At 42.8% G+C, this 144,179-nt stretch overlaps 4 protein-coding genes across 6 annotated transcripts; 2 read left to right on the top strand and 2 right to left on the bottom strand.

Moving 5' to 3' along the window:
• Positions 1 to 3,997: 3,997 nt before the first annotated feature.
• LOC121583224 (bone morphogenetic protein 10-like) lies at positions 3,998 to 6,885 on the top strand. Its single transcript, XM_041899414.2, has 2 exons — positions 3,998 to 4,491; positions 5,071 to 6,885. Exons 1-2 carry the CDS (start codon positions 4,128 to 4,130, stop codon positions 6,141 to 6,143), a joined length of 1,437 nt encoding a protein of 478 aa, XP_041755348.1. The 5' UTR covers positions 3,998 to 4,127; the 3' UTR covers positions 6,144 to 6,885.
• Positions 6,886 to 14,190: 7,305 nt separating this feature from the next.
• On the top strand, positions 14,191 to 28,850 carry LOC121582175 (mothers against decapentaplegic homolog 4). 2 transcript variants are annotated; one of them, XM_041897799.2, is made up of 12 exons: positions 14,191 to 14,474; positions 14,891 to 15,305; positions 15,571 to 15,745; positions 15,848 to 15,877; positions 15,982 to 16,188; positions 16,432 to 16,575; positions 22,791 to 22,898; positions 23,195 to 23,245; positions 24,876 to 25,059; positions 25,278 to 25,446; positions 26,878 to 27,016; positions 27,240 to 28,850. In XM_041897799.2, the coding sequence occupies exons 2-12, from the start codon at positions 15,066 to 15,068 to the stop codon at positions 27,449 to 27,451; spliced, it is 1,659 nt and encodes a 552-aa protein (XP_041753733.1). In that variant the 5' UTR covers positions 14,191 to 14,474; positions 14,891 to 15,065; the 3' UTR covers positions 27,452 to 28,850. The 2 variants fall into 2 exon arrangements, with proteins under 2 accessions (XP_041753733.1, XP_041753734.1); XM_041897800.2 differs by lacking the exon at positions 16,432 to 16,575.
• Positions 28,851 to 34,509: 5,659 nt separating this feature from the next.
• LOC121582173 (transcription factor RFX3) lies at positions 34,510 to 96,937 on the bottom strand. Of its 2 annotated transcripts, none has more exons than XM_041897797.2 (17): positions 96,844 to 96,937; positions 75,823 to 75,947; positions 75,654 to 75,742; positions 70,104 to 70,377; positions 66,140 to 66,214; positions 65,661 to 65,842; positions 65,300 to 65,419; positions 62,938 to 63,062; positions 62,489 to 62,604; positions 50,629 to 50,744; positions 48,913 to 49,067; positions 48,693 to 48,790; positions 48,341 to 48,490; positions 47,871 to 48,079; positions 47,381 to 47,534; positions 47,222 to 47,264; positions 34,510 to 35,140 (listed from the first exon to the last, which is right to left on the bottom strand). In XM_041897797.2, exons 2-17 carry the CDS (start codon positions 75,940 to 75,942, stop codon positions 34,857 to 34,859), a joined length of 2,310 nt encoding a protein of 769 aa, XP_041753731.2. In that variant the 5' UTR covers positions 75,943 to 75,947; positions 96,844 to 96,937; the 3' UTR covers positions 34,510 to 34,856. The 2 variants fall into 2 exon arrangements, with proteins under 2 accessions (XP_041753731.2, XP_041753732.2); XM_041897798.2 differs by having other exon boundaries at positions 70,110 to 70,377.
• Positions 96,938 to 102,133: 5,196 nt separating this feature from the next.
• On the bottom strand, positions 102,134 to 136,304 carry LOC121583223 (zinc finger protein GLIS3-like). The gene is made up of 11 exons (XM_041899413.1): positions 136,056 to 136,304; positions 127,554 to 128,141; positions 121,370 to 121,577; positions 120,017 to 121,187; positions 113,627 to 113,788; positions 113,138 to 113,248; positions 112,486 to 112,627; positions 112,174 to 112,306; positions 103,736 to 103,890; positions 102,731 to 102,916; positions 102,134 to 102,628 (listed from the first exon to the last, which is right to left on the bottom strand). The coding sequence occupies exons 2-11, from the start codon at positions 127,960 to 127,962 to the stop codon at positions 102,504 to 102,506; spliced, it is 2,802 nt and encodes a 933-aa protein (XP_041755347.1). The 5' UTR covers positions 127,963 to 128,141; positions 136,056 to 136,304; the 3' UTR covers positions 102,134 to 102,503.
• Positions 136,305 to 144,179: the final 7,875 nt, after the last annotated feature.

Here is a 144,179-nt window from a genome sequence, read left to right as displayed (position 1 = left end):
GAAAACAGGTTTTTAGAAAATGTATTAAAAATAAAAAACTGAAAAAACTTATTTACATAAGTATTCAAACCCTTTGCTATGAGACTCGAAATTGAGCTCAGGTGCATCCTGTTTCCACTGATCATCCTTGAGATGATTCTACAACTTGATTGGAGTCCAACTGTGGTAAATTCTATTGATTGGACATGAATTGGAAAGGCACACACCTGTCTATATAAGGTCACAAGTTTGACAGTGCATGTCAGAGCAAAATCCTGTACCCCCGCACATTGACTCGGTACCGGTACCCCCTGAATATAGCCTAATTATTGTTATTTTATTGTGTTATTATTATTATTTTTTACTTTAGTTTATTTAATAAATAATTTCTTAACTCTATTTTCTTAAAACTGCATTGTTGGTTAAGGGCTTGTAAGTAAGCATTTCATGGTAAGGTCTACTACACCTGTTGTATTCGGCGCATGTGACAAATACAATTTGATTCGATTTGAATTTGATTTGAGTTCGAATGAATTGTCTGTAGAGCACCGAGACAGGATTGTGTCAAGGCACAGATCTGGGAAAGAGTACCAAAAAATTTCTGCAGCATTTAAGGTCCCCAAGAACACAGTGGCCTCCAATTCTTAAATGGAAGAAGTTTGGAACCACAAAGACTCTTCCTAGAGCTGCCCGCCTGGCCAAACTGAGCAATCGGGGGAGAAGGGCCTTGGTCAGGGAGGTGACCAAGAACCCGATGGTCACCCTGACAGAGATCCAGAGTTCCTCTGTGGAGATGGGAGAACCTTACAGAAGGACAACCATCTCTGCAGCACTCCACCAATCAGGCCTTTATGGTAGAGTGGGCAGACGGAAGCCACTCCCCAGTAAAAGGCACATGACAGCCCGCTTGGAGTTTGCCAAAAGGCACCTAAAGGACTCTCAGACCATGAGAAACAAGATTCTCTTGTCTGATGAAACCAAGATTGAACTCTTTGGCCTGAATGACAAGCATCACGTCTGAAGGAAACCTGACACCATTCCTATAGTGAAGCATGGTGGTGGCAGCATCATGCTGTGGGGATGTTTTTCAGCGGCAGGGACTGGAAGACTAGTCAGGATCGAGGAAAAGAACGCAAACCCCCTTGTTGATTATCCCTTACATATTCGTTGTTAGAAATAATACTATATTTCCCTTGATGTAGTGATGGGAAGGGAAGCACAGCCGCGAGCTGCCCAGTGACACAAGACTTCCAGACGAGCTAAACCACTTCTATGCTCGCTTCGAGGCAAGCAACACTGAAGCATGCATGAGAGCACCAGCTGTTCCGGATGACTATGTGATCACGCTCTCCGTAGCCGATGTGAGTAAGACTTTCAAATAGGTCAACATTCACAAGGCCGCAGGGCCAGACGGATTACCAGGACATGTACTCCGAGCATGTGCTGACCAACTGGCAAGTGTCTTCACTGACATTTTCAACATGTCCCTGACTGAGTCTGTAATACCAACATGTTTCAAGCAGACCACCATAGTCCCCGTGCCCAAGGACTCTAAGATAACCTGCCTAAATGACAACCGACCCGTAGCACTGACATCTGTAGCCATGAAGTGCTTTGAAAGGCTGGTCATGGCTCACATCAACAGCATTATCCCAGAAACCCTAGACCCACTCCAATTTGCATACCGCCCCAACAGATCCACAGATGATGCAATCTCTATTGCACTCCACACTGCCCTTTTCCACCTGGACAAGAGGAACACCTACGTGAGAATGCTATTCATTGACTACAGCTCAGCATTCAACACCATAGTGCCCTCAAAGCTCATCACTAAGCTAAGGATCCTGGGACTAAACACCTCCCTCTGCAACTGGATCCTGGACTTCCTGACGGGCCGCCCCCCAGGTGGTAAGGGTAGGTAACAACACATCTGCCACACTGATCCTCAACACGGGGGCCCCTCAGGAGTGCGTGCTCAGTCCCCTCCTGTACTCCCTGTTCACCCATGACTGCATGGCCAGGCACGACTCCAACACCATCATTAAGTTTGCCGACGACACAACAGTGGTAGGCCTGATCACCGACAACGATGAGACAGCCTATAGGGAGGAGGTCAGAGACCTGGCCGTGTGGTGCCAGGATAACAACCTCTCCCTCAACGTGACTAAGACAAAGGAGATGATTGTGGACTACAGGATAAAAAAGAGGACTGAGCACGCCCCCATTCTCATCGACGGGGCTGTAGTGGAACAGGTTGAGAGCTTCAAGTTCCTTGGTGTCCACATCACCAACAAACTATCATGGTCCAAACACACCAAGACAGTCGTGAAGAGGGCACGACAAAGCCTATTCCCCCTCAGGAGACTGAAAAGATTTGGCATGGGTCCTCAGATCCTCAAAAGATTCTACAGCTGCACCATCGAGAGCATCCTGACTGGTTGCATCACCGCCTGGTATGGCAACTGCTTGGCCTCCGACCGCAAGGCACTACAGAGGGTAGTGCGTACGGCCCAGTACATCACTGGGGCCGAGCTCTATACCAGGCGGTGTCAGAGGAAGGCCCTCAAAATTGTCAAAGACTCCAGCCACTCTAGTCATAGACTGTTCTCTCTGCTACCGCACGGCAAGCGGTACCGGAGTGCCAAGTCTAGGTCCAAAATAATTCTCAACAGCTTCTACCCCCAAGCCATAAGACTCCTGAACAGGTAATCATGGCTACCCGGACTATTTGCACTGCCCCCCCCCACCCCATCCTTTTACGCTGCTGCTACTCTGTTAATTATTTATGCATAGTCACTTTAACTCTACCCACATGTACATATTACTTCAACTACCTCAACTAGCCGGGGCCCCCGCACATTGACTCTGCACCGGTACCCCCCTGTATATATACCCTCCCTACTGTTATTTTATTTTACTTCTGCTCTTTTTTTCTCAACACTTACTTTTTTGTTAAAAAATAAATGCACTGTTGGTTAAGGGCTGTAAGTAAGCATTTCACTGTAATGTCTGCACCTGTTGTATTCGGCGCATGTGGCCAATACAATTTGATTTGATTTGATTTGACTTGATTTGCTGAATAAATGTTTTTGCTAAAGCCTACCCCACTCTCCCCTACTGTAAAAGTGTATCAAAGCCTTAAGCACTACTCCATCTGCCCATGAAATACCACTGCCCAGAGGCTGTCATTGGGCAACACAGAGGGCTTCATTAAAATCAGCTGTGAGATGTCAATCAATCAATAATACTTCATCAGCTTTGTAATTGGTCTTGCAGATTTTAGATTATGCTTATTAAATGAATTTATTTTTCATCTAATCAAGAAATGCTGAAACATCTAATCAAGAAATATATTTAAATTCATTGACACACTAATGTTCATTGTCGAATATGAGAACTAAGCACATTGTTGTAACCAATATACTATACAGTGACCTCAAGAAAGGAAAGCACTGTCATGGATCTATGGTCTCTGGATGTACTCTGACCTCTTGTGGGACACCTGTAGCACTGCATTAGATTGTCAATGGCAGTGGTACGAGTTACAGTAACTTCTAACTCACTTTTCAGAGGTTACTCTTTCAGAGGTTACTCTTTCCAAGAAAATGCATTTATGCTGATATCTAGTGCTCTCAATCAGATGTTGTAAAGAAATATATAATTTGTCCTACAAGCATTAAGCAACAGATATCACAACATGTTCTCAGGTGGATTCTACATAAAAGAGAATTTAAGCAGAAAATTGTGTGTACAAAGCAACTCAGCAGTGGTCCACAAACAGCCAGAGAAAAGCATGCATAGAAAGCAGTAGATAGAAGATGAGTGGAGTTGGAGTTAGTGGTCGTCAGCAGGCTGGCTGGCCCAGAGAGAGGCAGGGGGCGAGCAGAGCCCTAGTGACATCTCCAAACATGTCAGCACAGTGGGGTGGACAACACATCCCACCCTGCCCTCTGCACCCGATCACAAGATCAACAAGGACAAAGCTGTTTTCCCTCGACCCCCACACCACCCTGTCAGCCCCAACCGAGACAAACAGCCGCTGGATAGGGGGAAACTGTTCCGCAGGTGTCCTCTGCTGAGGATCCTTTCATATTTCCATATTTGATACTCATCCTTTGGACCTGAACCTGCCCTTGAGTCAGTTAGCCATGGTTGCTCCAGTGTTCTCCATACTGGGGTACATCTACTCTCTTAGCCTCCTGCTCCTGCTGCTGCCTGGTTGGAGCCAGGGCAGTCCCATCATGTCCCCTGAGGAGCCTCGACGGGGCCCGGGGGCCAGGGATCTGGTGGATACCTCCATGTTGGAGCAGGATCAGGATGTAGACCTGGACATGCAGGACTTTCTGGGTCAGTTTCTCTCTACGTTGAACCTCACAGAACTGGGGCCCCGGGCAAGGCCCCGTGCCGCCCGTAAAGAGCCACCAGAATACATGCTGGAACTGTACAACCGCTTTGCCAACGATCACAAAGCGGTGCCCTCTGCCAACATAGTTCGTAGTTTCAAGAATGAAGGTAGAACACTTACTTTTATTTGTCTGAAGACATTTTAAATGTAATTTGTTTGACATTTTCTTACTTTTATCATCCTGAAAATGTATCTTTGGATATGATTAATTGTTTATTGAGCTAACATTATAAAGACACTCAAATTAGTTTTGTTTAATTTGAGAACTATAGCATTATACAATTTATTGACTAATAAAACTTAAAAAGTATGTTGAAAGGTATACATAGCTGTTTGTTTTCTTTTAGAAAAGTTAAGATTTGACTGTAACTGTAAATCACTCTTTGTTTTGGGCTCAGGTTAACTGAGGTTGACTTTAAAGCATTCAAAGTCTTATGAAGTTCAGCCCTAAATTGACAAGAATAAAATATTTTATTTGCCCTTAAAGAAACGTTTACTAAATTGAAATTTAGTAGGTGCTTATTTCCTCTTCTTGAAGTCAGATGATATGATTGCAATAAAATCTAACCATTTACAAAAGAGCTAAAATTAAACCCTTATAATTGATGCATTATTTCATATCAAATTGATTAAATCCAATTTAAATCCAAACCCAATTCAGACCTTCATTGATATTTTAATTCCAGATTCCTCCCCCTACAGTGTGACGGTCAGGGGCATGAGGACACACCCCCTGCTGTTCAACATCTCCATCCCCCACCATGAGCACATCTTCACCGCCGAGCTCCGCCTCAACACCCTGGTCCAGAGGGACCGCAGACGCTACGCCGGCCTTGACCGCAAGGTGACAGTCTACAAGATACACAAGGGGGGGCACTGGAGGAAAGAAGAGGGGAGGGACGGAAAAAGGAATGAGCAGGAGACAGCCGAAATTGAGGAAATGGAGGAGATGGAGGAGCTGGCAACCCGGCACATCTACGGTAAAGATGATGTCTGTGTTACCTTCGACCTGACCAATCAGGTCAACCTTTGGCGGAAGGAAGAGAGCTCCACCCACCGACTGGAGGTCCACATTGCAAGTCTGAGGTGCAAAGGTGGGAAGACCCGCCAGGAGGTCAGAAAAGAGGATGGAAGGAAAGAGTTGGTTGATGTGGATGTTGACATGGGCTCGGATGGTAAACACAAGCCAGTGGTGATTGTGTTCTCAGATGATCAAAGCAGAGACCATCGTGAGGAGGACAAGGGGGAGCTCAACCAGATGATGGAACATGAGAACGACCTGCCGGCTGACCTGGAGCTGAGTCCACACGGGAACCGGGGGGACCAGGCTGGGAGCGATGCTAGGAACACTGGTGGAGAGGAGCTGGATGAGGAGACTCTCATGCAACTGCACTCCAACCTCATTTACGACACTCCTCTCCGAATCCGCCGCAACGCCAAGGGTGACCCCTGTAAGAAGATCCCTCTCTATGTGGAGTTTAAGGACATTGGCTGGGATACCTGGGTCATACAGCCCATGGGCTATGAAGCCTACGAGTGCAATGGTGTATGCAGCTACCCTATGACCTCTGAGGTCTCGCCTACCAAGCACGCCATTGTCCAGACTCGGCTGAGTAGTAAGATTCCACAGAGGGTGTCACCAGCCTGCTGTGTTCCCACCAAGCTACAGCCCATCTCACTCCTTTACGAGGATGGAGGAGTGGTCACATACAAGCACAAGTACGAGGGCATGGTGGTGGCAGAGTGCGGCTGTAGATAGTCATAGAACTGACTGAAGGTTCAGGAGAGAATTATAGAGACTTTGGATTAGCATAGACTGATTTCACCAATTTCATCAATTTCACTATCAAAGAAGAAAACCAGATCAAAAGTGCCGATTTGAAAATAACACATCCATTTCCACAAGCATCAAGGATACTTGCTTTGTGAGCTAGAAACAGACATATAGTAGTTTATAAACATAATGAATACAGTGTACCATATTTAGGGCATGAATCATTTCTATATACAGTATCTAATGAACACGCAGCTTCAACTACATTTTAAGATAAAGATAAACAGTGGAGGAGTAAATAGGAAGATGACAGAGCAAAAGGGTGCATTATATGATGGGAAATGTGCCATTTCTAAAAGTACATTTCCTATTATATGGAGATTATATAAAATGCTATTTTACAATGCCAGCAATATAATGTAATTTTGTAAAACAAAAGAGAAACACAAAAAAAGATGTGGAATGTGAATATTATGCTGTTCTTTGTGGTATGTATATGTTTGTCATCTTACATTTTACTTTTATCATGACGATTTATTGGTATGTACTGTCAGATATGCACAAAACTCTATTGGTTTAAATGACAGAAAATGATAACAGATAACTCCTACATGTACAGTATATATACAGTGCATCCGGAAAGCATTCAGAGCCATTGAGTTTTTCCACATTTTGTTACATTACAGCCTTATTCTAAAATTGATTCAATTGTTTTTTTCCCTCATCAATCTACACACAATACCCCATAATGACAGAGCAAAAACAGATTTTTAGAAATGTTGTCAAATTTATTAACAATAAAAAACTTAAATATCACATTTACATAAGTATTCAGATTCTTTACTCAGTACTTTGTTGAAGCACCTTTGGCAGCGATTACAGCCTCGAGTCTTCTTGGGTATGACGCTACTAGCTTGGCACACCTGTATTTGGGGAGTTTCTCCCATTCTTCTCTGCAGATCCTCGCAAGCTCTGTCAGGTTGGATGGGGAGCGTCGCTGCACAGCTATTTTCAGGTCTCTCCAGAGATGTTTCATTGTGTTCAAGTCCGGGCTCTGGCTGGGCCACTCAAGGACATTCAGAGACTTGTCCCAAAGCCACTCCTGCATTGTCTTGGCTGTGTGCTTAGGGTTGTTGTCCTGTTGGAAGGTGAACCTTCATCCCAGTCTGAGGTCCAGAGTGCTCTGGAGCAGGTTTTCATCAAGGATCTCTCTGTACTTTGCTCCATTCATCTTTCCCTCGATCCTGACTAGTCTCCCAGTCCCTGCCGCTGAAAAACATCCCCACAGCATGATGCTGCCACCACCATGCAAAGTTCAATCTTTGTTTCATCAGACCAGAGAATCTTGTTTCTCATGGTCTAAGAGTCCTTTAGGTGCCTTTTGGCAAACTCCAAGTGGGCGGTCATGTGCCTTTTACTGAGGAGTGGTTTCTATCTGGCCACTCTACCACAAAGGCCTGATTGGTGGAGTGCTGCAGAGATGGTTGTCCTTCTGGAAGGTTCTCCCATCTCCACAGAGGAACTCTGGAGCTCTGTCAGAGTTACCATCGGGTTCTTGGTCACCTCCCTGACCAAGGCCCTTCTCCCCCGATTGCTCAGTTTGGCCGGGCGGCCAGCTCTAGGAAGTCTTGGTGGTAACAAACTTCTTCCATTTAAGATTGATGGAGGCCACTGTGTTCTTGGGGACCTTCAATGCTGCAGAAATGTTTCGTACCCTTCCCCAGATCTGTGCCTCGACACAATCATGTCTCGGAGCTCTACGGACAACTCCTTTGACCTCATGGCTTGGTTTTTGCTCTGACATGCACTGTCAACTGTGGGACCTTATATAGACGTGTCTGCCTTTCCAAATCATGTCCAATCAATTGAATTTACCACAGGTGGACTCCAATCAAGTTTTAGAAACATCTCAAGGATGATCACATTTCTAAAAATCTGTTTTCGCTTTGTCGTGATGGGGTATTGTGTGTAGATTGATGAGGATTTTTATTTATTGAATCAATTTTACAATAAGGCTGTAACGCAACAAAATGTGGAAAACGTCAAGCGGTTTGAATACTTTCCGAATGCACTGTACATGCTGTTATATAAATATAACCATATATTCTACATGCAAAGACAGAGGCTCATTCTAAAAGAGAGCAGAAAGAATGGTGTTTGATATTTCAAATATGAGTGCTTCCATGATGGACTAGATGTAGTAAAATGTGAAATTAAATGTATTATAGAAATGTATTATAGAAACACGTGTTATAGAAATGTATTATAGAAACACGTGTTATAGAAATGTATTATAGAAATGAAACTTTGTTTGAGGTCCTCTTTTACAAAGGCCTGTGGACAAGCCAAGAATACATGTTCACTACAGAAGTAAATCTTGCTTTGAATAGAGTGGCCTTGCGCAAAATGGCTTTGATCAATGCAATTGCCATGTGGAAAACCTTTCAAGAATGGCATGGCTCCCAAAGTTTAGGGTAATACCAATTACCCTACCGAAGACATTCTTTAAAAAAGTATACTCGGTCATAACAGACTTTATATGGGCTAATAAAATTCATAGAATAAAAAGGAACGTTTTACATCTACCTAAGTCTGAGGGTGGTTTTAACCTTCAAGACTTGGAATATTGTATCAATTTGCTACCTAAGGCTTTTACTTGCCACATTTACAGTACCAGTCAAAAGTTTGGACACACCTACTCATTTAAGGGTTTTTCTTAATTTTTTTAACACATATGGAATCATGTAGTAACCCAAAAATTGTTAAACAAATCAAAATATATTTTATATGTGAGATTCTTCAAATAGCCACCCTTTGCCTTTATGACAGCTTTGCACACTCTTGGCATTCTCTCAACCAGCTTCACCTTAAATGCTTTTCCAACAGTCTTTAAGGAGTTCCCACATATGCTGAGCACTTGTTGGCTGCTTTTCCTTCATTCTGCCGTCCGACTAATCCCAAACCATGTCAATTGGGTTTAGGTCGGGGGGATTGTGGAGGCCAGGTCATCTGATGCAGCACTCCATCACTCTCCTTCTTGGTAGAATAGCCCTTACACAGCCTGGAGGTGTGTTGGGTCATTGTCCTGTTGAAAAACAAATGATAGTCCCACTAAGCCCAACCCAGATGGGATGGCGTATCGGTGCAGAATGGTGTGGTAGCCATGCTGGTTAAGTGTGCCTTGAATTCTAAATAAATCACAGACAGTGTCATCAGCAAAGCACCCCCACACCATAACACTTCCTCCTCCATACTTTGCAGTGGGAACTACACATGCAGAGATCATCCGTTCACCCACACCGCATCTCACAAAGACACGCGGTTGGAACCAAAAATCTCCAATTCGGACTCCAGACCAAAGGACACATTTCCACCGGTCTAATGTCCGCTGCTCGTGTTTCTTGGCCCAAGCAGGTCTCTTCTTCTTATTGGTGTCCTTTAGTAGTGGTTTCTTTGCAGCAATTCGACCATGAAGGCCTGATTCACACAGTCCCCTCTGAACAGTTGATGTTGAGATGTGTCTGTGACTTGAACTCTGTGAAGCATTTATTTGGGCTGCAATTTCTGAGACTGGTAACTTATCCTCTGCAGCAGAGGTAACTCTGGGTCATCCATTCCTGTTGCAGTCCTCATGAGAGCAAGTAAAATAGTAAAAATAAAGAAAAACCCTTGAATGAGTAGGTGTGTCCAAACATTTGACTGGTAGTGTAGTTAAATGCACTAAATAGGAACATTGGGGTACATATTGAAGATGCGCATGCTCATCCCCATAATCTTTTTACTTGTCTATTTTCTAAGAATAAAGCTAAGAACATTAACAACTTCATAGTTAAGAACACTATAACAATATGGAAGAAAATGAAACGTATTCTACGAGAACCAGTATCTCTCCCTAAAAACACAACCTTATGGAATAATCGTGGATAGCTTTTCAGAATTCACAGATAAATTGGTCCAAATGGAAAACCAAAGGCATATAAACCGTAAATGACTTGGTAACAGGAAAAACATTTATTTCCATGACAGAATTAAAAAGTAATTTTGGACTGACCAATGTATAGTTTCAAATACATGCAATTTAAAAGTTACATATCACAAAATTTCGATTTGAAATCTTTTGGACATCAGAGCAACCTTCAATATAGAATGTATTATAGAAGAGACAAATTTCACAAATTCTACAGCACAATGGCAAAGTCATGTCTGAAGTGTAAAACTTACAATGATTAAATAATCCATTCTGTCTGGGAATGCTATAAAGTTGGCTGTCAGAAGTATTACAATGTAAATTTACTTTTAATCTGTCTGTCTGTATATTTCAAAACATAGCATATAGAGGTGTAGTGAGATACCCAATGGGCTGGACGATTCTCTTCTCATCAATCATCTTGAATTTTTTTTAAATTAAAAACTTGGAAATCAATGAATCCACCATCATTAACACAATGGAATAATCTAATGATTTATTATTGAAATTTTGAAATAGCATGGGCAACCGAGAAAAGTGAATTGGTACAATTTAAGGCCATGTGGCAACAATAATGCAGGCACTAGGGATGGAGGCATGAGCATGCGGGTCTGGGCAGAGGAGGTGTAGTCGTTGCTTGTGTGCATCTGTAAGTGGTTGTTCTTCTGTGTATGTTTGTATTTGGTATAAAAAAAAACTAAAAGCATATTTTTTTTATATAAATAATAATATGCCATTTAGCAGACACTTTTATCCAAAGCGACTTACAGTCATGCGTGCATACATTTTTGTGTATGGGTGGTCCCGGGGATCAAACCCACTACCTTGGCATTACAAGCGCCGTGCTCTACCAGCTGAGCTACAGAGGACCATGATATTTGTTTTAAAGAAAGAAAAGGAAAACCTTTCAAGAGGAGTGTCATATCAGGTCAGATAATGTGAAATCAAAGGGTAAACAATATAGAAGGTGTTATTGCTTTTCTTTATTGCAGACAACTTTATGTCTCTGCAAAATGTCAAACCTCTACATTTGTAGAAAGCAGAAGCAGAAAGATACAGATGATGTACAGAGCCATAGATTAAGTTTGCTTGCAAAAAGTAATTTTTCCTGAATACGTAATATACTGTCCATGTCCATGGAACCAAATGAATGTTTTAAATCCTTTCTGCCCACTTATTTGTGGGCTAATCTATCTGCCTCAGTCTGACTCACACCCCCTACGACCCTGCCATCACACATCCTTCTAGAGCCAAATGCAATGCAAGCCCCCCTCTATGTGATGGTGATAAGGAGGTGTTAGGGCCTGGAGACTTGTAGACCATCACTCAGGATGAGACACCATTCCAAGTGGGGAGCAGTAGGGAAAGGGGGCTGTCAGATTCCTGGGCCCCAACACCAACAATCTCTCAACAATCTCTATGGAACATTCAATCCACCCCCCAGCCAGCCTCTGTTTACTGGCCAGTCTCTCTCTACCCACCACTCTCTGCCCCCAAACCCTCCCACTTCCCTTCTCTGGCATGGCTACTCTGAGGCCCTTATCATGGCTTTGCCTGCAGGACAGATGGAAAACAAACATGTCACATCACCACCCTTCTTCTGCTGTCAGCAGACGGAAGGAGAAACAACCTCTATGGAATAACACTGAACTTTGAAACCAACTAAACTTGGTGCTCAGTCAAGATTTGCTTTTCACTGACATGCATTTGTTAATCACAACTATATTCTTAATTCCATTGCTTTACTCAGATTTGTGTGTATTGGGTATATGTTGTGAAATTGTTAGATATTACTTCTTAGATATACTGCACTGTCGGAGCTAGAAACACAAGCATTTCGCTACACCCACATTAACATCTGCTAAACACGTGATAAAGTGATTTTATTTGATTTACTGTATACTGTGCCTAATACCAATTGAGCTGTTACAACTATTATTTCAGAGTATTTATTAATGACTTGAAAGGTGATGGTCATTTATTTTGTAAATTTGATGTGCATGTGAATGTTCAGTAGACTTATTGCATACTGTGGAAATTAATTATCTTGAGGAAAAATAAACTTTATTTGTTTTGCAGCATGAAGACATGGTTCGCATATGGTGTTGTTGAATGAAATGCCAGATAAAATCTCCAGATTGTTGGAAATGCACATACAGTACCAGTCAACATTTTGGACACACCTACAAAAAAGTGTTCAACAAATCAAAGATTCTTCAAAGTAGCCACCCTTTGCCTTTATGACAGCTTTGCACACTCTTGGCATTCTCTCAACCAGCTTCATGAGGAATGCTTTTCCAACAGTCTTGAAGGAGTTCCCACATATGCTGAGCACTTGTTGGCTGCTTTTCCTTCACTCTGCGGTCCAACTCATCCCAAACCATCTCAATTGGGTTGAGGTTGGGTTATTGTGGAGGCCAGTTCATCTGATGCAGCACTCCATCACTCTCCTTGGTCAAATATCCCTTACACAGCCTGGAGGTGTGTTTTGGGTCATTGTCCTGTTGAAAAACAAATGATAGTCCCACTAAGCGCAAACCAGATGGGGTGGCGTATCGCTGCAGAATGCTGTGGTAGCCATGCTGGTTAAGTGTGCCTTGAATTCTAAATAAATCACCCACAGTGTCACCAGCAAAGCACCCCCACACCATCACACCTCTTCCTCCATGCTTCACGGTGGGAACCACACATGTGGAGATCATCCGTTCACCTACTCTGCATCTCACAAAGACACAGTGGTTGGAACCAAAAATCTCAAATTTGGACTCATCAGACCAAAGGACATATTTCCATTGCTTGTGTTTCTTGGCCCAAGCAAGTCTCTTCTTATTATTGGTGTCCTTTAGTAGTGGTTTCTTTGCAGCAATTTGACCATGAAGGCCTGATTCATGCAGTCTCCTCTGAACAGTTGATGTTGAGATGTGTCTGTTACTTGAACTCTGTGAAGCATTGATTTGGGCTGCAATCTGAGGCTGGTAACTCTAATGAACTTATCCTCTGCATCAGAGGTAACTCTGGGTCTTCCTTTCCTGTGGCGGTCCTCATGAGAGCCAGTTTCATCATAGCACTTGATGGTTTTTGCGACTGCACTTGAAGAAACTTTCAAAGTTCTTGAAATGTTCAGTATTGACTGACCTTCATGTCTTTAAGTAATGTTGGACTGTCGTTTCTCTTTGCTTATTTGAGCTGTTCTTGCCATAATATGGACTTGGCTATCTTCTGTATACCACCCCTATCTTGTCACAACACAACTGAATGGCTGAAACACATTAAGAAGGAAAGAAATTCCACAAATTAACTTTTAACAAGGCACACCTGTTAATTGAAACGCATTCCAGGTGACAACCTCATGAAGCTGGTTGAGAGAATGCCAAGAGTGTGCAAAGCTGTCATCAAGGCAAGGGGTGGCTACTTTGAAGAATCTCAAATATAACATATATTTTGATTTGTTTAACACTTTTTTGGTTACTACATGATTCCATATGTGTTATTTAATAGTTTTGATGTCTTCACTATTATTCTACAATGTAGAAAATAGTAAAAATAAAGAAAAACTCTGGAATGAGTAGGTGTGTCCAAACTTTTGACTGGTACTGTAGGTCTATGGTACATTTACTTGGAAACGAATTACATTTGCAGGTTATAAATCAGGAGCAAAGATTGACTCATGCAGGCACATCTTGGTTTTTCAGACCTCATGGGACTTCTAAAACTTCTACATGAGTTTGTAGGACAGCTGCAAGTGAAAATGACATTGACATTTTATAAATGACATTTGTTTGTCATGAATGGAAAACGGAATGAACACATACCGATAAGAAATAAAAGCTGACTATATAATAATAAGCCACTTAGCAGACGCTTTTATCCAAAGCGACTTATAGTCATGTGCGCATACATTTTAACGTATGGGTAGTCCCGGGGATCGAACCCACTACCCTGGCGTTACAAGCGCCATGCTCTACCAATTGAGCTACAGCCCTAGAGCCAACTCTAAGCCGACCAGCCTCTCTGAGCTCGAGCAACGCTGACTCACAGAACACGCTCCCCCTGCTGACATGAGTAGCACTGGAGCAATGTACTCATTGCACTGGAGTCGCGAGGGCGTTGCAGGGAGAGAGGGAGTTGTTTATTTTCATAGCTAGCACTTTAGCATTGTTTACCAGTATATTGCGACCATGTTTGTTTTGTTTAACCACTGGCACAATTGAAAAACATCAAAGACAGTCGCATCATGATCAGAAGATAATCAAATATTGACTCGAATTTCGATTCAAAGAACACTGGTTTTGTTGTCGGTTAGCAAGCTAACTAGCTCAACGATAACATTTTCGGTTTGCTACGAGAAAGTATTACTTTTTTTATTTATTTATTTAGCTACACTGACTATTAGCTACAATTTACCCACATAATCTTTGGATTTGTAAGCTAGCCAGCCTACTAGCTAGCTAGTTTACTATCACAGATGTAAATGTTAACCTTAGCTATTTAGCTAGCTAGCTGGGTATTTGCATTAGCTAACGTTAGTCTCAGACACGATTTGAGGCATTTTATGCCAAAATAGTTAGCTTTTGTAAGTAATATTTGTGTTTTTGTAACTAATTAGCCAAGATTGTGTAGAAAAGTAGCTAGCTAGTGAAGTTTGTTGTGCCAACGTTTGCTAGTAAACATGATGGCATCATTAATTTGCTGTCAGTCAATGCTTCTGTGCACTGATAGTACGGGAGTGCTCTAACATTGTTATTTTCTGTCTCCCTCACTGCAGTCTGTCCTGGACACCCCACCTTCTGTAGAGTGAACGGGACACATTCCATTCTCACCCTGGCAAAAGGCTTCAGAAAATGTGTTTTTCACTCATCATTGATCTAGAGTGAGGACTAAACTGGAAGCCTCCATAAGATTGAACTCCAAGTAATAGAGACTGTGGAACAGTGAGCAAGATGTCGATCACAAACACCCCCACAAGCAACGACGCTTGTCTGAGCATCGTGCACAGCCTGATGTGCCACAGACAGGGTGGAGAGAGCGAGACCTTCGCCAAGCGAGCCATTGAGAGCCTCGTTAAGAAACTGAAGGAGAAGAAAGATGAGCTAGATTCTTTAATCACAGCCATCACCACTAACGGAGCTCACCCCAGCAAGTGTGTCACCATACAGCGCACCCTGGATGGACGCCTGCAGGTAATAGCTTGGTCATTCATTAGGGCACCCTGTAGTAAAACATTTTGCAACAGAAAACGAAAAAGAGCATTTCTTATTGGACAAGAACTGGTAGTCCCTCCCTGTTTCAGTTCCTTTGGTGCCTAATGAATTCCACCTTGCTGATAGATAGGAGATATTCCACTCGCATTACAGGCTGAACTCTTTTTTTCTTTCAGGAACACTCTGATTTCAGATGACTGCTGTACTGTGTTCATAACTCTCGTCTTCTCATCTGTGCTCTCAGGTTGCGGGGCGTAAAGGCTTCCCCCATGTGATCTATGCCAGACTGTGGCGGTGGCCTGACCTGCACAAGAATGAACTGAAGCATGTGAAATACTGCCAGTTTGCTTTTGACCTCAAAGCTGACAATGTGTGTGTTAACCCGTACCACTACGAGAGGGTGGTATCACCAGGGATTGGTGAGTGGGTTTTATTTTCTTGAATACTGTAGTTTAGGCCCTCTTGACTTTTCCTTTGAATTCTAAGTTGGATCTCATGTGTCCTTCTACTTCTCTTCACAGACCTTTCAGGACTGACTCTTTCAAGCTCAGGTAAGGGAGGCTCTCGCTCTGTACTAGTAATTTGCTGTTCACAATGGAGGATTAAAGTGAAGTTCCCCAAAACCTTGACCCTCTCACCCAACCTGCCCTACCAGGCACACTCATGGTCAAAGATGAGTATGAATTTGAGAACCAGCCATCTCACTCTGGTGCGGAGGGCCACCATCAGACCATCCAGCACCAACCATCCAGACCAGGGGGTCCCCAGGAGTCGTTCAGCAGCCCGGCCCTGCTCCCTCCCCCTGAGGGCAGCAGCTCAGCCTCCACCTCTGCCTTCTCCAGCCTCGCTGCTGGAGCTTCAAGTGAGACACTGTGTTGTGTTTAACCCTCCCATGTCATGTAGTTCATTACTCCCCTTAAATGTAAAGTTTCATTTTGTGGTGAATACGCTCCTGACATAAATGCAGGACACAGTGGCTCCCTCATACCCCAAGTTTGTGTGTCTGTATCGTGGTGTATGTGTGTTTGTGTCTGGGTGTGTGTGTGTGTGCTTGTATGTTTTCCATACCCACCCACTCTTGCCCGTCCTGCTTCTGTCCCTGTAGCCCAGTCCAGTAGCCTTCTGTCAGGGAGCCATAGCAGTGAAGGGCTGCGGCAGCTATCCTCAGGGCCAGGCCCAGGCCCAGCACAGGGACAGAGCTCACAGCAGAACGGCTTCCCCCTGGCACAGAGCTCCACATACCATCACAGTAAGCACCCACACTCAGCCCTCCACATTTTAATACAATACCAGGGTTGGGGTAAATTCAATTTGCTTCCTGAATTGACTGAATTTAAATAGAATTGAACCCAACCCAGTGAAACACCACTGCACTTCCTGATTTGGCCTTGTTTTGAAGATTGCTAGTTAAGAAATGCTGTTGTTTGTACATCCTGAGTCACCATAGCAACAACATAGCCATTTCCTCAAAATAGTCACTTCCTCAAAATAGTCAGAATTAATATAGGATAAATCAAGAAATCTGTAATTCATTTAGGTTGTCTTAGTCACACAATTTTACATCTAGCTAAGGTGGTCTGGTGCAGTATTTCTCAAGTTAAAAAAGGTGCATGGAAAATCGAGTCAGTGCACTGCATACAGTCTATCAAGTCGAAGGTCTGGCTGCTCGCTCAGGACTGATTTCTGAGAACAATAACATGTCTACAACTTAATCTGCAAGCTGTCAAACTATCGTAAGTAAATCACAAGCTACACGTTGTTTATCAGTGCCCAAAGTCACTTGCTAGCTAGCTAGCTAGCTAGCTAAGTTCCAACTATCAAATAAAATTGTATTTGTCACATGCTTCGTAAACAACAGCTGTAGACTAACATTGAAATGCTTCCTTACGGACCCTTCCCAACAATGCAGAGAGAAAAATATAGAAAAATTATAACAGAAAGAATAAATAAACAATGAGTAACGATAACTTTGCTATATACAGTGGGTAGAACAAGTATTTGATACACTGCCGATTTTGCAGGTTTTCCTACTTACAAAGCATGTAGAGGTCTGTAATTTTTTATCATAGGTACACTTCAACTGTGAGAGACAGAATCTAAAACAGAAATCCAGAAAATCACATTGTATGATTTTTAAGTAATTAATTTGCATTTTATTGCATGACATAAGTATTTGATACATCAGAAAAGCAGAACTTAATATTTGGTACAGAAACCTTTTACAATTACAGAGATCATACGTTTCCTGTAGGTCTTGACCAGGTTTGCACACACTGCAGCAGGGATTTTGGCCCACTTCTCCATACAGACCTTCTCCAGATCCTTCAGGTTTTGGGGCTGTCACTGGGCAATACGGACTTTCAGCTCCCTCCAAAGATTTTCTATTGGGTTCAGGTCTGGAGACTGGCTAGGCCACTCCAGGTCCTTGAGATGCTTCTTACGGAGCCACTCCTTAGTTGCCCTGGCTGTGTGTTTCGGGTCGTTGTCATGCTGGAAGACCCAGCCACGACCCATCTTCAATGCGCTAACTGAGGGAAGGAGGTTGTTGGCCAAGATCTCGCGATACATGGCCCCATCCATCCTCCCCTCAATACGGTGCAGTCGTCCTGTCCCCTTTGCAGAAAAGCATCCCCAAAGAATGATGTTTCCACCTCCATGCTTCACGGTTGGGATGGTGTTCTTGGGGTTGTACTCATCCTTCTTCTTCCTCCAAACACGGCGAGTGGAGTTTAGACCAAAAAGCTCTATTTTTGTCTCATCAGACCACATGACCTTCTCCCATTCCTCCTCTGGATCATCCAGATGGTCATTGGCAAACTTCAGACGGGCCTGGACATGCGCTGGCTTGAAAAGGGGGACCTTGCGTGCGCTGCAGGATTTTAATCCATGACGGCGTAGTGGGTTACTAATGGTTTTCTTTGAGACTGTGGTCCCAGCTTTCTTCAGGTCATTGACAAGGTCCTGCCGTGTAGTTCTGGGCTGATCCCTCACCTTCCTCATGATCATTGATGCCCCACGAGGTGAGATCTTGCATGGAGCCCCAGACCGAGGGTGATTGACTGTCATCTTGAACTTCTTCCATTTTCTAATAATTGCGCCAACAGTTGTTGCCTTCTCACCAAGCTGCTTGCCTATTGTCCTGTAGCCCATCCCAGCCTTGTGCAGGTCTACAATTTTATCCCTGATGTCCTTACACAGCTCTCTGGTCTTGGCCATTGTGGAGAGGTTGGAGTCTGTTTGATTGAGTGTGTGGACATGTCTTTTTATACAGGTAATGAGTTCAAACAGGTGCAGTTAATACAGGTAATGAGTGGAGAACAGGAGGGCTTCTTAAAGAAAAACTAACAGGTCTGTGAGAGCCGGAATTCTTACTGGTTGGTAGGTAATCAAATACTTATGTCATGCAATAAAATGCAAATTAATTACTTAAAAATCATACAATGTGATTTTCTGGATTTTTGTTTTAGATTCCGTCTCTCACAGTTGAAGTGTACCTATGATAACAATTACAGACCTCTACATGCTTTGTAAGTAGGAAAACCTGCAAAATCGGCAGTGTATCAAATACTTGTTCTCCCCACTGTACATACTGTATTCTAGTCAATGCCACATTGCTCGTCCTAATATTGATATATTTCTTAATTCCATTCTTTTACTTTGAGATTTGTGTGTATTGTTGTGAATTGTTAGATACTACTGCATTGTTGGAGCTAGGAACACAAGCATTTCGCTACAACCGCAATAACATCTGCTAAATATGTGTACGTGACCAATAAAATTAGATTTTGATTAGATTTTACATGGGGTACCAATACTGAGTCAATGTGCAGGGGTACAAGGTAATTGAGGTAGATACTGTATGTACTGTACCTATAGGTAGGGGTAAAGTGGGTAAAGCTCCTTAGTCTAGGCAACAGGATAGATGATAAACAGTAGCAGCAGCAGCGTATGTCATGAGTCAAGAGTTGGTGTAAAGAGGGTCAATGCTGATAGTCCTATTTGGTTAACTATTTAGTAGTCTTATGGCTTGTGGGTAGAAGCTGTTCAGGGTCCTGTTGGTTCCAGACTTGCTGCATCGGTACCGCTTACCGTGCGGTAGCAGAGAGAACAGTCTCTGACTTGGGTGGCTGGAGTCTTTGACAATTTTTAGGGTCTTTATCTGACACCGCCTGGTATAGAGGTCCTGGATGGCAGGGAGCTTGGCCCCAGTGGTGTACTGGGCCAAACGCACTACCCTCTGTAGTGCTTTGCGGTCGGATGCCAAGCAGTTGCCATACATGATGCAGCCAGTCAAGATGCTCTCAATGGTGCAGCTGTGTAACTTTTTGAGGATCTGAGGGCCCATGCCAAATCTTTTCAGCGTTGTCGTGCGTTCTTCATGACTGTGTTGGTGTGTGTGGACCATGTTAATTCCTTAGTGATGTGGACACAGAGGAACTTGAAGATCTCGACCTGCTCCACTACAGCCTGTCGATGTGGATAGGGGCGTGCTTGATCACTTCCTTTGTCTTGCTGATGTTGAGTCAATGAAGAATAGCACAAAATCATGTCAAACTTTAAATGCACTGTCAATGAAGCTAGCTAGCAGGCACATTGAGCAGCCAGGCCACAATCAGCTTATCAAATCACTGGTGAGTGGCAACGTGTGTGCTTGGAATATTGACACGTTGCAGTTGGGTTACAAGTGCGCTCTGATCGTCTCAATTCTCATTTTGCTCCAAAAAGTGGCAGACTCGAGTGATTGACACTGTCAAACACATCAGCAAGTGGCCACTCCATAATGGGTTATTTCAACATAACATTGGCGACGTGTTGTCTTACGTAAACAAGTCTGAGGCACTGCTTAATGAGCAGGGCCCGGGTTTGCCGATAGCGAGGGAATTTAGGCTTAAGCATCATTCACATTACCAATAAGCACTCCATTACGTTGCGCCAGATGTCATGCATTTCAATCGGGACGTCCACAACGGAGTGGAATCGCAACAACCCTTGTGGTTGAAGGCTCCGTTGTGAGACGGACGCCGCATCCTTCGAAGAACAGGAAGTTACCAAACCACAGAAGATGAAAATATGTGGTTTTCGGTGATGGCTAGCAACTTGTAAACAATTACCCATTGCTATAAGTGAGTACTATTATAATAGTAATGTTAAATAATACACATTGGCTGCTCCCGTTTAAGTTTATTGTGATGGTAATGACGTTTGTTTTTTAATACAATTATTAGGTGGAGATCACTAGCTACAGTAGTATCTTCAACCTAGCATTTAGCTAGCTAGCAAGCTAGCTTGACTTGCTATAAAGTTAGAGAAACAAGTTGAGGGAAAAAGTAACTAAACAAAACATGTTTTATTATCACCTGAAAAATATTTTGCCATCTCCCAAAATAAATGCGATGTCTGACGAGAGACAAGCTCTACTCCATCTTGCTTTATAAACACTACACTTGTCCGTTCAGTAGCGGGGCAAGACTCCGTGAAGATGAGATACAGCATATTATAAACTGGGTGGTTTGAGCCCTGAATGCTGATTGGCTGACAGCCGTGGTATATCAGACCGCATACCACGGGTATGACAAAACATTTATTTTTACTGCTCTAATGAAGTAGGTAACCAGTTTATAATAGCAATAAGGCATCTCGGGGGTTTGTGGTATATGGCCAATATACCACAGCTAAGGGCAGTATCTAGGCACTCCGCGATACGTCACGATGTGTATATGGGGCATTACTTGTTTTAACGATGCATCGTTCCTACAATGGCTGAAGATGTAACGTGCATTTCCCAAAACACCACACAGAGAACGTTCTTTAAGTGCATCGTTAGATGCTTATAAGATAGAAAAAGAACCATCACTGCTCTCGGATCAGCTTTCTCCATTCAAATCTTACCATAACATTATAATTACTTCACAATACTGACGACGGATTAGTTCCTAGAAAGAAATGATCACCTATGGGTGCAAATATCAAGGTGGCTTATTATGCAAGGCTACCCAACAAATATATTGAGGCAAAAATTAGACCATAGCCTATTGGCACAATAGAACTCAATTGATTGACAATGAAATTGATTGAAATATATAGGCCCATGTAGCATATTTATATTTAATGCAGTCATCTCGGTTTTCATTTGAAGCATATTTTCATCCTTCACTTTTTTGTAACAACTGTAAAGACTTTGACAACTTTGTATTTGTAGTCAACCCTGTTCTAAAGTTATCAGCGGTCACAGTCAAACAGATAAACATCTTGATTTTATGTTTAGCGGAGATCTTCTGCATCTAACGACGCACTTAGCTGTTCTATGAGTGGTCTGAGGCAGTCAATAAATAACAAGTGCAACTTTAGTTACGATGGTTTTGGGAAACACTTCAGAGATTTAATGGATGCTCCTACTATGGTTCTAATGATGAACTTAGCCAAAATATGCTTTTGGGAAACCGGGCCAGAGGTGCGTTCAGTTCGCTTGAACGTTTTCTACGTTGCGGAACGGTTTGTACCGAATGTCACGTTTCCCCCAAACGTTCTTGAACACTTAGAGGTACGTTTGCTCCCGTTTGGTGGGTGTGGCTTGAAGCAATAAGTGACGTATTTAAAAGGGAAGTGGCCATGCTGACAGCGTTCCACAACCCAACCCCTCCCCGTATTTTCAACTAGTCGTTCAGTACAGCACCGTTTCCGTTCAATTGAACGTGCCAGAACGTAAAAATGTACTGAACGCAGCCCAGGTCCATCTCACTGTCTGGAGGTTCTGGCCATATGATTGGATAGAGCATGCAGCTGATAGAGCACAATCAGTACAGCTGCTTCTCTCGTGTTAGTGGGCACTGAGCAAGTGAGCATGATCATAATCCATACCCCCAACCCTCCAGTAAGTCGTGACAAACTCACTTACAAAACTCAGTTTTGTACTTTATGACCAAAATGATCATATTTCCACTTTGTAGTCAATTTTGACACACAAATGTGTGTTTCTGACTCATATCGATGCCACATAGGCTGTTTAAAACCAGAGAAGTTGGTTCTAAGGGGAAGTTGACCTTTAAAGTGAGTGGGCACCTGCATTCATAAGCCTAAATATAACTTGCACTGCCTATGCTACTAGCAATTACAGAAATGACCTGCATTTACAAACAACCATTACAGGTAGCACTCATATTCATCCGCCCTCCATATATCATAACAGCCTTCAAATTAATTCCCTACTGCTTTTCACAGAAACCCTATTAACTTCTCAGAACCTGGTTCTCAAAATGTTTCTTCTCTCAAAAAAGCTTTTCAGCATTACCACATTGCATCTCCAGCGGGTTCATTCCTCCTTGGTCAGTTATATAATTCCTCTCACCCTTGAGACTGTAGCCTATGTATGTGTCGAATGTGATTGTGAGTTGTGTTTAGTTCAAAGCTAGGTATTTTCTTGCTATATTGATGATCTGATGCAACGGGGGACTGTTCTGCTTTCAGGTGCCACCTCAAGCTGGCCGAGAAATGGGAACTTCCCCCCCTCAGTGCCTCACCACCAGAATGGGCACCTGCAGCACCACCAACCCATGCCCAACACCCCACACTACTGTGAGTGGCCGTGTTGTCCCCCTCTCTGGGTATACAGCTTGTGGTGCTGCAAACATCTGAGCCTAACATATGTTATCTCCCCCAAAGCAGCAACCTAACATTGAATTCATGTAACAAAGATTATGGTCTTGTGAAATGAAAGGGCTATTTCCTAGAAATTATGTGAGTTTGCACTTGTAATGTCAAATTGTAAATGTTATGCCATTTGACATACATTTTTTGCTCATTTAGCACGAGCAGTACAAACAGCACCATTCTCTGGATTGTTAATTTATTTACCTGGCATTCTCTTCCAGGGCTCTCACACAATGAGATTGCATTCCAGCCCCCCATCTCCAATCACCCTGGTGAGTCTGTGTGCAAGGTTACTCAGAGAGTAAGTTCTGTATGTACAGTATGTGTCCCCATCTGATCCGGTATGAGGTGTGAAATACAGTGCCTTCAGAAAGTATTCACATCCCTTATTCCACATTTTGTTGTGTTACAGCCTACATTTAAAATTGATAACATTTTGATTGTTGGTCACTGGCCTACACACTATCCCATAATGTCAAAGTGGAATTATGTTTTTAGATTTTTTTAAACAAATTAACTAAAAATGAAAAGCTGAAATGTCTTGAGTCAATAAGTATTCAACCCCTTCGTTATGGCAAGCCTAAATAAGTTCAGGAGTACAAATGTGCATAACAAGTCACATAATAAGTTGCATGGACTCACTCTGTGTGCAGAATTGTTTAACATAATTTTTTCATGACTACCTAATCTCTGTACCCCATACATACAATTATCTGTAAGGTCGAGCAGTGAATTTCAAGCACAACCACAAAGACCAGGGAGGTTTTCCAATGATTTGCAAAGAAGGGCAACTATTGGTAGATGGAAAAAAAGAAGCAGACATTGAATATCCCTTTGAGCACGGTGCAGTTATTAATTACATTTTGTATGGTGTATCGATAAACCTAGTTAATACAAAGATACAAGTGCCCTTCCTAACTCAGTTGCCGGAGAGGAAGGAAACCGCTCAAGGATTTCACCATGAGGCCAACAGTGGCTGTGATAGGAGATAACTGAGGATGGATCAACAACATTGTAGTTATTTCACAATACTAACAAATGACAGAGTGAAAAGAAGGAAGCCTGTACATAATACAAAATATTCCAAAACATGCATCCTGTTTGCGATAAGGCACTAAAGTAATACTGCAAAAAATGTGGCAAAGAAATTAACTATTTGTCCTGAATACAAAGCGTCATATTTGGGGCAAACACAACACATCACTTAGTACCACTCTTTAAATGTTCAAGTATGGTGGTGGCTGCATCATGTTATGGGTATGCTTGTCATCGGCAAGGACTAGGGAGTTTTTTAGGATAAAAATAAACGTAATAGAGCTAAGCACAGGCAAAATCCTAGAGGAAAACTTTCCAACAAACACTGGGAGACAAATTCACCTTTCAGCAGGACAATTACTTAAAACTCAAGGCCAAATATACACTGTTGCTTACAAAGACGACATTGAATGTTCCTAGCCTAGTTACAATTTTGACTTAAATCGTCTTGAAAATCTATGGCAAGACTTGAAAATGGCTGTCTAGCAATGATCAACAACCAACTTGATAGAGCTTGAAGAATTTTTTGAAGAATAATGGGCAAATATTGTACAATCCAGATGTGCAAAGCTCTTAGAGATTTACCCAGAAATACTTACAGCTGCCAAAGGTGATTCTAACACGTATTGACTCAGGGGGTTGAATACTTATCTAATCAAGATTAAGTGTTTTATTTTCCACTTTGACATTAGACTATTTTATGTTAATCGTTGACAAAAAATGACAATGAAATCCATTTTAATCCTACTTTGTAACACAACAAAATATGGAAAAAGTCAAGGGGTATGAATACTTTCTGAAGGCACTGTAGATGGTATAGAGACCAAGAACATGTGAATTGATGGTGATGCTTTCGTTATGTTCCAGCCCCTGACTACTGGTGCTCCATTGCCTACTTTGAGATGGATGTTCAGGTTGGGGAGACGTTCAAGGTTCCGGCCAGCTGCCCCACTGTTACGGTGGACGGGTACGTGGATCCCTCAGGAGGGGACCGCTTCTGCCTGGGTCAGCTCAGCAACGTCCACAGGACAGAGGCCATCGAGAGAGCCAGGTACTCTACCATATAAAATTGAAAAAGGAACGATTTAATGTCTTTGCTAAATTAAATTGCTAAGCAGAGTACCTGTCACGCCCTTCAGTTTTATATCATTCATATTTTTGGAAGAGTATTAGTGTACCATAGCAATATAAAGTATTTTTTTAGGCATATTTAAAAAACGGTTTCTCTGTTTGCTTCTCTTCTTCCCTGCTTTCTTCCTGGCTCTATAGACTTCACATTGGTAAAGGGGTGCAGCTGGAGTGTAAAGGGGAAGGGGACGTGTGGGTGCGTTGCCTTAGCGATCATGCAGTGTTTGTGCAGAGTTATTACCTGGACAGGGAGGCAGGACGTGCCCCTGGAGACGCAGTGCACAAGATCTACCCCAGCGCCTACATCAAGGTGAGATATTATATTTTTATTGTATTCCATTGAGCTTTTATTTTGTACTATTTTTATTATTATTATTATTATTTGAATTACTTCTATTCTTATTTTTGTTGCGTAGTTGAGAGGTGTACCTGCAAGTAAACATGTCATTGGACTGTGTACACACCATGTGTATTCTGTGCATATGACAAATAGATTTGATTTGATATCACAGCCCACAGACTCACTGCTGAGGAATGGCACCCCTAAATAAACAAGGAATGTTTTTCATCTTTATTATTTACATGCGTCTCAGTGGTTATATGACTGCTTGGGAAGGTTGATTGTTCTCAAAACAGGTTAAAATCCTTACGTTTTAGACCGTTGAACCTAGGGATGAGCAGTTATTCAAATATCTGAACGGACTTTAGTATTCGATATACAGCTAAAAAGTATTTGAACAGTTAAAAAGCTAAATTAAATGATCCATGTGACATTAGAGTATTTTATGTAAATCGTTAACAAAAAATGACAATTAAATCCATTTTAATCCTACTTTGTAACAACAAAATATGGAAAAAGTCAAGGGGTATGAATACTTTCTGAAGGCACTGTAGATGGTATAGAGACCAAGAACCTGTGAAGGATATATCATGACATTTGATGTAATAATGTAATAAACAACAAATGTGTGAATGTAGTTCTTATGACATGCACACTCTCAGTAGCTTACTTACACTACCGGTCAAAAGTTTTAGAACAACTACTCATTCAAGGGTCTTTCTTTATTTTGACTATTTTCTACATTGTAGAATAATAGTGAAGACATCAAAACTATGAAATAACACATATGGAATCATGTAGTAACCAAAAAAGTGTTGAACCAAATCAAAATATATTTTATATTTGAGATTCTTCAAATAGCCACCCTTTGCCTTGATGACAGCTTTGTAAACTCTTGGCAACAGCACACCTGATTCAACTAATTATCAAGCCCTCGATTAATTGAATCAAGTGTTTTTTGTCCGGGGCTACAACAAAAATGTGTGCTGTTGGGGGTACTGGAGGACCAGAATTGGGAAACACTGCTGTAATCAATGCAGTCAAGACCAGCACTATCAGATGGGATGATAAATAACCTATGGTAGCTAGAAGTTTTCTAACTAGCGTGAGTCGGCTTTGATACGTTCTACATCTCTCTGCTTGCCCTGCCCTCCTGCGTCCCAAACACACCGGACCCTCCCCCTGCTGCAGCAAAAGAGCGCCACAGTCTCTCCCTCGCGCAGTAATAAGTGCAACAAAAAAACAACAACATGTATTTAGACTATCCGGATATCACATTTCATGATATATTATTTGAATAGTGAAATTATTTCAATTGCCCATCTCTAGTTGAACCCCTATCCCCTCTGCCCCATTGTGTGTAGTCCCTAACCCTCCCTGTTCTCTCTGTGTGCTGTGCAGGTGTTTGACCTGCGCCAGTGCCACAGGCAGATGCAGCAGCAGGCAGCCACAGCCCAGGCGGCTGCTGCAGCACAGGCAGCAGCAGTGGCTGGAAACATCCCCGGGCCTGGCTCTGTGGGAGGCATCGCCCCCGCCATCAGTAAGTCTCTCTTTTCACACTATTCATCCTTTAACCTGTCTGCCAAGCAATATATCCATCTGTCTTGTCTCAGAGCATCTCAGGAAATTACAGAAATGGGAAAATGTGTGCACTGCCTTAGATGTGTAACTCTATATAGGTAGTGAATCACTGAGTGAGTCATTCTATCAAATATGTAGTACTTCCCCCTAACTACTGAGTGTTTTTAACCCCCTCCCTTCAGGTTTGTCTGCGGCTGCAGGTATAGGAGTGGACGACCTGCGCAGGCTGTGTATCCTGAGGATGAGCTTTGTGAAGGGCTGGGGGCCTGACTACCCCCGGCAGAGCATCAAGGAGACACCGTGCTGGATTGAGATCCATCTCCACCGGGCCCTGCAGCTACTGGATGAGGTGCTGCACACCATGCCCATCGCTGACCCCCAGCCACTGGACTGAGTTATAGAACGGCAACACTAACTAGACTTTGTTTATAACTGACAACACCACATGCTGGACTGAGTGACTGACTGCCCATGCCGTGTATGCTAGCCCATTTTAACTATGACTGCTGTCTGCTGTGCTGAATGGAATGAGAGAGGGGGGAGATGAATATGATTTATTTTTCCTACCCACTGGCATCAAAGCCAGCCAGGGTTCCTTCTCTGAAGATACCAGCTCATGAATCCGTTTTCTACTTACCTCAGAATCAGGATACACAGTTATTACTCATGGATGCTTTTCATTCTCTGTTCTATTCATAAATATATCTGTCCATACCATCCTATTCATTGACAGACAGGGCCATGTCATAACACTTTATATACTGTATTTATGAGTTGTTTCAATGCAGTTTTTTAAATTAGCACTTTATTGGTTTGCTTTTCATGTGCTTGTTTTCAGTATGTTTCTTGTTGATAGTTTAGAAAATTAGTTTAGGAATGCAGTGTGAGGGGTGGTTTCCACATACATTTATATTTTAAGTAGGTATGTTTGTCTCAGAATATTCAGCTTTTGTAGCGATGAGTGGGATCCAGGCCAGAACCTTTTGCAAGATGATGTTCACTTCACTGACTTCAATAATGTTTTCAGATGCCTCAATGTCTAAACAGGTGTTCATTTCGGTTTAATTTCCATTTTTATCTCCACCTCTTCATATTTCTGTAATCATGACTTTGATTAATTGACTTGTAACATTCCTTGGAGATATTGGAGGAAAGGTAAGGAAGTCTGAAGCCATATTGATACCAAATGGACCCATATGAAAGGTGTAAACAGGTCAGAGCACAGTCCTGTCAGTCAGTATTATGTGAAACTTATAAATACATGTTTTTATGACCAGATTCTGCATTTGATCCCCAAATTATGAGAATATCAGCAATTGTGTGTGTCTGAACTACTTGTCACTTTAATTACAAACAGTGTTGTTTGAGCCCTGGATGCTGATTGGCTGGAAGTCGTGGTATACGAGACAATATACCATGGGTATGACGCAAAACTATTTGTTTACTGTTCTAATTACGTTGGTAACCTGTTTATAATAGCAATAAGGCACCTCTGGGATTTGTGGCATATGGCTAATATACCACTGCTAAGGGCTGTATCTAGGCACTCTGCCTTGCGCCTAAGAACAGCCCTTAGCCGTGGTATATTGGCCATATGCCACACCCCCTCGGGCCTTATTGGTTAATTATATATTTCAATATTTTATACTCATTTTACTGCCTTATGACCATCTATCATGTTTTAAAGAAAGTTAGAAAATGATAAATATGCAGGCTAAGGACAGAGACGTGCTCCAGTGCTCATTCTTTACCTTCATAATTTATGGAAATAAAAAAAAAAGTATGATATTGAATGGTGTATAATTTATGTTTGGTGTTCATTCTTTCACTTGGTCTTAGCACACAGCTGTATCACTCCCCCACAGAGCAAGGTTTTCCCTATGGTGTATAAGAGAGGAAACCAGAGCAACAGACATCAGTCGAGTACTTAAGCAGTGGGTGGCTGTCCTATTGCCTCTGACTAGAATATGTACCGTACATTTCCTGACGATTCAACATTTTGAATCGCCACCGGTCACCATACATCAGTTGATCACTAACGCTGCCCACTACTTTTAGCCGTTCATCTTCTTGGTGTGTCCCTTCTCTATGACAACTTAATTGAGATACAGTCATAACAATTACTTATTTTTTACAATAAAAAGTTTAATTTAAAAGACAAGCCACAAATTAAGAAAACAACACTAATAAGCTAGCCTGAGCTCAAGTCTGAAATATTCAGAAAACCAAACTACGTCTTTAATAGTTCCTATATTTTCATCATTACGACACACTAAGGGGCTCTATTCAATCTATCGCTGAAGCGTTACAGATTGCACGATAGAACTGTAAAGGTTATTTCCGATTGAGCCGACATATGCAGTGTTTGCCGTGAATGCAGTCTCCACTAACGCAGGAACATTGCCTTTAAATTTAAATCACGCTGTAAGGCTGAATTCCCGCGATACGGATTGAATAGAGCCCTTGGCCTTAATGTTAATATATGCCTTTATAAATATAAAAGTTCCAGTTTTCCTCATCTTTTATGTAAAATACACAATACAAATCACCCTACACTTATTGGTTTGCTCTTGCCAATTTCAGAAGATATAATATACTAAGAGGTAACTTCAAACACAAAAAGAAAGTCACATGATATGTATATATACATAAATACAATACATTATCCAAAACAAGGAAAAGAGAAATCACAAAGTACTTTTGCCAACATATCAGATGAAATAAAACTCATCCAAAAACAACAAAACTAATATTTAAGAGACAAATAAATATCCTTTCTTCCAATTTTGTCTATATTTACATATTGGTTACATCTGGGGGGTTTTCAACTAAAAGGTTTCCCCAGTATCCACTGCCAAATGCTTGTGCTTGCATTAGAGCGTGCTACAGCGGGCCAAAACTCACTACACTGTCAAATGGCACTTAAAATAGATCAAGAAAATATTCAAAATCAAACTGAATAAAGCAACCATACAGCAATCAGTGAATATCATATAACAAAAGGAAATGATCATGGCGACAATGATAGTGCCATTGGCAAATATCCCAGTCCAGTAGTACTCTAATCTTTCTCTTAGTTTAATGATAACATAAATCTGTAGTAGTTCTCTCCTAAAGCGCCATTCAACAGCAAATATGTGGAGAAAGCCCCACCCAGTGTGAACTGTCATGTTTGGTCATTGGTCAGTGACAGTTGACCAGTAGTCAGTTGGATAAGGTCAGGATTAAGGGTAGGACTGTACGATGCCTTAGGCCCATTTCTCTCCATGTGAGCAGCCACTCTTCCATAAAGTCTGCTCTAAAGAGCCTGTATCTGGAACCATGGAGTCAAACCAGAGACGTAGGCCCACCTGTCTGGGTGAAATTAAAGGCACTGGAGTCTCTTGTGGATCAGTGAAGCTGCCGTATTCTCACCCATTCCAACTGACAGCTTGAGAGTTGCTGATATGTTTTTCAGGATGTCAATATTGTTTTCTTTTCAGTTTGTTGTTGTAGTTGCTGTATCTAACCTTTTAGGTTAGAAATGGGCTCAATTATCAAGAAACTAAAAAGGGAAGGCCCCATTGTCTTCCGACAGATGGCGTCATTTTAACGCCACACGCGTTGCCAGGAGCCATCAGTGACATAAGACAATGGGGAAGGCCCTAGAATATTTTTTGTTTCAAACAAATATCAACGTATTACTTTTTGTGAATGGTTATCTATGATTAAAACAGAATTTGTGTTGACAGAATTGGCTTGAGTCCAGTTTTGAAACAGGCAGGTTTGATGAGGTTGCAGAGTGAATACAGCATTTACTATCTGGCACATATTCCAAAGAAAACTAAAAAACAAAGTAGACAAACCAATAGATTCTAGCAGCACAAAAAGGCATGCAAGACCAAAAAAAGCACTTTCAAGATTCTAAAGCACATCTGTAAGCTGTTTGCACTCCAGGCACAAATGAATACACAATTAACCTTAACATCTTCAATATTTTCAGGACAAAAAGGTCAAGGTTCAAAGTTCAAGAGTCATCTCTAACGACATGTTAGGTGACTGTACAGTCAGATTGAGTAAGATCTTGTAATTTCTGTGTGGTCAGTTTGACATGTAAACAAATGCCCAAAGCCTTCAATTACCTGTAAGCAAGGTCGATTACCTTTTAAGTCTAAAGTGAATGCACTTTATCTTCAGTGAACTAGTAAAAGGCATTATCAGTAGAATGGCCCTTTCTCATAAAGTAAATCACACAAGCATGATCTGCTAAGTATCATATACATCTAAAGAAAATGTAGTTTATCAAATAAATCCATGATCCTCTGAAAACATACATTTCCAATCCTTTTGCAGGTACATTTTGTTTCTCAGCAGTAAAATTCTTCAGAAGTCATACACTACAAGACCAAAAGTATGTGGACACCTGCTCGTCGAACATCTCATTCCAAAATCATTAATATGGAGTTGGTCACCCCTTTGCTGCTATAACAGCCTCCACTCTTCTGGGAAGGCTTTCCACTAGATGTTGGAACATTGCTGCAGGGACTTGCTTCCATTCAGCCACAAGAACATTAGTGACGTCGGGCACTGATGTTGGGCGATTAGGCCTGGCTCGCAGTCAACGTTTCAATTCATCCCAAAGGTGTTCGATGGGGTTGAGGTCAGGGTCTGTGCAGCCCAGTCAAGTTCTTCCATACCGATCTCGACAAACCATTTCTGTATGGACCTTGCTTTGTGCACGGGGGCCTTGTCATGCTGAAACAGGAAAGGGCCTTCCCCAAACTGTTGCCACAAAGTTGGAAGCACAGAATAGTCTAGAATGTCATTGTATGCTGTAGCATAAACATTTTCCTTCACTGGAACTAAGGGGCCTAGCCCGACCATGAAAAACAGCCCGACTGTTATTCCTCCTCCACCAAATTGTCCTGGCATCCATCAAACCCAGATTTGTCCGTCGGACTGCCGGATGGTGAAGCGTGATTCATCACCCCAGAGAACACGTTTCCACTGCTCCAGAGTCCAATGGCGGTGAGCTTTACACCACTCCAGCTGACGCTTGGCATTGCGCATGGTGATCTTAGGCTTGTGTGCGGCTGTTCGGCCATGGAAACCCATTTCATGAAGCTCCCGACGAACGGTTCTTGTGCTGACGTTGCTTCCAGAGGCAGTTTGGAACTTGTTAGTGAGTGTTGCAACCGAGGACAGACTATTTTTACGCGCTACGCGCTTCAGCACTCAGCGGTCCCGTTCTGTGAGCTTGTGTGGCCTACCACTTCACAGCTGAGCCGTTGTTACTCCTAAACATTTCCACTTCACAATAACAGCACTTACAGTTGACCGGGGCAGCTCTAGCAGGGCAGAAATTTGACGAACTGACTTGTTGGAAAGGTGGCATCCTATGACGGTGCCACGTTGAAAGTCACTGAGCTCTTCAGTGAGGCCATTCTACTGCCAATGTTTGTCTGTGTGTGTGCTCTATTTTATACACTTGTAAGCAACAGGTGTGGCTGAAATGGCTGAATCCACTCATTTGAAGGGGTGTCCACATACTTTTGTATATATAGTGTAATTTCGTTTTCAAGACTGGTATGGATACATGTGCATAACTTTAGAATAACTTCTCAAATAGTAAAACAAAAGCACAATAAATACCAATAAATAAAGTCTAGGCAAAGCATTGGTGCATACAGCTCTCCAGATATGAGTGTTAAAAAACAAAAAACAGAAAAGTAATTTCAGTAGTATCAACAACAAGATTCTTCCAGTTCAACACCTTTTGCCTGCGTGTTCTCCATTTCCTAAAAGCTATCAATAACAGTTCAAGTACAAAATGTGTCAATCACAGAAGAGCTAGCTACCAAAGAAACAACCACAGATGACAGATCAACCACATGAAAAACAAAACAAACAAAAATGAATACATACGTATTCTATCATCCTTATATATATTTTTAAATATCCGAAAATATCTACTTTTGGTCCACTATACAAATATGCACTTTAGAACAGATAGCATAAGGAATGAGGATATTGTGGACTAAAAACTGAAGGGGCTAAAATTAGAATGTGTATTTCAGCTGTGTGTAGTGTGAGAGGCATGTATAGTGTTATCGTGGTGTGTCGTAGGAGTAGTAAGGTTAAGTATGTGTGTGATAACAAGGTTTGGTGACGTGCTGCATGTGTTAAAAGGCTGGCACCGCTGGTGTGAGGTAGGGTGACTAGTGGGTGTGCTCAAACACACGCTCGGACTCATTCATCCACACACAACAATAGCACGCACAAACCACAATCTCAAGTCAAGTCCTCACATCGGCACACGCACATTTCACCCAATAGCAGAGGCCAAAGCAGGAGCAGGCCTTGAGAGAGTGAGAGCAGGAACGAGGCAACACACCCACATCGGGGTACCGAACAAACAAAACAAACGTAATAGAACCAGCACAATCCAGAGAAAACAACAAGCACCTCTGAACCTGCACCTCCCCAGCCTTCAGTAACACCGATGAGCCAGCCCAAATCCAGCCACAAGTCACCAGAGAGAGCCAAAGCTGTGGCTGGGACATTAATGCAGAATGTGCTATTCCTCCCCACAACCACACAATCAGTCAGGAGTCAGGACTACATCGACAGCTGCAGTAAGGGTTATTAAGGCACTACGATGAAGCCGAGGTACATAGAATCCCTGACATTCAGTCTGCTCTGCAACACCAACCACAGCACTGTTGGGACAGGAAACGGGACAGCAGCCTCGCCGTGACCACTGTGGCGGCCATGATGGCTCTCACTCTCTGCCAGTTTCCTCTGGTTGGTTTGTTTTTGGTCCATTCACAACTTAAGAAATCTACCAAGATAGAAACTACAAAAACACACACACACTGAGAACATGTCAGTAGATTATACGAGTCTTTACATTTTATCACACTATCCAGCATCTAAATCCAACCAAACCAATGCATGAAGTGCGTAGAAAAGCTAATGTTGTAGTGTCTGTCTGTCTGTCTGTCCGTCCGTCCGTCCGTCCGTCCGTCCGTCCTCATCTTTCTATACAGTAGCAGCACACATAAGAGTATGTCTTTCTTCTTGGGCAGAACTTCCTTCATGGCTATAAGCCATTAGTGGTTATCAGGGGATCATGGCTACGATTATACACTATTCAATAAATCATAGAACGCAAAACAACTGTCACATTACAAGCAATCATACTTCACAAAATGTCATATCTAAACAAAGCTTTGAAATATACAAAAAAGTCAAAAATCTCATATCGTTCAACTGAATTCTGTCCTTAACTGGAATGTGTCAATGCTTTCTCTATAAGAACGTATATCATCTCATGATTTGAGCTTTGAGACATAAGTAAATATATACCCTCCCATCTACACAGCTAGGGTCAGTCAGTGTCTCAAGTCTGTAAATGGCAGCATCTCATTGGTCACATCACACCCCCCACTTCCAATCCTCCTCCCTCACCCAGCAACCCCTCCCTGAGGACAGACACATGGGACAACAGCAGACAGAGGCAGCCTGTCCACATGACTCTCCCCAGTAGATTCCTATTCACGTCTAGCTCTCTTCATCGATCCACTGTTTGTGTGACGCCAGCGGCTGTGGACATGGTGATTTTCATCATCCTCTATTGGCCGGGGTGGAGGAGAGCAGAGAAAACACAACGCATGACAGAGGGAAACAGTGCAGACGTGTGTGTGACAGCGAGATCGATAGAAACAAGGAGAGAGAGAGAGAGAGACAGACAGATCAAGAGAAAATAGATTTGTGGGCGTCTTCCTCTCTTCAGATGGAGGGTGGGCGTCTCTCTCTCTTCAGACTGAGGCGTAGGTGTTGCCGGTGGCGCTGCATCGGCGGATTGTGGGGGTGGCGGCAGAGGGGGTGAGGATGTGCTCAGCGTGGTCCTGGGGGGGATGGGGCAGAGAGTGCAGGATGCCCGGCTGGACCACCCCCACCACTGGATTACTGCCGTCCTCCAGAGCCCCCACCTGGATCACCTCGTGCTCATGCTGCAACTCAGCCTTCTCCCGCTTGGCCAGCGGCTCCCCAGACTCCTCCATGTCCTCCTCCAGGTCACTGTCCATCTCACTCACCTCGTCTGGAAACACAGACAGGGGTACAGGGTCAGTCAATCAGACAGACAGGTAGACAAAAAGACAGACAGAAAGAAAGAAAGAAAGACAAAGATAGACAGATACAATGCTGACTCTTCAGGATTCTCATTAGTAATGCTGGACCATTGTGTTTGCAGGAAAGGCTGATAGCCTGAAGACCCGACGTTGAATTGCATAGAATTCTACGTTGGGCAGAAATTTACATTTGGATCAGGAAAGTTTCAACTCACGACCTCTACAAGCCAGAATGCTGAATAAAATGATACTTAACCGGTTGTCTGAGTGGTTGGTCCTTTTGCAGGTACACTACATATACACAAATGTATGTGAACACCCCTTCAAATTAGTGGATTCGGAACTGAGCCAGGACTACAAACATGTTTTAAACACCCTTGCTAGCACGTAGAAGAGAATCATTATATCTGGCCCCCTCCCGTGCTACCAAAGGGGTTCAGAACGTTTCAGCCGACTCTTTGCCCTGAACGAGTACTTGAAGAAACTTTCCAATGACAGGAATGTCTCTTTTTGTGACAACTTTGATTTGCTGTGTGAGCAACCAGCACTTTTTTAAAAGAGACGGGATTCACCCTAACCGCAGGGGTTCCAGGATTATTTCGAGCAACATCGCAAACTGTTTTAGAGACTGACGGACAGGGTCTGGTAGTGCTCCAGTTCTCCCTGTCAGAATAAGCAACAGAGGACTTGGAAAGCATATAAACCCCTGTAGAAATGGCACTATGGTTATTGTGAGTAACCTAATTTATGTTTCTTCTAGTGAGTTTATACAAACTTATCTCCTACCATTCTGATCGATTGAAGACTGTCAGAAAACGTGGTTGTAATGTTAATAATTTGGTTATTATTCCACTGGTTACCTCGAGGCAGATGCCCCAGGGGCAGAGTGGCCCACACTCATTGAATATGGCGCTTTTAAATGTTCACAAGTAAAACCTTTCTTGTAAATTACCTCATTACTGAGCGGAAAGTTGATTGCATGTTTCTCACTGAAACATGGCTGTCATCAGACTGTAGTGCCGCTCTTATTGAAGCCTCCCCCTCGGACTACAGCTTTTCATACTCCATCAGAAAAGAGAAAAATGGCAGGGGGACAGCCTCTATTTTTACTAAAGCTCTCAGCTGTAAGGACATTTCGTTTGGCGACTTTGGGTCTTTTGAGCATCATGCTATACTGTTTAAATGTCAGCCACCAGTGCTGGCCATAACCCTGTATAGGCCACCAAAGCACTGCCCCACTTTTTTTACTGATTTATCTGAACTATTGTCTATTGTCCTTGAGAACTATGATAAAATCATTGTGATGGGCGATTTTAATATTCATGTTGACAAAGAGACTGACTCCAAGGCCATGGAATTTATGAATCGTTTGAGCTCTATAGACCAACATGTTACTGTGCCCACCCATAACCGCGGCCATACCTGGTTATTACCAAGGGGCTTTCTATTGACATATCCTCTATTGTTGATGTGGCTTTATCTGATCACCACTGTGTATTTTTTACTACCTTGTTGCCCAAAGCACAGGGTAATACTGAATGCATTATTAAGAAACGCTATCTTATCTCTGAAGTTGCTACAGATTTTATTGAGTGTATGAACAATACTCCACCACCTATTCTGCCTTTCTCTTGTGATGATTTAGTTGATAGCTTTAACTTAAATGTAGGGCAACCATTGATGCCCATAGGTCCAGTAAAGTTGTAAAAGGCCACATCCAAACGCAGAGACCGTTGGATGAGTGAGGAAACTAATCAATTAAAGAGAAATTGCAGAAAGGCAGAGCGGAAGTGGTGAAAGTAAAAGTTGCAGGTCCATTATGATATTCTGAGAGAACAAGTTGGCATATACACTACCAGTCAAAAGTTTGGACACACCTAATCAATCCAGGGTTTTTCTTTATTTTGACTATTTTCTACACTGTAGAATAATAGTGAAGACATCAAAACTATGAAATAACACATATGGAATCATGTAGTAACAAAATGTGTTAAACAAATCAGAATATATTTCATATTTGAGATTCTTCAAAGTAGCCTTGATGACAGCTTTGCACTCTGGCATTCTCTCAACCAGCTTCATGGGGTAGTCACCTGGAATGCATTTCAATTAACAGGTGTGCCTTCTTAAAAGTGAATTTGTGGAATTTGTGTTTGAGCCAATCAGTTGTGTTGTGACAAGGTAGGGGTGGTATACAGAAGATAGCCCTATTTGGTAAAATACCAAGTCCATATCATGACAAGAACAGCTCAAATAAGCAAAGAGAAACGACAGTCCATCGTTACTTTAAGACATGAAGGTCAGTCAATCCGGAAACTTTCAAGAACTTTGAAAGTTTCTTCAAGTGCATGCTCAAAAACCATCAAGCGCTATGATGAAACTGGCTCTCATGAGGACTGCCACAAGAAAGGAAGACCCAGAGTTAACTCTAATGAATTTATCCTCTGCAGCAGAGATAACTGCACCTCAGATTGCAGCCCAAATAAATGCTTCACAGAGTTCAAGTAACAGACACATCTCAACATCAACTGTTCAGAGGAGACTACGTGAATCAGGCCTTCATGGTCGAATCGCTGCAACCCAATTGAGATGGTTTTGGATGAGTTGGACTGCAGAGGCAAGGAAAAGCAGCCAACAAGTGCTCAGCATATTTGGGAACTCCTTCAAGACTGTTGGAAAAGCATTCCAGGTGAAGCTGGTTGAGAGAATGCCAAGAGTGTGCAAAGCTGTCATAAAGGCAAAGGGTGGCTACTTTGAAGAATCTAAAATCTAAAATATATTCTGATTTGTTTAACAGTTTTATGGTTACTTCATGATTCCATATGTGTTATTTCATAGTTTTGATGTCTTCACTATTATTCTACAATGTAGAAAATGGTAAAAAGAAAGAAAAACCCTTGAATGAGTAGGTGTGTCCAAACTTTTGACTGGTACTGTTTAACAAGGCAATTAGAAATGCCAGACGGGCTCATTTTTCTAACTTGATCACTATTAAAATGAGAATAATTCGAGAGTGTTCTTCTCGACAATTGATGGCCTGATAAATCCTACCCCCGCAAACCTATGTGAACTTTCCTCCACATCTAAATGTGATGAGTTTGCGGCATATTTCAGACATAATATAACCAACATTGGGCTGGGTATCAGTCAAGCAAGACCTGATGAGAAGTCTGATGATATGTGCCCTAGCCTACCACAGAAAGACACTATGGATTTATTTTCCCTGGTTGACACAGACATGCGCAGGAAAGTGATATCACAATTTAAGCCTTCTACCTGCCTTCTCGATCCTATCCCCACCACCTTCTTCAAAACAGTTTTTAATTGCATATCTGAAGAAGTGCAAGCTATTGTTAATCACTCCCTGTTCACAGGTACTTTCCCTTACTGCACTAAAAACTGCTTTGGTGAAACCCCTTCTGAAGAAAAGTAATTTAGATTCTTCAGCTCTTAGCAATTTTTTAAAGGATTTTTTAAAGTGCAAACTGTATTACCACTGAAAAATTCCAATCTGGTTTTCGTGCCCACCACAGCACAGAGAAAGCCTTAGTTAAAGTGGTAAATGATCTTGGAGCCAACACAGATGCCAAACAGTTCTCTGTCCTTGTACTCTTAGATTTAAGTGCTGCATTCGACACGGTTGACCATGATGTCTTTCTGGACAGACTGGAGAGGTGGGTTGGCCTCGCCGGTCCCGTTCTAAATTGGTTTAAGACCTATTTAACCGGTCGAGAGGTTTTTGTCACCCTTGGTGAACATGACTCAGAGAAAATACATATCACATGTGGTGAAGGTTTGATTTTGGGTCCGGTACTATTCAGTTTATACACTACCGGTCAAACGCTTTTAGAGCACCTACTCATTCAAGGGTTTTTCTTATTTTTTTAAACTATTTTCTACATTGTAGAATAATAGTGAAGACATCAAAACTATGCAATAACACATGGAATAGTAACCAAAAAAAGTGTTAAATAAATCAAAATATATTTTCTATTTGAGATTCTTTATATATCCACCCTTTGCCTTGATGACAGCTTTGCACACTCTTGGCATTCTCTCAACCAGCTTCACGAGGTAGTCACCTGAAATGCGTTTCAATTAACAGGTGTGCCTTTTTTATAAGTTAATTTGTGCAATGTCTTTCCTTCTTAATGCGTTTGAGCCAATCAGTTGTGTTGTGACAAGGTAGGGGGTATACAGAAGATAGCCCTATTTGGTAAAAGACCAAGTCCATATTATGACAAGAACAGCTCAAATAAGCAAAGACAAACGACAGTCAATCATTACTTTAAGACATGAAGGTCAGTCAATACGGAACATTTCAAGAACTTTGAAAGTTTCTTCAAGTGCATGCTCAAAAACCATCAAGCGCTATGATGAAACTGGCTCTCATGAGGACTGCCACAAGAAAGGAAGACCCAGAGTTAACTCTAATGAACTTATCCTCTGCAGCAGAGATAACTGCACCTCAGATTGCAGCCCAAATAAATGCTTCACAGAGTTCAAGTAACAGACACATCTCAACATCAACTGTTCAGAGGAGACTACGTGAATCAGGCCTTCATGGTCGAATCGCTGCAAAGAAACCACTACTAAAGGACACCAATAATAAGAAGAGACTTGCTTGGGTCAAGAAACACGAGCAATGGACATTAGACCGGTGGAAATCCTTTGGTCTAATGAGTCAAAATTTGAGATTTTTGGTTCCAACCGCCGTGTCTTTGTGAGACGCAGAGTAGGTGAACGGATGATCTCTGTATGTGTGGTTCCCACTGTGAAGCATGGAGGAGGAGGTGTGATGGTGCTTTGCTGGTGACACTGTTTGTGATTTGTTTAGAATTCAAGGCACACTTAACCAGCATGGCTACCACACCATTCTGCACCGATACGCCATCCCATCTGGTTTGCACTTAGTGGGACTATCATTTGTTTTTCAACAGGACAATGACCCAAAGCACACCTCCAGGCTGTGTAAGGGCTATTTGACCAAGAAGGAGAGTGATGGAGTGCTGCATCAGATGACCTGGCCTCCACAATCACCCGACCTCAACCCAATTGAGATGGTTTTGGATGAGTTGGACTGCAGAGGCAAGGAAAAGCAGCCAACAAGTGCTCAGCATATTTGGGAACTCCTTCAAGACTGTTGGAAAAGCATTCGAGGTGAAGCTGGTTGAGAGAATGCCAAGAGTGTGCAAAGCTGTCATAAAGGCAAAGGGTGGCTACTTTGAAGAATCTAAAATCTAAAATATATTCTGATTTGTTTAACAGTTTTATGGTTACTTCATGATTCCATATGTGTTATTTCATAGTTTTGATGTCTTCACTATTATTCTACAATGTAGAAAATGGTAAAAAGAAAGAAAAACCCTTGAATGAGTAGGTGTGTCCAAACTTTTGACTGGTACTGTTTAACAAGGCAATTAGAAATGCCAGACGGGCTCATTTTTCTAACTTGATCACTATTAAAATGAGAATAATTCGAGAGTGTTCTTCTCGACAATTGATGGCCTGATAAATCCTACCCCTGCAAACCTATGTGAACTTTCCTCCACATCTAAATGTGATGAGTTTGCGGCATATTTCAGACATAATATAACCAACATTGGGCTGGGTATCAGTCAAGCAAGACCTGATGAGAAGTCTGATGATATGTGCCCTAGCCTACCACAGAAAGACACTATGGATTTATTTTCCCTGGTTGACACAGACATGCGCAGGAAAGTGATATCACAATTTAAGCCTTCTACCTGCCTTCTCGATCCTATCCCCACCACCTTCTTCAAAACAGTTTTTAATTGCATATCTGAAGAAGTGCAAGCTATTGTTAATCACTCCCTGTTCACAGGTACTTTCCTTACTGCACTAAAAACTGCTTTGGTGAAACCCCTTCTGAAGAAAAGTAATTTAGATTCTTCAGCTCTTAGCAATTTTTTAAAGGATTTTTTAAAGTGCAAACTGTATTACCACTGAAAAATTCCAATCTGGTTTTCGTGCCCACCACAGCACAGAGAAAGCCTTAGTTAAAGTGGTAAATGATATTGGAGCCAACACAGATGCCAAACAGTTCTCTGTCCTTGTACTCTTAGATTTAAGTGCTGCATTCGACACGGTTGACCATGATGTCTTTCTGGACAGACTGGAGAGGTGGGTTGGCCTCGCCGGTCCCGTTCTAAATTGGTTTAAGACCTATTTAACCGGTCGAGAGGTTTTTGTCACCCTTGGTGAACATGACTCAGAGAAAATACATATCACATGTGGTGAAGGTTTGATTTTGGGTCCGGTACTATTCAGTTTATACACTACCGGTCAAACGTTTTAGAGCACCTACTCATTCAAGGGTTTTTCTTATTTTTTTAAACTATTTTCTACATTGTAGAATAATAGTGAAGACATCAAAACTATGCAATAACACATGGAATAGTAACCAAAAAAGTGTTAAATAAATCAAAATATATTTTCTATTTGAGATTCTTTATATATCCACCCTTTGCCTTGATGACAGCTTTGCACACTCTTGGCATTCTCTCAACCAGCTTCATGAGGTAGTCACCTGAAATGCGTTTCAATTAACAGGTGTGCCTTTTTTATAAGTTAATTTGTGCAATGTCTTTCCTTCTTAATGCGTTTGAGCCAATCAGTTGTGTTGTGACAAGGTAGGGGGTATACAGAAGATAGCCCTATTTGGTAAAAGACCAAGTCCATATTATGGCAAGAACAGCTCAAATAAGCAAAGACAAACGACTTTAAGACATGAAGGTCATTCAATCTGGAAAATCTCAAGAACTTTGAAAGTTTCTTCAAGTGCAGTCGCAAAAAACATCAAGTGCTATGATGAAACTGGCTCTCATGAGGACCGCCACAGGAATGGAAGACCCAGAGTTACCTCTGCTGCAGAGGATAAGTTCATTAGAGTTACCAGCCTCAGAAATTGCAGCCCAAATAAATGCTTCACAGAGTTCAAGTAAAAGACACATCTCACCATCAACTGTTCAGAGGAGACTGTGTGAATCAGGCCTTCATGCTCGAATTGCTGCAAAGAAACCACTACTAAAGGACACCAATAAGAAGAAGAGACTTGCTTGGGCCAAGAAACACAAGCAATGGACATTAGACCAGTGGAAATTTGTCCTTTGGTTTGGAGTCCAAATTTGAGATTTTTGGTTCCAACCGCTGTGTCTTTGTGAGACGCGGTGTGGGTAAACGGATGATCTCTGTATGTGTATTTCCCACCGTAAAGCATGGAGGAGGAGGTGTTATGGTGTGGGGGTGCTTTGCTGGTGACACTGTCTGTGATTTATTTAGAATTCAAGGCACACTTAACCAGCATGGCTACCACAGCATTCTGCAGCGATATGCCATCCCATCTGGTTTGGGCTTAGTGGGACTATCATTTGTTTTTCAACAGGACAATGACCCAACACACCTCCAGGCTGTGTAAGGGCTATTCTACCAAGAAGGAGAGTGATGGAGTGCTGCATCAGATGACCTGGCCTCCACAATCCCCCGACCTCAACCCAGTTGAGATGGTTTGGGATGAGTCGGACCACAGAGTGAAGGAAAAGCAGCCAACAAGTGCTCAGCATATGTGGGAACTCCTTCAAGACTGTTGGAAAAGCATTCCAGGTGAAGCTGGTTGAGAGAATGCCAAGAGTGTGCAAAGCTGTCCTCAAGGCAAAGGGTGGCTATTTGAAGAATCTCAAATATAAAATATATTTTGATTTGTTACTACATGATTCCATATGTGTTATTTCATTGTTTTGATGTCTTCACTATTATTCTACAATGTAGAAAATAGTAAAAATAAAGAAAAAACCTTGAATGAGTAGGTGTTCTAAAACTTTTGACTGGTACTGTACGTTATCCCTTGGCAGCGTTATCAGAAAGCACAGCATTGACTTTCACTGTTACGCAGACGATACACAACTTTACATTTTGTGTCACGTGAGGATTTTAGCTGGTCTACCTAAGAAAGCCATTGGTCAACTGCAAAACATACAGAATGCTGCAGCACGGGTACTGACCAAGACCAGACGGAGAGCACACATTACACCGGTTTTAAGGTCTCTTCTATTGGTTTTTAAATCAATCCACGATTGTGCACCCCAATACATGTCAGACATGCTTTTAAGTTATGTACCCAGTAGGTCCCTCAGGTCCTCTGGCACTGGCCTTTTAACTATCCCAAAGCCTAGGACCAAGAGGCATGGAGAGGCAGCCTTTGGTTATTATGCCCCCAGCCTCTGGAATAGCCTGCCAGAGAACCTGAGGGGGGGGTCGAAACTGTAGACATATTTAGAAGAGATCTTAAAACACATATTTTTTGCTTTGCTTTTCCTCAGGGTGCTTTTTAGTTGTTCAGTTTGTGTCATTCTTTTGTTTTTTATCTTATGTTTGTTGGGTAGTAAATATTTATTAGTTTTTTATTAGTTTTTTCGTGTAAAGCCCATTGCGTTGCGTTCCATGTCTGAAAAGTGCTGTATAAATAAAGCTTGATTTGATTGGATTGGATTTCAGCTACACCCGTTCCTGACAGGTGTATAAAATCGAGCACACATCCATGCAATCTCCATATCAACATTGGTAGTAGAATGGCCTCACTGAAGAGCTCAGTGACTTTCAACGTGGCACCGTCATAGGATGCCACCTTTCCAACAAGTCAGTTCGTCAAATTTCTGCCCTGCTAGAGCTGCCCCGGTCAACTGTAAGTGCTGTTATTGTGAAGTGGAAACGTCTAGGAGCAACAACGGCTCAGCCGCGAAGTGGTAGGCCACACAAGCTCACAGAACGGGACTGCCAAGTGCTGAAGCGCGTAAAAATGGTCTGTCCTCGGTTGCAACACTCACTACCGAGTTCCAAACTACGACTGGAAGCAACGTCAGCACAATAACTGTTTGTCGGGAGCTTCATGAAATGGGTTTCCATGGCCGAGCAGCCACACACAAGCCTCACCACGCGCAATGCCAAATGTTGGCTGGTGTGGTGAAAAGCTCACGGCCATTGGACTCCGGAGCAATGGAAACGCGTTCTCTGGAGTGATGATTCACGCTTCACCATCTGGCAGTCCCCAATGCATAGTGCCAACTGTAAAGTTTGGTTCATGAGGAATAATGGTCTGGGGCTGTTTTTCATGGTTCGGGCTAGGCCCCTTAGTTCCAGTGAAGGGAAATCTTAACGCTACAGCAAACAATTACATTCTAGACGATTCTGTGCTTCCAACTTTGTGGCAACAGTTTGGGGAAGGCCCGTTCCTGTTTCAGCATGACAATGCCCCCATGTACAAAGCGAGGTCCATACAGAAATGGTTTGTCGAGATCGGTGTGGCAGAACTTGACTGGCCTACACAGAGCCCTGAGCTCAGCCCCATCAAACACCTTTGGGATGAATTGGAACGCCGACTGTGAGCCAGGCCTAATCGGCCAACATCAGTGCCCGACCTCACTAATGCTCGTTGCTGAATGGAAGCAAGTCCCCACAGCAATGTTCCAACATCTAGTGGAAAGCCTTCCCAGAAGAGTGGAGGCTGTTATAGCAGCAAAGGGGGGACCAACTCCATATTAATGCCCATGATTTTGAATGAGATGTCCGACGAGCAGGTGTCCACATACTTTTGTGAGACAAAATATCTACAGAGTAGTGTTATCAACCCGACCTTCAGTATGCTGTCTGTATATCATTTGTATTTCCGGTTTTTATTTTCAATACTGATGCAATTTGCATGTGACAAACACTTGCACAATATGGCTGAGCCTAACCGAACAGCAAACACTACCAGCTGATTGCGAGGAAACGTGCTTCGGTCGACTACATTCGGTTACATTCAGCTATTGTTTAAATATTGTGATTCACGTGCAATGCATCAACAGATTGAAAATACAAGTGACAGAAACGACAGGCACCACAAAAAGTCAGGTAAACAACCCTTTCCTGTGGATACCTTTTTGCCACCTCCTACTGCCAAAAGGACCAACAGCATGTACAACCGGTAAAGTAAGTGTAAATATCATTTTATTCAACATTCTGCCTTGTAGAGACGATTGCATATTTTTTTACAGCGACTTCTTTCAGACTGATATTCATGGAGTAACCATGGTAAAAGTCTGGTGTTTAGGCAAGGCTGCACACAAAAAAACAGCTGTTTAATAAATGGTCCTAACCTTTTCTTATGAACATCTTAGTATTATACAGTGAGGGAAAAAAGTATTTGATCCCCTGCTGATTTTGTACGTTTGCCCACTGACAGAGAAATGATCAGTCTATAATTTTAATGGTAGGTTTATTTGAACAGTGAGAGACAGAATAACAACAAAAAAATCCAGAAAAACGCATGTCAAAAATGTTATAAATTGATTTGCATTTTAATGAGGGAAATAAGTATTTGACCCCCTCTCAATCAGAAAGATTTCTGGCTCCCAGGTGTCTTTTATACAGGTAACGAGCTGAGATTAGGAGCACACTCTTAAAGGGAGTGCTCCTAATCTCAGCTTGTTACCTGTATAAAAGACACCTGTCCACAGAAGCAATCAATCAATCAGATTCCAAACTCTCCACCATGGCCAAGACCAAAGAGCTCTCCAAGGATGTCAGGGACAAGATTGTAGACCTACACAAGGCTGGAATGGGCCACAAGACCATCGCCAAGCAGCTTGGTGAGAAGGTGACAACAGTTGGTGCGATTATTCGCAAATGGAAGAAACACAAAAGCACTGTCAATGTCCCTCGGCCTGGGGCTCCATGCAAGATCTCACCTTGTGGAGTTGCAATGATCATGAGTACGGTGAGGAATCAGCCCAGAACTACACGGGAGGATCTTGTCAATGATCTCAAGGCAGCTGGTACCATAGTCACCAAGAAAACAATTGGTAACACACAACGCCGTGAAGGACTGAAATCCTGCAGCGCCCGCAAGGTCCCCCTGCTCAAGAAAGCACATATACATGCCCGTCTGAAGTTTGCCAATGAACATCTGAATGATTCAGAGGAGAAATGGGTGAAAGTGTTGTGGTCAGATGAGACCAAAATTGAGCTCTTTGGCATCAACTCAACTTGCCGTGTTTGGAGGAGGAGGAATGCTGCCTATGACCCCAAGAACACCATCCCCACCGTCAAACATGCAGGTGGAAACATTATGCTTTGGGGGTGTTTTTCTGCTAAGGGGACAGGACAACTTCACCGCATCAAAGGGACGATGGACGGGGCCATGTACCGTCAAATCTTGGGTGAGAACCTCCTTCCCTCAGCCAGGGCATTGAAAATAGTAGTGGATGGCTATTCCAGCATGACAATGACCCAAAACACACGGCCAAGGCAACAAAGGAGTGGCTCAAGAAGAAGCACATTAAGGTCCTGGAGTGGCCTAGCCAGTCTCCAGACCTTAAACCCATAGAAAATCTGTGGAGGGAGCTGAAGGTTCGAGTTGCCAAACGTCAGCCTCGAAACCTTAATGACTTGGAGAAGATCTGCAAAGAGGAGTGGGACAAAATCCCTCCTGAGATGTGTGCAAACCTGGTGGCCAACTACAAGAAATGTCTGACCTCTGATTGCCAACAAGGGTTTTGCCACCAAGTACTAAGTCATGTTTTGCAGAGGGGTCAAATACTTATTTCCCACATTAAAATGCAAATCAATTTATAACATTTTTGACATGTATTTTTCTGGATTTTTTTGTTGTTATTCTGTCTCTCACTGTTCAAATAAACCTACCATTAAAGACTGAACATGTCTTTGTCAGTGGGCAAACGTACAAAATCAGCAGGGGATCAAATACTTTTTTCCCTCACTGTATGTAACCTTACAAAAATGCGAAATGATCAAATAGCCTCTGGACTGCAACTGACCATAACATTTGTGAATGGGTAATAATTGAAACCGCTATTCTCTAAGTGGCCGCACGTTGAGATGAATGTAGATGGAGGTACGACGCATAACAAAAGAAGAATGACGCACAGCAATGCTGAACGGACATGGCTTCAAAGAGCTTAATAACCCCATGCAATGTAGAACCAGACACCTACAGAGACCTAGCCTGTAGACACAGCTTGGTGTTAGCTTACCTTTGTCCATGTAAGCAGGCGACATGGCGTTGAGGTCATCGAACTGCAATACATTAAGAAGCACAAAGAAACCATACTGAGACTGAGCCAAGGAGTAATGGGAACATTACAATTATGTGCGTGTGTGTGGTGTGTGTTTTGTTTTCATCAGGGCCTTACTTCTCCCATGACACCAATGGGCGTCTCGCAGGTTGCCTGGGCGACGCGGTGTTCCACCAGGTAGAACATGTACTCGTCGTAGAGCAGGCGGATCAGGTGGAACGAGCCGAAACTGGCCGCGCTGCGCAGAGTCAGGTCCCGAATCACCATGGAGCTGACAAAGAGATCGACAACAAGAGATCACCAACCACTGGAAAACTGCTAATAAGCGGACAAATCAATCAAACCATATCAATTGATATGATAAACAATACATCTCACAACACACTACTTAAATTGCTCCCTTATTATTTGGTTAAGTGTGTACGTTGTATTTCTGTTGTGTATGATTTCTGTGTGGTGCATACCAAAACAACACATTTCACTGCACCTATCCGGTGTGTGACAATAATTGTATTAATTTTTTTACCATAAAATTAGGATTAATTCTATTGTACCCATTCAATTTCTATGATCTCATTCTATTTCTATGGACGGTACAGTAGCTGACCTGTAGAAGGACCACTTGAGCAGGAACTGTCGTGCAGCCCTGGGGAAGCTGGGCCGGTCCTCGAAGGGCTGTAGGACTTGGGTGACCACGTTGTCCAGCCAGGCAGCCCACTGCTCCAGAGAGCTCTGCTGCTGCAGGGTAGCCTTGAAGTCCTGCTCTAACCGCTGCACCACGCCCTCTTCACACTGACACACCCATGACGCCTGCTCCTAAAGAGAGAGAGAGAGAGCGAGAGAGAGGACGGGTCAGTGTGGGGTAACACAAACAAACATGCAAAAACAGATGCACACGCACTCCCCGATGAAATAAACAGCAACTTCAAGCAGAGAGAGGACAACGAGATAATGACAGATGGCTATACAATGGACCAATGTGTCCCTCTGTAACTAAATACAGACAGTCAGACCAAACCACAGCCAGCCAGATGGAGGGACAGGCAGACGGACAGCCAGCCAGAGGGACAGACGGACCTGCACGTTGGCGAAGTCGACGCGGTTGAGGTCGCTGAGCATCTGATTGATCTGGGAGGTGTTCTGCAGCACGGCCCGGGCTGCCTGGGCCAGGTGGTTCAGACTAGTGTAACGACGCATTGTCTGAGCAAAGGCACTAACAGCGGCAACCTGCAGCCAATCAAACACACAGAGGATCAAACAGCAGCCAATTAAAATCAGACCAAGACCAGTCAGAACAGATAAAAGAGAGGAAAGAGAGGAAAGTCAGGATCAAAGAAAATAAAAAGAGCCAATTTAAGTTTATTTGCCAATATTTGTGTAAGTGAGTGAGTGAGTGAGTGAGTGTGTGTTAGAGAGAGAGTGTCTGTACCTTGGTCTGGATCATTCTCTGTGGAATGACGTTCATGGCATTGTTGAGCCAGCCTTCCAGGCTTTTGGCAAAGTTGCGGATGGCTTGAGTCAAGGCACCTAGAGAGGGACAGATACAGAGGACAGCAGTCTATATAAAGATCACAATTTAAATTCTGATACCCAACTAGGGATGAGCGAGAAAGTGTGTGTGTGTGTGACTGTGTGCGTCAGCCACTCACTGGGGATGGGTCTGAGGACATCAGGGATGAGGATCTCCACTAGGGCCTGGTACATCAGGTGGTCACAGGAACTCATCCACTTGAGCACAGCCTCGTTCCTACAGAGCACCACCAGCCTGGAGCAGGGCAGACGGCCCTCAATCTCACTCACACCACTGTGGAGACAGGGTTCAAAGTTACACATACTCGTCTTATATACTGGATCTGCTAACCATGTGTATGTGACCAATACATTTGATTTGATCAGATTCACCTACATCTCACTAGGCCTACTGTGGGGGGATGGAGTTAGAGTCATTACTGAATTATTTTATGTAGCAAATCAAATATGAAACCTTGTAAACAATTCATGGTAACCTCGTAAACAATTCATTTAGACCAGGCGTTTATTTGAAACAGGTGTTTATTTGCTGAAATGTGTGCCGTTGCCCGGCTATTAAAAAAGGGACAAGCGGCTATTTGAGAGACTGCGTTTAATTGAAGTTTTATGGTAGTTACAGGGGACACGCACTGTCCCAATGAATTCACTCACCCATCCGAACCTTTGAGCACGCGGCAATCATGTGCAGCCAACTGCGTGCAACCAGACTAGATTAACGAGGGCTGCCCTGGCTAGCCCCTCTGCAACAGAGCACTGAGTGAGGCTGAAACGGCTGCATTAGGGAGCTGCCTTACTCAAAGAAAATTTACCAAAATAACAATACAAAAGGGGAAGCGACCACCTATGCTTTATTAGCTCAAACGATTTTAAAAACAAATTGTTGTGACATGAATGAATGCTAGAACTACATGCAAAACAGCGCCATCTCCTGGATAGTGGTGGGGCTCTGCCCCACTTGCCCTGGATTCATTGCTGCGGGAAGTAGGGGTGCTGAGGGTGCTGATAAAAAAAAAAAAAGGAATAAATAAAACAAAAACAAATAATAATCCCACCAAAGGCCTTTATTGCTCCTGTATGAGCAGAGAAAAATACTTGTCAGCAGAGCAGAGAGAAATACTCCTCAGCGTTGCCACTGATCAAAGGATATTTGAAGCATTCAAGAAGAATCAGAGTTGAGGCCAACTTAATCGCGGGTTAACCCAGAACTAAAGTCTTGCGTTAACCCAGAACTAAAGTCAGCTGCTCGATTAAGTTCTGGGTCCATACACAGACAGTCCATACACAGACAGGGATCAAGAAATGCTAGAACGAGGATCTCCACCCTCGCTCTTTGCAAGTTATGGGCCGAATGTCCCTTCCCCTTCCGAAATTTGAAAGATGCTAACATCTGCGAAATCGTGATTTGTCCAAATAACCAATGACGAAAAACCCAAACACCAGAACTACTGCTTCTCGTTATCCTACACATCCCTTTCAGTCCCGACAGATTGTACGGTACTAGTTATGTTTACGTAGATCTGTCTACGAGACAGGTGATAATGTGTATTGCTAATAGTATACCTGATAATATGGAGCATGCATAGGCTATATGCATGTTCCAATATGTTAAAATAATTTGTACACATAATTTTGAAGATATGATATTGGGCTCATTTCTCGAGGTAGAAATAATATTTTAGATGGTGTCAGCATAATTTTATTTTTATTCATTTTGGAGTAGAAGGTCCTTTTAAAAAGTCACCAGAACTGAGCTTCAAGAGAGAGGGAGAGAAACAGAGAGTGAAACAGAGAGAGAAACAGAGCGAGAAACCGAGAGAGAAACTGAGAGAGCTGACCTGTTTTCTGTGATGGTTGTGCCCTCCACTAAGTCAGAGGGGGAATAGCGCCAGAACGTCTGCCACAGCTTCTCTATTAGACTGAACTGGAGGTTCACCACCACATCCAGAATGGCCTGCAAGAGAGACACATGGTCAACATCACACAACTGAGCTGAATACCCATTCACAGTCAAGCTGATTAGTGTGGATGAGCTGGTGTGCATCAATGGAGATGAAGACTTGTAAATATCATGCATGCCAAAGAAAGCTCCCATTAATCTGCACATTGGGGCCGATTCAGACTTGGAAAATCTATGCTTTTGTTACACGCTTTGATTTAAGCACTTCTCAGTAGTTAGTATTCAGACTTACCTTATGGGTGTGGCTCCCTTGTGCGCACTGAATACATTTAATTCAACTGCTGAAAACCCTCCCTCTTGCTGGCCAATAGATTTTCTCGTGTTTTCATTCAATAGGGTTTTCAGTACATTTATTTAAAGCCATCCCTTTAAATAAGGTGTACCTTTAATTTGAATTTTCTCGACAGACTCACTAGAATATATCGACCAATGAAAAAAAGACATCTAAATATATGCATATTCATCACCGTTTCAACACCAATTGGTAGATAAAAAAATACTCTGATCTTGTAGATTACTTAGGGTTGGGAAAGTATTTATGAATAATAAAAAAGGTATGGAGAGCCTTTACGCATTAAATATACTGGTCAATAAAACAATACAGTGGTTTGATTCATCCTGAAAGTTGCCATATTCAATCCATGAAATATTGTAAGGTGAGAAAACTGTACAACAGTGGCGGTCGGTGCCGTTTAAGATGAGGGAGGATGATTAAAACAATTATGAGCATGGCCTTATTTCTATTACAGCATATTGGATGACTGTCATTCATAATCCAATCACCCAGTTAAATCTAACATCGATAGGTTTAGGCTACTACATGATACTCACATTTTCCCTATGCCCACCATGAGGTTCCTACAACCTAGCCTATGAATGAAAGTTTACAACGTACAGTGAGGGAAAAAGGTATTTGATCCCCTGCTGACTTTGTACGTTTGCCCACTGACAAAGACATGATCAGTCTGTAATTTTAAATGGTAGGTTTATTTGAACAGTGAGAGACAGAATAACAACAAAAAAATTCAGAAAAATGCAAAAATGTTATAAATTGATTTGCATTTTAATGGAGGGAAATAAGTATTTGACCCCTCTGCAAAACATGACTTAGTACTTGGTGGCAAAACCCTTGTTGGCAATCAGAGGTCAGACGTTTCTTGTAGTTGGCCACCAGGTTTGCACACATCTCAGGAGGGATTTTGTCCCACTCCTCTTTGCAGATCTTCTCCAAGTCATTAAGGTTTTGAGGCTGACGTTTGGCAACTCGAACCTTCAGCTCCCTCCACAGATTTTCTATGGGATTAATGTCTGGAGACTGGCTAGGCCACTCCAGGACCTTAATGTGCTTCTTCTTGAGCCACTCCTTTGTTGCCTTGGCCTTGTGTTTTGGGTCATTGTCATGCTGGAATACACATCCACAACCCATTTTCAATGCCCTGGCTGAGGAAAGGAGGTTCTCACCCAAGATTTGACGGTACATGGCCCCGTCCATCGTCCCTTTGATGCGGTGAAGTTGTCCTGTCCCCTTAGCAGAAAAACACCCCCAAAGCATAATGTTTCCACCTCCATGTTTGACGGTGGGGATGGTGTTCTTGGGGTCATAGGCAGCATTCCTCCTCCTCCAAACACGGCGAGTTGAGTTGATGCCAAAGAGCTTGATTTTGGTCTCATCTGACCACAACACTTTCACCCAGTTCTCCTGTGAATCATTCAGATGTTCATTGGCAAACTTCAGACGGCCCTGTATATGTGCTTTATTGAGCAGGGGGACTTTGCGGGTGCTGCAGGTTTTCAGTCCTTCACGGCGTAGTGTGTTACCAATTGTTTTCTTGGTGACTATGGTCCCAGCTGCCTTGAGATCATTGACAAGATCCTCCCGTGTAGATCTGGGCTGATTCCTCACCGTTCTCATGATCATTGCCACTCCACGAGGTTAGATCTTGCATGGAGCCCCAGGCCGAGGGAGATTGACAGGTCTTTTGTGTTTCTTCCATTTGCGAATAATCGCACCAACTGTTGTCACCTTCTCACCAAGCTGCTTGGTGATGGGCTTGTAGCCCATTCCAGCCTTGTGTAGGTCTACAATCTTGTCCCTGACATCCTTGGAGAGCTCTTTGGTCTTGGCCATGGTGGAGAGTTTGGAATCTGATTGATTGATTGCTTCTGTGGATAGGTGTCTTTTATACAGGTAACAAGCTGAGATTAGGAGCACTCCCTTTAAGAGTGTGCTCCTAATCTCAGCTCGTTACCTGTATAAAAGACACCTGGGAGCCAGAAATCTTTCTGATTGAGAGGGGGTCAAATACTTATTTCCCTCATTAAAAATGCAAATCAACGTATAACATTTTTGACATGCGTTTTTCTGGATTTTTTTGTTGATATTCTGTCTCTCACTGTTCAAATAAACCTACCATTAAAATTATAGACTGATAATTTCTCTGTCAGTGGGCAAACGTACAAAATCAGCAGGGGATCAAATACTTTTCCCCCTCACTGTAGTTGCACAAAGGCCGAGAGAAAGATTTAAGGTGACCGACAGTGACACATTCAATACCGCCCTGCATCTAGCTGATTTAGGGTGTAATCATTAGTTCAACAGTTGCAAATTTGGACAAATTGGACAAATTCATGTATGTTTATACCAATTTCGTTCTGTTTGCTTCCGTTTAAGAACGTTTTTCAACAGAATCGGCGGAATGAATACACCCCTGATCACACGCAAACAGTTCAATTTCATAGCCACATACAAACATCTTGTTGTATTCCTTCTCGCATCTACGCGCTCTCCTCCTCTCACCTTTTCCCTTCACGTGTGGACTTCAAATGCACAATACATTAGCTGTCTGTGACCAGGCGAAAAAACCTTTCCAAACCAAACCTTCATATCATAACCGCTACACACATCCTACATCGTTGTCACCATATTAGCTAAAGTAACGTCATAGTCAAAATAGATAATAGAACTAACGTGTTAGTAAACCCGCTACAATCATGCAGTACAGTGTACAGTTAGTAAGCAGTTACACCGGTGGGCCCCGGTGGCAATAAATTAGTAAAACCAAAAACACCTTGACTTGGAAGAGTTCCAGTGTTGGAATGTCATAGCCAGCTAGTTAACATAACACCTCTCTGTTTGAGTAGGCTAAACTAGCTAGCTGCATTTGCTAGCTAAGTAAGTGAAAGTAAAATATTAATACAAAATACACTCATGAATTTGTTCAAAACTGTTAAACTATTGTCTTTCTCTTTGAGTCTACTACTCACCACATTTTTATGCACTGCAATGCTAGCTAGCTGTAGCTTATGCTTTCAGTTCTAGAAACGGAGAAACTCTGGAGCTCTGTCAGAGCGTGCAGCCAACTGGTCTCCCCCGATTGCTCAGTTTGGCCAGTTGGCCAGCTCTAGGAAGAGTCTTGGTGGTTCCAAACTTCTTCCATTTAAGAATGATGGAGGCCACGGTGTTGTTGGGGACCTTAAATGCTGCAGAAATGTTTTGGTACCCTTCCCCAGATCTGTGCCTCGACACAATCCTGTCTCGGAGCTCTACAGACAATTCCTTCAACCTCATGGCTTGGTTTTTGCTCTGACATGCACTGTCAACTGTGGGACCTTATATAGACAGGTGTGTGCCTTTCCAAATCATGTCCAATCAATTGAATTTACCACAGGTGGACTCCAATCAAGTAGAAACATCTCAAGGATGATCAATGGAAACAGGATGTACCCGAGTTCAATTTCGAGTCTCATAGCAAAGGGTCTGAATACTTATGTAAACAAGGTTCTGTTTTTAATTTAAAATAAATATGCAAAAAAAATCTAAAAACCTGTTTTCACTTTGTCATTATGGGGTATTGTGTGTAGATTGATGTGGATTTTTTCTTATTTAATCCATTTTAGAATAAGGCTGTAACGTAACTAAATGTGGAAAAATTCAAGGGGTCTGAATACTTTCCAAATGCACTGTACGTTAACCTAATATGATCCACTACTGCTAGCGACTCTGAGGAACAACCACACGGCCGTGACAGAGGAAAGAAAGTTAAACTAATCATGTAATGGAATGATGCAAACATTGAGGCTATACATTTAAGGGAACTAACACTAAAGTGACAGTTATAAATGTATGTGGGTATAACTGGCAGTGGCTACTGATAGTGGCTAATATTTAACATGATAGGCTACAAATAGGAAACAGAGAATGTTGGGGCATATGATTAAAACATTGAGAGTGCACAAAGGTTACATTTGTTGCGACATTGTTGCCCTGTCACCACATAGGCTAGGCTGCAGTAGGCTACCCATTTGGGTTAGGTCTCCGTTTAATCCCTGCAAGCTAAAAAGGCCATAAAATCACAATTCTGCATAACGTCACAGTATTTATACTTCACTCTGTGTAAGGGGCAGACATACCTGTCATGTTGATATGCTTTTCAGTTCACCGCCATATGACTAGTTTCACATTAAATCTCTCCGCATTTGGCAATCATCTCTTTGCTTCCACCGGGCATTCCACTGATTTCAAAACTTATTCCGTGACAACAACATTGTTGATAGCTGTTTCTTCCCTCATCACGGTCTTCAGAAGACTACAATGTTTGGTTCAATGAAAATGTTTATATCTAAATCAGGCATTTCCCCATCGTCCGATTCATTTTCAGAGTCAGAGAGACTCAGCCTGGCACGATCGTCCTCCAGAAAGTAGACCATCACAACTTTTTCCCACTGATCTTTGTTGATAGCAATGCAACACTTTTTCAGTTCTTCATTATATATATATATATATTTTTATCCTGTGGTAGAAAGGATTTTCCACACATGCTGAGCAGCTCATGTTATAGACAGATGCATGCTACATGGCAGACCAATCCAAACTAATCTCTCAGCATGTCCAGTCCATCCATTATCTCAGCCAATCATGGCTAGCAGGACGTTTCCTGTATTTTTCTGTGGCTAAACAAACTAGGCTCATAATTTAACAATTGTATTTGTATTTACAGATAGCATATAAGTTTGTTATTAAGGCACATGAAAGTTCACATTCCAGAAGGCATTTCTGCCAAAAAACGAATAAAAAAAAAACATTCAAATGCCTCTCCTGTGAAGTAGTGACGTGCGACATACGCCTAGCTTCTTGAAACGGGTCACATTTTTCTCCATCGATAATAAGGTAAAATAGATCTAAAACAACTGTAATTTATATTTACAATCCCTTATTAAAACAGATTACTCATTTACCTAGCTCTTATCAATAGCTCTTATCAATTTGTAAATTACAGTGCATGGAGAATGGTGTTATTTCTATCGGAAAAAATTAAGTTGATGTTTTTCCACTTGGAACCGACTGGTTGCTTGACCTTATTCATGATTTCTTCGCGTATATGGTGGAATTAAGTCCAGATCAGAATATGCGTATCTGTACACACACCTCTACCACACTTCCATTTCTGCAATCTCCACCCCAAACGAATACCTGTCTGGCACATTCGATTCCCCTTGCTTAAGTTCAAGGACAGAATGCGTGCAGAGAGGAAAGTGCATGAAAAAATATAAATAAATTGTAAGGGTACACTTTGAGACAATCATTCAGAGGACCGCACATATCTTTAATTTGTTGTACTTTTTCTTCCAATATGATCAATTATCAATTGAGAGCAGATTCAGATCAATTGAGCACATTGAGCAATTGATTTGATGTACAGCACATCACAAATATATACATCCACACATCAAATAGGCTACATCACATGTATACATATATTCTTTGAGAACAGCGCCGGAAAAGATGGCTGCCGTTTTACAGCCCTCTAACCAATTGTACTATTATGTGTGTTTTTCCGCGTTATTTGTAATTTATTTTATACATAATGTTTCTGCCATCGTCTCTTATAACCAAAAAGAGCTTCTGGATATCAGGACAGCGATTACTCACCTCGTATTGGACGAAGATTTTTTCTTCAACGAGGCGGCCGCGAAGGATATCATACAGACACCCGACAAGGCCCAAATCCCCGTCATTCGCATGAGGAAGAGACGGAGATATCGTGGACGTAGATCGGGGTGCCTTGTAAGGATCCGACGGCGAGCGAGTAAACTGCCTCTTCCATCAATCCTATTAGCCAATCTTCAATCATTGGATAACAAATTGGATGACCTAAGATTACGGTTATCCTACCAACGGGACTTTAAAAACTGTAATATCTTATGTTTCACCGAGTCGTGGCTGAACGACGACATGGATAACATACAGCTAGCGGGCTATACGCTACATCGGCAGGATAGAACGGCTGACTCCGGTAAGACAAGGGGTGGCGGTCTGTGTATATTTGTAAACAACAGCTGGTGCACAAAATCAAATACTAAGGAAGTCTCGAGGTTTTGCTCGCCTGAGGTAGAGTATCTTATGATAAGCTGTAGACCACACTATTTACTAAGAGAGTTTTCATCTATATTTTTCATAGCTGTCTATTTACCACCACAAACCAATGCTGGCATTAAGATTGCACTGAATGAGTTGTATAAGGCCATAAATCAACAGGAAAACGCTCATCCAGATGCAGCGCTCCTAGTGGCCGGGGACTTTAATGCAGGGAAACTTAAATCCGTTCTACCTAATTTCTACCAGCATGTTAAATGTGCAACCAGAGGAAAAAAAAACTCTAGACCACCTTTACTCCACACACAGAGACGCATACAAAGCTCTCCCTCGCCCTCCATTTGGCAAATCTGACCATAACTCTATCCTCCTGATTCCTGCTTATAAGCAAAAACTAAAGCAGGAAGCACCAGTGACTCGGTTAATAAAAAAGTGGTCAGATGACGCAGATGCTAAGCTACAGGACTGTTTTGCTAGCACAGACTGGAACATGTTCCGGGATTCTTCAGACAGCATTGAGGAGTACACCACATCAGTCACTGGCTTCATCAATAAGTGCATCGATGATGTCGTCCCCACAGTGACCGTACGTACATACCCCAACCAGAAGCCATGGATTACAGGAAACATCCGCACTGAGCTAAAGGGTAGAGCTGCCGCTTTCAAGGAACGGGACTAACCCGGACGCTTATAAGAAATCCCGCTATGCCCTCCGACGAACCATCAAACAGGCAAAGAGTCAATACAGGACTAAGATTGAATCGTACTACACTGGCTCTGACGCTCGTCGGATGTGGCAGGGCTTGAAAACTATTACAGACTACAAAGGGAAGCACATCCGCGAGCTGCCCAGTGACACAAGCCTACCAGACGAGCTAAACCACTTCTATGCTCGCTTCGAGGCAAGCAACACTGAAGCATGCATGAGAGCACCAGCTGTTCCGGATGACTATGTGATCACACTCTCCGTAGCCGATGTGAGTAAGACTTTTAAGCAGGTCAACATTCACAAGGCCGCAGGGCCAGACAGATTACCAGGACGTGTACTCCGAGCATGTGCTGACCAACTGGCAAGTGTCTTCACTGACATTTTCAACATGTCCTTGACTGAGTCTGTAATACCAACAAGTTTCAAGCAGACTACCATAGTCCCCGTGCCCAAGGACTCTAAGATAACCTGCCTAAATGACTACCGACCCGTAGCACTGACGTCTGTAGCCATGAAGTGCTTTGAAAGGCTGGTCATGGCTCACATCAACAGCATTATCCCAGAAACCCTAGACCCACTCCAATTTGCATACCGCCCCAACAGATCCACAGATGATGCAATCTCTATTGCACTCCACACTGCCCTTTCCCACCTGGACAAGAGGAACACCTATGTGAGAATGCTATTCATTGACTACAGCTCAGCATTCAACACCATAGTGCCCTCTAAGCTCATCACTAAGCTAAGGATCCTGGGACTAAACACCTCCCTCTGCAACTGGATCCTGGACTTCCTGACGGGCCGCCCCCAGGTGGTAAGGGTAGGTAACAACACATCTGCCACACTGATCCTCAACACGGGGGCCCCTCAGGGGTGCGTGCTCAGTCCCCTCCTGTAGTCTCTGTTCACCCATGACTGCATGGCCAGGCACGACTCCAACACCATCATTAAGTTTGCCGACGACACAACAGTGGTAGGCCTGATCACTGACAACGATGAGACAGCCTATAGGGAGGAGGTCAGAGACCTGGCCGTGTGGTGCCAGGACAACAACCTCTCCCTCAACGTGACCAAGACAAAGGAGATGATTGTGGACTACAGGAAAAAAAAGAGGACTGAGCACGCCCCCATTCTCATCGACGGGGCTGTAGTGGAACAGGTTGAGAGCGTCAAGTTCCTTGGTGTCCACATCACCAACAAACTATCATGGTCCAAACACACCAAGACAGTCGTGAAGAGGGCACGACAAAGCCTATTCCCCCTCAGGAGACTGAAAAAGATTTGGCATGGGTCCTCAGATCCTCAAAAAATTATACAGCTGCACCATCGAGAGCATCCTGACTGGTTGCATCACCGCCTGGTATGGCAACTGCTTGGCCTCCGACCGCAAGGCACTACAGAGGGTAGTGCGTACGGCCCAGTACATCACTGGGGCCAAGCTTCCTGCCATCCAGGACCTCTATACCAGGCGGTGTCAGAGGAAGGCCCTCAAAATTGTCAAAGACTCCAGCCACCCTAGTCATAGACTGTTCTCTCTGCTACCGCACGGCAAGCGGTACCGGAGTGCCAAGTCTAGGTCCAAAAGACTTCTCAACAGCTTCTACCCCCAAGCCATAAGACTCCTGAACAGCTAATCATGGCTACCCGGACTATTTGCACTGCCCCCACCCACCCCATCCTTTTACGCTGCTGCTACTCTGTTAATTATTTATGCATAGTCACTTTAACTCTACCCACATGTACATATTACTTCAACTACCTCAACTAGCCGGTGCCCCCGCACATTGACTCTGCACCGGTACCCCCCTGTATATATAGCCTCCCTACTGTTATTATATTTTACTTCTGCTCTTTTTTTTCTCAACACTTTTTTTGTTGTTGGTTAAGGGCTGTAAGTAAGCATTTCACTGTTATGTCTGCACCTGTTGTATTCGGCGCATGTGGCCAATAAAATGTGATTTGATTTGATATTAAGGGTTACCTCAGTAGTTGGATGAGCGAAAATGTCCCTTCTGCTCCTTGACTGAATTCATTCTAAATGTAGTCTGTTGTTGCTATCCTTGTGAGGCAATCCAGGTGTGCATTGGTCAGTCTGTTTCTGTTTTTGTTTCACAATGTTCATTGTTGAAAATGTTGCTTCACATGAATAAGTGCTGACAAAAAATGATGTCACATTTTGCACACACTGCTTCAGAAGTGGATACTCTGTGTCTGACACAAGGCTCCAGAAATGGGTAACACCTGATCTTAGTTCACCTTGCAATGTGTCATTTGCCTGCAACTCCACTATCTCACTCTCTGTTCCAGCACGGTCAGGCTGTGATGACTGGGGTCAGAGATGACACTGGCACATGAAAGGGGTTCTCAATGAATTTGAAAAACTCCTTGTACTCCATGATATCCTTGAATCTTGACTCAAACTCCAACTTCAACTCTTCCAACACACGCACAAATGCATCATAGCTAAAATGTTGCAGTGTGTCTGGGTTGGATGTGGTGACTGCTCTGAGTTTTGGGAAATGAACAAACTGTCTGTCAGGTATGAACAGTGTGGTGATTTTATTTTTGAAATGCTGTGACAATACGCAGCATTTTGCCTAGAGTTTTAGCTTTCCCTTGGAGCTGGAGATTCACCGTGTTCAGGTGGCAGGTGATGTCAGTTAAAAAAGCCAGCTTTAATATCCACTGTGGATCATCCAGCTCTGGCTCCTCTCTCACCTTGCTTGCAACAAATTCACGGATTTGAGGAGGAGAGAGAGAAATCTTTCCAAAACTCTGCCACGAGACAGCCATCTCACCTCATTGTGAAATATCAAGTTGCTGTATTCTGTCTGGTATTCCTCCAGCAACTCACGGAATTGCCGGTGACTCAGTGCCCTAGCAATAATAATGTTCCCCACGCACACGACTTGCTGCATCACATTCTGTAAGTCACAGTCTTTGAGTTTAGCCACAAGTGCTTCCTGATGAATGATCCAATGAAACGTAACAAAAAAAAACAAAAAAAGAACCTCCTTCCCTCAGCCAGGGCATTGAAAATGGGTCGTGGATGGGTATTCCAGCATGACAATGACCCAAAACACACGGCCAAGGCAACAAAGGAGTGGCTCAAGAAGAGGCAAATTAAGGTCCTGGAGTGGCCATGCCAGTCTCCAGACCTTAATCCCATAGAACATCTGTGGAGGGAGCTGAAGGTTCGAGTTGCCAAACGTCAGCCTCGAAACCTTAATGACTTGGAGAAGATCTGCAAAGAGGAGTGGGACAAAATCCCTCCTGAGATGTGTGCAAACCTGGTGGCCAACTACAAGAAACATCTGACCTCTGTGGTTGCCAACAAGGGTTTTGCCACCAAGTACTAAGTCATGTTTTGCAGAGGGGTCAAATACTTATTTCCCTCATTAAAATGCAAATCAATTTATAACATTTTTGACATGCGTTTTTCTGAATTTTGTTGTTGTTATTCTGTCTCTCACTGTTCAAATAAACCTACCATTAAAATTATAGACTGATCATGTCTTTGTCAGTGGGCAAACGTACAAAATCAGCAGGGGATCAAATACTTTTTTCCCCTCACTGTACATCAGTGCTTTCATCAAGCGCAATACTAAAACACGGCACCATGGATGTCAGTAATCAGTTGCTTACCGATGTCTTCTATGCGTCTTGTTATGGTCGAGTCTGAGAGTTGCAGTCCCTTAATTTGCTTTAAAATGGCTTCCTTGTTTGTGAAATCAGCATACAATATTTTGGCTGACGCCAAAAAACATTATTTGACAATCTACGCGTCTGTGAAGGCCTTGTTTCTTGTGAGTAACCAAGCAATCGCAAATGTTGCCTCTGTCGTTTTCTCTGCAAAGTGCTAGATCTGTCCATTTGTTGTTGTCCTTTGAGTTGCGCCATTTTGTTGTTTCTGAGGTTGCTTTGTGGCAACCTCAGAGTGGTTAAAGTGGGCATGGTGTGACTGGAAATGTTGCTCTAAATTTGCTTTTTTAAAACAATTGACTGCCTTCTGGCAAATAAGACAAAGTGAGCTAGTCCCATCATGCATTACAAAAAAATAACATTACTTGTCTGTCCATTTCTCTTGGAACTTTCTGTGTTCTTCTTGAATCGACCGTATCCTTCTCTCAGCCACCGGAGCAACGTTAGCTAGCTGCATTTCCCCGACGCCATCTTCCTGATTTTCCTGGTTCTCCTGTGGTTGTTCGTTCATAGCTGTCACGTTGATCTCCAGCTCTTCCCCCTCATTTTCATTGTCAATAGATTTACGTTTTTTATTTACTTTTTATTTTTTATAAATCGATCCATGTCGACCAGACTGCAACATTTGTTAGTAGCAAACTGATATGTGTCGGTCGCTGTAGCTGAGCAGTTGCGTTCTATTTCGGCCTTTCTGTTCAACAGCTGCGCTATACTGTTATCTATCTGCCGTCCAGGGAACAATATATATATTCAATGAAGTGATTCAGGCCTGCTTTAAACACATTGAATTGAAATTGTATCATTGTTATGTATTATGAATGGAAAATAGGAAAATCACCGCAAGCAGCAAATTAAGGGCTCGCGGGCCGCATGTGCGCAATGAGTACCACTGCCGTAGAGAATAATACAAATTTTCCTGTAGAACTGTTTTAGAGGTGATGGATAATCTCTGACCTCACAGTGCTCTCTGTGCAGTGACTGGAGAGCTTTGATGTCGTCTGGGCTGATGTTGTCTACGTTGGTCTCTCCCAGGTCCAGCTCCGCAAAGTCTGGCAGCGCCCGCGACGCGTCTGTCAGGGAGAGACACATGGAAATCTGACAAGGTCAACAGCAATTCACGTTATGAATCCAGTAAAAAGCATAGAAACACAGGGGTAGATTTTTAACAAGGACATTCTGAAGGCTGAGAAAATCATATCAGTGGTTCATTGCAGAATATAACCGACAGGGGACCCCTTAGCAGACTGCTTACAGCACTCAGTGGAGGAGCACTTTCATCAAGTGGTATCAAACAACTTATTGTGTCATAAAAAGGCCTGCTGGGAACATCAAACAGTAGCAATCTATTGATGCTGAAAGTCACTTAGTCTACACACACAGAAGCATACACACTACTCACTCACCCAGGTACTGCTGGTGGTGCTGGCTCTGTGCGATGACGGTCTGCTCCGCTGCACTGGGGGTGTATTGGCCTCCGCCTGAGAAGTTCTCCCCAGATACACCATCAACCTTCTGCACCGGCTTAAACCTACAATGACAATGCCTCAGTCAGTACTGTTTGTGTATGTACACTGAGTATACCAAACATTAGGAACACCTTCCTAATATTGAGTTGTACCCCCCCTTTTGCCCTCAGAACAGCGTCAATTTGTCGGCGCATGGACTCTTTAAGGTGTCGAAAGCGTTCAACAGGGATGCTGGCCCATGTTGACTCCAATGTTTCCCACAGTTGTGTCAAGTTGGCTGGATGTCCTTTGGGTGGTGGACCATTCTTGATATACATGGTAAACTGTTGAGCGTGAAACACCCAGCAGCGTTGCAGTTCTTGACACAAACCGGTACGCCTGGCACCTACTACCATACCCCCTTCAAAAGGCACTTAAATATTTTGTCTTGCCTATTGACCCTCTGAATAGCACACACACACACAATCCATGTCTCAATTGTCTCAAGGCTTACAAGTCCTTCTTTGACCTGTCTCCTCCCCTTCATCTACACTGATTGAAGTGGATTTAACAACTGACATCAATAAGGGCTCATAGCTTTCACCTGGAATCAACTGGTCAATCTATGTCATGAAAAGAGCAGTGTTCTTAATGTTTTGTATACTCAGTGTAGGTATGCACTGTATGTACAGTGCATTCTGGAAAGTATTCAGACCCCTTCCTCCACATTTTGTTACGTTACAGCCTTATTCTAAAATGGATTAAATAAATAAAAATCCTCATCAATCTACTCACACAATACCCCATAATGACAAAGCGAAAACAGTTTTTTTTGACATTTTTGCAAATGTATTAAAAATAATAAACTGAAACACCTTATTTACATAACTATTCAGACCCTTTGCTATGAGACTCGAAATTGAGCTCAGGTGCATCCTGTTTCCATTGATCATCCTTGAGAGGTTTCTACAACTTGATTGGAGTCCACCTGTGGTAAATTCAATTGATTGGACATGATTTGGAAAGGCACACACCTGTCTATATAAGGTCCCACAGTTGACAGTGCATGTGTCAGAGCAAAAACCAAGCAATGAGGTCGAAGGAATTGTTCGTAGAGCTCTGAGACAGGATTGTGTCGAGGCACAGATCTGGGGAAAGGTACGAAAAAATGTCTGCAGCATTGAAGGTCCCCAAGAACACAGTGGCCTCCATCATTCTTAAATGGAAGAAGTTTGGAACCACCAATACTCTTCCTAGAGCTGTCCACCCGGCCAAACTGAGCAATCGGGGGAGAAGGGCCTTGGTAAGGGAGGTGACCAAGAACCCGATGGTCACTCCGACAGAACTCCAGAGTTCCTCTGTGGAGATGGGAGAACCTTCCAGAAGGACAACCATCTCTGCAGCACTCCACCAATCAGGCCTTTGTGGTAGAGTGGCCAGATAGAAGCCACTCCTCAGTAAAAGGCACATGACCGCCCACTTGGAGTTTGCCAAAAGGCACCTAAAGGACACTGACCATGAGAAACATTATTCTGAATGCCAAGAGTCACGTCTGAAGGAAACCTGGCACCATCCCTATGGTGAAGCATGGTGGTGGCAGCAACATGTTGTGGGGATGTTTTTCAGCGGCAGGGACTGGGAGACTAGTCAGGATCGAGGGAAAGATGAACGGAGCAAAGTACAGTGAGATCATTGATGAAAACCTGCTCCAGAGCGCTCAGGACCTCAGACTGGGGCAAAGGTTCACCTTCCAACAGGACAATGACCCTAAGCACACAGCCAAGACAATATAGGAGTGGCTTCGGGACAAGTCTCTGAATGTCATTGAGTGGCCCAGACAGAGCCCAGACTTGAACCCGATCGAACATCTCTGGAGAGACCTGAAAATAGCTGTGCAACGACGGTCCCCATCCAACCTGACAGAGCTTGAGAGGATCTGCAGAGAATAATAGGAGAAACTCCCCAAATACAGGTGTGCCAAGCTTGTATCGTCATACCCAAGAAGACTCAAGGCTGTAATAGTTGCCAAAGCTTTTTCAACAAAGTACTGAGTAAAGGGTCTGAATATTTATGTAAAAGTGATATTTCAGCTTTTTCTTTTAAATATAAATTTGCAAACATTTCTAAAAACCTGTTTTTGCTTTGTCATTATGGGGTATTGTGTGTAGATTGATGAGGGGAAAAAAACAATTTAATCCATTTTAGAATAAGGCTGTAACGTCAACAAAATGTGGAAAAAGTCAAGGGGTCTGAATACTTTCCGAATGCACTGTATGTATGTATGTATGTATGTATGTATGTATGTATGTATGTATTGTACCTCTGTTTCTGTTGGACAGGCTGCTGTCTGAGTGCCATGTACTGCATGTCCTCCTGCAGTCTGTTGAGAGGAGAGTCCGGCTTCAGCCGGATCCCATAGTAGTGGTACTTTGAGTTCCCTCTGCAACACACACACCGCCAGGAATGAACAAACAGCTAACAGTTCTCAGTGTTTCCCCTATATTCATGTAGCAGCGGTGGCCCACCACCAAAAATATGTAATTTGTTTATTTAATTATTTTTAAACATGCTGTAATACCAAACAAGAAATCATAATGGAGACAACCAAGGAAAAAAGGAAAGGACAAGACTGAACTGAAGGGGGGAGTTATCAGAGCGTGTCTGTCCTCTCAGTAGCTCACCTTGTGCCGAGGCGTCGCGTGCGTAGCCCCATGAAGATCGAGCGGATGAGTTTGCCGAAGGAGGCGGCGTTGACCGGGTCCAATTTCTGCTCCTGGCAGTGGCGCAAGTAGTGGTTGTAGAGGGTGGAGCGAGGCAGACTCACCCCTTCCGCAGTCTCATAGTTATCCAGTAGCCATTGCAGCTGTGGGGGAGAGAAGATATTATGTCAATTACACACATGTATGTCACTACAGTGCTCTGTAATCCACAGCAGATGCATGTTTCACCCCCACTTGTCTGTAAATATTAACACCCCCCTTCCCTAGCATTAAAAGCACAATTAACTAAAGCAGCGAAAAATTAAAATCTGAGCATAGGAAGCACCCCCCACCACCAGAGAGAAGGAGAGGGAGGGGCTAAGAGATAGATCTGGGAGGTACTAGAGAATGAGCACAGCTATACAGGGCAGGCAGGCGAGGCGTTTAGAGTGGCGACTTACATGGCTGTTGAGCAGCGAGCTTCTCTGACTGGATAAACCTTCAGTCTTTTGGAGCGTCTCAATCGCCATTTCAATCTGATAGACCAAGGAGCAAAAAAAATGGAAGGAAAAACAAAAAACAACAAAAGGAAAAAGTTGCAGTAGAATACTGATATAGTACTGACACACATAGAAAATCAGAAAAATCCAGAACAGATCCGAAAGCAAGCATCACCCAAACTAGTGCCAAAAGCCCAGCATAGCAAAGAGTTTAAACTTAAATTCACCTAACTGTCTTTTGAATTACATTTCCCATTATCTTAATGAACCAGAGTGCTAACAGAAAGTCAAGCGCCACAGTAATCAGAAGCTGTGAAACTACCATATTCAGCTACCAGAGGGCAGCACAGATCCACTGAGGTGGACCACACTCATTGCGCATGTTGGAGTGGATCACTTTTTTCAAGTCCTTTCAAAGTGTGTTGCGTTATGGTTTTAAAAATGGTCAGACTTATACTCCATGTCGACTGCATGAACTTTACAAAAATCATGTGATCAAAGGTCATGCAGTGTTTGATGAAGTCGCCTACAAGTTGCTGCACTTGCTTCTCACCTGCATTGTGTGAGGCACTATGTATCAACCAATCATTAGGATGTTTTTGTTTGACCCGTCTCAAAATACACATCAGCCAATTACAATTGTCGATTTACATGATAGTACACTACATTGTAGCTGGTTCCATCAGATAACCTGCCACACGTTAGCCCTTTGCCCTATGCTAACCTCACCAGATGACAGTGATGATTTCCTGGAACAAGTTCTACATCAGCCAATTACAAATGTTGACATAGATGGTGGTGAACAAACACTTTTCTATAAGAGCATCCTTAACAAAGTCACGCACTCTCGTTATCATCCTACAGATGGCAGTATTGCAGTAATAGTGTTACGTTTTTTTAAAGAAGTTTATCGCGAGTCCAGACTCGAACCCACATTGGCGAGCATCCACACTAGAGGAAAGTTCAATGTTTATCGTTCTACAGTACACCTGTCAATCAACTGATCAACACATCCTACTGCATGCTGTAGGCCTATTAATAAAGTGGTAACACAAGATCATTCAGTGCTTTCAGGCTGTCTTCATTGTCATAGTGACAACTGCAAATAATGCAATGAAAAATAACAAAATACGGTATTTAAATGTATTAATTCAACAGCAAACGCTGTTTAGCCAGCACATCTTTTACAGCATGTCATTGCTTGCCTCGTTGCTCAAGTGTTTCACCTTGATTGTGTAAGGCATATAGGCTACACTGTACTGTACTGATTGTGTAAGGCATTTAGGCTACACTGTACAATGTTTTATATGCGTTTTTATAAATCATCTACTTTGTCACATATGCGTTATCTGACTTGAGCACCAACAGTGGAGTTTTTTTTCCTCAAAAAACCTTCCCCACGGGGAAATTCACGGCCACCGTACCTTGCCGTCGCTGGCCTTACTACCTTAGTAGATCACGCCACCAATTAATGATAGCAGTAAAGCTAAAATTACAGCTACACTAAATATACACAAAACTATGTGGACACCCCTTCAACCCTTCAAATCAGTGGATTCAGTTATTTCAGCCACACCCGTTGCTGACAGGTGTATAAAATTGAGCACACAGCCATGCAATCTCCATAGACAAACATTAGCTGTAGAAGGGCCTTGCTGAAGAGCTCCGTTACTTTCAACGTGGCACCGTCATAGAATGCTTCCTTTCCAAGAAGTCAGTTCGTCAGATTTCTGCCCTGCTAGAGCTGCCCCAGTCAACTGTAAGTGCTATTATTGTGAAGTGGAAGCGTCTAGGAGCAACAACGGCTCAGCCGTGAAGTGGTAGGCCACACAAGCTCACAGAACGGGACCGCCGAGTGCTGAAGCGCGTAAAAATCGTCTGTCCTCGGTTGCAACACTCACTACCGAGTTCCAAACTGCCTCTGGAAGCAACGTCAGCACAAGAACTGTTCGTCTGGAGCTTCATGAAATGGGTTTCCATGGCCGAGCAGCCACACACAAGCCTAAGATCACCAATGCCAAGCATCGGCTGGAGTGGTGTAAAGCTCACCGCCATTGGACTCTGGAGCAGTGGAAACGCGTTCTCTAGAGTGATGAATCACACTTCACCATCTGGCAGTCTGACGGACGAATCTGGGTTTGGCGGATGCCAGGAGAACGCTACCTGCCCCAATGCATAGTGCCAACTGTAAAGTTTGGTAGAGGAGGAATAATGGTCTGGGACTGTTTTTCATGGTTCGGGCTAGGCCCCTTAGTTGCAGGGAAGGGAAATCTTAACGCTACAGCACACAATGACATTACAGACAATTCTGTGCTTCCAACTTTGTAGCAACAGTTTGGGGAAGGCCCTTTCCTGTTTCAGCATGACAATTTACATTTTAGTCATTTAGCAGACGCTCTTATCCAGAGCGACTTACAGTTATAGTGAGTGCATCATTTTTTTTTTTTTCATACAATGCCCCCGGGCACAAAGCGAGATCCATACAGAAATGGTTTGTCGAGATCGGTGCGGAAGAACTTGACTGGCCTGCACAGAGCCCTGACCTCAACCTCATCAAATACCTTTGGAATGAATTGGAATGCCGACTGCGAGCCAGGCATAATCGCCAAACATCAGTGCCCGACTTCACTAATGCTCTTATGGCTGAATGGATCAAGTCCATGCAGCAATGTTCCAACATCTAGTGGAAAGCCTTCCCAGAAGAGTGGAGGCAGTTATAGCAGCAAAGGGGGGACCAACTCCATATTAATGCCCATGATTTTGGAATGAGATGTTCGACGAGCAGCTGTCCACATACTTTTGGTCATGTAGTGTATTTAACAAGACCACGAGCATCAGACTTATTTTTGTAAAAACAATTTACGAATATAAAACGTACATGTTGTATAATCCTCCTACGTCTTTATTGCTGTGAAAGCACATGAATGTGTGTCAAGCCGATAGGCGAAAACGTGAACATTTTGTCTAACGTTAGTACTAATAGCCTATCCAAGTATGCCTAAATGCAATATTGGCACAAAACATTTTGTTACAGACCAATTTAACAAAAGTAAATCTTGAATTTGAAGGTTTAAAATATCCCTCTGGTGGCCAGGGTTGATTTTAATAAATGCCATTGGTTGGTGGATATAAAGTCTAAGATCTTTGATAGGCTGATGCGGAATTTTGTTACAGGAAATAATCACAGTCATCTGGTGAGGTTAGCATAGGGCTAACGTGTGCCAGATTATCTGATGGGACCAGCTACAATATAGCGTTCGACGATTTTAACTGGCTGATGCACATTTTTAGACAGAGAAACTGTTTACATTTAAACGGTTTCTAATGTTCGCAAGTTTGGCCCCGTTATGTTTTCAGTTTGTGAGTGTGTGATATGGGGGTATAAAATTATTCGACATTATACAGAAAAACATTTATAAATAATAGCAGCTTTGTTGACACTGCCCTGTTGGTCTGAGCCTTGCTGTTGGAAAACCACTACAGTGTCCGACTTTTGGCTGTCGAAGATGCACCTTCTGACTTCACTTGCCGACTTCCATCTACAATCGTCTTCGTTAGGCTTACTGCTCAAACACACCCACTGTGTTTTGTCTTAAAAGCTTCACTACACAGTAAAGCAGTACTAACAAATATTATGGTGATTACTATTTATTTACACTTTAGTTAAAACACAGCACGAGAGGAAATTCCATTTCACATTACTGGATGGGTAGATACCTATAAAAAGTACTAGCTGAGAAGACCACAGGACAGAGGGAGACTGGACAAAATAACATTCTCAGACACTGACATAAAGTAGCTAAGTGGTGCTATAGTTACTCAAGAAAGGCTTCAGATATGCATAATGACAGGCAGGAGAGAGTGGCTTGATAGACCGACTTACAGGACAGACAGGACAAGAAGAGTAAGTAAAGGGGGGCCGTACACTCACAGTGGACGGGGAGGCTCGGGTAGTCTGGGTGGCTGGGTGGGGGGCAGAGTTGTCCATGGAGTTGCCCCCGATGAGGTAGGCTCCAGAGCTGCTGATGATCTGCCCCCCGGCCAGACCCATGGTCAGACCCCCGTTCCCCCCTCCATTGTTGGCCATGCCATTGGACAACACCACCGTGGACACCTCGGATGAGCTTCCCTGCGTGTCAAAGTAGCTCCCTCCACTGTTCTGGCTGTACAGCTGGGGCTCGGAGTACGAGTATGTCCGTCTGGGCAAAAACAGTGGAGGGAAAAGTTAGGAATTTAAGCCCCAGAGCGATAGGTCAGGCTAATTTCCCTTTACATAAAGGCAAGTTTGAATAGTGCTAGAGTGCCTATTTGATGTGAATTAGCGTTGCCATTCTGAGCCTTCACGGGCATGCAATATTCCTGTGAAAGTGGAGTTTCCATAGTTACACAAATCACCTGAGGAGTAGCCGTGCCTACAAAGATTTGTGTGATTGTCGTTTCTCTCTGCAGTGACTCAGACCATTACCCTGGCCTCTGATATAATGACACCCTTCAGTGGCTTGACACAACAGGTGTTGTGGACCAGAAACATATTCTCTCTCTCAGACCTATATACAGTTGAAGTCTGAAGTTTACATACACTAAAGGTTGGAGTCATTATAACTCGTTTTTCAACCACTCCACAAATTTCCTGTTAACAAACTATAGTTTTGACAAGTAATTTTTCAAACAATTGTTTACAGACAGATTATTTCACTTATAATTCACTGTATCACAATTCCAGTGGGTCAGAAGTTTACATACACTAAGTTGACTGTGCCTTTAAACAGCTTGGAAAATTCCAGAAAATGATGTCATGGCTTTAGAAGCTTATGATAGGCTAATTGACATCATTTGAGTCAATTGGAGGTGTACCTGTGGATGTATATCAAGGCCTACCTTCAAACTCAGTGCCTCTTTGCTTGACATCATGGGAAAATCAAAAGAAATCAGACAAGACCTCAGAAAAAAATGTGTAGACCTCCACAAGTCTGGTTCATCCTTGGGAGCAATTTCCAAAAAGGTACCATGTTCATCTGTACAAACAATAGTACGCGAGTATAAACACCATGGGACCACGCAGCCGTCATACCGCTCAGGAAGGAGATGCGTTCTGTCTCCTAGAGATTAACGTACTTTGGTGTGAAAAGTGCAAATCAATCCCAGAACAACAGCAAAGGACCTTGTGAAGATGCTGGAGGAAACAGGTACAAAAGTATCTATATCCACAGTAAAACGAGTCCTATATCGACATAACCTGAAAGGCCGCTCAGCAAGGAAGAAGCAACTGCTCCAAAACCGCCATAAAAAAGCCAGACTACGGTTTGCAACTGCACATGGGGACAAAGATCGTACTTTTTGGAGAAATGTCCTCTGGTCTGATGAAACAAAAATAGAACGGTTTGGCCATAATGACCATCGTTATGTTTGGAGGAAAAAGGGGGTCCTTGCAAGCCGAAGAACACGATCCCAACCGTGAAGCACGGGGGTGGCAGCATCATGCTGTGGGGGTGCTTTGCTGCAGGAGGGACTGGTGCACTTCACAAAATAGATGGCATCATGAGAAAGGAAAATTATGTGGATATATTGAAGCAACATCTCAAGACATCCGTCAGGAAGTTAAAGCTTGGTCGCAAATGGGTCTTCCAAATTTGTGGCAAAATGGCTTAAGGACAACAAAGTCAAGGTATTGGAGTGGCAAAGCCACTACTAGGATTAAATGTCAGGAATTGTGAAAAACTGAGTTTAAATGTATTTGGCTAAGGTGTATGTAAACTTCCGACTTCAACTGTACATTCCCCTACGTATTCATATGGGACAGTGAAGCTAAAACTTTACATTTGGCTCTATACTCTATTTTGGATTTGAGATCAAAGTTTCATATGAAGTGACAGTACAGCATGTCACCTTTTATTTGAGGATATTTTCATACATATGTTTTACCGTTAAGAAATGAATGCACTTTATGTATCTAGTCCTCCCATTTGAAGGTGTCATAAGTATTTGAACAAATTCACAAAGTTTAGTATTTAGTCTAGGGTTGTCACGGTACCTCAATTTTGACTTCCATACGGATACCAGGTTTAGTATCACAATACTCGATACCATCACAATACTCGATACGCAAAAAAAACAAGGCGTATTAGCCAGTCACAGAATGGCACTTGATCCAGACAGATCTTTTGAGTTCAATATCATTACATTTGAAATGTTATATGTCCAGACAGCCATGTATACATTAATGAATTTGACTTGAATAACTTAATAGTAATCATTTATTTGAATGGTAAATCTCTAATAAACTGGGTAAATCAAGGCCTATTCATAATACAGGGAAATGCATAGTCAATAGGAGTGTGTGCATGCATTGAGTTATTGAGCTTGATTTGGCTGCTTTCATAGGGCTACAGAGGAAAAACAATCAGTTTCCCTTCCATTTGGGACTTATGTTATTGTACAGATGAACAAGATTTGCATAGAAGAAGCAATCTCTTATTTTATAAAGTGTACGCTGTCTCTTTTAAAGACCCAGTAATGAAGTCATTCACACACACGGTCAGTTGCTCCGAGGGAGAGACGTGAGGCGAGTGAGATTAACTGAATTAATAGTTTGTGGTGACAATCAGCTTTGAAATCAGCATATTTTGCATTATGGTTTGCACATTATCACAAAAAAGTACTAGGGTAGTGAATTGATGTTAGCTTCAGCTGTAAGCTAGCAAGGAAAGTTAGCCTACAAAGCTGGAACTAACAGTTTATTCTTGCATTGTAAAGTGTTCTAGTCTGTAATGGACATTGTTTTGACATTGTGTTGAAACTGTGTGTTAGCTTCTGTGCAGCATGAGTGGGAAGCTAACGTTACGCAGCCCAGACTCCCAATGAGTGCAGTTGTTCCTCAGGACAGGCTAGCGCTAGCAATTAGTATGTGGAGCAGGCACGGTGCACTCGCGCTATAAAGGAGACATCGACTGCGCTGATAGACAGACTTGATCCTCTCTCAATCAGTAGACGAAGTGAGACACATTTGACAGAAGTACTGAAAGTAACAAACATTTGAGTACCGAACCGTTTTTCATGTTCTAGTATCAAAAAAGTACAGACGTTTCGGTATACCGTGCAACACTAATGTATTGTGACATTTTGGAGTCAATTTTATTGTAAATAAGAATGTAATGTTTCTGAACGAGGCTACATTAATGTGGATGCTACGTTGATTACGGATAATCAAGAATGAATCGTGAATAATGATGAGTGAGAAAGTTAGAGGCATAATTATCACATGACAAAATACATTATTTACCATTCATTTCTATTTGGCACAACATAATCCGAAACACAACCAAAACAAACTGCAAATGCATCTAACAAATGTGTAGTCACAAGCTTGATGTAGTCATTGCATGCTAGGAATATGGGATCAAATACTAAACTTGACTAAATGTAATACATTATAAGTGAATTTGTCCACATACTTTTAAAAGGTTGGGCCAAGATACATAAAGTGCTTTCATTTCTAAACGGTAAAACAGATATGTAATAAAATACCCTCAAATAAAAAGGTGACATTCTGTACTCTCGCCTCATAAAAAAATAAACAACGTCGGGTGCTGGATCCTCGTACATATTTTTAGTGCAGCAATAAAAAGGTCAATTTAAGTTTATTTACCAGAGTGCTGTCCTATTTCTGTTATCTCGCCTCATAAAACATTTGATCTCAAATCCAAAGCCAAATTAAAAGCGTCACTGTCCAAAAATAAATGTACCCACACTGCTCGCGCACATCAACGAGCGTCTGCGTAGCCAGGCGCTAAAATAGAACTTGGTTCTATTTGTGACGCTTGACGCACTGCAAGTCCTGCCTCTCCCATCTCCTCATTGGTTTTTAGGAGCATATACCCACGTGGGTGATTGAAAGATGAACTGAGGTCCACACTCCAGTCCAGTTGGTGGTGCTAATGCATCTTAAAGTTGTTTGCCAACTGCCATATAAAGTCCAAAGTAGAAGAAGAAGCCTGAAGGAGGAGAGATTACTAGAAACAAACTCGGTTTACCCTTTTATCTGTGGATTAATTGTCGGAGTAGAGGACCTTGTGCATTTCAGGTAAAATAACAACCCAATGTTTATCTCCTAGGACAAATTTGCTAGCTAAATTGCCATAAATGTTTAATGCTTTTCGACCTGTCCCCAAGTTAATATAGTTGGTTCGTTTTGATATTTCAACCTGCGTCTCCTGATCGCGTCTGGAGTGGGTGGACAAAATCAACTTGTGGACGGTCTGGTCAGCATGTAACATGACCACACCGCGTGCGTTGCAAATAAATGTACACATACATGTTATTAAATCATTGCACCCACACCGCTCGCGCGTGTCTGCATAGCCAGGCACTAAAATAGAACTTGGTTCTATTTGTGACACTTGACGTGCTGCAAGTCCCGCCTCTCCCATCTCCTCATTGGTTTTTAGGAGCATATACCCACGTGGGCGATTGAAAGATTAACTGAGGTCCACACTCCAGTCCAGTTGATGGTAATGCACCTTAAAGTTGGTTGCCAACCGCCATATAAAGTCCAAAGAAGAAGAAGCAGCCTGAAGGAGGAGAGATTACTAGAAACAGACTCGGTTTACCCTTTTATCTGTAGATTAATTGTCAGAGTAGAGGACCTTGTGCATTTCAGGTAAAATAACAACCCAATGTTTATATCCCAGGACAAATTAGCTAGCAACAGCAAGCTCGCTAGCTAAATTGCCATAAATGTTTAATGCTTTTCGAACTGTCCCCAAATTTATATAGTTCGTTTTGATATTTCAACCTGCTTGTCCCGATCGTGTCTGATGTGGGTGGACAAAATCAACATGCGCGCGATGGCGCACGCGTGCGAGCGGTGTGGTTAGCATGTAAGACCTATGCCAGAACTCTGGAGAGATACCAGGTTATGGAGGAAAGTTTAGGGCACTGGAATGATTCTTGTTGACAAATCATCTGAACAGTAAGAAATAACCCCTGCCCTTTTTTCATGTACTCTTTTGTTGGGTAGTATATCTACTTCTATACCCAACAGAGAGCTGTGGAGGGGACAAGCAGCTGGTACGAACACACTGTTAACAGACTCAAATAGTAAGTGGGTGTGTGCTCAGCTCACTTGTTCTGCCCTGAAGTTAGACTGTGTTGAGCTAGCCTGTTAGCCAGGCCTTGCCCCTCCATCAGAGACTGCTGTCTGTGACTGTGTGTGTAACTCACTATGGAACAGCCACAGCCTGTGGCGTACGCAGCACTTATTGATACTCCAGGTCATCTCCAGGTGACTGCACACAATCCCACTGTGCTTCACTGTGCCTGTGCTTACTCCCTCTGCGCCTGCCATGTGTGTGTGGCAGAACTGCTGCTGTGAAGTGACTTTAGCTGTTGCCATTGACTACAGAGAAGACGTTAAAGCCACTGGGTTGTGCCACTGCAGAGTGAGTGGCAAAGGCAGCGGTGGTTGAGCAACACTCACATGGTTCCGTTGGTGTAGACGCCACTGTTCTCCTCCACGTACTGCACCTGTGCTGGGTATACATGCTGAACCTGTTGAACAGTCTGGGTCTGCAACGGCAGGGCAACAAGTTAGAAATGACACGCACACACAGTACACACACCGACAGACACACACACAGCGTGTTTACCTGCTGCTGGACAGGCACCTGAGAGGTCACCTGCTGGGAGGAGCCTGTGGGCTGCACAGGGACGGCGGTCTGGAGAGGGACGGTGGAGGCGGAGTCTGCGCCTGCCTCAGGGGTCTGCATGGCGCCTGCAGGAGAGAGAGGACACATTGGTCAACTGGGTACCACCAGAGCCATCGATGGAGGGGAGCACATTGATAGACGGACTATACAGAAGCGCAAGCTCTTCTCTGGCCTGGCGCCAAAGTGGCAGAACAAACTCCACTGCAACGAACTCCACAAGCAACCTTCTTCTCAATTTGGTTTGCATGCACAGTACCAGGACAATTTAAGTGCTAACTAAAAGGTGTGTCTAGGTCTGGGAGTTTAAAATCAATATCACTCACAGAGACATCAATTCTAGATTATATCTATGGTATTACTGTACCCAGGTTCCCTAATGAACAGTGATTATTCAGTTACTGGGAAGACAGGAAGTAAGCTTCTCTCAACCAATCATCTATGCACAACATGCACTAATACAGTCACAATACCATATCATTATTCTATGGTATAATTGGAATAAGAATACTGACTCTCAATTGGACAGTTACTGTACACACAGACTCAGTGCTCAAGCTCCAACAGGGTATAAGCAACTCATCACATTGACTGCACCGATGTTATTCTGACTGCTGTGCTGATAGAACAGGCAGCTGTGGCCAGCAGTACTGAATGTACTGAGGGTAGTGAGGGTAGTGTATGAGTCAGTGGTCTGAGCAGCGAGCCCTTGTCTCCTGTCTCCATGTTCACAGCAATAATAAAATGGTTAATATTTAACAGCCCTAATGAGCTTCTCTTTCTCTCTCTGCTCTCACAAATCTGTTCCCTTTACAACTTCCAACAATTTTTTTTGTCATTCAGACATTCTTTGATTAATTTCTTGCCAAACCCATTTAGGCTAATTTTGTGAAAATCTGGTCGTATTTGTCAAACCACGGTTTTTACTTTGTTCTCTCACCTCTGCATTGGAACAAATGTATAGATGTCCAAAAATGTAGCTTGTGTCAGAGATTTAGAATCCATCTTTATTGGCTAATGACCCAACCCTGAACACACAGAGCTAATGTGAGATGAGGACTTGGGCAGAGGGAGACAATTACAGTAAAGCAGCATGTAGGCTAATCATAGAACAGCCACCTCTCCTCCTCCTGCTCTGTCCTCCGTGGTGACCCCCTCCCCCTCCCCTCCTCAACTTAGTTTCCATGACCAAGCCTCTCCTGGTTAATTAACCTGTCTCCTAAGAGCTCTGGATCTCTCCAGGGTCTGCCTGTTCTCCTCCACCTCCTTCTCTCCCTCCTACTCCTCTTCATCTTCTGTGATATACCAGAGGTTAACAGATGTTGTTGTGCTCAGATGCATTTCTCCCTTCATAATGTTTGATTGTACAGCACAGTATAGTACATGCACAGGGTGGCAATCAGCGTCGTTTCCTTTGAACTCAAGAGGCTGGATTGAATAGTATTTTCTTCCATCCTGTATTGCTAAAACACTAAAACAGTTGAGCACTGATTCAGACGGTGGTTCTCCATGCTGTTCACAGAAAGAACCAGAGACCAGTCAGTCAGACCATTCTGCTATTGTTGTTCTGTGCCGTCAGTCACGACTCAAACTGAAACCTCTCAGATGAAGGAACATAGCCTATACTTTTATGGTGCAGCAGAGGCTGAAGACAAGTATTCCCCTTGTTTCTATAATGTATTAGCCTACCATTTGATAAAACCCAAGACAGAAAGACTTTCAAAATTCTGAAGAGCTCTCAGCATCCGGTGAAGATTAAAATCCTTCATGATTCAAGTCACTTATCATTCCATCTCTGATATGATGGCCTTTTAATGTCTCTCAGTAAAATGCATATGTTTTGCTGATAGCCTGACATCATGGCGTAAAAAGCTCCAGAAGCCCAGGTACCTGATCACAGGGCGATGCTAGTAGGAAGGCAGCAGCCGACAGAAACTAACAGTGACAATCAGTGCCAGGTAGGGCTGTGACGGTCATGGAATTTTGGATGACTGTTATTGGCCAGCCATATGACTGCGGTCAACTGTTTGAATAGCCTATTCGTACATTCTCTCCTCTCCTGACTGCATGCGATGCCATAGAAATAGAATGAATAGAACGGGCATACCCATTCAAGTCAATGATGGCATAATGGGTGGACTGGCCGCCATTGAGAGTGTACTCATAGGAGCAAAGCAGGAAGTAAAAGGAGGAAGTGTACCCATCAATATGTGCTGTGACTTGTTGATTCAACTCAACTGACATTACAAAAAATACATTCCATTGCATGAGCCACATCAGTTAACATCACTTGAATTAACATTCTACATTACCATGGAAATTATAGCATCACAATACAAGGCAGCCATTGAGAGTGTATCCATGAGTTTACCAGTCAAATACTGTAGATGCGGAACGCAGACAGTTCCATTGACCAGATTGGCGCACATTCGACTAATCTGATCTAACAAAGTGGATATTCGTCAAATTGTCATGATTTATGTATTGTAACAGGCGCGCACAATGTGGTTACTTAAGTCCGATTTGGATGTATTGGGCTTTTTTCGTTGCATAACATGTAGAAGTTCAACAAGTCTCTTTTCAGGTTTAGAAGAAGTGACTGCTAAAAATGCTAAATGTATAAGCTGGTTAGCATCAGTTGTGGTAGTCAAAGTCGTTTTTAACTGTAATGCAGTTGATCAGTAACAATGACATGAACATGTGTTGGGGTTGACATCCATACAAGCATTATACTCAGATTTGTACCTCAACATCTGAAATACACATATAAAGAATAGGCTAAATGTAGGGTAATTTTGCTGGGGGGCAATGAGGAGATTCTGGATCTTTCCCCCACGCGTTTCCATGGCAATTCCATTGTTTTGGTCGAGTTCGATTGACCTCTTTACCGCATCTATTGCCAGAGTTAGAGGTTCCAAGCCTATTCTATAGACCCAGTCGGTATTAGATAGAACGTTGCGACACTGCCCGCCTGTGGCGAAAAACAACCTGTGGTTACCTAGGTTACCCCATTGGCTCACAGCAAAAACGTAACCTTTCTCAAACGTCTGCTTGTTTTAGTCAATTACAAAACGACATTTAAGAAAAGTACAACATGTCTAGAGATTAATTTTCAACAGGCTCCATCTCCCTATGTGGGAGCATTGCGAACCGTAGCGCAGGATTTTTGACCTGGCTACATGTACATTAAACAACACAGCAGCTTTTCGGCATGTTTTATTATTTCTGTATAACAAAAAAAATGGATGACGAAGTTTCCTCTTTTACAATGGGGGTCAATAGGAAAGCAAGTTGGTTTTCCCCAATTTGTGGCCGTGGTCGGGGGGAATTCCTTATTATTACGTGAATACCGACTTGGACTATCAACTCTATTTCTATGTGTGCTGCTGCTGCAGGGACGGGGCGTTGCCTAGGCAACCGAATACTCGTTTTCTACAACACCTTGCTTGAGCAACAAAGTTTCTTCACGTTGTTAAGAGTCCATGTTACCGCAGAAATGGACTCAACCGCACAAATGCCTGGCCATCCCGTCTTCAGTCCTTTTTGCGGTTATTTTATAACCGTCGGTTACACGGTAATTGTGCCAGCCTTAGTGCCATGGAGATGCTGCTGACATGGCAGTCAAGTGATCCATTCAGAAGTTGTCATGCTCTCTCCTCTAGTCTCAACAGGTTCAATCTTTCTTCTGCTCCATGCACTCTGCAGTAGGAGAGCTAAAGTGCAAGGCCCTGTCGGTCCCTACTACACAAAACCCACCTGCTCCCTGCAGCCTGCCCCTGATGATTAGGAGATGGAGAGGAGTGACTTTCTGGATGTAAACAGGGATTCTACCTCACTCCTGCAGCCCCCCTCCCCCATCACCTTCCCCCTTCAGCCTGCTCTCGCTCCCCTGTGGCCCACTTAAGCGCTGTGCTCCACTGAACAACTGCAAGCCCTACAAAGCCAAGCAGGAACAAAGGCCACAGAGGAGGGCGACACTCGCCTTGTCTTTCCTCTCCTTCACCCTCCCCCGGTTCCGTCCTCCTCATTTGACTGACAGCTGGGGCAATATGGGGGGGACCAGGACTTATTACATCGGACGATCAGAACGAGATCTATATGTTATGTTATCACATTACCACATCCAATAAAGGTGCAACTTTAATGGCATGATCTAAACCAAATATGTTGAAAGTCTAAAATGCTGCTAATGCCTATGATATCCATTTTGAGCATGAGACTGGTAAGCAAGTGGATTGTCCTAAACCTAAAATGTATTGATGAATGTCCAGAAACAACATGCTTTAGAGAGGAGAAACGCAACCCCAAATAGAGGCACATCTGCTTTGTATTGATCTCATTTCCTTCACATCTCCATCATGTTAGACCTGTGGCCATGATATACCTTCCATCCTATCATCTCTTCCCTCTGCTAAATCCTTCTCCCTCCGATCTCCTGATTCTGCCTCTTCAACCCTCCTCTGCTCCCTTTCTGTATCTTTTGACTCTCTATGTCCCCTATCCTCCCGGCCGGCTCGGTCCTCCCCTCCTGCTCCGTGGCTTGACGACTCATTGCGAACTCACAGAACAGGGCTCCGGGCAGCCGAGCAGAAATGGAGGAAAACTAGACTCCCTGCAGACCTGTCATCTTTTCACTCCCTCCTCTCTACATTCTCTTCCTCTGTTTCTGCTGCTAAAGCCACTTTCTACCACTCTACATTTCAAGCCTCTGCCTCTAACCCTAGGAAGCTCTTTGTCACCTTCTCCTCCCTGCTGAATGCTCCTCCCCCTCCTCTCTGTGGATGACTTTGTCAACCATTTTGAAAAGAAGGTTGACGACATCCGATCCTCATTTATTAAGTCTAATGACACTGCTGGTCCTGCTCACACTGCCCTACCCTATGCTTTGACTTCTTTCTCCCCTCGCTCTCCAGATGAAACCTTGCGACTTGTGACGGCCGGCCGCCCAACAACCTGCCCGCTTGACCCTATCCCCTCCTCTCTTCTCCAGACCATTTCCGGAGACCTTCTCCCTTACCTCACCTTGCTCATCAACTCATCCTTGACCGCTGGCCATGTCCCTTCTGTCTTCAAGAGAGCAAGAGTTGCACCCCTCCTCAAAAAACCTACACTCGATCCCTCCGATGTCAGCAACTACAGACCAGTATCCCTTCTTTCTTTTCTCTCCAAAACTCTTGAGGATGCCGTCTCTAGTCAACTCTCCTGCTATCTCTCTCAGAATTACCTTCTTGATCCAAACCAGTCAGGTTTCAAGACTGGTCATTCAACTGAGACTGCTCTTCTCTGTGTCACGGAGGCTCTCCGCACTGCTAAAGCTAACTCTCTCTCCTCTGCTCTTATCCTTCTAGACCTATCTGCTGCCTTTGATACTGTGAACCATCAGAGCCTCCTCTCCACCCTCTCCAAGTTGGGCCTCTCTGGCGCTGCTCACTCTTGGATTGCGTCCTACCTGACAGGTCGCTCCTACCAGGTGGCGTGGCGAGAATCTGTCTCCGCACCACGTGCTCTCACCACTGGTGTCCCCCAGGGCTCAGTTCTAGGCCCTCTCCTATTCTCTCTATACACCAAGTCACTTGGCTCTGTCATATCCTCACATGGTCTCTCCTATCATTGCTACGCAGATGACACACAATTAATTTTCTGATAACCAGGTGGCGAATCGCATCTCTGCATGTCTGGCAGACATATATCAGTGTGGATGTCGGATCACCACCTCAAGCTGAACCTCGGCAAGACGGAGCTGCTCTTCCTCCCGGGGAAGGACTGCCCGCTCCATGATCTCGCCATCACGGTTGACAACTCCATTGTGTCCTCCTCCCAGAGTGCAAATAACCTTGGTGTGACCCTGGACAACACCCTGTCGTTCTCCGCTAACATCAAAGCGGTGACCCGATCCTGCAGGTTCATGCTCTACAACATTTGCAGAGTACGACCCTACCTTACACAGAAAGCGGCACAGGTCCTAATCCAGGCACTTGTCATCTCCCGTCTGGATTACTGCAACTCGCTGTTGGCTGGGCTCCCTGCTTGTGCCATTAAACCCCTACAATTTATCCAGAACGCTGCAGCCCGTCTGGTGTTCAACCTTCCCAAGTTCTCTCATGTCACCCCGCTCCTCCGCACACTCCACTGGCTTCCAGTTGAGGCTCGCATCTACTACAAGACCATGGTGCTTGCCTACGGAGCTGTGAGGGGAACGGCACCTCCTTACTTTCAGGCTCTGATCAGACCCTACACCCAAACGAGGGCACTACGTTCATCCACCACTGGCCTGCTAGCCCCCCTACCTCTACGAAGCACGGTTCCCGCTCAGCCCAGTCAAAACTATTCGCTGCTCTGGCACCCCAATGGTGGAACAAGCTCCCCCACGACGCCAGGACAGCAGAGTCACTGACCACCTTCCGGAGACACTTGAAACCCTACCTCTTTAAGGAATACCTGGAATAGTAGAAAAGTCATCCTTCTACTCCCCCCTCAAAAAATAAATAAAAAATAAATAAATAAATAAATAAATGATAGCCAGTGGGACAAGCACAAGTTGAATGCAGCAATTTGTAAGTCGCTCTGGATAAGAGCGTCTGCTAAATGACGTAAATGTAAATGTTAGGCTGGCAGTAATAAAAACACTGTCTGAAGCTGCAGCATTAACCTATTTCCTTTACAACTATGGAACAGGGTTAAGGTTAGTGATAAAGTACACCTTGCAATGTAAAAACACAATGAGATGACAGGCAGAGGTGGGCTTATCTAAACATGCATGGGCCTTGAAGGTCTCCTATTCCGTCAACAATGTCTGTTCCACATGTAGTGTACACAGGCTGCTGTGCGCGCAGATAACAGAGCAAAACCCCCAGTTTATGCTGCTAAGCCATGAAAATGGATGGATGAATAATCAAATTAATCAGCGGCACTTTAAGTGATTGGAAACGGAACTGGATCCAGGGAACAGGTGGCATGGTCCTATTTTTGCCCACCCAACACCTGACTTCAGGTAAGTGGTAACGTGATCTGATAACTAGCCGTTTCTGACATCTTGTCCTCTGTACACAGAGGTGTGTACGTCATTATTGCCTTATAATAGGCTATAGGCCTAGGCCAAGGATGGGCATCTTTGATGGGGATGGGGGCCACAAAATATCTGAACTCATCATGAGGGGCAGCAGTGGCTTGCGGGTCTGCGTAACCCACATCCATACCCACACGCGGCCCTAGCCTTTTGCGGGCCGCTAAAACATTTTAGCGGCCCCCTTCTTGACACGTAGTGAAGTTGTAGAGTTAATTTCCTCAAATTCTACACATTTTGCCATGGGGAGAAGAGAAAATGTTACAGTTTTAATGCACGTTTGTGCAATTCTACACATTTTGCCATGGGATGGAGGGAAGATTTGCAATTTATAACTAATTTCATGCAAATCTACTCATTTTGCCATGGGGCGGAGAGAAATGTTTGCAGTTTTTAATTTGATATCTGATTGAGAGTGACTAACAAAATCAATGGGGGCCCCCGGTCAGTAATTCGACCATGATTACTACAAGTTTAAATAGCTAGCCGCTAGACTAACTTACCAATCTAAAAAGAAAATGCTGACGTGCTAATTGAGTGACTGTCATTGACTGACAAGATAAAAACTGCTGACGCACAACACATTTTCAAAATTGCACCTTGTGTATTCTACTATTCTAACTCTCAACACTTAAGTCGAGACCCGACTGAGTCCTAAAAATAAATATATAGGCTACTGAACAAAAATATAAACACAACACATAAAGTGTTGGTCCCATGTTTCATGAGCTGAAATAAAAGAACACAGACCTTTTCCATATGCACAAAAAGCTTATTTCTCTCAGATTTTGTCCACAAATTTGTTTACATCCCTGTTAGTGAGCATTTCTTCTTTGCCAAGATAATCCATCCACCTGACAGGTGTGGCATATCAAGAAGCTGATTAAACAGCATGATCATTACACAGGTGCACCTTGTGCTGGGGACAATAAAAGGCCACGTTAAAATGTGCAGTTTTGTCACACAACACAATGCCACAGATATCTCAAGTTTTGAGGGAATGTGCAATTGGCATGCTGACATCAGGAATGCCAACCAGAGCTGTTGCCAGATAATTGATGTTAATTTCTCTACCATAAGCTGCCTCCAACGTGGTTTTAGAGAATTTGGCAGTATGCCCAACCGGCCTCACAACCACACACCACATGTAACCACGCTAGCCCAGGACCTCCACATCCGGCTTCTTCACCTGCGGGACAGTCTGAGACCAGCCACCCGGACAGCTGATGAAATGAGGAGAATTTCTGTCTGTAATAAAGCCCTTTTGTTTGGAAAAAAACTAATTCGGATTGGCTGGGCCTGGTTCCCCAGTGGGTGGGTCTGGCTCCCAAGTGGGTGGGCCTATGCCCTCCCAGGCCCACCATGGCTGCGCCCCTGCTCAGTCATGAAATCCATAGATTAGGGCCTAATTTATTTATTTAAATTGACCGATTTCCTTATATGAACTGTAACTCAGTAAAATAGATTAAATTGTTGCATGTTGCGTTTATATTTTTGTTCAGTATATATATATATATATATATATATATATATATATATATATATATATATATATATATATATATATATATATATACACACACACACACACACACAGTGGGGGAAAAAAGTATTTTGTCAGCCACCAATTGTGCTAGTTCTCCCACTTAAAAATATGAGAGGCCTGTAATTTTCATCATAGGTACATGTCAACTATGACAGACAAATTGAGAAAAAAAAATCCAGAAAATCACATTGTAGGATTTGTAATGAATTTATTTGCAAATTATGGTGGAAAATAAGTATTTGGTCACCTACAAACAAGCATGATTTCTGGCTCTCACAGACCTGTAACTTCTTCTTTAAGAGGCTCCTCTGTCCTCCACTCGTTACCTGTATTAATGGCACCTGTTTGAACTTGTTATCAGTATAAAAGACACCTGTCCACAACCTCAAACAGTCACACTCCAAACTCCACTATGGCCAAGACCAAAGAGCTGTCAAAGGACACCAGAAACAAAATTGTAGACCTGCACCAGGCTGGGAAGACTGAATCTGCAATAGGTAAGCAGCTTGGTTTGAAGAAATCAACTGTGGGAGCAATTATTAGGAAATGGAAGACATACAAGACCACTGATAATCTCCCTCGATCTGGGGCTCCACGCAAGATCTCACCCCGTGGGGTCAAAATGATCACAAGAACGGTGAGCAAAAATCCCAGAACCACACGGGGGACCTAGTGAATGACCTGCAGAGGGCTGGGACCAAAGTAACAAAGCCTACCATCAGTAACACACTACGCCGCCAGGGACTCAAATCCTGCAGTGCCAGACGTGTCCCCCTGCTTAAGCCAGTACATGTCCAGGCCCGTCTGAAGTTTGCTAGAGTGCATTTGGATGATCCAGAAGAGGATTGGGAGAATGTCATATGGTCAGATGAAACCAAAATATAACTTTTTGGTAAAAACTCAACTCGTCGTGTTTGGAGGACAAAGAATGCTGAGTTGCATCCAAAGAACACCATACCTACTGTGAAGCATGGGGGTGGAAACATCATGCTTTGGGGCTGTTTTTCTGCAAAGGGACCAGGACGACTGATCCGTGTAAAGGAAAGAATGAATGGGGCCATGTATTGTGAGATTTTGAGTGAAAACCTCCTTCCATCAGCAAGGGCATTGAAGATTAAACGTGGCTGGGTCTTTCAGCATGACAATGATCCCAAACACACCGCCGGGCAACGAAGGAGTGGCTTCGTAAGAAGCATTTCAAGGTCCTGGAGTGGCCTAGCCAGTCTCCAGATCTCAACCCCATAGAAAATCTTTGGAGGGAGTTGAAAGTCTGTGTTGCCCAGCGACAGCCCCAAAACATCACTGCTCTAGAGGAGATCTGCATGGAGGAATGGGCCACAATACCAGCAACAGTGTGTGAAAACCTTGTGAAGACTTACAGAAAACGTTTGACCTGTGTCATTGCCAACAAAGGGTATATAACAAAGTATTGAGAAACTTTTGTTATTGACCAAATACTTATTTTCCACCATAATTTGCAAATAAATTCATTAAAAATCCTCCAATGTGATTTTCTGGATTTTTTTTTGTTCCATTCATTTGGGATTGAGGCCTGCTATGTCTCTTATCGCATCAGGGTCCACACAAATTCAGTGGAATATGGAGTGACAGATTGAAATGACTTTATTGAGAGATGCTACCCATAAACTTGCAGTAATCATGGAAATTGTAATATCTAGCCTAATTGCAAGCTTGGTGGGTCTATAGCCTACCTACACATATACCAGTCATTTCTTGGCATGTTTGTCAGGGAAAGAATTAGGGTGGCATTTAACAATTAAGCCTAGGTGGTCAGGAGTCCCACCAAGACCCACTCTGCACCAGTCCCCCCATCCTCCTCCCCCTCTCGACACACACCTGTTCCTCTCCCCTAGTGGGAACAGAGGGCTGGGGTGGCTGCAGAGAACACCCAGTGGACATGACTAGAGACTGATGATGCAACACAGAGAAACCTGGCGCTTTTCCTTCTTCACAACAAGTGAGTAGAGGGGTCCAAATCCATCTATAGTCATCCAAGAGGCCATAACAGCCTCAAAACCACTAGGAGGAAACTTATAATCTATAGAGATCCATGTGTCTCTACACTTTCATTGACAATTTGCTTTAAAACAATACAATAATGTATCATTTATTAAGTTAAAAAAATATTCTCTGTAAGGAGTAGCATGAGAGGAAAACATAATTTAATCTGTACAGTAGGCTTACACACCTCTCTTGATTGAGGAAACACCAAACCAGCATTCAGTGTAGGATGCCTAGGACATTTCCATACTGCAGATTCATAACATTTGAGGTACACCTCTCGTCGGTTTTTGGGGGGGCAGCGGACTATTTGCGTTGTGTTCCACCCAGAGAGGAAGTCCACCTTGTGTAGTGTATATCCACTAGGGGGCTCGGGGAGCCAGAGTAGCTTACCAAGCAAGAGGGTCCAAGGCACTCTTTTTGACTAGCTAGCGACGACGTGTGTTATACGCCTGTTTACAAATGCTAGCTACATGTCAGGCTAGTCTGGTGTTCTATGCTTTATGACACAACCTTTTAGCCACAGAACCAAACATGTCTCTATTTGAATTGCAATTGCTAGTGCTTGAACAGCAAGAGCTTGAACTGCTGTTACTACTCAGGAGGAGGAGCAAAAAAAAAGACTGAGAAAATGGCAAGTTCGTCCACTGAACACTACAAGAGGGGACGATGGAAAATACAGGTCTCTTGTCCAACCTATGCGGAGTATTGATAAGGAAATACATTTTCAGCTTGCTTGTAAGTGCTGCAGAAAGGCTATCTGTGACCGTTCGATTTTTGGCGAGTGGCAGCACACAGCAAAGCATCGCTGCGAGTTATAACTTATAAGCTAGGAATCTCTACAGTTTGTGCCATCTTCAAGGAAGTGTGCCAGGCTATCTGGCATGTCCTGAAGGAGGATTTTGTTGCTTATCCCTCCGTGACACAATGGGCAGAAATTGCCAGAGATTTTGGGGATCGTTGGAATTATCCATTTTGTGCAGAAGCTGTCGGCGGAAAACATGTACGGATCTGAGATCCGGCAAACTCTGCCAGCGATTACTACAACTAAAAGGGCTTTTTCTCAATGGTCCTGATGACAGTCTGCGATGCAAGGTACCGACCATATCCAGATAAGATATGTATATAGTCACATGTATTTAGCATATGTGAAAATTATACCAATATAGACGTTGTAATGATATGCCTCACATAAAAGTGAGAGGATGGGGGGCCTATGTCCAAAGCATAGGCTACAGTTGTTACAGTACACCTTTGATAGCCTTCATGTTCCTGTTCAATACTAATGGAAACACTTATTTTATTCAAAAGGTTCTTCCGGACTTGATGATGCCAAGAAGATCTACAACTACCGCCACTCAAGAGCCAGAAGAATTTCAGAGAACTGCTTTGGGATCCTTGCTGCAAGATGGAGGATCCTTGGGACGAGCCCTTGAGGTTGCCTCAGAGAAAGCTGAGACCATTGTGACGGCCTGCGTCATCCTCCACAACTACCTTTGCACCACAGACACTGACAACACAGATTCATCAACACGGTACATCCACCCCACGTTTGTTGACCACTCCACACCCACTGGGGACCTGCTTCCAGTAGAGCGGAGACAGGTGGTACAAGGGGACACCAGCTTCCTGGACCCAAGAAACATTTACATTTACATTTTAGTCATTTAGCAGACGCTCTTATCCAGAGCGACTTACAGTTAGTGAATACATATCTTCTTTTTTTTTTTTATACTGGCCCCCCGTGGGAATCGAACCCACAACCCTGGCGTTACAAACGCCATGCTCTATCAACTGAGCTACATCCCTGCCGGCCATTCCCTCCCCTACCCTGGACGACGCTGGGCCAATTGTGAACCGCCCATGATTCTCCCGGTCGCGGCCGGCTGCGACAGAGCCTGGATTCGAACCAGGATCTCTAGTGGCACAGTTAGCACTGCAATGCAGTGCCTTAGACCACTGCGCCACTCAGGAGACATGTCACCAGACAGGGCAATCATAGTTGCTATAGACTTGCGCAACAACCTCAAGGACTACTTCCTCACACCAGCAGGTCAAGTGCCTTTCCAGGATGCTGCTATCACACGTGGCACCCTAGAGTAAATGTTGGCGTGTGATTTGGAAAACATGTGCACTCATGTTCTCTTCTTCTGGTTGATGACTAACCTTGTGTTATGTGTAATGGCCTTTCAATGAGAACTTTCCTGCTATGGGAAATGGGTGAGAATGGCTGTCCAGTTGTAGACAATAAGGCTACACCTTTGAGACATTAACTTAATCTACATAACACAAGATCCCATTGAGAATTTGTGGTCAATCCTCAAGAGGCGGGTGGACAAACAAAAACCCATAAATTCTGACAAAATCCAAGCATTGATTATGCAAGTATGGGCTGCCATCATTCAGGATGTGGCCCAGAAGTTAATTGACAGCATGCCAGGGCGGATTGCAGAGGTCTTGAAAAAGAAGGGTCAACACTGCAAATATTGACTCTTTGCAAAAACTTTATGTAATTGTCAATAAAAGCGTTTGACACTTATGGAATGATTGTAATTATACTTCAGTATACCATAGTAACATCTGACAAAAATATCTAAAAACACTGAAGCAGCAAACTTTGTGAAGACCAATACTTGTGTCATTCTCAAAACTTTTGACCACGACTGTACATGGTCATGTGAAGTGGCGTTTCAATGGAGACTTTCCTGCTTTGGTACATGGGTGAGTGTCCAGCTGTAGACAATAAGGAAAGAGCCCTTAAGACATTAGCTTCATCTACATAGTAAACTTGTACTGCTTTGTACATGAGCTGAGTGACTGATTCAAAACAGTCATATTTTATAATAAATACTGAACAAAAATATAAAACGCAACATGTAAAGTGTTGGTACCATGTTTCATGAGCAGATCTGTGAAATGTTCCATATGCACAAAACGCTTATTTCTCTGAAATTTGGTTTGCATCCCTGTTAGTGAGCATTTCTCCTTTGCCAAGATAATCCATCCACCTGACAGGTGTGGCATATCAAGAAGCTGATTAAACAGCATGATCATTACACAGGTGTACCTTGTGCTGGGGACAATAAAAGGCCACTCTAAAATGTGCAGTTTTGTCACACAACACAATGCCACAGATGTCTTAAGTTGAGGGAGCGTGCAATTGGCATACTGACTGCAGGAATGTCCACCAGAGCTGTTGCCAGAGAGTTGAATATTCATTCCTCTACCATAAGTCGTTTTAGAGAATTTGGCAGTACGTCCAACCGGTCTCACAACCACAGACCACATGCAACCATGCGCCAGGACCTCCACATCAGGCTTCTTCACCTGCGGGATCGTCTGAGACCAGCCACCCGGAGAACTGATGAAACTGATGAGTATTTGTCTGTAATGAAGCCCTTTTGTGGGGAAAAATATATTGATTGGCTAGGCCTGGCTCCCCAGTGGATATGCCTGGCTCCCAAGTGGGGTGGGCCTATGCCCTCCCAGGCCCACCCATGGCTGCGCCCCTGCCCAGTCATGCGAAATCCATAGATTGATTGATGGTGTTCTTCATTGAAGTTCACTTCCACAGCACTGAAACAGGTGTTGCAGATGCTTGGTCTGCTGCAGAAGCAAGACACTTCACTGTGTTTTTTCCCCCCCAATGCCACTGTGGAGGTGACCTGGTGCAATTCCAGGGTTCCTTTGACTCTTTGTCTGCATACTGTTTCATAGCTCCGCCCACGCCATCTGGTGCCCCCTTCCCATGGGCTTTTTCAGAAAAGTTCCAGGTGATTTGTTTGAATCCGTAGATATATGGCAGAGTAGGTACATGTTCTTCTTGTTTCTGTATTGGGTGACGTGACCATCGCTCATCATGTGGAGTGTCATGATTTGTGGATTCTTGTTCTTGACATCTCTTAGGACAGGCTCCAGGTGAGCCCATACTGCTCTCTCATCATGTCTAAGGGAGTCAGATATGGTGGTGTAGGATTGGCTTCCCTCTGATGTGTACACAACACTTGTATGGATCGTAGCCTGCTGTCTACTCCCCCCCCAAATCTCTGGCCAATTTGCGATAGATAGATAGATAGATAGAAAGATAGATATTTACGTAAACATAGTTTCAGTATTACCTGCTTGATGTGCACTACTATATAAAAAAAAAAGACATAAAACACCCTTATCCTACAAAAACTTGTGTTTTTACTTAAAAGGAGATAATATTATGTATTTCTGTGTACAATTTAAATAAAAATTTGATAGATGAATAGATAACTTAATACAAAGACAAACATATTGCAATCATTCAGTTCAACCGTTTAGTCATATGGTGTAACCGGAATCACTGGTGACTCCGAATTATCATTTTGGTTACGTCGTATGACTTTTCTCACATAAACATGTTTTAGAGGCAACTGCTTGTGCACCCATGTGAACACTTGACTTTGACATCAAGTATGTATCTTGAGTATCTAAATAAAATATAAGCTTTTCAGATAATTCAACATTTTTCTTGGTTTTTAGCGGTCACACCGAATGATCAGATTTTTGGGGTAAAACCTGACAGGGAGTGGAAATGTAAACTTATCAAACATTTACGAGACTTGCTAACCTTTATTCTTAACCAAAGGGTATCTCACAGGCATCTTAATGATGTCACATCCTGTCACATGAGTACCATCATGTGATTTGATCCAAAATGGTGACTTTATGTCGGTCGCACTGAATTTTTCTGGACAAAAGTATTTCAAACCTTTCTGCCTAAACTGTCTTACCCATACAGATGTATAGTGCAATAGACCCTTAACAAATCATGCCAGAATAATAGTTTGACAGTTTTGTTATGATTTTAGATGTTTTGTTAACATTTATATAGATGGCATTTGTCTTTGGACTTTAGAGCACTGAAAGTGACAGTTTTTTTCACATTTAACCATTAACTCTTTTTGGACTCAATAAAAGAGAAAGTTACATCAAATAAAATGTGTATAAAATTGGTTGTTGATTTTGGAAAATATTTCATTCGGAAACCAAAATACGCACGTCACATTGACCCAAATACACTTCACTTACTGTAGTTCAATAACCAAAAGAGATTTTTTCAAACTCAATGGGCTCTATTTTCCGCTGGCACTAAGGAGGCGCAAGTGTCAAACACACGTTAGTTTGCAATTTCGTGATGTAAAAACTAGCGCACTGGCATTTTCCAGCCCAATGCCAGGTTTGGCAATTTACCTGTCTAGCATCAGCTCACTTGCGCTGAGGTAGGAGGGGTGGCAATGTTTGAGGTGTGTTCTTAAAAACAAGCGCAAAAGTGATAATTTCATGCAGCGCTAATGGTAAGTTTTAAGACTCACAAAAAGCAGGTCTTAATGGTAACGCAGTTGATAATGGCATGGATTTTGAGAGCGGAAGCGCAGCCTATCGAGCCATGACGCACAGTGCTCATGGTAGAAGAGATGTGCCTTTTGCACTGGTGAATCTCATATTTAGAAACATATAAAAACAATTGGTTTCTCCCCATTTTGTTTAATTTGATTAAAAGACCAAGCATAGCCTACCGTCCACATAAACAAGGCTGGTTTAGCAGCATCGCATATGTGCATCTTTTATCCTGGTCATTAGCCAAGTAACCTATGAATAAAGGTTTTTTTAAATGGTCTACTAAGAGTGCTTTGAAACATGAGGTTTTTGCCCTAATGCTTTTCATTATACACAATTCAAATACCTGCCTACTTAATTTCACTTGTTCAAGGCTTGCAAACTATCACAGATTACAAAGGGAAACCCAGCCATGAGCTGCCCAGTGACACAAGCCTACCACAAGCCTCTGTAGCCGATGTGAGTAAGACCTTTAAACAGGTTAACATTCACAAGGCCGCAGGGCCAGACGGATTACCAGGACGCGTAATCAGAGCACTGACATTTTCAACCTCTCCATGACCCAGTCTGTAATACCTACGTTTCAAGCAGACCACCATAGTCCCTGTGCCCAAGAACGCCATGGTAACCTGTCTAAAATACTATTGTCCTGTAGCACTCACATCTGTATCTATGAAATGCTTTGAAAGGCTGGTCATGGCTCACATCAATACCATCATCCCAGACACCCTGGATCCACTCCAATTCGCATACCACTCCAACAAATCCACAGATGATGCAATTTCTATTGCACTCCACACTGCCCTTTCCCACCTGGACCAAAGGAACACCTACGTGAGAATGCTGCTCACTGACTACAGCTCAGCGTTCAACACCATAGTGCCGTCGAAGCTCATCATTTACATTTATGTCATTTAGCAGACGCTCTTATCCAGAGCGACTTACAAATTGGTCCATTCAACTTAGGATAGCCAGTGGGACAACCACCCTATTTTTAATTTAAAAATAATAATAATGGGTAGGGGGTGGGGTAGAAGGATTACTGTTATACTATTCCAGGTATTCCTTAAAGGGGTAGGGTTTCAAGTGTCTCTGGAAGGTGGTCAGTGACTCCGCTGTCCTGGCATCATGGGGGAGCTTGTTCCACCATTGGGGTGCCAGAGCAGCTAATAGTTTTGACTGGGCTGAGCGGGAACTGTGCTTCCGTAGAGGTAGGGGGGCTACCAGGCCAGAGGTGGATGAACGTAGTGCCCTCGTTTGGGTGTAGGGTCTGATCAGAGCCTGAAGGTAAGGAGGTGCCGTTCCCCTCACAGCTCCGTAGGCAAGCACCATGGTTTTGTAGTAGATGCGAGCTTCAACTGGAAGCCAGTGGAGTGTGCGGAGGAGCGGGGTAACATGAGAGAACTTGGGAAGGTTGAACACCAGACGGGCTGCAGCGTTCTGGATAAGTTGTAGGGGTTGAACACCTCCCTCTGCAACTGGATCATGGACTTCCTGACGGGACACCCCCAGGTGGTGAGGGTAGGCAACAACACATCCACCACACTGACCCTCAACATGGGGGCCCCTGAGGGGTACGTGCTTAGTCCCCTCCTGTACTCCCTGTTCACCCACGACTGCGTGGCCATGCACGACTTCAACACCATCATTACGTTTGCAGACATGACGGTGTTAGGCCAGATCACCAACGACGATGAGACAGCCTATAGGGAGGTGGTCACAGAACTGGCAGTGTGGTGCCAGGACAACAACCTCTCCCTCAACGTCAGTAAGACAAAGGAGCTGATCGTGGACTACAGGAAACGGAGGGCCGAGCACGCCCCCATTCACATCAACAGGGCTGTAGTGGAGCGGGCCGAGAGCTTCAAGTTCCTCGGTGTCCACATCACTAAGGATCTATCATAGTGCAAACACACCAACACAGTCGTAAAAAGGGCACAACACCTCTTCCCTCTCAGGAGGCTGAAAAGATTTGGCATGGGCCCTCAGATCCTCAACAAGTTCTACAGCTGCACCATCGAGAGCATCTTGACTGGCTGCATCACCCCTTGGTATGGCAACTGCTTGACATCCGACCGCAAGGCGCTACAGAGGGTAGTGCGTATGGCCCAGTATATCACTGGGGCCGAGCTCCCTGTCATCCAGGACCTCTATACCAGGCAGTGTCAGAGGAAGGCCAAGAAATGGTCAAAGACTCCAGCCACCCAAGCCACAGACTGTTCTCTCTGCTACCGCACGGCAAGGTTTACCAATGCACCCAAGTCTGGAACCAACATGACCCTGAACAGCTTTTACCCCCAAGCCATAAGACTTCTAAACAATACTGCTAAAAAGCTAATCAAATGGCTACCCGGACTACATGCATTGACAATTTTTTGCACTAACTCTCTTGCACTGACTATGCACACACACTGGACTGTACCCACACATACAGTACTTACACTGACACCTCAACACACTACATACGCCCACACACACACACATGCATATGGACGCCCCACACTCACAAACACACATTTTCACACTCACCACATACACTGCTGCTACTACTGTCTATTATCTATCCTGTTGCCTAGTCACTTTACCCCTACCTATATGTACAGTACATGGCTACCTCAATTACGTCGTACCCCTCCCTGCACATTGACTCGGTACTGGTACTCCCTGTATATAGCCATGTTATTTTCTACTACCTATATATAGCAATGTTGACTGCAACACTCCAAACATAAACTATTGAGCAAACACTGGATGTTTTTTATTTTTACTGTGTCTATTACTCGTTACTGCAGCCTCTGCTTAAGCAATAAGGCACGAGGAGGTGTGGTATATGGCCAATATAAATTTACATTTTAGTAATTTAGCAGACGCTCTTATCCAGAGCGACTTACAGTTAGTGAGTGCATACATTTTTCATACTGGCCCCCCGTGGGAAACAAACCCACAACCCTGGCGTTGCAAGCACCATGCTCTATCAACTGAGCTACAGGGGACCGCGGCATATACCACGGCTATGGGCTGTTCTTATGCACGAAGCAACACGGAATGCCTGGATACAGCCCTTAGCCGTGGTATATTGGCCGTATACCACAAATCCCTGAGGTGCCTTATTGTTATTATAAACTGGTTACCAACGTAATTAAAGCAGTAAAAATAAATGTTTTGTCAGCCAATCAGCATTCAGGGCTCAAACCACCCAGTTTATAATATTTAATAAACTGTAGTTTCAATCCACAAGGGACCAGGAGATGAATATTCCATGCACCCAGCCGAATTGGAGGTGATGACAATGCAAACATCAATAACCTACAGAACTTGACACAAATGCATGCAGTATTAAGTCATGGAACGTGTTGTGTTGACTGGCCAGTGAGAGGTCACACCTACAACTTGTTTATTCATCAAAACGCAGCCCTTTCGCACCACCGCCAGCTATTGCGCTCATAATTCCATAATTCCGCCTGTGAAAATAGCAAAAATATTTCTGACACACCACAGGACCTATAGCACTACAGCCATTGCTTAGAGTTACCATTGAGTTAGGGTCGTTAAATAGAGCCCAAGGTGTCATGTCATAGCGGACACCCATTTCTTTCTGCAGACATCTTTGCATCTTCATTCGGAGCAGATATTTAACGTTTTTGGAAAACATGGTCGCATTAAAAAAACGGTGTTTTTGTGAAATATTCTGTGTAAATTGTTCAAAGTAGTCCTTGTGCATAGATTTGTTTGGTATGTTAAACTTTGAAATCAATGGTTTTTGTTTGGCATACATTTGAAAGTAAAAAATTGAAGTCTCAGCGTAATTCCGTTACCATGACCATGGAATTGCCCTACTACAGCCTGATGACTGCTGCTTTTATTATCTGTGCTTTGTATTTAAGATGACAGTCTCTACTTCACTCTTCTACCTGCTCACACCACAAGTACATCTCTCTCTGAGACACACACACGCAACTGTAGCTAAATGTCAATGTGACAGCTATTATTGCTTTTACTTTTTGCATCAGCTTAAACAATACTAGCTAGCTAATGCACTGTGCCATAGGCATTTCAAACTGGCCACCTAGCTGGCTGTAGCTAGATGGGATATAATTTATGAAACTAGCTAGCTAGCTGGTTAACGGGTAAAGGTTTGTGATAAGACTCGAGACCTGAGATCAATAACAATTGAAGGTTTAGCTAAAGTAGCTAACTTAGCTAGCCGCTCTCGCTAACAACGTTAGCTAGCTAACGAAGCCTTTGTGGCACCTGCTCCGCAAAGCTAACGTTAGCTACAAAGGAAACTAGCTGGCTAGCTAAGTGTATGCTAGCTAGCAAAGACAAAAGGGAGAAGCTACTGCTAATCTCAATTAGCAATTGCTGAATGAAGATGTTACTAGTTCAAATTGATTCAAAATGCCAAAGCAAGTAGCTATATCTCCAATAACATTATTGAAAATGTGAGGTATCTTGACAGCCACCAACATCATACCAGGAAGTTAGTGGTCATTGAACGACACACATAAACCAGACACCTGCTCTGTAACGTTAGCTAACGCTAGTTGGCGTTGCTAACTTAGCTACTACCGTAGATATCTAGTGCGATAGCCAACACACGCTATCTAGCGTTAGCTGTCATTGGACGGCCGACGAGCCACAGCAAACTCGGGTAGGATAGCTAGCTAGCGAACATAATATTTTTTTGGCGTACTGTTAACAACCTTGTTCATTAGGTAGCCAGTTTACTTTCGCAGATAACGTTAAGCACATTGCTTTCAACTAACAACGTTAACAAGTAGTGGAAGGAAATAACACCTCACATTAGATCAGCTATCTATCGTTAACCATGTAGCTAATAAACGAGGGCAGACATGAACTTGCTCATGACAAAACTAGTAAGCTAGACATTTAATATATCAAGTAAAATCCTTTGGCGAGGAATCGAGAAAACAGATGCTGGTAGAAATAGTAAGTATATTCAAACCTGGGCTGAGGACTGGTTGATGAGGATGAAGTGAGGATGGTGGAGGTGGCAATGATGGAACGAGAGGTTGTTGTTGTTGGTGGGTTACAGTCGCCAGGACTACGGTGACTATGGCGCTGCCTCACTGGGCAACAGTTGCTATAAAACTCACCGGGCGCAACCTAACTGAGTATTCTGTAGGAGGAGCTGCTAGGATGGCGTGTTGGATGGATGCATATTAAGGTTTATTTCATAGATGGATGGATGTGCTGCTGATAAGAAGAAAACAATTATTATAAAATAAAAACAGCTTAGTATTATAAGCGGTATTAAAATGAATTAACATCAATATAACGTTAGTGTATCTGTCATCTTTCATTTACTCAGCACATCCTCACATTAGGGTGGATTGATCACACTATTTTTGGTACAATAAGTCTTCTAATGTATGAAAAATTGCAATAGAAATATCACAGAATGTTTCATTATGCGCACAATACAACATGGCAAACAGCATTAATAAACGCATTAGTTCACTGAATCAGGTTATTTCCCCAAGGCGGGACTACGTGCACCAATTGGTGATAAAGAGTGGTTGAGATAACAAAGAAAGGAGGCAACTCTCTCTCTCTCTCTCTCTCTCTCTCTCTCTCTCTCTCTCTCTCTCTCTCTCTCTCTCTCTCTCTCTCTCTCTCTCTCTCTCTCTCTCTCTCTCTCTCTCTCTCTCTCTCTCTCTCTCTCTCTCTCTCTCTCTCTCAATTCAATTCAATTTAAGGGCTTTATTGGCATGGGAAAGGTATGTTAACATTGCCAAAACAAGTGAAGTAGATTGTAAACAAAAGTGAAATAAACAATAAATATTAACAGTAAACATTACACTCAGAAGTTCCAAAAGAATAAAGACATTTCAAATGTCATATTATGTATATATATATACACAGTGTTGTAACAATGTGCAAATAGTTAAAGTACAAATGGGAAAATAAATAAACATAAATATGGGTTATATTTACAATGGTGTTTGTTCTTCACTGGTCGCCCTTTTCTTGTGGCAACAGGTCACAAATCTTGCTGCTGTGATGGCACACTGTGGTTTTTCACCCAGTAGATAAGGGAGTTTATCAAAATTGGGTTTGTTTTCAAATTCTTTGTGGATCTCTGTAATCTGAGGGAAATATGTATCTCTAATATGGTCATACATTTGGCAGGAGGTTAGGAAGTGCAGCTCAGTTTCCACCTCATTTTGTGGGCAGTGTGCACATAGCCTGTCTTCTCTTGAGAGCCAGCGCTGCCTACGGCGGCTTTTCTCAATAGCAAGGCTATGCTCACTGAGTCTGTACATAGTCAAAGCTTTCCTTAAGTTTGGGTCAGTCACAGTGGTCAGGTATTTTGCCAATGTGTACTCTCTGTTTAGAGCCAAATAGCATTCTAGTTTGCTCTGTTTTTTTGTTAATTCTTTCCAATGTGTCAAGTAATGCTCTTGTTGTTTTCTCATGATTTGGTTGGGTCTAATTGTGTTGTAGTTGATTCCCAAGGCTTGGGAATCACTTCCTTTTAAGTGGTTATAGAATTTAACGGCTCTTTCCTGGATTTTGATAATTAGCGGGTATCGGCCTAATTCTGCTCTGCATGCATTATTTGGTGTTTTTCGATGTACACAGAGGATATTTTTGCAGAATTCTGCATGCAGAGTCTCAATTTGGTGTTTGTCCCATTTTGTGAATTCTTGGTTGGTGAACGGACCCCAGACCTCACAACCATAAAGGGCAATGGGTTCAATAACTGATTCAAGTATTTTTAGACAGATCCTAATTGGTATGTCAAACTTTATATTCCTTTTGATGGCATAGAAGGCCCTTCTTGCCTTGTCTCTCAGATCGTTCACAGCTTTGTGGAAGTTACCTGTGGCGCTGATGTTTAGGCAGAGGTATGTATAGTCTTTTGTGTGCTCTAGGGCAACAGTGTCTAGATGGAATTTGTATTTGTGGTCCTGGCAACTGGACCTTTTTTGGAACACCATTATTTTTGTCTTACTGAGATTTACTGTCAGGGCCCAGGTCTGACAGAATCTGTGCAGAAGATCTAGGTGCTGCTGTAGGCCCTCCTTGGTTAGTGACTGAAGCACCAAATCATCAGTAAACGGTAGACATTTGACTTCAGATTCTAGTAGGGTGAGGCCGGGTGCTGCAGACTGTTCTAGTGCCCTCGCCAATTCATTGATATACATGTTGAAGAGGGTGGGGCTTAAACTGCATCTCTGTCTCACCCCACGGCCCTGTGGAAAGAAATGTGTGTGTTTTATGCCAATTTTAGCTGCACACTTGTTGTTTGTGTACATGGATTTTATAATGTCGTATGTTTTTCCCCCAACCCCACTTTCCATCAATTTGTATAGCAGACCCTCATGCCAAATTGAGTCAAAAGCTTTTTTGAAATCAACAAAGCATGAGAAGACTTTGCCTTTGTTTTGGTTTATTTGTTTGTCAATTAGGGTGTGCAGGGTGCATACGTGGTCTGTCGTATGGTAATTTGGTAAAAAGCCAATTTGACATTTGCTCAGTACATTGTTTTCACTGTGGAAATGAACTAGTCTGCTGTTAATGATAATGCATTGGATTTTCCCAAGGTTGCTGTTGACGCATATCCCACAGTAGTTATTGGGGTCAAATTTGTCTCCACTTTTGTGAATTGGGGTGATCAGTCCTTGGTTCCAAATATTGGGGAAGATGCCAGATCTAAGGATGATGTTAAAGAGTTTAGGTATAGCCAATTGGAATTTGAGGTCTGTATATTTTATCATTTCATTGAGGATACCATCAACACCACAGGCCTTTTTGGGTTGGAGGGTTTGCTCTCTCTCTCTCTCTCTCTCTCTCTCTCTCTCTCTCTCTCTCTCTCTCTCTCTCTCTCTCTCTCTCTCTCTCTCTCTCTCTCTCTCTCTCTCTCTCTCTCTCTCTCTCTCTCTCTCTCTCTCTCTCTCTATCTTAAATCTTGTGTTTTAGTGAAAGGCTATACATAATTTAATTAGCCTAACAGTTCACAGATACGGATTATGAACCTATTAGACATCACTATAAGGGACCTTTTTGAGTTTATTTCATCGATGCCATTCGAATGTTTCAGTTTTACAAATAGTTGCTTTATTTCATCCAATCAATAAAGGACATTTTCAGAGCCAGCTAGACTTAGGAAAAAGGTAAACTAGGGTTACTTCTGTAATACACATTACTATGTAATTACACTAGATATTTTCTATTGTTTAGGTCCAAATTAACAGTCAGGGTTTCATCATCATCTACCTACGCAACTAAATATAATAAATTACAAACTTTATTTTCCTTCTTAAACAATTATGTACAATAGTATAGACATGCCTTCGAACAACCACCTCCAATTTTCTCTAGGCTCAGTCATTAAAACATGTAATTAATCTGACAAGCAGAAAAACACACACAATTCAGGTTAGATTTCTCTAACATATTTCACACAAAAGATCTTTGAACAAAAATATAAACGCAACATGAAGCAATTTCAAAGATTTTACTGAGTTACAGTTCATATAAGGAAATCAGTCAATTTGAAATAAATTCATTAGGCCCTAATCTATGGATTTCACGACTGGGAATACAGATATACATCTGTTGGTCACAGACACCTTTAAACAAAAAAAGGTAGGGTTTGGATCAGAAAACCAGTCAGTATCTGGTGTGACCACCATTTGCCTCGCATAGAGTTGATCAGGCTGTTGATGGTGACCTGTGGAATGTTGTCCCACTCCTCTTCAATGGCTGTGCGAAGTTGCTGGATATTGCCGGGAACTGGAACACGATGTCGTACACGTTGATCCAGAGCATCCCAACCATGCTCAATGGGTGATACTGTATGTCTGGTGAGTATGCAGGTCATGGAAGAACTGGGACATTTTCAGGTTCCAGGAATTGCGTACAGATCCTTGCGACATAGGGCCATGCATTATCATGCTGAAACAGGAGGTGATGGCGGCGGATGAATGGCACGACAATGGGCCTCAGGATCTCATCACGGTATCTCTGTGCATTCAAATTGCCATCAATAAAATACAATTGTGTTTGTTATCCGTAGCTTATGCCTGCCCATTCCATAACCCCACCGCCACCATGGGGCACTCTGTTCACAATGTTGACAACAGCAAACTGCTCGCCCACACGACGCCATACACACTGTCTGCCATCTGCCTGGTAGAGTTGAAACCGGAATTCATCCGTGAAGAGCACACTTCTCTAGCGTGCCAGTGGCCATTGAAGGTGAGCATTTGTCCACTCAAATCGGTTATGATCCAGAACTGCAGTCAGGTCAAGTCTCTGGTGAGTACGACGAGCACGCAGATGAGCTTTCCTGAGATGGTTTCTGACAGATTGTGCAGAAATTATTAAGTTGTGCAAACCCAAAGTTTCACCAGCTGTCCAGGTGGCTGGTCTCAGATGATCCCGCAGGTGAAGAAGCCAGAAGTGGAGGTCCTGGGATTATGTGGTCTGCGGTTGTGAGGCCGGTTTGACGTACCGCCAAATTTTCTAAAACCAGGGTTTCCCAAGCTCGCCCCCCCCCCCAATCAGCTGTGTAGTGCTAGGGCAACAACCAAAACGTGCACCCAGGGTGGGCCCAAGGACTGAGTTTGGGAAACGCTGCTCTAAAATGACGTTGGAGACGACTTATGGTAGAAAAATGAACACCTGTGTAGTGATCATGCTGTTTAATCAGCTTCTTGATATGCCACACCAGTCAGGTGGATGGATTATCTTGATAAAGGAGAAATGCTCACCAACAGGGATGTAAACAAATTTGTGCACAACATTTATTTGAGAGAAATAAGCTTTTTGTGCATATGGAAAATGTCTCTGATCTTTTATTTCAGCTCATGAAACATGCGACCAACACTTTACATGTTGTGTTTATATTTTTGTTCTGTATAATTCATATGCTACTAACACATGTATGAAAAACAAAACAATGTTCCTTTCATGTGCTTTTTATGGTATCTATAGTAATTGCATAATAGGAGGGACAATATTTAGATACAACTGTATGCATTCAACTAATGTAAATATAACAAATCCTCCAAAGTATCCACAGAAGTGTCATTTTTTCAGTACAACACAATCTTTAGGAGTCATATTTCATTGTGGGCTTGGATTCTGACATTCGATGATACCACAGGAGGTTGGTGGCACCTTAATTGGGGAGAACGGGCTTGTGGTAATGACTGGTATCGGAATAGGCAGGATGGTATCACATACATCAAACACATGGTTTCCAGGTGTTTGATACCATTCCATTTGCTCCGTTCCGGCCATTATTATGAGCCGTCCTCCCCTCAGCAGCCTCCTGTGGATGATACTCACTTGAATGAAGACAGCATCTTGCAGACTCCAAAAGTAAGGATCTCAGAATAGTTTTTATGATACATATGACTGTATGCCTTGCCATTATGAAAACAATGTCAGTTAATAAGTGATGTGGATATGTTCATTTTGCCCATTGAATTCATTAAAACTACTGTATGTCCCCTCTTGTCTACAGTTCTCACCCAATAGGGGCATCACACTCAGGTCAATTTCAGTGAGCATGGAGCTGAAGAACAATATGCTTGTGGTAGGAGTATTATTGAAATCATCTGCCTTAGGAAGTGGATATATTTGCTGACGTCAACCCTCAGTGTAAATACAGGAGAGCTGGCTAGAGCAATGGTCCACCGCACTGACATGTAGATAAGCGTCCTCTGACATCACTGGCACTGGCAGATCCTGTGACGCACCCTGCAGGTCATTTACTGTGGATGCAACACACACAGAGAGTCCTTGTTATACGATAGATGCAAATGACTGCATGTTTATCCGTACTATACTGTAATTGTACTTTGTCTCTTTATTACCTGTGAGCCCAGACGACAGAGCTCTTTGGGAGATGTCTAGTCCATTCTGAGTGGTAAATGTTGGAGCAAGGCTGTCATCAAACACTGGGGTTTGCATCAGGTGACAGGAGTTGGTCTGCTTGGTGGATTTGTGTGTATCATTGTTGTATGATGGAGAGTACACCATTTGGATCTGACCACTAAAACCTGAGGAGGAAAATAACAGGTACCTCTAGTTATTTACATTTTACGAATAGATGAAGGGGGAGACTGAAGAATCTGTTTTCCTTCTCTGGTGTTTCGCTCTTTTCAACTTTATTCATTGTTACTTCTTCCACAAGCACATTGGCTTCATATCTTGATATTCATATACACAAATAAATATGGTATAGATAAAAGTAAAACCATTACAACCACCATGGTACCTTATTGAAGCACTATTACTCATCTGATACTACAGAACTGTGCTTTGAGTAGTTTGAAGCATTGTTCTTATCAAAACAACAGAAACGGTGCACAGCATGAACACCTTGTCAACATCAAGTGCTGCTGGCAAGTCCAGTGGGGAAAATGTGCTATCTATTTTCAGCTATGATCCAGAGAGTAAAGCTGCTTCTTCTTTCCTACATAGAAAAACATCAGCCACCTGCTGCACAACAGATAGCATTAAGCCATGATCATCCTATATCTGAGAGTATCTGTCATAACAGAATGTCAAACCACCCACACAATTATTTGATAGACTTTCTCCCAATAAAACGAACAGTCTCATTTCAGAGTAGGAATTTCCCTGAGGAATTGTACCATTGTTTTCTTTCCACAGGCACATTTCCACAGTCAAAAAGCTATGCCATCCTGTAGGCGCAGGTGTAATTCTATGCAGATCTCTGTGATGCATTACCAACCTGATCTGCTGTCACTTTTGACATTCCAGGGAAGGATATCTTCAATTTAGTACATTAGCACCTAATAGATGAATGCAGTGAAACATATTTGATGTACCTGTAGTTAGTAGGTGTCATTTACCTGGGTGGTGGTCTGCGTTTACTACAGGAGTGTGACTGGGATGACTCAGAGGTGTGCTGGTCTTTAGGGATAAGCCAGTGGGATGGTGAGTATGAGGAGTGGAGGGACCAGTCAGTTGGTTTTGGTATGACCTGGGGCTGAGGTGGTGGGGGGACCTATTGGCAAACATATCAGGTTGTTCAAGATACAGATGGAGACATATAATTTCATCTGCACACCTGCTGCAAAACATAATGATACTGTGTCACTGCCCATGCAGTAGGCCTATTTATTTATGCAACAACACACTCACTCATCATCACAAATTTTAAGCAAGCTATTTACAGTGCCTCCTAAAGACATGATTGACATTGGGAAAAGACGGTGGGATATCAGCTGATCATTGATGTTGATGATTCATGTAAATCTGCTAGTTAGCTAGCTCGATTTCTTTTACTGATTGTGATTTACCTTTCTGTCTTTCTGTCTCTCTCTGCTGCATGTATCAGCCAACCAGACCGAATATTGATGATGATGTAGGCTAAATCAAGTGTTATCAAGTGTTAGTCAAATGTTATGCTGCTGTGGCAGTACTGTTGATATTTTAACTAAGTAGCTAGCTACACACTACACATTTGATCGGCGACCGCATCTCTCAAGCCATGTATGTTTGGATACCGGGTGTGCGCAATCTCTGTACAGGGCAGACTGGGAAAAAGGCGCAACCGGGCATACACGCAAGCACCAATCTCTGTACAGGGCAGACTAGGAAAAAGGCGCAACCGGGCACACGCAAGCTCCGTACAGGGCAGGTCAACAGGCACAACCAACTGACTGGGTGGGGGTCACTGGCGTACCACAAACCCCCACAGCCCATGCAAGGCGGGGGGGCCCACAGGCTTTGGGGGTGCCCAACCCCCAAAATGTATATACACTGCTCATAAAAATAAAGGGAACACTTAAACAACACATCCTAGATCTGAATGAATGAAATAATCTTATTAAATACTTTTTTCTTTACATAGTTGAATGTGCTGACAACAAAATCACACAAAAATTATCAATGGAAATCAAATGTATCAACCCATGGAGGTCTGGATTTGGAGTCACCCTCAAAATTTAAGTGGAAAACCACACTACAGGCTGATCCAACTTTGATGTAATGTCCTTAAAACAAGTCAAAATGAGGCTCAGTAGTGTGTGTGGCCTCCACGTGCCTGTATGACCTCCCTACAACGCCTGGGCATGCTCCTGATGAGGTGGCGGATGGTCTCCTGAGGGATCTCCTCCCAGACCTGGACTAAAGCATCCGCCAACTCCTGGACAGTCTATGGTGCAACGTGGCGTTGGTGGATGGAGCGAGACATGATGTCCCAGATGTGCTCAATTGGATTCAGGTCTGGGGAACGGGCGGGCCAGTCCATAGCTTCAATGCCTTCCTCTTGCAGGAACTGCTGACACACTCCAGCCACATGAGATCTAGCATTGTCTTGCATTAGGAGGAACCCAGGGCCAACCGCACCAGCATATGGTCTCACAAGGGGTCTGAGGATCTCATCTCAGTACCTAATGGCAGTCAGGCTACCTCTGGCGAGCACATGGAGGGCTGTGCGGCCCCCCAAAGAAATGCCACCCCACACCATGACTGACCCACCGCCAAACCGGTCATGCTGGAGGATGTTGCAGGCAGCAGAACGTTCTCCACGGCGTCTCCAGACTCTGTCACGTCTGTCACATGTGCTCAGTGTGAACCTGCTTTCATCTGTGAAGAGCACAGGGCGCCAGTGGCGAATTTGCCAATCTTGGTGTTCTCTGGCAAATGCCAAACGTCCTGCACGGTGTTGGGCTGTAAGCACAACCTCCACCTGTGGACGTCGGGCCCTCATACCACCCTCATGGAGTCTGTTTCTGACTGTTTGAGCAGACACATGCACATTTGTGGCCTGCTGGAGGTCATTTTGCAGGGCTCTGGCAGTGCTCCTCCTGCTCCTCCTTGCACAAAGGCGGAGGTAGCGGTCCTGCTGCTGGGTTGTTGCCCTCCTACGGCCTCCTCCACATCTCCTGATGTACTAGCCTGTCTCCTGGTAGCGCCTCCATGCTCTGGACACTACGCTGACAGACACAGCAAACCTTCTTGCCACAGCTCACATTGATGTGCCATCCTGGATGAGCTGCACTACCTGAGCCACTTGTGTGGGTTGTAGACTCCGTCTCATGCTACCACTAGAGTGAAAGCACCGCCAGCATTCAAAAGTGACCAAAACATCAGCCAGGAAGCATAGGAACTGAGAAGTGGTCTGTGGTCACCACCTGCAGAACCATTCCTTTATTGGGGTGTCTTGCTAATTGCCTATAATTTCCACCTGTTGTCTATTCCATTTGCACAACAGCATGTGACATTTATTGTCAATCAGTGTTGCTTCCTAAGTGGACAGTTTGATTTCACAGAAGTGTGATTGACTTGGCGTTACATTGTGTTGTTTAAGTGTTCCCTTTATTTTTTTGAGCAGTGTATATATATATATATATATATATATATATATATATATATATATATAGATTTCTTGGGGTTGGGGGCCCCCTGGAGGTTGGCCCAATAGAATTAGGAATTAGAATACTAGAATGGACATTAACCTTCTTATGATGGGATAAAGGTCAGGGAGTTGGTCAACCATGGTTTGCCAGTGCTGTGATAAGATATTGTGTAAAATAATGAATTTGAAGAATGTATCTGCACTGTTTGTTAGCTAGCTAGCCAGACAGTTTTAGAGGACTGATTCCATAATTATTTTCAAATTAACTGCCAATATGCCAACATTCCATTCAAACAATGCAGTCAATCCACAGCCATACACTGGCTGAAATAGTAAATGATAGGATTTAGACAAGTTGTAAATCTAACAAGTACTGATATTATATAATAGCACTCTCAGCTTTCCAATATATATTTTTTTAGACATTTATGGTCTGTTTACATTTATTTTTGTCACGACTTCCGCCGAGGCTGCCCCCCCTCCTGGTTCGGGCAGGCTTTGGCGTTCGTCGTCACCGGAAGTACTAGCTACTGCCGATCCCATTCTCATCACTCCACTTGTCATGTCTTGTCAATCACACACACCTGGTGCTCATTCCCCTAATTAGTATGTGTATAAGTGTTCCCTCTGTTCCCCTTGTCTTTGTGAGTGATTGTTTGTTGTGAGAGCGTGTAGCTCGGTTGAGCTACTATTCACAGGTGGATGTTTTCCCTTGTAATAGTTTCGTTTGACGCTTTGGGCGTTTGATTTATGTAAATGGAATAAACTCTGGACTTCGGTATTTTACCTCCTGCGCTTGACTCCTTCATTCACACCTCGTCACAATTTTAGAGGCTATGTATACAGAAAATTGGTATAAAACCCGTATAAACTGTATTTATGATGATATGACAATATTTTAGGTTGACAATAAATATATTACACAATTTCTGATACATCACATGGTTTTGTTTTATTTTCCTGCATAAGTAAAATCAGGATTATGCCTCTACTGACATTAATTCCAATTAGACTGGTTTGGATTTATCCCTGACCAATATGGCTGCCATTTTCACCCCATTCTGGAACTTTGAGGGCTTATGACATAGCCCCTTCCCCAGATAGGATATGAACACGTCATAATTCATGTCAAAATAGTTTAGAGTGACAGGACATTTGCTGTAAAACTGCACATTTTTCTCTCAGCCTCATGGAAATTATACCACCACTCAAAAGGGCACTTTGGAGCCTGGAAGGGAAAAGGGGCATGTGCTCTGCACAGCTAGAGCCCTATCTGTGCATGTGCCTGCTTGTAAGGAGAATGGAGAAATACGCAATATCTCTTCTCTTTCTCTTCTTAACAAACCCTCAAATCTGTGAGCTAACTTAGAACAAATGAAATAATACAGTCAAATTTTACATGGTAAATTCATAAACACGAATGATATAGAAAATGATGTTTTTTCAAACTGAGAAAGTTTATATTGCGAAGTGACGAAATGCGCATGAGCGCTATTTATCAAAATTAGTGATAATTGGTAACGGGTATATTGGGCAAATTTTTTTTAGTTCAAAGACAACTTTGGTAGTATTATAAACCTTAAAATACATTGTTTCTAGTAGGCTACAGAACTAGAGGGGGTGAAAAGCGTGGTGAAAAGTACACAAATAAGCATAAGGGGTTATGACACTTAAAGGGGTTTGGTGTTGACTTTCTGAACTGATTCTTATATTTTTCCCAATTATTGATAAAAGAGCTGATCTGATTGGACAAAAGGCCAATTTGTGAAAAAATATCAAAATTGGGCTGCCTGTGTAAACTATTGCTGAGTGATTAACCGAAATGTCGGTTATTTTTCGTTTTTTAAATAACTAATTGACTGACTTCGGTTCAATTATTTTGAATTTCATTTTTTTTCTGTGAGCTCAATAAGCACATTGTACAGTTTCTCTAGAGATAAATCAGCTCAAGCCTGAACTGTGCAATGTAGTAGGGAGTTGTCGTTTCCAACAGGTCAATATTCTACATAGTTTAGTGCAGAAAACATGGTATTTAACTACAATGACCATAATCCATTGCGCGCCTACTTGTCCGGTCTGTGTGTTTCTTTTATGCCTGCTACATTAAGTAAGTGTGGGGCAGACATGGAGCAAGAGAGTGAAGAGACAGAAGAATGTGCAATCGAGATGGATAGACAGCAGTGATTGATAGTTGGTATTCAGCAGTTATAAAAGTATGCCTTATTTACTTTGAAGAACTACTAAAATAGTGATTTTGTCAGACAGCATAGGCAGCAGCTCTATAGAGATGAGATGATGATTTGGAATTAAATAATAAAGTCATCAAATAAAACAAATGTAATATACACAACAACTGAAATATTGTAAAAATATTTTATGAAAGTAAAGTAATGTGAATCAATTATGGTTAATAAGTGATAAGCAGTAATGGGCAGTCACTACCATCATGGGATTTCTATGAATTGTTTCATTCTGTGTTGTTACAGCATTCAACTGAAATAATGCATAGTGCATTTGTTAAATAATCGAAACCGTAATCGAAAACCGTGATCTTTAAAAAAATAATCGAACCAAAACCGAACCGACCTCAAAAATAACTAAATCACTCAGCACTAATGTAAATGCAGCCTTAGAGTTAGACCAACAGTTTAAAGTAATACAGAAATGATTAGTATTTGAGTTGTGGTTGGGATATATTGACCAAATTATTAGGAACGTTTTGGATGTATTTCACCAGGAACAAACATTTCACAGCTTTTTGGCCTGACCACACTGATATCTGACAAGTAAAAGTCTGTTTAAAAGAGTCCGCTAATTCATAACTGAGAGGAAGTAACATAGCACACCTCTCAGATTATAAATAACGCATGTTAACTAAGCACAGATATACATTTCTTATTTGGCAGATGGTACGTGAGAGAAATCTTAATGACTTGTTTTAGTTCGTTTGCCCAGACTAAAATGCCTGATTACTTAAATATGGCAACCTTCTTTTCCCATACCAGGCATCAGAAAGTAAGAAAGAGGATATTGTGAAGAAAATCCTTAGAAGGAAAGCCAAACAATGAGTTGGATGACTGCTTTTATGGTGTATCTGAAAACCTTTTTCATTTTTCTTACTGGCACCAGGGTAATAATTAAAATAATTGAGCTGTTTACAATGCAATTGATTAAGGGCATAACCATGCACAGGCTGAATGAGGAAATAAAGAAATCACATAACGGCAGTGAAGAAAATATTTTACAATCGATTTAACATCTAGAAAAGTAATTACAGCAATCCTCTTCCAGGAGCCTCTGAAGGGTATTTTTCGGATTTTATGATTCACTTATTGAATTCCTGAGCCACTCTAGTTGGTGGCTATAGCATCCACTAATGCAGGCCCTAGAGACTGATGAGGCAAAGCAAGGCCTGCTTTCATTGGCTGATTGTGTACCCAGAATCCTGTGGTGAATGTTGTGGCCTACTGCTGCTACCAGGACAATCAATCAGTGTCAGTGAGAAGCCATGAGCATCTGGCTGCCCAAAACTTCAGAAAACCCTCCTTCTCACTGCCTTTGAAGTGCATGGATGAAGGAATGTTTTTTTGTGGGCTGACCAGGCAACAGTGTTGCTGGCCATTCCCAACCTGTAAAATCTCTTCCCAACCGCTCTCTTCACAGCTGAGGTGCAGCAGGCCACAGAAAGCCCATTGGGGTCTTTCACAAGGGGAGAAAATTGTGCTTTATTTTAATCAGATTATTCTAACTATGAGCTTCTTGCCATAAAGCCATGACAACCGACATTTAAGTACTTATTTGTTTCAGATCAGAAAAAAAGAGAGAAAATGGGAGAGGCATTTAAGTCAATCATGGCTACAGTCACTGTGCCAATGGGAACTCAAAATGAATAGAAATACCAAGTCGCTTGACCAACAGATGCAACTGGTCCTGCAGCAGGTTCTCTTCCCAGAAAGTAGATGTGAATATTTCAAAAACCAAACCACTTTAACTTCTTAAGGATCGGACCCTTTTTTTCAATTTCTGCCTAAAATGACATACCCATTTCTAACTTCCTGTAGCTCAGGATATGCATATTCTTGATACCATTTGAAGGAAACACTTTGAAGTTTGTGGAAATGTGAAATTAATGTAGGAGAATATAACACATTAGATCTAGTAAAAGATAATACAAACAAAAAAACATGCCTTTTCTATATATTTTTTTGTTCCATCATATTTGAAATGCAAGAGAAAGGCCACAATATAATATTGCAGTTTAGGCGCAATTTAGAATTTGGCCACTAGATGGCAGCAGTGTGTGTGCAAAGTTTCAGATTGATCCAGTGAAGCGTTGCAATACTGGACTACATTTTCAAGTACATAACTATAGAGAACATACAAAAATGATATAGTAATACAAAATGTAAGTTTACACACTCCCAGGAATTTCATACATGATGGATCATTAGCTTATACACTAACTTTCACACATCTAGATGGCCGGGCGGGTTGGGTGTGGAGCCAGAGACAGCAGGGGTTCAAACTGTACAACCAAGTTCCTACATTTGAATATAAAAATGGATTTTATCAAACAAAACTATGCTACATTTTATCTCTGGGACCCTTAGGATGACAAATCAGAGCAAGATTACTGAATGTAAGTACATTATTTACCTTCAGAGGTGAATGTATCAAACCAGTTGCTGTGATACGTTTTTGTTGTTGTTGTGCAACAATAGCATGGTATATTCCCACTGTAATAGCTACTGTAAATTGGACAGTGCAGTTAGATTAACAAGAATTTAAGCTTTCTGCCCATATAAGACATGTCTATGTCCTGGAAATTCTGCTGTTACTTAAAACAGTCATGCTAATCACATTAGCGCACGTTAGCTCAACCGTCCCGTTTACGGGACACCGATCCCATAGAGGTTAAACAGGATGGATGAGAAATATAACCATCTATTCACCATTGTCTGACACATTGTCAGAGTCAGACATTATGCATCCAGTGATGCCATTAGAACACATATTTCTCCGTCAATGTCTTAGACACACTGAGAAAATTATCTGCAAAAGGCCATCAATAGAGGTTCTTGAAGGGGCTGCGGCTTTCAACAGGACTAGGTAAGGTCTTTCATAATATACAGGTATAATTATTTCACCTGCAGAATTCCAAGAACGCTGTTAATTGATTACCCAGTAGGAGGGGAGAGAGAGTGAAAGACTGCTCTTAAGGTAATGACTTCAGAACTTTCATTAGCCAGCACTTGTCATAACTACGAAACACATTCATTGTAAATGCTTCAACCTTTACACAAGATCTGGGAATATAACTGTATTCTCAAAGTCTCAAGGAAGGAACATTGAACGCAGTGATAGAAATCCTTGCTCGACTCCTACTCCTACACATTTATTGTAAATTGATTACTGCATTTATGATGAGTAGCCTTCATTACAGAGATAAAAATGTGACTAAATATCACTATGAATGATGAATGGTTTAAATAGTACCCACTTTTCTAGTTCAAGACTATCTCCTGCACGTTTTAACATTTAAGACAGAATTACAGTATAACATTAACTGTGCACATATCACTGTGGTGAAGTTTACACATAGTTTTAAAATGGAAATGTTCTCACCACCAATGTCTTAGAAAATGATTTCCACATAACTACCACAGCAACAACTACTAAGTGACAGAAGTCAGGGCTGTTTAGCATAGTCCAGATTGTGACAGCTGCTAATGAATTTTCATAATTTGACCATAGGTAAAACACCATAGTATGAATTGTTTATCATAAATGAAAATGTTCCCTCTGCATATAAACAACCGGCAATGACACTAAACTGCCTCATAGTCAAAGCTGAATAAACTTCTGTGGTGAACTCAAATAGATTAGAAGACAAATAATAGTCGTTCTGCTGTGTGGGTGCAGTACCTGTAACTGTCCTGCTGGGAGCGCAGCAGAGCCAGGTGTGAGCTGTTTGAGGAGGGTTGGCGCTGTGGAACAGCTGAATGGACTGGGATGGATAGAGACACACAGTGGCTAGACTGGCCACTGGACAGCAATTCTATAAAACACAGACAACAAAATAGAGATATGGATACACTGGACAAGGCTACACACAACATAAACCCATCACCGAGACTCTAATTAAGAAGAATGTACGTACATAATAGGCCTACCTAACCGAATAGGCCTACCTAACTCTAAATAAAGGCACAGTCAGAGCATCTGGAAGATGTGTACCTGTGTAGTGATCTAGGGAAGGGCTAGGGGATTGGCCCAACCTTCTGTCAATCATGTCCAGAGGAGAGAGGCTGGGTTTCAGGTGTTGGATGGTTAGGCAATCCGTTAATGCCTCTTGGCTCATGTCAACAGACAACCTCAGCTTTAGACCAATCACAGAGAAACAGAGGTACAGAGATCAGCATAAATGCAGTAGAGAATACACTAACTGTAAAAAAGCTGTGAATGTGGGAGCGTTCGTACATATTTTTTATTTTTATAGAAACAGCCCACCTCCTGCGGCATGTTGTATCTATGGTGACATAACCTTAACTGTAAGATTTATTTAATGAGCATAATTATCCCCTACAGGGACTTTAATATGTTCTGAACATTACAGCGCAGCAAAGCAAATCAACTAACTAGTGAAGATTTATACAACAATACGTGGAGGCATACTGTGTTAGTGTACTGTGTAAGTGGATGTGTTTGCGATACAACAGAAGTGGGGAAAAGTAAGAGGCTGTGAAAGAGAGAGTGTTTCTAAAGAGCCATTGAGACTGTGATAAAGTCAAGTGGATCCTTTCACTGCAAAGTGTAAGTTCCTGAGGTTGATTGAGCGGATTATCAGGCCTAAGTGTAAAGAGTAGAGTCCAGGCAGCTCCATACTGACCTTCTTCCTCAACTGCCTCTCTTTGGAGGAGTGGGATTTGACGTGCTTGCGCAGGGAGCTGGGGTCAGTGTAGCGCTTTACACAACCAGGGATCTGACACGCGTACGGCTTCTGCACAAACATGCACACGTACACAGACAACTGTAAATAATGTCACAAAACCAACAACTTTCAGTTTCGACTTTCGGTGTGTGTGTCATTTAATTTGATTTATTTAGCCACGATAGTCCACTCACTTCTGGGTTCCATATAATCAATAAAAGCATACACATCACATAAAAGCTGTCTAGATAAAAGCACAGTCTACACAGAAGTATTTGTGTACAGCTTTTTTGAAGGTGGAAATGCTAGCTAGCTGCCATGTCCAGCTCGAGAGAGGACAAAAAGAAAGCGACACGAGAGAGAGAATAAGGAAGAAAACATAGAGTAAGAGATCAGTGTCTCAATGTGTTTTCTGTGTGTCTGTCTGAGACATGCCACTCAACTCACCGTGTCCAGGTGTGTGCGCTGATGCTTGGCTCGGTCGCTGGAGTTGCTGAAGGCTTTGTGGCAGCCTGGGTGCTGGCATAGATAAGGCTTCTCTCCAGTGTGGCTGCGCAGGTGGATCTTCAGGTTCTCCAGCCGAGAGAAAGCCTTCTGACAGCCTTCAAACTGAAACCAGTTAAGTGTACACTTAATATTCCTATCATGAACCTATTTTTTTTTATTTAACTAGGCAAGTCAGTTAAGAACAAATTCTTATTTACAATGACAGCCTACACCGACCAAACCCGGACGACGCTGGGCCAATTGTGCGCCGCCCTATGGGACTCCCAATCACAGCCGGTTGTGATACAGCCTGGAATCGAACCAGGGTCTGTAGTAACGCCTCAAGCACTGAGATGCAGGGCTTTAGACCACTGCGCCACTCTGTACATCAGGGGTCCACAAAACAATATCCAAACATTCAGCATATCGAGAGCTTGGGACTATAAAGTTATATCTGCAAAAAGAGGATTCAGAGATAATTGGCTTTAAAGTTCCGAAACCTCATTGGTTTGAATGGTGTCATCAATGTTTATCTTGTTTTCTTTTGGACTTAGCAACATGAGTACTATATAGGTAGAAAACATTGTACAGAACAAGGGTATGTCAATAACCCAATTTTAATGCAGATAGAAGCTCTCAATATGTAAAATACCACTGGCAAACACTATAAGAGGTGTGGTGGTCAATGTAACCAGCAGGGGTCAGTATCTGTGTGTACACAGACTTCAGTCTGTAGAATCTGTCTTGTCTCAAGGGTCTTGTAGTTGCTAAATGTGTTGACAGATTAACTCATTGTAGAAACATGCTACCACCAACTGGTAGAGAGGTTAAGGTAGAGAGGGGTTTGTTCCTTGTCAAAAGGGCTTGCTCCCTGCCCAGGTGCCCTAACTGTCACAAGCTATGGGAGTCAGGAGTAGTGGATGGAAGCTGATCCAAGTCAGCAGAACTGAACAGCTCTCCTTTGTGCAGTGCTACCAGGGGCCGACTGGCCATCTGGCATTTTTGGCAAATGCCAGATGGCCTTCCACTTTTAGCCTATTGGGCCTGTCAAACTTGTTTTTGCCAAATGATCATTATCTGGCTAATAATGGGGGCCTCAAGAAATAAAATGGGCCGGTGTGTGTGGGGGCCTCAAGGAAAAAAATGGGCTGGCTGGTGTGTTAGAAATGCCTGAGCCGATTTCTGGTCCCAGTCCACCCCTGAGTACTACCACCTCACTGCAATGACCTCACCCTCAAGACATGTGAATCATCAGTTTCCTACTGTAAGTCAAGCCTAGTACTTTGCTCTCTCTCTCTCTCCAGTCAAGGGGCTTGGAATGTCCTTACTTCAACTTCACAGAGTAAAGTCATGGAACCATGACCCATTTTATTATTGTCCCTCCAGGACTGGATTCCTTGCATAGCTATACCTCTCCCTCAGTCTGAGCTGACCAACTACAAATTAATCAGTTCCTTTAATATTTGACTCATCACATTCATCTGCATTGCTAGGGGACATATTCCTTTGATTCACTCCTTTGATTCCTTTGATTCACGTAATAACGTAATGCTAACTTCAGACTGTATTTCTCTTCTGAACTCTATCTGAATCAACATTGCTGCTATCTTCTTGCAAGACAATATCGTGATGAAATTCAACTATCTAACATACTGTATAGGCAAAGTGCTACCTACTCAAGAGACAGTACACTCGAAGCTTGCAAACAGCAGGCACGAACATACACCCTGCAGAGCAAAACCACCAGCAGAGTACTGTCATTATGCCAAAACCCATTATGCCTAACCTTGACCCTCAATTCCAGTAAGGCCATTATGAGTCCTTCTGATGGGAACCATATGTTCATATTGTCAAAAGGAATGGAGTCAGACTTTATAAGCCTTAAGTCATTCAAGAGGGAGATAGGAAGGCAGATATTCCTGAGAATTCTATTAGTGCTCTATTAGTGCTCACCAGCCTATTGGGGATAGAAAATTTATTCTGCATGACTGTATCATAGCGAATGTGTGAATTTGGGGTACAATGAACAGCATTTTAGTGCTTACAGATGAGGTCTCCCATGCAATGATGACGATCTCTCTCCTTGTGGGTCTTTACCGCTGCACTCTATGTCCTGCTTGTCTGGGGACATGAGTAATGACCTAACAGAAGTATTACTGAAAGTGGAGAAAGCCACCACCTTTCCAACGTTTTTCTAGTCTTTCACAAGTCTTCTTCACACACAGCAGGATATTCTGTCCAAATGCTCTCTAATACGGTGGCATACCAGGAAAGAACACCACGACCAGACACTCCAAACCACAGTGTAGAGAAAAGGATCAGCATCGGACCATTCAGACGGGCTAGCAGAAGAAAAACACAGGCCAGAGAGAATGAGCAGGATAAATAGTCATTCAGCCTGGGGATGGGAAGAGAAGTGAGAACCAGCATCACACACAAACACACTGCCAGGAGCCCAGCGGTGCCCAGGAGTGGCCCACCATGCACGCAAGCACACACACACTCTCTTGCTAATAAAGCTTAAAGTCCCCTTTTAGCTGCCGTGAGGGACAGAGGGTCTGAATAGACAGCAACATGGCTCCTCAGTGGAGCTGAATGCCACAGCAAGCCTCCTGACAGGTCCTGGCAGCCATGCATGCCCTGGGGAACAATGACCCGCCCACAGCTTGCCAGCAGAGTCAGTCTAGTGCCCTCTGTAGTGCCTCAGCCTCTCTCTTCTCTCACATCTCCACTCTCTCACATCTCCACTCGCTCACATCTCCACTCTCTCTTCCACTCTCTTCTCCACCCTTCCATGTTCCCGCTGTTCCATCTCACATCTTTACATAACACTTTCCTTCCTCTTATCTACAGCTCCCTTTCTGATCCCCTTCAAACTCTCAAATTTCTAGAGATCCTGATTCGAGTCCAGGCTCTGTCGTAGCCGGCCGCGACCGGGAGACCCATGGGGCGGCGCACAATTGGCCCAGCGTCGTCCAGGGTAGGGGAGGGATTGGCCGGCAGGGATGTCCTTGTCCCATCGCGCTAGAGCGACCCCTGTGGCGGGCCGGGCGCAGTGCACGCTGACTCGGTCGCCAGGTGTACGGTGTTTCCTCCGACACATTGGTGCGGCTGTCTTCCAGGTTAAGCGGTCACTGTGTCAAGAAGCAGTGTGGCTCGGTTAGGTTCTGTTTCGGAGGACGCACAACTCTCGTCCTTCGCCTCTCCCGTGTCCGTACGGGGGTTGCAGCGATGGGACAGGGACTGTAACTACTACCAATTGGATACCACGAAATTGGGGAGAAAAAGGGGGTAAAATACCCACAAAGAAATTTATAAAAATAAAAATAAAAGAAACTCTCAAATTTCACCCCTCCTCACTCTCACATATCCTCTCCTCATGCCCAGTCAACTTCTTCTCTCCCTCTTATCCTCTCGTCTATCATCATCTTCTTTAAATGCAAAAAGTTAGTTCATGAGATTTTGAGGTCTTTAAAACAAGCGCTAAAAACGGTTATAGAAACATGAGAATAAGCTGGTGCGTTAAAATACTTTGAAGTCTGAACTGGTTTCTGGTGGCAAAATCAAGTTATTTCCCTCCTTACGGTTGTAGAAATGGCGCTAAAAATCTTGGCAAACCATAAATCCCATCAGGCCTGCATTCTGTGGCGTTGTGGGCAGGACTAGAATTTCAAGCTGTCCATTGTGAGGGAAACTAAGTGGATTAACACGAACTACTGGGGTTGAATTACACCTTAACAGCTACAGTCTTCTTACAACAATAGAGATATGGTCAAATGCACACTGTGATTCCTCAAGTGAGCATACTACTCAACAACACAGGGACTTTTCATTAGAAAATAATATAGTTACTGTAGGAGATATATTTCAAATTTCCAAGAAACTGTATGAATCTATTGCACAACATCTAAAGCTGTTCTGATAAGCCTGAAAATGTACCATTATTAATTATGGTGATAATTGTTCATCTTTTCAACAGTAAATCATCAAATGAACACAGAGCAAAAAGCATGATTAGCTAATGTGTTTACATAGGCGTTGCTCTTAGTTATTTCCAAATTATTATATATATATTTTTAACCTTTATTTAACTAGGCAAGTCAGTTAAGAAATAAGTATTATTTACAATGACGGCCTACCCCGGGCCAATTATGCGCCGCCCAATCACAGCCAAATTGTGATACAGCCTGGAATCGAACCAGGGTCTGTAGTGATGCCTCTAGCACTGAGATGCAGTGCCTTAGACCGCTGCGCCACTCGGGAGCCCAGTTTGAAAACTGTTGGAAGTGTTGAAATCACAGTGATAAGGCATACACTAAATACACAGAGGAATCAACTATGTGTTAAGAAAGTGCTCAATCACCATCACACACTGAGAGCTGACAGGAACAAGTCATGGCTTGCCTGGTGTGTAATCAGATCTGCTCCATTGTGATGCTCCCGGCTGGGCACACAATAGGCCCGAGTGTAATTCTTGGACAATTGGCTGGCATGGCATCTAAGACAGTTTTAGTGAAGTAGAACTGGTTCTCTCGCTCTGTGAGAGTCTCTGTTGCCTGTCTAGCTCCTCGGCTCTGACTTTGATTGCTCAGACTGTTTTTGTTCAGTAAGTCTGGGTTTTCTGACAGTTTCTGTCAATTAGACTGACCTCGTTCTATTTCTTTTCAGTAGGACTTCTTCAGCGTATGCTGAAGTCAAGCCTGGGATGATGGGATGTTATATAATGGGTATGTCCAAATTGGCATTCTATTCACTATATAGGGAATATGGTGCCATTTCCGACACACCCAATGTCTGTTCTGTTTTTGGGCATGACCCTGGATATTTTCCCCTTTAACACATGATTTCATGGTACACAGACCCATCTGAATGCAGCTGCAGCCTCCATAGCAACGGGACTGGTTAGAACTAATAAGTGAGTGTTTTGGAGCGAAAGGTCGACCGCAGGTATGCATCCAGTTAATAATTGTCTAACCAAGAAGCAGCGAAACGAGACAGAGAATGAGAATTGTTGGCCTCTTACTCATCTGAACTTCAAGTATGTTACCAGTGGGGTTGAGGGCGGGGGGTATCTCTACAATTGTCTAGACCAGGGATGTCAAACTCATTTTGCCCGCCGGCCGCATTCGGTCTTTACCGAGGTCCGGAGGGCTACACTGAAAATGTGTTATATTTCCTTGCCGTCAAAATTAGCAAAAAAAAGTCCTGTATCCATTGTTTTTTAAATGTTTGATTCTCCTTAACTATTCAGCTTTCATTTAGGTGATTCATAGCAACCTGGAAAGAGTGAAGACTCTGTTCAAATGTAGGTCCAATATAATTTCTACAGTTTCGTTTAAGTTTTAGTAATTTGTAAAAAAAAAAAAAAAAAAAAAAATTACAGGACAGGAAGGACATACAGTGCAGAACAACTCATCTGTCAACTGACTTTGGCTTTGAACATGGCATGTTGTCATGCCGTGAAATCAAAAGCGACTAGTGAAGAGGACTAAATTAAGCCTTCTCTAGCAGCACAAGGACTGGGAGCACCTGTCTTTCGGGAATCAAGCCAATCCCCTCATCAGAACCAGGTCCATGGCTTTCAGATGAACTCCATTCAAGTCTCTCTCTCCTTGGTCACAGAACCAGACCCAATCAGAACCGGGCCAGGGGGCATCACCTTCCCAGAAACCCAGCCAAGTCTGTCCCTGCCTGGCAGGTTCTTGGCTGCTGACAGGCCCTGTGACTACCTGGTAGAGTAGCTCAGAGAGAGAGAGATCTAGGAGAGAGAGAGGAGACTGTGGCAGAGAGCAGGGAGCAGGAGGCTGTCTGACTGGTGCCCTGCCAGAACTTAAGCGCTGCGCTGCCTTTGTGCTGATTTAATAACTACATAATTAAGTTAACTCCCATGTCAACTATCACAGAGCTGGACTAATTAGCCCGTGGCCACAGTTAAGAGGAGAGAGAGGCCATATTTCTGACCCCAACCTTCAGCCTTCGGCCGTACATCAGAGCACACAAAGGCCTTAAAGAGGTACAACATATGTACTTCAAGATGTCTATTTCCCTCTAAACTGTCTCAGCAAGGCTATTAAGAGGCTGAAATGACATCTATAGCTCAGGTCTAGAGGATTGGCTGGTTGACTCACAGTAGACAGGGGAGACAGCCTGGAAGGGAACTGGTGCACTCACTTCCCCCTGTAGCACACTTATGGGAAAAGGATGTTAACCATTGTGCATAAGATGGAATACCTGAGGTAGAATTTTGTTCAGGTAAAGCCAATGGATTCTCAAGTGGGTGACTAAACAGATTCACACTTGCATGGTATAGACAGTTTTGAGGCATTCACCAGAGATTGATTTGCTATGTACCGTGCACTTGTTGGGCTTCTCTCCAGAGTGGACTCTCATGTGGATGAGGAGTTTGTAGCGGGCGTTGAAAGGCTTGAACCTGCGTGGACATCCTGCCCAGAAGCAGGTGAAGTCCTCGCCCTTCCGTTGGTCCACATGGAGCTTCTCTATGTGCCTTACCAGCTCCTCCTTTTGGTCATACACAGCACTGCAGTCCAACCAGCGGCAGCAGTGGCCCCTACTGTATTCCTCTGTCTCCTCCTCCTCTTCCTCCAGCATGGGGAACGGGGAAAGAGGATGAGGCAGGAGGCTGGCCCCATGCCCAGGGGGAGCTGGGGGAGCCTGCGGGACAGGGAACTGGGCCTGGCCCTGGATGTGGCTGGGAGGTCTGTGGAGGTGGTGGTGCTGGTGAGAGTGGTAGGGAGGCGGGGGGCCCTGCGGTGGACTAGCTGATCTGATGATGGTGGCCAACTCTAGCTGAAAGTGTAGAGATGGCACCAGGTCATTAGCGTTCCTGGCTGCCTTCTGTAGTGTCCCTCCCTCCTCTGGGAGACACTGCTGCTCCACCACCATGTTAGCCATCTGGCTCTCCAGCGCTCCGCCCTGCTCCAGCCTCTGCATGCGACCACACTCCTTCCAAGGGTGGGGGTCACTCAGTTGGGTCAGGGCCAGTGTGGAGCCTGGGAGGCTGAAGAGGCCTGGAGCCTGAGGATAGGGGATACAGCTCCCTCTCACCCCCAGGAAGTGGCCATAGACCTCAGGCTGGAGGGGTGAAAGGGTGTGGTGGGAAGCCGGAGAGCTCCGGGAGCCATTGATGTAAGCCACCAGCGAGGTGGGCGAGGTGCGGATGATGGAGTTGAAGTCGATGCCATAGCCGTCTGACAGAGGGGACATGGAGAGGGCCCTCTTCTTGGAATGGGCTGAGTACTGCCGGGGGCTGTTGACATCCCCCCCAAACAGGTAGGAAGGCAGGGACGCAGAGTTGGAGATGCTGGTGCTCCCTGACATGGCAGTGCCAGGGGGCATGCTGAGCAGCTCACCGCCCTCGCTGCCTAGGGTGGAGCCCTGCTGTGGGCAGAGTGGAGGAAGGACCCGGTAGCCATAGGGCCACTCCTGTCTGCCACTCAGAACTGACTGGGTCTCTGCTAGGCTCAGGGTGGTGGAGGCCAGCGACTCTCTGGAGAGCAAGGACCTGAGGCACAACACTGTAGTATGTGAGTAAGGATAGCAGTACCAGGAAAGTCGGGTAGAGTTTAGTATCACAGCTGTTTAATAACGTACGTGAATTTTGTTTAAAGTATCACAGAAATCAGTGTAATGAAAAGAGTTTGCAGGTATACTCCCTCACCTAGAATGGTGCAGATGTTGACTCACCTGGCATCTGTGTAGGGTACCACCAGGCCTTGTGGGGGTTGGGGGTCTTGGGGGGTGTGTGGTACCAGAGGACCTGAGGTGTAGGCCTGGGTGCTCACAGGAGACACTGGGCCCAGGCTCTGGACCACCATGGGACTACTGGTGACCCAGAGGTTGGCACCAGCCGGCTGGCCCAACACCTGCATACTTGGTCCTGAGACAGAGTAACCTGGTAGAGACAAGTTCACCATTAGAGGGTTGAGGGTTCTCCACCAATGTCAAAGTATACAGGGACATACAGTGAGGGAAAAAAGTATTTGATCCCCTGCTGATTTTGTATGTTTGCCCACTGACAAAGACATGATCAGTCTATAATTTTAATGGTAGGTTTATTTGAACAGTGAGAGACAGAATAACAACACAAAAATCCAGAAAAACACATGTCAAAAATGTTATAAATTGATTTGTATTTTAATGAGGGAAATAAGTATTTGACCCCTCTACAAAACATGACTTAGTACTTGGTGGCAAAACCCTTGTTGGCAATCACAGAGGCCAGACGTTTCTTGTAGTTGGCCACCAGGTTTGCATACATCTCAGGAGGGATTTTGTCCCACTTCTCTTTGCAGATCTTCTCCAAGTCATTAAGGTTTCAAGGCTGACGTTTGGCAACTCGAACCTTCAGCTCCCTCCACAGATTTTCTATGGGATTAAGGTCTGGAGACTGGCTAGGCCACTCCAAGACCTTAATGTGCTTCTTCTTGAGCCACTCCTTTGTTGCCTTGGCCATGTGTTTTGGGTCATTGTCATGCTGGAATACCTATCCACAACCCATTTTCAATGCCCTGGCTGAGGGAAGGAGGTTCTCACCCAAGATTTGACGGTACATGGCCCCGTCCATCGTCCCTTTGATGCGGTGAAGTTGTCCTGTCCCCTTAGCAGAAAAACACCCCCAAAGCATAATGTTTCCACTTCCATGTTTGACGGTGGGGATGGTGTTCTTGGGGTCATAGGCAGCATTCCTCCTCCTCCAAACACGGCGAGTTGAGTTGATGCCAAAGAGCTCGATTTTGGTCTCATCTGACCACAACACTTTCACCCAGTTCTCCTCGGAATCATTCAGATGTTCATTGGCAAACTTCAGACGGCCCTGTATATGTGCTTTCTTGAGCAGAGGGAACTTGCGGGCGCTGCAGGATTTCAGTCCTTCACGGCGTAGTGTGTTACCAATTGTTTTCTTGGTGACTATGGTCCCAGCTGCCTTGAGATCATTGACAAGATCCTCCCGTGTAGTTCTGGGCTGATTCCTCACCGTTCTCATGATCATTGCAACTCCACGAGGTGAGATCTTGCATGGAGCCCCAGGGCGAGGGAGATTGACAGTTCTTTTGTGTTTCTTCCATTTGCGAATAATCGCACCAACTGTTGTCACCTTCTCACCAAGCTGCTTGGCGATGGTCTTGTAGCCCATTCCAGCCTTGTGTAGGTCTATAATCTTGTCCCTGACATCCTTGGAGAGCTCTTTGGTCTTGGCCATGGTGGAGAGTTTGGAATCTGATTGATTGATTGCTTCTGTGGACAGGTGTCTTGTATACAGGTAACAAGCTGAGATTAGGAGCACTCCCTTTAAGAGTGTGCTCCTAATCTCAGCTCGTTACCTGTATAAAAGACACCTGGGAGCCAGAAATCTTTCTGAATGAGAGGGGGTCAAATACTTATTTCCCTCATTAAAATGCAAATCAATTTATAACATTTTTGACATGCGTTTTTCTGGATTTTGTTGTTGTTATTCTGTCTCTCACTGTTCAAATAAACCTACCATTAAAATTATAGACTGATCATTTCTTTGTCAGTGGGCAAACGTACAAAATCAGCAGGGGATCAAATACTTTTCCCCCTCACTGTACAGTAGGAAATACAATCACTTGACATGGTTTGCTTGAATTAGACCATATACTTTACAAATAAAAAAAATCCTGACATTTCTCCATGCATAATAATATCTAAATAGTGAGGAACCACATACTGTATTAATGATTAAGGGTCTAAAATGTAGAGTGGAATTTCTTAGGTCTCATGCGGGCTCTAAATTAATCAACACTGTTTCAAGTTTATGTTCAACTAGGAATATTATAAAAATCATAATAAATAAGAAGCCTTTACATCTGAGCACTCCAGCCTCAGCCACTCCAGCCCAGTGTTGCTGCTTGTGCTAAAGACTAAATTCAACCAGAATCGTTCGACACAGCTTGAAACAAGATTTAAGAAAACATAAAAAATTATAATAACTTTCTTAATTATGGAATCAAGCTATTCAACGTAAATTCTAGACAAAGATAATAGAGAGACGATTGTGGAGAACTCTCACTGTGTATTAATTGTAGTGAGAGTGGTTGAGGCATTTCCATTTGCATCCAACCATTGTCATCATGCTTGACACACATTTCTTAATTTGTACTGGCAGTATCTGACTTTGATAGCGATGCGATGAATCCAAGGTTCAGGGTCTGTTCATCTCCATCACAGTTCACTTCACCATATTAACACAGCAAACTGTGTTTGCACACCAGGGACCCATGAGAAAGATATCTTCAACAGAAATCAAACACAAACCTGACGTTTTTTGTCTTGTTCAATAGAAACGTATGAATACTGGAATTCAACCTAACAAACCTGAACTGCCCAGAGACACTTTCTGCTCTGTTAATTACTAATGAGATTTTTTTCTTCCTATTTTTCCTCCATCGCTCATTTAGGGACATGTTTTCTGCTTGGTTAATTATCAATAAACAGGCCAGGGAGAAAGGAGTTCTGGGGAAGAGCGGTGGTTCGGGTGGGAGGACAACATTGAAGTGAAGTGAAGTATGAAGACGTCTATGTAAATCAGTGCTACTTTGAAGAGTGGCGAGAAGAGAGGGGCTGATTGAAAAACTGTTTACAACATATCACTGTAAGTCTGTCTTCTGTTCTGGGACGTGCACACTGTGATCTTTCAATTGAAAGGGAGGAAGAGGTCCTCCATACAGGTCCTTGGAGGGCATAAGTATCAGGTTTTAAATAAATAGTTTATGGTAGGGAACATTTAGCTAGCTATTAAACAACTGATTCCTTTAATATGGTGCTTTCAACTTACATTTTTTACATTTTTAGTCATTTAGCAGACGCTCTTATCCAGAGCGACTTACATTATCTTTTTATTTTGGGAATCGAACCCACAACCCTGGCGTTGCAAATGCCATGCTCTACCAACTGAGCTACATCCCTGCCGGCCATTCCCTCCCCTACCCTGGACGACGCTGGGCCAATTGTGCGCCGCCCCATGGGTCTTATTTGGAGTGACATCCTCACTTGCAAGTGCACCTAGAGAGGACCACTAACCTAAGGTCTCGAGGGTCACACTGTCATAATGAGGGGACAAAGTCAAGACTGATCAAGTCAATTACAGTTATGGGCAATTCCACAGTAACGGAATTGCGCTGAGATTCAGATTCTACTTTACTTTACTTTGACCCCTTTTTCGTGATATCCAATTGGTAGTTACAGTCTTGTCCCATCGCTGCAACTCCCGTACGGACTCGGGAGAGGAGAAGGTCGAGAGCCATGTGTCCTCCGAAACACGACCCTGCCAAGCCGCACTGCTTCTTGACACACTGCTCGCTCTACCCGGAAGCCAGCCGCACCAATGTGTCGGAGGAAACACTGTCCAGCTGGCGACCGACAAGGAAATCGCGGCCGGCCAAACCCTCCCCTAACCCGCACGACGCTGGGCCAATTGTGCGCCGCCTCAAGGTCTTCCGGTCACGGCCGGCTGTGACACAGCCTGGGATCGAACCCGGGTCTGTAGTGACACCTCAAGCACTGCGATGCAGTGCCTTAGACCGTAATTGATTTCAAAGTTTAACAAACTGTACAACTCTATGCACAAGGACCACTTTTAACAATTTACACTGAACATTTTACAAAAACCCATTTACTGGAAGAACTGTGCATATGCTTATAGCCACTCCCTGTATATAGCCATGTTATTTTTACTCATTATTGTTATTCGTTATTCATTATGTATTTATTCCTCGTGTCACTATTTCATTAAAAAAAAATATTTTATCTTTATTTTATCTCTTTTGGTTGTTGAACTACAGTAAGTGAAGTGGATTTACACCTGGTAACAGAATTGAGGTAATGGAATTTCATCATGGGTCCCTGATCTGTACTAGACAGAAATGCATAATTATAAATATGAATGTCATTCTCTTCATGGTGATGTATCCTGAATAGGTACACAAAGGTAGAAATATGCAATATCCTCCTTTGCATATTTGGGTATTATTCTACACACTGGCTATTATTTTAATGAGCTCCGCCACCAAACAAGACAACATTTGGTTGGTCCGGACCGGACCAAATCTTAACCAATCACAGACGTCTATGTTTCACAAGTTTGGACATCAAAGTACAGCACAGTAGAGTTCAGTAGAGTACAGTACAGTATAGTCAAGTAGAGTATTCTTCAGTACAGTACAATACAGTTCAGTACAGTACAGTAGTAGAGTATGGTTCAGTACAGTACATTATAGTGTACTCAACTCTAGTGTGCTCTACTGTGTACTGTACTGAACTCTACTTTTCTTTACTGTACTGTACTGAACTATACTCTCCTTTTCTTTACTGTAGTGTACTCTACTGTGCTCTACTGTACTGTACTGTAATGTACTGAACTATACTCTACTTTTCTTTATTGTTGTGTACTCTACTGTGCTCTACTGTACTGTCCTGTAATGTACTGTGCTGTCCAAACTTGTGAATCATGGACGTCTATGTCTATGTTTGGGCCAAAAAAAGGCCGGTACAGAAAGACTTGAAATCAAGTCTGGTCTGCACCAGGCCCCCAAAAAATGTCTGTGGATGTTGAAATCAAGGCCAGCGCAGACTGACCAAATGTAAACTACTTTTCAACGTCCATGGACGTCCGGTGTCGGTCAGTGCTTAGTGGGTGAGGAACCTGGTTACAGTAAATGGAAAGGGAGGGGGCTCATGGGTAGGTGTCAGTAAGAGCCGGGAGAGGGGACATTAATTGGAGAGAGAGAGAAGAGAGAGAGAGAGAGAGTGAGGCAGAGCTTGCCCAGACTTTTCACACTCTTGCTTTGACCACCAGATGACAGAAAGAGAAAGAAAACAGTTATCAGTTGAACATAACAGAATGCCAGTGGAAGGGAGGACAGTAGCAGGTGACCCAACTGTGTTTTGTGACTACTTTGATTTCCCATTGTAGCCAATTCAATTGCAGAAATTCTGTTACGATTTGTTTTAATCACTTAATAATTTATAAACAAAATTGATATCAGTAAAAACACTATAACTAACTGATAGGTCTTTACTTGTCACTTCTGTGAACTGAAAATATCTTAAAAGATATGTGGGTTTTTGGTAATGGAATTTCAAGGCACAAGGCAATGTTTGTTAAACTTACAGAAGGCAGAACAAATTATCCTAAACTAAATATAAGTGTTGATATTAGTTGGCAGGGGTCTTCAACATTATTGTGCGGCAGGTAGCTTAGTGGGTAAGAGCGTTGTGCCAGTAACCGAAAGGTCGCTGGTTCTAATCCCCGAGCCGAGCCGACTAGGTGAAAAATCTGTCGATGTGCCCTTGAGCAAGGCACTTAACCCTAATTGCTTCTGTAAGTCGCTCTGGATAAGAGCGTCTGCTAAATGACTAAAATGTAAAATGTAAAAAATGATGTATTTCTAATAGCTTTTAAAGCTTTTTCTGGTAGATGTTTTCTAAGACCTCATTTCAATCTGTTTGAAAAGAAATCAAAGCCTTTGCTTATTCCTAATTTCTAGGATGGAAATGGTTGAAAATAATATATGTATATATATTATACTTCACCAACATTCACCAACATGTGAAGTTCATAGGAGCATGTCAAATTGGGTGTCAAATGAAGGCTAAGAGTATATTACATGTTTTATTAAGACATATATATATATATCTTAATAAAACATGTAATATACTCTTAGCCTTCATTTGACACCCAATTTGACATGCTCCTATGAACTTCACATGTTGGTGCTCATGGGTCCTTTTACATGGAAATGACCTTATCCTACACAAAAGGTCAAGACATCACTCACATATACACTGATGTGTAAATGTATTAGTCTGTATGTAATACTGTCTATCGGCAAAGCCTACTAGAACTTACCTTTGACACCACTGTCAGAGCAGTCAGACGCCATGCCCTGATTGGTGGCTGCAATGCTGATGGGTGGGAGTTGAAGGGTGGGCACTTGTTGCCATGACATCTGTGAGACACTTGACACATTTGGCTGTTTCCCATTGGTCAACATCTGCCTGCGGAGGCTCGGGGCAGGAAGCAGGACAGAACTCCCAGAGTTTGTCCCGGAGCTGAGGGGTACCTGGGAGTGGTGGACACCCCCTCCTCTGCCCCAGCTGCTACCCACCGGAGAGGGGCTCAGGGTGGCACGGTATCCCGGGGACAGGGTGGTTTGCATAGGCATCCTGATGGAGGGGGCCTGCTGTCCTGTGATCATGCCCAGCGATGGGGTTCCACCAGAGGGGGAGACCAGGAGGTGACAGCCCTTACCGTTCATGTTTGACCCAGTGTCTTCTTCACAAACAGCCTTGGTGAGTTTAGGGGAATAGAACAACTTTTCCCACAATGCTCCTCTTCCCAAAAGTCATGCTTGAATCTGCAGAAGAGGAAGATCAGTGGCTAAATCAGCATCTCATCTTCAGGCCCTCAGTGGTCTATCCATATGGACAAAGACATCTGAAATATATCAGTGAGACAGGCACACATTTATAGTTATGAGTAATAAATGAGTCACAATCTATAACTGGCGTAGGGAAGAATTTCCTGAAATCTCCCAAAAATATGTTGCCAAGGTCTACTCGTGGTTCCCAACTCCAGTCCTTCGAGAACCCCCAACAGTACACATTTGTATTGTATCCCAGGACAAGCACACCTGTTTCAACTTATCAACTAATCAGGCCCACAATTAAATTAATCAGGTGTTTTTTGTCCGGGGCTACAACAAAAATGTGTGCTGTTGGGGGTACTCGAGGACTGGAGTTAGGAACCACTGGCTCTATTCTCTCACGTACAAAATCTAAATATTCCATCCATTTTCAAGCATGTCAACAATGTAATACAATTATACAATACAAAAAAGTTAACATATTGTGATTAGGACTAAGCTGTGTATGAACAAGGATAATAATACAGAATGTTGCAGATAAGTGTATTCAAGAGGTGATGTAGGACTAATGCATTTTTACATTTTCATTTACATAATGCAGTCACAAATGTGATGCCGTAACTCATCCGGGAAGTTTGACGGCAAACAGAACTACAACAGAAAACCGACACGTGCGCAACTATGGGGCAAAACAGATAGGGTTGTCTTAGATTGTTGACAACATGTAAACTATATTTAGTCTCCAAATGTTTATTGAAAACATAAATACATTTGCACAATGAGAACTTGGTTAGCTAGCTAGGGAATTTTTGCCATATTAGCATTGACTTGAAATCTGTCACAACACCTCAAAACAAGACATGGTATCAAAAACAAGATAAAACTTGCTGAAATGAGCCATCTACGATTCCCCACATGGCAGCTTCTTGTCATTGTTGCTAGCTATCTGACCATTCAGAATCATAACAAAACACGGCTTCTGGACCCATCAATGCGCTGGTATCATGCAGCTCTTACTGTGGAAGGAAATCATAATCTGGTTGATGCCGAGTGGGAAGGATATTTTGAAAGTGTTTTAGTCTGCCGTGATTAATCATAATCCATAGATATGCAGGTAAGAGTCTACAGTTAAACAGCTTGCTAGCTCAACACAGTATCATACAGTTGTTTTCATTGCTAGCTACCCACTGGGCACAAACTGGTTGAATCAACGTTGTTCAACGTAATTTGTCAACGTATTGTGATGTGGAATCTACGTGGAAAACAGTGGAGGCTGCTGAGGGGAGAACGTCTCATAATAATGACTGGAACGGCGTAAATGGAATGGCATCAAACCATGTGCTTGATACCATTCCACCGATTCCGCACCAGCCGTTACCACGAGCCCGTCCTCCCAAATTAAGGTGCGGCCAACCTCCTGTGGTGGAAAATACATTGGATTTGAAAAAAGTTATGAACTTTTGTTAAAAAATTTTAAACTGCTATTTTGAGGGTAACATTTCAACAACCAAAATATGTTGAATTTGTACCTTTGAAACAACGTCAGATCTTCAACGTAATAGCCACTATAAGAAAAAAACTATAGGCTGGTCAGCACCTCCTACTGGAGAGTTGATCTATCTACAGCTATCCCTTCGGTTTCCCATCCAGGATTTTAACCAAGCCCAGCCCTGTTTAGCTTTGATATATTTGTCACTGACTATTACGAATGTGCGTCTAAAAATACCAACGTCTAAAATGGAGACGTGAATTCAACATATAAATTTTTATTTTGTAGACAAACTGGAATTAAAGCCTGACTCAGTGACACAGATGGAGCTATCCAATCAGAAGATGCATCTCTTTCAAAAGTTGATATTTGGTTTCGTTAACAACCAAACACAATTCAATATCACTTTTGCAATACGGTAAATAGCATACTAACTTGTTGACAAGTTAACAAATTATATGTTGGATTCACATCTACATCTCAACCAAAAATAAAAGTTAACGAATAGGATTAAGCCAGTGGCTCAGATGGAACTATCCAAGCAGTAGATACAGTTGAAGTCGGAAGTTTACATACACCTTAGCCAAATACATTTAAACCCAGTTTTTCACAATTCCTGACATTTAATCCTAGTAAAAATTCCCTGTCTTAGATCAGTTAGGATTACCACTTTATTTTAAGAATGTGAAATATCAGAATAATAGTAGAGAGAATAATTTATTTCAGCTTTTATTTCTTCCATCACATGCCCAGTGGGTCAGAAGTTTACATACACTCAATTAGTATTTGGTAGCATTGCCTTTAAATTGTTTAACTTGGGTTAAACATTTTGGGTAGCCTTCCACAAGCTTCCCACAATAAGTTGGGTGAATTTTGGCCCATTCCTCCTGACAGAGCTGGTGTAACTGAGTCAGGTTTGTATGCCTCCTTGCTCGCACACGCTTTTTCAGTTCTGCCCACAAATGTTCTATAGGATTGAGGTCAGGTCTTTGCGATGGCCACTCCAATACCTTGACTTTGTTGTCCTTAAGCCATTTTGCCACAACTTTGGAAGTATGCTTGTGGTCATTGTCCATTTGGAAGACCCATTTCTGACCAAGCTTTAACTTCCTGACTAATGTCTTGAGATGTTGCTTCAATATATCCACATAATTTTCCTTCCTCATGATGCCATCTATTTTGTGAAGTGCAGCAGTCCCTCCTGCAGCAAAGCACCCCCACAGCATGATGCTGCCACCCCCGTGCTTCACGGTTGGGATGGTGTTCTTCGGCTTGCAAGCAACCCCCCTTTTTCCTCCAAACATAACAATGGTCATTATGGCCAAACAGTTCTATTTTTGTTTCAACAGACCAGAGGACATTTCTCCAAAAAGTACAATCTTTGTCCTCATGTGCAGTTGCGAACCGTTGTCTGGCTTTTTTATGGCGGTTTTGGAGCAGTGTCTTCTTCCTTGCTGAGCGGCCTTTCAGGATATGTCGATATATTACTTGTTTTACTGTGGATATAGATACTTTTGTACCTGTTTCCTCCAGCATCTTTACAAGGTCCTTTGCTGTTGTTCTGGGATTGATTTGCACTTTTTGCACCAAAGTACTTTCATCTCTAGGAGACAGAACGCGTCTCCTTCCTGAGCGGTATGACGGCTGCATGGTCCCATGGTGCTCCCAAGGATGAACAAAAAAAAAAATATATATATATATATATATATATATATATATATATATATATATATATTTGTAAAGTGGTTATCCCACTGGCTATAGGGTGAATGCACCAATTTGTAAGTCGCTCTGGATAAGAGCGTCTGCTAAATGACGTAAATGTAAATGTAAATGTAATGAACCAGACTTGTGGAGGTCTACAATTCTTTTTCTGAGGTCTTGGCTGATTTATTTTGATTTTCCCATGATGTCAAGCAAAGAGGCACTGGGTTTGAAGGTAGGCCTTGAAATACATCCACAGGTACACCTCCAATTGACTCAAATTATGTCAATTAGCCTATCAGAAGCTTCTAAAGCCATGAAATCATTTTCTGGAATATTCCAAGCTGTTTAAAGGCACAGTCAACTTAGTGTATGTAATCTTCTGGACCACTGGAATTGTGATACAATGAATTATAAGTGAAATAATCTGTCTGTAAACAATTGTTGGAAAAATTACTTGTGTCATGCACAAAGTAGATGTCCTAACCGATTTGCCAAAATCATAGTTTGTTAACAAGAAATGTGTGGAGTGGATGAAAAACAAGTTTTAATGACTCCAACCTAAGTGTATGAACATTTCCGACTTCAACTGTACATCTCCTTTAAAATGTTGATATTTAAATGCTGCGTTGTCAACCAAACACAATTCAATATTACTTTTGTAAGACAGTAAATCGCCTATTGTTAACTAATGTAACAGTTTTTATTCAACCTTAAAATGAGTAACACATCCAGGGGGGAGGTATTGCAAGAGGAAATTGTAGAATGATGATTTACTGGGAAAGATGGGTTGATCTGTGGCTGTCTGAAGATAGGAATGAATCAGTGTTGGAGTAAATACACACACACATGCACAGTATAAATGTTTGAAGGCCTCCAATTAGGGGTGAGGGTGGGGATGTGATTATTGTATGTTTTTATTGTATATTGTATATTGTATGTTTTGTGTTTTGGTTTTATCGCTGTGAGCAGTGTGTGTGCTGGTCCTGATGGTGATGGGTGTGCTCCCTTGAGATATCAACTAACTTGAATTCAAAGTGAAATAAATAAAAAAAGGTCACCATGTGATTAGATTTAGGTTAAAGCTTGGTTGAAAATAAATAAGAAATTCCCTTACGTTGATGACTTTTTGCAAATCCAATCAGTTTTCCACGTTTATTCAACATCACACTTTTTTTGTTGAAATAATGTGTAAACAACGTTGATGCAACCAGTTTTTGCCCAATGATGTTGTTGTTTAATAAACAAAATATCTGACATTGTATTCACATTTTAACTTTGGTGTGCTTTTAAATGGTTGAAAGCGCAGTGATAGTACATTTAGGTGACAACTAAACCAAAAATCAGACATCGATTTTGGTTGTGCTTTTAGATGCTTGAAAACATAGTGATAACACATTGGGAATTCAACAAACTGTTGGCTGTCTTTTTGAGTGGGTATAAATAGGTTGAAATCTCATTGATAAATGTATCTACCAAATATTATCAAATTATCCACATTGAAATGAGGTGGTGTTCCCAGTGGCTATTGCTGTGTAACTAAACAGCTGTTATGGGTTTTTTTCAACAACTAATTGACTGAAGTCGGTTCAATTATTTGTATTCAATTTCGTTCTTTTTTTTCTGTGAGCTCAATGCGCACATTGCACTCCAGTTTCTCTAGAGATAAATCAGATAATGCCTTAACTGTGCGATGTAGTAGAGAGTTGTAGTTTTCAACAGGCCAATGTCCTACATAGTTTAGCGCAGAAAACTTGATAATTAACTACAATGACCATAATCCATTGCGCGGATACTTGTCCGGTCTGTTTTTCTTTTACACCTGCTACATAAGTCACAGAAGGATGCGCGATGAATAGGTATTGGTCTTCAGCAGTCATAAAAGTATGCCTTATTTACTTGAAGATCTACTAAAATTGTGATTTTGTCAGACAGCATAGGCAGCAGCTCTATAGAGATGAGATGATGACTTGGAATGAAATAATAAAGTTATCAAATAAAACAAATGTATTATCCACAACAACTGAAATATTTAATTAAAGTGAAGTAATGTGAATAACTGATGGTTAATAAGTGATAATCAGTCATGGGCAGTCACCTACCATCATGGGACTTTTATTAATTGTTTTATTCTGTGTTGTTACAGTATTCAACAAGCATAACGCATAGTGCATGATTATTTTTTTTTTTAAATCAAAAACGAAAAAAAAAAAAATATATAATTGTTTTACAATCGAGCCGAAACCGAACCGACCTCAAAAAGCACTAATAAACTAATAATAATATTACTAATAATAACTAACTATAAACTAATTATAAACGCTCAGCACTAATACAGGTAGCATGCTACCTAGCTAGCTTTAGCTGACCAGAACTCTAGCTAGCTAGCTAACGTTAGATTGGCTATTGTTTATTGTTGATGTGCTAAGCCATGCATGACATGATGATAATCTTCATAATGTTTGTCAGTTTGTCGTGTTTAACCACTGTAAATAGCCACTGTGGTGCATATGCTAACCCATGTTAGCCAGGTGATAGGGACACACAGGCTAAATTTGCTAGCTAGCTAGCCACGATTAAATAATGGCTAAATAGCTATCTAGATTGGATAATAGATTTCGGTCGTTTTTTACATTTTCAACTAACTGGCTAGCTAGACGAATATCATTTACATCTAGCTAGATGGTAATTATGAAGTTAAAGGTTTGCTAAATCAGTTGGGTCAGCATTGCCATTGTTTGGCTGGAAGCAGGTTGACTACAGGGATTGTTTTTTAGCTGGTGAATTAGTACAGCTGTAGCAGTCAACAGGAAATAACAAGCTATAGAGGATTAATGTATTCATGTTTTAACTAACCTATTTTCTGGAATTTGTCTTTCAGCATAAGAAGAACCTGCTCTCCTCCACAAGTACAATGAGATGAACAAGTGTGAACAAGCAGCACTTTAGATATTTTTGTCTTTGTACTTTATGAGCTTATTGCTTGAACTTGGGGGTCAGTGAATGTTATTGCTAGATTTGTTGAAATTTTGAAGCGTTCTAACTACACGCTATTCAAAGTGCTCTAAACAGATTACGGGAATCGTTCACAAACATTGGCACATTCTAAGACCCGATGACAGTATTGGTAATGTGTTTTCCCCTTGGTTGTATTCTCGCTGGGCAGAAATCTCAGAGATCAATTGATAAACTCGGATTTACCACCTCTAAATATCCCTGCACCACGTCTATTTGCGCCTCTACCGGATGGAAACTACAAGTGTAATGGCTGTGCTCAATGCAATGGCACTTACAAATGTAGATCCTTCAAACACCCCCAAACAGGGAAACAGATCCCAATCAAAGGTGTTATTACGTGCTCCACTAAGGCAGTTATTTATCTTATAACTTGTCCTTGTGGTAAAAATTATGTGGGTAAAACAAAGCGCGAATTAAAAGTACGAATCTCGGAGCATCGTAGCACCATTAGGTGCAAAAACTCGACACCCAGTCGCTGCCCACTTTTTGGAAGCGAACCACTCGATTTCGTCCTTACGTTATATCGGCAACGAACATGTCACCCTCCTTAGGAGAGGGGGTGACCTCGACAACTTATTGTTAAAACGAGAGGCTGCCTGGATCTTTAATTTAAAGACCCGTGCTCCCTTCGGTCTCAACGTAGACTTTGATTTGAAGCCATTCTTGTAATTATTGTGATTTTGCTATTCATTGTAAATGTTTGTGGGCCTATGTAGCCAAGTTGTATCTATGATTGTATGCTATCTATGTTTTTTGTATGTTCTGAATTAACCAATGCTATCAGGCCACACCCGGCCATGATTACAGACACCTGCGTGTGTCCTTTGACACTATATAAACTAGTGACCCGCAGTGTTTGTCATTATACCCTGATGAAGACAGCTGTGTCTTGGCTTCCAAAGTGATTTTACCCACCCAGTGCTAAGCAATATACCTCACTGCTTTAGCACATGGCTACAGTCACATGGGTTCACATGTGAATTCTTAAAGAAATGGGTGGGTCAAAGGCTTAAGAGTGTTTGAACTATGTTAAATGGCAATGAACAAATAGCAGCACTGTAGCTGTTCAATATGAAAGGTTATCTTTATTATACAACAACAGGCTATTTAATACTGTTGATGTTTTGCCTAATGGGGGAATTAGTGAGATAATGTTCCGATTATCCATTTTGGCAATTTGGTGAAAATATTCCTTTTCTAAATACATGTTTCACAAGGATTATTGTAGAGCAAGTGTGTAAATTGCAGTAAAATCTTTGAAAGCCTTTTTCTCCTAAATGGAATTATACATTTACCAACATTTAAAGAAGCATTACTTCCCAATGTTTCATCCAACTACAGTGTATGATATACCATTTTGAAGCGCTGAGTCTGTACTTGTATACAATGTAAAAAAAAAAAAGCAAATCAAATACATTTGATTTAAGCCCCCACAAATGCACTTTCTGTCTGACACACATGACAGGCATATTATAAATAAAATCGTACATGCTATATAATTAAAACCAACTTGCTACAAGACAGATTGCAGTTTATATTTACTGTTGGCTACTTTGTTACTAAAGACGAATTGCAATTGCAAGTCATTTGGTAGATTTTGCACTTAGCAGAGTGATTTGCAATAACATTTATTTCAAATGTTTGTAGTAGGCCTATCATTGTCAAACACATTATGCAGACTGAACGTTTACAGTAAATTAAAGTAAATAAAAAGTTAATGACAATGTCAAACTTCTATTGAATTGTAAATACTGTCAATTACATGTTTACTCACCTGCAAATTATTTAGCACTGAAACTATATTCTGTCAAGTAGTAGATTGACAGGTGAAAACTCGAAACGGCAAGGTGATGATGACTTCGATAAGATACCAAGTAGTTTTTCGACATCACCACAGAGTTACAGTGAAATTACTGTTCGCGGTTTCGTTACATTATTCCACTCTATGTTTGAGAAGTTGTGATGAAGTTGGTCCCACGCGCTCTTTGAACTCAGTCGCTGATCCTCTTGTTGGTAGGCTACGTATTCGTTTTGGTCATGTCTCCAGCAGGGAGGTGTATCGGTTACCCTTTTGCCCTTGTGTGTGAGGGATGTGATTCCCATATTCAAGCAGCCTGGTCTCATACACTAGACGTAACATAGTAAACGAAACTCCGGGACACTCAAATTAGTATGATATGTTATGTTTTGTATGGTTACACAAGATAGAAGGTTACTTAAGGCAAAGGTTGGTTGTTCAAATCTCATCAGGGACAACTTTAGCATTTTAGCTAATTAGCAATTTTGCAACTACTTACTACTTTTTACCTACAGTACCAGTCAAAAGTTTGGCCACACCTACTTATTCCAGGATTTGTCTTTACTTTTTAAAACTATTTTCTACATTGTAGAATAATACTGTAGACATCAAAACTATGAAATAACACATATGGAATCATGTAGTAACCAAAAAAGTGTATTTTATATTTGAGATTCTTCAAAGTACCCACCCTTTGCTTAGATGACAGCTTTGCACACTCTTGGCATTCTCTCAACCAGCATCATGAGGTAGTCTCCTGGATTGCATTTAAATTAACAGGTGTGCCTTTTTAAAAGTTAACTTGTGGAATTTCTTTCCTTCTTAATGTGTTTGAGCTAATCAGTTGTGTTGTGACAAGGTAGGGTGGTATACAGAAGATAGCCCTATTTGGTAAAAGACCAAGTCCATATTGTGGCAAGAACAGTTCAAATAAGCAAAGAGAAGCAACAGTCCATCATTACTTTAAGACATGAAGGTCAGTCAATCCGGAAAATTTCAAGAACTTTGAAAGTTTCTTCAAGTGCAGTCGCAAAAGCCATCAAGCGCTATGATGAAACTGGCTCTCATGAGGACTGCCACAGGAAAGGAAGACCCAGAGTTACCTCTGCTGCAAAGGATAAGTTCATTAGAGTTACCAGCCTCAGAAATTTCAGCCCAAATAAATGCTTCACAGAGTTCAAGTAACAGACACATCTCAACATCAACTGTTTAGAGGAGACTGCGTGAATCAGGCCTTCATGGTTGAATTGCTGCAAAGAAACCACTAAAGGACACCAATAATAGGAATAGACTTGCTTGGGCCAAGAAACACGAGAAATTGACATTAGACCGGTGGAAATCTGTCCTTTGGCCTGATGAGTCCAAATGTGAGATTTTTGGATCCAACCGCCGTGTCTTTGTGAGACGCAAAGTAGGTGAACGGATGATCTCTGCATGTGTGGTTCCCACCATGAAGCATGGAGGAGGAGGTGTGATGGTGTGGGGAAGCTTTGCTGGTGACACTGTCAGTGATTTATTTAGAATTCAAGGCACACTTAACCAGCATGGCTACCTCAGCATTCTGCAGCAATACGCCATCCCATCTGGTTTGCGCTTAGTGGGACTATCATTTGTTTTTCAACAGGAAAATGACCCAACACACCTCCAGGCTGTGTAATGGATATTTGACCAAGAAGGAGAGTGATGGAGTGCTGCATCAGATGACCTGGCCTCCACAATCACCCGACCTTAACCCAATTGAGATGGTTTGGGATGAGCTGGACCACAGAGTGAAGGAAAAGCAGTCAACAAGTGCTCAGCATATGTGGGAACTCCTTCAAGACTGTTGGAAAAGCATTCCAGGTGAAGCTGGTTGAGAGAATGCCAAGAGTGTGCAAAGCTGTCATCAAGGCAAAGGGTGGCTACTTCGAAGACTATAAAATCTAAAATATATTTTGATTTGTTTAACACTTTTTGGGTTACTACATGATTCCATATGTGTTATTTCATAGTTTTGATGTCTTCACTATTATTCTACAATATAGAAAACAGTAAAAATAAAGAAAAACCCTTGAATGAGTAGGTGCATCCAAACTTTTGACTAGTACTGTACTTTGCAACTACTTAGCATGTTAGCTAACCCTTCCCCTAACCCTAAACTTAACCCTTTAACCTAACTCCTAACCCTAACCTCAACCCTAATTTTAAACCCTAAACTTAACCCTTTAACCTTAACCCCTAACCCTAACCCATAGCTTAGCTAACGTTAGCCACCTAGCTAACGTTAGCATTAGCCACCTATCTAATGTTAGCAACATCAAATTGGAATTCGTAACATATCATATGTGTTGCAAATTCATAATATATTGTACGAATTGCAATTCGTAACATATCATATGACTGAGAGAGAGACACACACACACACACACACACACACACACACACACACACACACAGAGAGAGAGAGAGAGAGAAAGAGAGAGAGAGAGAGAGCGAGAGAGAGAAACAGACAGACAGATAATTATATTACAGTGCTATGAAAAAGTATTTGCCCCCTTTCTAATTTTCTCTATTTTTGCATATTTGTGATACTGAATGTTATCAGATCTTCAATCAAAACCTAATATTAGATAAAGGGAACATAAGTGAACAAATAACACAACAATTACATATTTATTTCATAAACAAAGTTATGCAACACCCAATTCCCCTGTGTGAAAAAGTAATTGCTCCCTTACACTCAATAACTGGTTGTGCCACCTTTAGCTGCAATGACTCCAACCAAATACTTCCTGTAGTTGTTGATCAGTCTCTCACGTCGCTGTGGAGGAATTTTGGCCCACTCTTCCATGCAGAACTGCTTTTTAGCTATTTTCATGTAGACTTGATTGTGTGTTTTGGATCATTGTCTTGCTGCATGACCCAGCTGCGCTTCAGCTTCAGCTCACAGACGACATGGTTCCAGTAATGTCTGGCGAAAACCAAACTCTGCATTCCACAGTAGGAACATCATACCAAAGGTCAAGCATGGTGGTGGTGGTGTGATGGTTTGGGGATGCTTTGCTGCCTCAGGACCTGGATGACTTGCCTTAATAGAAGGAACCATGAATTCTGCTCTGTATCAGAGAATTCTACAGGAGAATGTCAGACCATCCGTCTGTGAGCTGAAGCTGAAGCGCAGCTGGGTCATGGAGCAAGACAATGATCCAAAACACACAATCAAGTCTACATGAAAATTGCTAAAAAGCAACAAATTGGAAGTTTTGGAATGGCCTAGTCAAAGTCCAGACCTAATCCCAATTGAGATGTTGTGGCAGGACTTGAAACGAGCAGTTCATGCTTGAAAACCCACACGTCACTGAATTAAAGCAGTTCTGCATGGAAGAGTGGGCCAAAATTCCTCCACAGCGACGTGAGAGACTGATCAACAACTACAGGAAGCATTTGGTTGGAGTCATTGCAGCTAAAGGTGGCACAACCAGTTATTGAGTGTAAGGGAGCAATTACTTTTTCACACAGGGGAATTGGGTGTTGCATAACTTTGTTTATGAAATAAATGAAATAAATATGTAATTGTTGTGTTATTTGTTCACTTATGTTCCCTTTATCTAATATTAGGTTTTGGTTGAAGATCTGATTACATTCAATATCACAAATATGCAAAAGTAGAGAAAATTAGAAAGGGGGCAAATACTTTTTCATAGCACTGTATATACCGGTACGCCTATTTCTGACCATAATTTCACTTGATAGGTATGGCTCGGAAATGGCAGTAGATTGGCCAATTGTTAATGTTAAGGTGAATATGACTTACTTTAGATATAAACCTGGCTGTGTGCCCCAGATAACTTCATATTTTGAACCGGGGTTATTTAGCTATCTGGACCCTTTCTTTCTAAAATTAGCAGCAGAGATTGTCGCAACCCCTATTACTAGCCTGTTCAACCTCTCTTTCGTATCGTCTGAGATCCCCAGAGATTGGAAAGCTGCCGCGGTCATCCCCCTCTTCAAAGGGGGTGACACTCTAGATCCAAACTGTTACAGACCTATATCCATCCTGACCTGCCTTTCGAAAGTATTTGAAAGCCAAGTTAACAAACAGATCACCGACCATTTCGAATCCCACCGTACCTTCTCCACCATGCAATCTGGTTTCAGAGCTGGTCATGGGGTGCACTTCAGCCACGCTCAAGGTCCTAAACGATATAATAACCGCGATCGATAAAAGACAGTACTGTGCAGCCGTCTTCATCGACCTGGCCAAGGCTTTTGACTCTGTCAATCACCGCAGGGCGGCAGGTAGCTTAGTGGGTAAGAGCGTTGGGCCAGTAACCGAAAGGTTGCTGGTTCTAATCCCCGAGCCGACTAGGTGAAAAATCTGTCGATGTGCCCTTGAGCAAGGCACTTAACCCTAATTGCTCCTGTAAGTCGCTCTGGATAAGAGCGTCTGCTAAATGACCAATTATTATTAATTATTATTATTAGTGGTCCTCTGTAGCTCAGCTGGTAGAGCACGGCGCTTGTAACGCCAAGGTAGTGGGTTCGATCCCCGGGACCACCCATACACAAAAATGTATGCACGCACGACTGTAAGTCGCTTTGGATAAAAGCGTCTGCTAAATGGCATATTATTATATTATTGGCAGACTAAATAGCCTTGGTTTCTCAAATGACTGCCTCGCCTGGTTCACCAACTACTTCTCAGATAGAGTTCAATGTGTCAAATCGGAGGGCCTGTTGTCTGGACCTCTGGCAGTCTCTATGGGGGTACCACAGGGTTCAATTCTCGGGCCGACTCTATTCTCTGTGTATATCAAAGATGTCGCTCTTGCTGCTGGTGACTCTCAGATCCACCTCTACGCAGACGACACCATTTTGTATACATCTGGCCCTTCACTGGACACTGTGTTAACAAACCTCCAAACAAGCTTCAATGCCATACAACACTCCTTCCGTGGCCTCCAACTGCTCTTAAACGCTAGTAAAACTAAATGCATGCTCTTCAATCGAACGCTGCTTGCACCCGCCCACCCGACTAGAATCACTACTCTCGGCGGGTCTGACTTAGAATATGTGGACAACTACAAATACCTAGGTGTCTGGTTAGACCGTAAACTCTCCTTCCAGACTCACATTAAGCATCTCCAATCCAAAGTTACATCTAGAATCGGCTTCCTATTTCACAACAAAGCCTCCTTCACTTATGCTGCTAAACATGCCCCCGTAAAACTGACTATCCTACCGATCCTTGACTTCGGCGATGTCATTTACGAAATAGCTTCCAACACTCTACTCAGCAAATTGGATGTAGTCTATCACAGTGCCATCTGTTTTGTCACCAAAGCCCCATATACTACACACCACTGTGACCTGTACGCTCTCGTTGGCTGGCCCTCACTACATATTCGTCGCCAAACCCACTGGCTCCAGGTCATCTGTAAATCACTTCTAGGCAAATCCCCGCCTTATCTTAGATTATTGGTCACCATAGCAACACCCACCCGTAGTATGCGTTCCAGCAGGTATATCTCACTGGTCATCCCCAAAGCCAAACTCCCTTTGGCCGCCATTCCTTCCAGTTCTCTGCTGCAAATGACTGGAACGAACTGCAAAAATCTCTGCATCAGTTGTCAGAGCAGCTTACCGATCACTGCACCTGTACACAGCCCATCTGTAATTAGCCCACCCAACTACCTCATCCCCATATTGTTATTTACATTGTTATTTATTTTGCTAATTTGCACCCCAGTATCTCTATTTGCACATCATCTTCTGCACATCTATCACTCCAGTGTTAATACTAAATTGTAATTATTTTGCACTATGGCCTATTTATTGCCTTACCTCCATAACTTACTACATTTGCACACACTGTATATAGATTTTCTATTGTGTTTTTGACTGTACGTTTTGTTTATTCCAAATGGAACTCTGTGTTGTTGTTGTTTTTATCGCACTGCTTTGCTTTAGCTTGGCCAGGTCGCAGTTGTAAATGAGAACTTGTTCTCAACTGGCTTACCTGGTTAAATCTCCCGAGTGGCACAGTGGTCTAAGGCACTGCATTGCAGTGCTAGCTGTGCTACTAGATATCCTGGTTCGAATCCAGGCTCTGTCGTAGCCGGCCGCGACCGGGAGACCCATGGGGCGGCGCACAATTGGCCCAGCGTCGTCCAGGGTAGGGGAGGGAATGGCCAGAGGGATGTAGCTCAGTTGGTAGAGAATGGCGTTTGCAACGCCAGGGTTGTGGGTTTGATTCCCACGGGGGGCCAGTATGAAAAAAAACAACATAATGTATGCACTCACTAACTGTAAGTTGCTCTGGATAAGAGCGTCTGCTAAATGACTAAAATGTGAAATAAATAAAATACAAAATGTTTCTAATCCAAAAAAAATCCCAGTCTACCTGTGTGCTGCTCCATCTCCCCCTTCCCCTCCAACACCAGTTCAGGCTCCATTGTTATGCACTTTTCTCCTGGTGTTTCAAGTGTTTGCTCTGTGGATTCTGCTCCAAGTTGGCATGGCAACCACTGTGTTTACTCTAGGGTGACTTGAAGGTAGTAGTGCTTGGGAACCTGTAGAGGAGGAATTCTCTGGGCCGGGGCAACACAGCCTATAATAGTATCAAGAGAAATATAAGATAGAAGGGAATATATAGCACATTAAATACCAAATAAATGCATTTTATATGTAGGCTCTGAGACACTGGACTGGTCAAAAACACTATATTGGGGACATAGAGCATTGACATACTAGTATGTGGGTACCATAGAATTAGGAATTAGAATAGCCTACTAATTTAATACACATTTTATAGGATCTCTATGGTGGGTATATTCTCTTTTAGACAAATCAGTGTGATATCTGGGAAGTTCTGAGATTCTCAGGTGGGCAGTGATGTATTATGCCTTTTAGAGTCAGTGGGTCTCTGATTACACCTGTTTCAGTGCCAAGACGAATCACAGCGAAAGTAATGACAGTATTACTGGGAGAAATACATCTTAAATTCTAACTCATATTGCATTTGACCTGTAACGCTCCATTGTGCATCTTAGGCTGTGTATTAGAGTGGAAGTGTGGCAGATTGGTAATTGTGTCAGCTTACATCAGGAAGTCTGTATGATGATGACCTCTATGGGAGAGTAGAAGGAAGGCATGTCTTTAATCCTCAATAAACAGGATTCCGCCCATCCCTTTCCCTCTTCTCACTTGCTGTCAATATTAATTAAATTCCCCATTTATCATTTAATATTTGATATTTATTGCATAGTACCGTGTTTATTTTCATCAGCTCACAGTACGTCATTTTTGTTCTCCTTGTTTGTAAAAAGTTCTCCCTCTTGCCAGCAGGGGCTACTGTTACTACACCAATGAGATGGTTTAGGAGTCTAGGACTGTAGTTAAGCGTCCCTTTAGGATAGACTTACCTTTTACCACATATGCAGCATGTGGAGGTCAACTAGATGTGATTGGATGTTGTTTACAAGATTATCATGAGGGTTGTATACTTGCAGGGTATGTTCCTTCAAGCAGCAACCTCCCCCTGGTCCCTCTGTGATTTGGCCTCTCCTTTCCCTTCGCCTGGCTAAGCTAGTCACGGTGGGTTTTCAAATGTCAGAGCGTGGCGGAATATTACAGCAATAGGACTGGGGGCAGAGCAACAACACAGTCACACAAACAGCCCTCTGACTCCATCTTCACTACAAGCACTGATACAGCAGGAACACCACGATAGGGTTTATGTCCATTGTAGATGGTGTTTACTGTTTATGTAAACCTTAGGGTAAACTCAGCATACAAGATTGTCACTTTTTCCACTAAAGATGTTTCTTTCCAACCATTGAATTGTGTGTGAGAGAGAGAGAGAGCTAGAGCGAGAGAGAGGGAGCTAGAGAGAGAGAGAGAGAGAGCGAGAGAGAGAGAGAGAGAGAGAGCTAGAGAGAGAGAGAGAGGAGAGGAGAGAAAGGGGGAAAGGGGTGGCACCCATCTGGAGAGAGAGATCCATTTGTACTTGGATTAATGCATTTATGGACTCTCTAATACTCAAATAATCAATGTCCATACTTAATGACAATAGCAGCACTTCCAAAAGCAGCAAAGCACCTTGTTCATTCATTCTGGTGT

This window comes from Coregonus clupeaformis, chromosome 15 (assembly GCF_020615455.1).
Source record: "Coregonus clupeaformis isolate EN_2021a chromosome 15, ASM2061545v1, whole genome shotgun sequence".
Classification (NCBI taxonomy): Eukaryota; Metazoa; Chordata; class Actinopteri; order Salmoniformes; family Salmonidae; genus Coregonus; species Coregonus clupeaformis.
The sequence above is the reverse complement of the archived record's forward strand: the minus strand, read 5'-3'. Positions and strand labels throughout refer to the sequence as shown.

What these genes read in the sequence shown, in the direction of transcription:
- LOC121583223 (XM_041899413.1), bottom strand. Translation starts at nt 127,962, where the DNA reads ATGAACGGTAAGGGCTGTCACCTCCTGGTCTCCCCCTCTGGTGGAACC. An exon ending in AGAAGCCCAACAAGTGCACG is followed by an intron (nt 113,789 to 120,016) that starts GTACATAGCAAA and finishes AACTGGTTTCAG; the next exon opens with TTTGAAGGCTGTCAGAAGGC. An exon ending in TTCCCTAGATCACTACACAG is followed by an intron (nt 112,307 to 112,485) that starts GTACACATCTTC and finishes TGTGTTTTATAG; the next exon opens with AATTGCTGTCCAGTGGCCAG.
- LOC121582173 (XM_041897797.2), bottom strand. Translation starts at nt 75,942, where the DNA reads ATGCAGACCCCTGAGGCAGGCGCAGACTCCGCCTCCACCGTCCCTCTC. An exon ending in AGAGAATGATCCAGACCAAG is followed by an intron (nt 48,491 to 48,692) that starts GTACAGACACTC and finishes GATTGGCTGCAG; the next exon opens with GTTGCCGCTGTTAGTGCCTT. An exon ending in TCGACTTCGCCAACGTGCAG is followed by an intron (nt 48,080 to 48,340) that starts GTCCGTCTGTCC and finishes CTCTCTCTTTAG; the next exon opens with GAGCAGGCGTCATGGGTGTG.
- LOC121583224 (XM_041899414.2), top strand. Translation starts at nt 4,128, where the DNA reads ATGGTTGCTCCAGTGTTCTCCATACTGGGGTACATCTACTCTCTTAGC. An exon ending in TCGTAGTTTCAAGAATGAAG is followed by an intron (nt 4,492 to 5,070) that starts GTAGAACACTTA and finishes TTTTAATTCCAG; the next exon opens with ATTCCTCCCCCTACAGTGTG.
- LOC121582175 (XM_041897799.2), top strand. Translation starts at nt 15,066, where the DNA reads ATGTCGATCACAAACACCCCCACAAGCAACGACGCTTGTCTGAGCATC. An exon ending in CCCCATCTCCAATCACCCTG is followed by an intron (nt 23,246 to 24,875) that starts GTGAGTCTGTGT and finishes GTTATGTTCCAG; the next exon opens with CCCCTGACTACTGGTGCTCC. An exon ending in AGGCATCGCCCCCGCCATCA is followed by an intron (nt 27,017 to 27,239) that starts GTAAGTCTCTCT and finishes CCCTCCCTTCAG; the next exon opens with GTTTGTCTGCGGCTGCAGGT.